A 142,196-nucleotide genomic window follows, 5' to 3' on the forward strand; every position below is an offset into this window, starting at 1 on the left:
ACAAGAAGCATCAATTAACAGCAGCTATAAAGGCTTCTTATCTTAAGCAGTGCGGACAACGCTCCCGCTGCTCCTCCCGTTGCATTAACCATCTTTGGTAATCGATTAATTCATCACAACAACAACAACGTCGAATCGAAACGATGTGTTGGTAATGCTCTCTGTTGAAGATGCTGTCCGTGTTCGGGCCCAACAACAGCCACGTGCCGAACCCAAAGCCGATTGATTCACCATGCTTTTTAAGCAGGTTTGCTTTCACGAGACGGAGGATGCGTTGTCTTCCACGTGTAAATCGATTGTTTTACCGATGCAGTTAAATCATCTGAAAATTAATTTTACAGCTGTCCTTCAAAAATAATAATAGTGGCCCGTTATTGGTTTAACTGCTCGAGAAAAAATAGTATAGAAACGATAAGGAGTTCGGCTTCCGGCGATTCGGACGACCCGTTCGAACGCGTGTGGATCACGCGCTGAGGTGGGACGCCGGCGGCCGTCGGATGAGCGGCCGATGGTTGTGCGCGTAACGACAGCCCGTGAGGCTTAGACGAGACGGGGACCGGGCTCAGAGCTCGAGCCGCTCGTCACCACGTGTCCCGACAGGCCCGGGACAGCGGGACCCACCGCCTGCCGTCGCTTTCGGTGGGGAACAGCTTCGGAGGTATAAATCGGGGGGCGTCCTTTCGGATTAGAGGGGTCCAACTGACCGGCGGTGCGGACGTGAACGCCTCGGTGTCAAGCATAGGGTCTTTCGTACGTAAACCATCCGCACCGTCCGTACGTCGAGGACAGCCATCTCGATCGTTCACTGGCATCTCCCGCATAGAAGTTGCGTGCGGATGATCCGACAGGCGGCGTCGAACTGTGTCGAGGGAGAAGGGGACAGAGTTGCCCCACGCACCGCGGTGGAGGCGATACGGGTAATGATGAGCCCGAGATACGCGACACTACTCTCAGTTCCACGGCACTGCCCTTTTGCGTGTGTGCGATACAAACGGCACGGCTTTTAGAGCGCTGCCCATAAATAAGGAGTTTAATATAAGCGAAATCATAGTCGTTATAAATTGGCGTAGAATAATGGATATCAAAGATATGTCATAAAAGAAAATTGTTGAGTAGGTTTTATTGGTCTCTTAAGTATTACTTTGTATGTGATAATTAATTATTAGAAGTGAGAAGGTTGTGACAATTGCATGGAGGAGAGAAGAGAGAAGACAGTCAACAGTGGGGCACAGAGCATGATTACTTGTGGCTAGTGGAGTGCACAATACATACACTATCACTCTCCACAATACTACGTTATTATGACTCCCAAAAGGCGAATTATGCATCACACAGTCTCCCAAGCTATCACAAGGAGATTGCATGGCCTCCCAAACAAACAATAAAATACGATGTTTCATCATGCTTATGTTGACCGATGGTCTTCTTCTTGAGTCCCGTAAAGCTCCGCATAGCTATTTGTATTTTTTTACAATTTATATTATTTTTTTATATATAGCAATTGTTGAGTGTGCAACACACACACACATATATATATATATATATATATATATATATATATATATATATATATATATATATATAATAAATCAGTTAATTGATTAATCAAATCAAATTAATCGATTTTGAACTAATTTAATTAAATAAATCTGAATCGATTTCAATTTAAACTTAATTTATTTTAATCGAATCAAATAATATATATATATATATATATATATATATATATATATATATATATATGTGTGTGTGTGTGTGTGTTTTGATCATCAATTTGTGAAATCTAAATTCAAATATCGAAAAGTATTTTGTAAAATCTGTTCAATATGAACCGATTAATAAAACTGAAAATAAGTACCCCGGAACCATTTATGGCCTTCAACAAGGTTTAAATTGATTCAATTCATATTTACTTTAATTTTTTTAGTTGATTTGAACACCTCAATGTGTTCTAAATAGCTCATATGAATATCCAGTTAGTAAAAACTTCTTGCATTCGATTGTACATGAAAGTAAAATAAATATATTCACCCAAATAATCACCTATAAAACTACAAATATTTGAAGTAATATTCTTTTATATATATATATATATATATATATATTGATTTTGTTTATTCTTTACCCAAACATATAGAAGGGCTTACAAAAGGCTTAGTAACCTAATTTTTATGATTATTTTATATTTGTAAGTGTAGGTTGTGTGTAATTATTGGGTAAAGACAAAACTATCTAAAAATAGATTATACTGGTAATCATTTTGGGAGATTTCAAACTTTGTAGGGTGGTGTGAAGTATTAGCAAACACAACATCCATGAGCAACCTAGGTGGCATATGATTGGATGAGCTTTTGGGTAGTATCTAGAGTTAGTTCATTATATGTTTCATAACGGTATTATGTGGAGACTTTTGACCATAATGGATCATCTTAAACCTTTTGTCATATAATTATTTAGAGATTGTGAAGTTATATTATAATTTATATTTTCTATTAAATATTTTTTGAAATGACTAATTGTGAGATCCTAAGTTAAATGTTTTATCTAATTCGTCTTCTCTTTTGTAAGTCTTTAAGTGACTATAAGAGGTTTCAGATAGACTAACTTTTTGCAGATGGATACACAAGAGTACCGTACGACTTAGATAAAACAAATTAAGTCTATAACAGAGGGTATCACAGTGGGATAAAATTACTTAGAAATATTTCGCATACAAACGTGAGGGACCTAGCAAGATTGTGTTGAGGGCAACCAGCATGCCCGACTATATAAGAGAAATGACTATTAAGATATAGAAAAATAAATCGCTCAAAGGAGTGAGCATCCAAGATTGGAATTCAGATGAATGACTAACCGTTTCAAGAGGCATCACAAGAACAAACGAGCTAAAATGAACGCATAGCGCATAAAGGTTAGGATGGTTGAATTCAAGTTATAGCTCGACGTTAACAACTAAACTTGATGGTGCTCAAGGCAAACAAGGTGCTTGGCAAAGGATAAGATTGTGCAATAAGAGATGAGTTGCTTTGACACTAAAAGAGCTATACAAAGCTCATAGAAATGAGAAAAATTATCAACTCGAATAATGTGTCACTCATGAAAGGGCTTGTATGTGAATGATGGACTATTCATGGCTATCCCAAGATAACTAAAACTCAACGTTATGAAGTATTAAAACTTTCTCTTCAACATAGAATGAATACATCTTTAGGAGACTGAAATGTACAATAAGTTCAACATGTTGCTAGGCCTTAAGGGACACAATGAGAGTTGTATTGACGAAGAGCCATAGTCTATCAAGTGTGTTTGCGAGAGCAAAACAATACACGGTTTATTAAGTAAGACGAAGTAATATATAGATTTGATGATCTTTAAAACTTATATAGAGAATGATGCAAAAAGAAAAGTTGCTCTAACGGAATTGATATCTAGGAGGGATAAGTCTCAATTTTCCATACGAAGAATCATATGTAATGGATTGTACATGTTAAGGAAGGGTACCTTAAGACAACAATTCCACAAAGCTCAATAAACCGAATAAGCTATGAGGAGTCATCGCATGATCTCACAAGAGGTAATGTGTTGATGGATGTATTATAAGATCAAATGGGAGAGCGACCAACGATAATACTAAATGAATGAGCACTTAGAGTTGATGTGGAGATCAAACTTAATAGAAGGCTAACCCGTGAAATGGTAGGCACGAGAGTCACTATCAACTTAATGCAAACTAAGGAGTAGAGCAACTTAAGTAAAATTTAGTGAAGTGCTTAGGCTGTATAAAAGGAGTCGACATAGAAGATGAAATATAGAGCAAAGACATGAAGTTAATCATGTTGTTCAATAGGTCTCTCATTATGATGAAGCAGACTTATCTTGCACGGTACTAATGTCGAATGGAGCATCAAAGCACATGCATCTTATCTCGACGAAGCATTTAACAAAAGAATTAAGATAACTTGTGAATGCAAAATTAGGATCAAAAGGCCTTAACACAGTACTACCATTTGAGTTAATGTGAGTACTCTTAAATAATATATTATAGTGCTACCATTCGAGTTATTGTGAATGAAGCGATGCATAATAGAGATTATGCTGGGCACATGCGGTTAGGATCTAGATAATGGTGTGCTAATTTTAGTGAAGTCAGTAGACTTTGAGAGCAACTAAGCGATGGACTATCCTAGAACTACACTTTATCTAGGTATGACCTAAGAGCAAAGGATAAAGGTCGATTGTCAAATGAGCAAATACAATCAGAGGTGGCGTAGGCCCTATAATATGCTAGTAGAGGCCACACATGGAGAGATTGTAGGCCATGTTCATCCCACAAAGATCAAAATGTAATGAATATGTCACCAGGAGACAATATGGTACAATAAATTATGGTGGAATAGTTTAAGGTAATGTAACATACGTGAGGGAAGCATCATGAGAGACATGATCATACAAAGGTATAATCGGGAGTTACTGTGAGCTCTACTTCAGTAAACAATATGATGATAAGAAGGGCTATGAATTCATAAGGAGTGAATGTAATAGTACCGTACTAACGAGTCTTCCTTGTATAAATTAAATTTTGCATCGAATGAAAATAATGGTTATCAGTATATGTGGGTTGTATACCACCAAGGGAGAATTTCGAGTGCAAATACTAGTGAATATCATGAGAGGACTTGATCATTCAATGATATGATCAGAGCGATTGGAGAGTTAGACTATTTCAAAGCTCATATTTACTTAACAAAACTCGACAAGTCAAAGGACAAAGTCATACGAATATTGCTACTAAGGATGCAAAGGAGAACAAAATTAACATAAGCTTTACAATATGATGATAGAGGCCATACATAAGAATTGCAGTATGTCTTTCCATCTTACCAAAGAGAACTACTTAGAGAACACAGATGTGTTAAAATAAATGGTCGAAAGGAGCGATGAAATAATAACAAGTCCAAACGGACTTAACTACCAAAAATTAAGCAATAGTTAAAATAAACGTAAACTCGAAAAAGTGCTATAGCGTCGTAGAGGTAGATTTACCCATCTTGAAGAAAGAAACATACATACAAGGTGACGGATAGTAAAGCCATGGGCATAACAGTGCCATGGTACCATAGAGATAGAACTTTCATGGAATTATCGATCTTTTACTCTCATGGAGGGTGAGTGCTTAGCCATGATAAGGGCCAAGGAGGTGGAGAATGCAGAGACAAACTCCAAATATCAAGACAATATTGAAAGATAGAGGCCAAGAAATCTTGTAAGACTAATGACAATGTGTTTCTCATCAAAATAACTAAAGATGGGGGACTTTAAGTCAATGCAGGAGTGCTTGACCAAGAAATGAGTAGGCAGTATATGGTATTTTATATTTTTTACTTATAATAGTAGATGATAGAAATGATAGAGAAGATGGTAATAATCCCAAAGGCGACCAAAACTATTGAATACTTGTTTAAGTCGAGATAAAATTTTATTCTTTTTAGGTAAAACTTCTAACATTTAAAAAATTTGAGAACAATGAGAAGGTAAATCATAATAGCTAACTTAAAGCAAGGAGTACAAACACTTTAGTTGCTTCAAAAGTGTAAGCAAAGAGCAACGAAGACTAGTAAACAACTCGATTCATAGAATATAAAAACCCTTTGAATGATCTGCTATATTACTTTAAATCGCTAATAACTTTAACTATGGTGTTGGGTTGGTCAAGTTTGTGCTGATTTTTGTTGGTTCTTATAGATCCTTCAGATAAAGAAAAAAATATTATTATGCATTAGTCTCTCAAACGTCTTGCACCACTTAAACTGGGTGGATATCTATTAGAGCTTTTACGAGCATGCCTCGTAAACTTTAAAGATTTTTTTAAGTTTATTCTCTATAAATTTTACTCATCGAATCGTCTTTTACTTAATTGTTACCTTTAACTAAGTTCATATTCTTTTACTTTCGATTCATATTCTATTAAGAAATAAAATAGATAATGTACTTTCGATAGCATTTATCACGATAATTTAATAATTATTGTATCTCATTATGTTTCTTTAAAGGGACTTAGAACATGTGGAGAGTTCATCTGCTAGATAAATAAGAGAACTGAGACACTTAATTACTCAATAACAATGACAGTGAACAATTGGGAGCCAAGAGGCATGTTGCAATTGAAGTAAAATATTAAAAATTCAACAAAGGCAAGGAGATATAACATTCATAAAGGCAAGGCATCAAAGGAATAAGTTATGGAGAATATCTGGACAAAGTTGTAAATAGCGTAACTAATGTAATACTTGGGTATATCTATGTCTTTCAATCTTATTCATGCTTTACATAGCATGTAGAGGGCTTGTAATAGGTTTAGTAGTCCAAATTTGGTTGAATTTTATGGTTGTTTCAGGCTTGTAAGCATATGTTATATATAATCGTTGCGTAGAGATAAAACTACCCATAAATAAGCCATTCAAATAGTCTTTTTTGGGTTTTTTGGCTTAATAAAATAATGCAAAGTTCTAGCCAACATAATACCCCATATGCCTGACGAGCTTTTAGTGTAGTATTTAGAGTTGTTTCACTATCTTATTTTGCAATAGTGTCTTATGAACACTTTTGGGGACTTTTAATCATGGTAGACGACCTTGGACCCTTTGTCACATAACTGTTTAGAGCTTATAAAGTCCCTGCTTATAATTTATATTATTTATTAAGTATTTATTGAAATAACTACTTGTGGGACCCTCGAGTTAAATATATTTTTTTAACTCGTCTTCTCTTTTTTAGATCCTTATGAGATCATAAAAGGTTTCGGGGAGACTTGACCCTTTATGAACGAACATATAAGGGTGCCACACGACTTCTACAAAACCAATTAAGTCTATAACAAAATGTCAATTTATGAATAAACCTAGTGAGCCTTTTATAACATGATAAGTAACCATTGGATTATGACTGTGGTAAATGTTAGGAAGAATAACATACATCATTCAGCTATTAATGACACAAGATTGTGTATCAAACTATTAGGGCTTCAGATTAGATAAGGAATATATAGTCCATCAGCCATCACCCACCACGTAAGCATCATATAAGGTTCATGGAGAAAAAGTCTTGGACAACCCGACACTTGCTTACCTGCATGGATAGGAGTCTTAGAGGTAGCTCAGGTAGGTTACTAACTACCATCACTATGAAATATTTATAGAAATATTCTTGGGAGTCTAAGGGATAAATCAAGTTAATTACCAATTGCCCCAATATGAAATATTCATAAGAATATTCCTAGAAGTCCAAGGGGTAGCTCGGATCGATTACAAACTCTCTATTGTGGAATATTTATAAGAATATTCTTGCGAGCTTCGAGGGTAGCTCGGGTTATTACAAATCATCTCCCATACAAAATCTTTATAGAATATTCTATCTATTTAAGATTAGGTATAAAAACACACCCTCAACTTCAAGTAAAAAAAAAAAAGGAACTTAAACATAGAGAAGCAAACCATGGGACTAACTTAAGCGTCGAAGGGATTGACTCGGGAAGCCTATCTCGATTTTGTTCTTTGTACAGGTGATAACTCAGGAGAAGGTACTTTCCATTTCAGACAACTCTATACACACAAATCAAGGCCACATCATGTTGACAATGATATCAATGATATTTTTTCCCAATATTTTGGTACTAGAAAGAGGGCTTGATGTCGCAGGAGCATCCGTAAGCTTACCTTCTCAATGAACGATCGGGTGAGACTCTGCCCCTAATCGATAGCACTTTTGCTCAGATGAGAGAGCAACCACCCTTTCCTCACATGGATGCATCCACCTTGGCATAAGTACTAATGTAGTATTGACATTTGTTTAATGATCCAAGAGTACCACTGGACCATTTATTCATCTGTATCGAGGCATTCTTGAACCTAACCCAATAAGTGACATGATGCATGCCATTTTTTTAATTCTACCCTGGCTAGCTCAACAGACAATATCATCATCTTAATCGTAGTCAACAACTCAATAATCACTGGCATCGACGCTCGCTAGCGTCCCTCTACCCAACAAGTTGCTAGCATCTTAGGGGCATCTAAGACCCACCAAACCACTGGCCGAGGGAGCATCTTGCTGCTCGACTGTGCAGTTCTATGAACTATCCCACTACTACTCTCTTCGCTTAAACCTAGAGCTACTCGGCCCATTCGACAGAGACTTTCTAAGGATCCAACTATAGTAAATGGACCGACACTCGAAAGAGATGCATCAAAACTTTTAGTAATCTAATGGTGAGGGGTAGGTCGACCCCACATTGGGTCGGTCACCACTTATCCAGGAGGAGTCGATCCCAATAAACTTTTGTCTTCTATCATTGGAAGCTTTTGATAACACTATTGATCCGGTGGAGTACATCATTGTCTTCGGACTCAAATATTACTATATGACACTTTGGATGCTCTAATGTGTCGTGCCTTTCCGACCACCTTAAGAGGCTCAACAAGAGAGTCATATGCTCATCTGAAGTCACTATTCATTAGCTCCTTTGTTTATTTCACAAAAGGGTTTGAGCTCAACTTTCTCAGGAGTGTGCGCCCGAGGTTATTAGCAGCGATGCTTCTCAAGCTCAAACAAGGTGAGAAGGAGGTACTCTCAGACTTCATGATCACTTGATTCACTAACGAGATATGAGACGTGGATAATGCTCATTCATCGCTCGTGATTCAGTCCTTTATGATGAGACCGAAGCCCTCTTGTCTCTCTTGGTCGTTAACAAAAATGACATCGACGATAGTCTCCAAGGTTTTATAAAGGGTCAATTAGTATTTTGTCATCGATTCAATGATCTCGCATAAACATGAATAACCTCACAAGAGACCTAGGCAGGAGCAACTACAAATCCACTCCCACCCCGAGATCACCATGGTGGAGAAGTGAATGACCCGACCTTCATCGCCTAAGGTCCAAATTAATCCCCTTAAACCTAATTAGGACTGAAGCTTTTTTACAGATAAAATAAAAAAAGGCTTGTTGAAAGATCCTCAACCGATGCAGACTCTATCGAAGAAAAGAAACAAATCTAAGTATTATCATTTCCATCATGATTACAACCATAACTGTAGGGAATATATAGTCTAGTCTATCAACCCTTTCTCGCCATGCAATTGCCATGTAGGGCCCATGGGAGAAATGACCCAAACGACCCAACACCCTCTTACCAGCGTGGATAAGAGTACAAGAGGTAACTTGGGTCGATTACTAACTACTCCCTTTATAGAATATTCTCATACATAATATTCATAGGAATATTATCAGGAGCCCAAGGGGCAATTTGAGTCCGTTATAAATCACCTCCCATACGAAAATTATTATGGAATATTCCATATCTTCAAGTATAAAAATATACCTTCAACTTTATATAGGAACTAAGACCTAAAGAAATAAACCTTATGACTGACTTGAGTGTTGGAGGGATCGGCTCGAGAAGCAAATCTCGATCTTTGTTCAAGTGACAACTCGAGAGAAGCTATTTTTCATCTCAAACAGCTCCATGTACATGGTCACATCGTACTAACAAGGACATCAATGATATTTTTTCTTAACTGGATTCGAAGAAATAATTTTTTTAAATTAACTTCATTGTCAATATTACATAATATTGTGAGACCTATTTTGATTTGACACCATGTCATCTTCCTATATAATCCCCATGTAATCGTGTCCTACTCGACGCTTTATTGATAACATGATTAAATATAAACCATATAAATCTCATTTAATAATTTTTATTCTTATATATATATATATATATATATATATATATAGTCTGTCACCCATAAACTAATAATATAAATTAATGAACCATATCTCATCTACCAATTTATTATTATTTTTAATGATATCGATAAATAATTTAATAATATGATTACCACTATGGAACCTTGTCAAGTACTAATGCCCTCAGATGCAATGATGCTTAGTTCCCAATTATTAGTCATCCGCATTTATGAGAGTCCATGGGATCCATCCAACAATCTCATCTTTCTGCTAAACCAATGCCTCCTTGTCAAAGTTCAATCTCTTGCTGTGCCCAAAAGCATGTTCATGATTACTACAAACCCCACCTATGCGACGACGGATACAGTTAATTAGTGAGTGTCTCATGATTTTTTTTTCTGTGCTATAAGCATAAAAAAATAAGTTATTGATGTTGATGATGACGATGATTATTATGTATAGTAATAGAAATCGGATAACTTGATTGGGATGTCGATTCAAAATCAATTAAGATTTTATTTTATGTTTGTCTATTTATCAGTGTCGAAAATAATTGTTTGGAATATAACAAGGGGCTTTTATAGTTGTATACATGTATCAATACATGTATTATGTTTGTATACATGTCTTGATAAATGGGCCTGGCCCATCCACAAATTGCAAGGTTCATTCTCCCCCACCCCCAAATCACTAGCACAATAGATTTGACACCGTGAAATGACATTTTACAAACTAATTTAACTCATTATATATATATATATATATATTATTACAATTATTATTAAGGTTTTCTGGCTTTTTGTGGGAAGGCATGTTATTAGTGTCACATCTTGGTCGTCTCGGCATATGCTCGGGGAAATGGCAGTGGATCGAGGAATCTTCCTCGCTCGCTCGGCGGCAACCCCTCAGGTACGCAAGCGAGCGCAGACCACTCAACCACTAGCCCTCTCTCTCTTGCCCAACTTCCTTGGACACTACTAGGCGCCACACTCGTGGGATCGTATCCGTAGAGCCCATTCCCTGGTCCAGAAGAAACAGCCTCTTCCTTCGTCGCATCGCTATGGAGATCGATCGCGCCGTGAGGGAGGGCAGCGATCGGAGGCTGCAGACCAAGTACCGGAACGCCGTCTATGTGATCCAGAGGGCTTTCGCTCTCTACGAGTGAGATTCGTGCTCCCACCCTCCCCCCCTCTCGGCTTCTTCTTCGTTGCTTTTTTCGTCGGGTGGGATTTGCGTTCGGACGTTCTTTGGTGGGGGTTTTCTGTGAGTTTTTGATGTGGTCAATTTCTTCTCCCAATTCCGTGATTGATTCCTCTGAAGCATTACGAACCTAGGTTTTTCCTCGACTCGATGTTCGGTTTCTGTCGGAGAAGTTCTATTACTTGTTGTGGTCTTGATTCTGGATGAGTGCAAGGTTACTGTCATGGCCTCCTACCGATGAATTGGTGAGTAGGAAACAAGATTCAACAAGTTAAAAGTAAATATTCTATTGCATAAACGACATTTAGATATGATCCGAGTTCGTACATTGACCCCTACATTGTTGTTGGGGCATTACGGCTTGCTGTTGTTGCATAAAGAAGATATGTGCTCGACCATTCATATAGACACAATACCTCCTACTAAGAGGCCTTAACAAGGAATGCTTTTTTTTTTGTGGTAATCTCCTCGCTCCTCAAAAACCCACCAAAACAAACCTTTTGAACTCTTCAATACAACTCCTGATAACTACACAAATTTCTCAACTGATACTGAAGCCATATTAAGACGTGCACAATAGATACTCTTATGACCAGTGCAAGTCAGCTCCAATTGCTCCATAGCAATTCTCTGCTCTTGACATTTATCTTACAATTAAGGTGAAGGGTCGGACCATGTCACTAGATTAAATCATCTTTCTCATCTTCTTTTTCTTCTTCACATGCTGAGGGATGATGTCATCATAAAAGATGAATCCTGCCCTGTCGATCTTTAGAATTCAAGCACTGTTTCTTAAAAATTAGATCAGTCACCAACAAAATTGGTCTTCTGAACTTGTTTCGTGGGATTTTGTTTCTCTTGATTGTCAAATGTCAGTGCCAAGGTAATTGATTTAATGGTCAAATTAGGCAAGCAGAGTTGATGAGGACATTTCAGTAGTTGATTACGGGATGGCTTGGGAAAGGATGAGCAACTGCTAATACGAAATTGGCTGTGTGATTCCTATAGGCTGAACTTTTCAGTATGCTTATGTGAGTTATCTGGACTGATATGTGGGCTCTGCAACCTTCATGCTACACTGAAAATAATGTATTATTGTAGGTGTTAAAATTCCACCACATCTTGTTGTATTAGAGCAGCCTTCTTGTCTTATTAATCATGGCCACAAGTTTTACAATGAATTCTTTAATTAAAGTCGAAAACATGTTGTCTATAACATTTCCTAATTTTTCATCCATCTTGTTGATGATGGTATTAATTATAGCTATCTTGGCTGTGGAGATGTCATTGTAGAAGAACATGGATAATGCTGGAAAATCATCACTTGCTTTAATACTTAAATGACAAGATATGACCCACTTATCGGGGCCTTTTCCAGTTTGATGAGAAGAAAATGCCCTTCAGGGATGAATGAGAGCACAAAAAGAGAAATCTTACAACTGATATAATGTAGTTTTGTGTAAAGAACATAACTAGTTAACCATTTCCCAAGGGCTTACAACTACTCTATAATATGGTATTTATAAACTACTTAGGTATTGCAGGAGAAAGTTTTTTGTTTTTTACAATCTTGTGACTCACCGAAAACCCATTAAAGAGTTCTCCAAGGCTCTCCAATATAGCTATGGATAGCTAAAACACTTGACTAAACTGTACTTCAGTCGTACTAATAACTAAACAGCTTGCCTAACATGTACTTTAATCATAGCAGGACTCTTCAACACCAAATAAACTCATAATTGGTGTTTAGACACTCCCTGAAATATTAACCTAAGCTAACTAGGAAAATAAAACCAAAAATAGTAAAACAAGGAACCTAAATCTATTTCCGTGAGGACTTTGTGAGATAGCAAGACCATCCCTCTCCTTTCGTAATTTGACTATGAAGGGGTTGAGAAGAGTTGCATCACTTTGTGACAGAAGATTGTTTATTTTGCTTGGAAGTAGCTTAAAGTACATTAGATCAATGTTATTTGAACCAATGAATAGAAACATAGAAACATACCTAATTAAAAACTTCCAGAAAATTTGATGAAATGACTATCCATGGATAAATGTCAGACAGTGAAGTTGCTAGAGAGAGAAAACACCTTCCATATCTTTAGATATGGAAAGGATTTGGTGAGCCACCTTCTTTATCTTTAAATTTGAAAGAGAGATATTGGTAAGCCATCTGAAGCATGTTTCTAAACAATTATGCCAGTTGTACAACTTAGAGAGAAATCCAAGTGCACTGACAATTGCTTAAAAATTGCATCTTAACAGGTTTGAGCAGGTAGCTTTCAGCTTTAATGGGGGAAAGGACTCCACTGTAAATATTTTCACACACATCTTTGTTATGTCTAAAATATATTTTAGCACTGGTCCCAATTGTATTTCTGTTGCAGGTTTTGCTGCATTTACTGCGAGCTGGCTATTATTTGCATAAAGGGAAACCTGAATGTTCAAATGGGAGCCTGTCAGATAGTGTGCTAAACTGTCCTATTCGGACCATCTATTTTGAGAGCCCTTGTGCTTTCCCTGAGATTAATTCATTTACTTATGAAACTGCCACTGTGTAAGCATGCTGTTCCTTGCCTTGATTTTTGTTATGTAACATATTGTTTTACTGTTTTAAGGTGACAATTTTTTTAAGCATGACTTTTGTCCAAGACTGTAACTTCAGTTATGATTTTTGCCATTCTTTTCTTTGCATAGTTGTGGTTTGCAACTGGAAACTATTCACTCAGATTTTAAGTCTGGCTTAGAGGCTCTGCTGAAGGAAAAACCTACCAAAGCTATTTTCCTTGGAACCAGAATTGGTGATCCTAATGCGGTATATCTTTCCATAATAATGTCAAATAAACCATGATTTATATTTACTACCATGATTCTATCAATCCACAATGCAGATGAGACTTATAATCATTCTAAGTTAGTAATTTGTACCCACAGGTTGGTCAAGAGCAGTTCTCCCCTAGTTCAATTGGATGGCCCCCTTTTATGAGGGTGAATCCTATCTTGGACTGGTCTTACAGGTTCTTCTTGAGTTAAACCAGTTATTTCTGTAATTTGAATTTTGAAGGCATTTCTAATTGATATCAAAGAAGTAGTAAAAACACTCATTTAATTTTCCTTTTTTTTATATATGCCGCTGGCAGAGATGTGTGGGCCTTCATCTTAACCTGCAAAGTTCAGTACTGCAGTCTTTATGATCAAGGGTAAGCTGCAAATTGTTTGATATTGTCATTTGCTTTCTGGCATTGTATCATTATGTTATAAATCTACAGATTTTTTTTTCCCCATTCATAGTCCTGTACATGAGTTCCATTAAAGCTCCAACTCATTGATGTTGTATAATCCTTTTCTTTTTCTTTTTCTGGTGCATGTTCCTTTGACATATTGTAACCTTCTTTTTGTCTAATGTGACTTGTTCCTCGGCTTCTCAAGATCAATAACATTGTCTGCCATCTCATCTTTTGATGCAAATGATTATGCTCATATTTTTGCCATATTTCTCAAGGTTTTAGCAAACAAGCTTTGAACATCTTTTTGTAATCACCTTCCACAACATATATATGTCACTAATAAATTCTAAATTATAATTTCCCACTTATTTTAATGGTCTGGAGTCTGGACAACATGTAGTGGTTTGTGATCTTCAGAAAGATCAGTTTCATGGTCATTGGAATACTGGATTGTTTGCTGAAACTAAGAATCCAATCTTCTTGACGTCCTTTGGTTTTATAGATTGATCTTTCAAACAATACACAAACAGTAATTTCAGAATTCATAGGTTTCAGGTCTTTCCTACCAATTTGTTTGTCTTAAGTAAAAAATATCTTATCTAATGTACTAAGTAAAAGTTGTGCTTTAAGTTATGCCATTATGCAAAATAATTAATCAGCTAGCTTAACCCATGTTTCACAAGGCAAGCTAAGTGGCATACTCCATACTTGCATTTTTTTGCCATGAGCTAGAACATTCCACACTCCAGGTAATTAACTATGATCAGATTTGGTATCTGCAGTTCTACTTTTGCTCAATAGATTAACAATGACTTAGCATGATAGCAGCATTGCTTTGTCTGATCTTTTTCTATCATTTGATTAACTCTGTTATCATACTGAGTCACTGACACACAATATTACTTTTGTTTAGATATACTTCCATTGGGAGCATATATGACACAGTTCCAAATGCATTGTTGAGCATTGCTGATTCTTTAAATGCTAAAGGGACTTTTAAACCTGCATATATGCTTTCGGATGGAAGGCTAGAAAGGGCTGGGAGAACAAAGAAGATGCATCTGAAATGTAATAGTACTTCTCCGAATAATGGTGTGATCAGTGTTACGTCAAGTGGTTTCTTCACAGCATCAATTGTTGTTGTAGGTGATGAGATTCTGTAAGTCATCTCATGTTTATCATACTAAAAGGTTTTCAAATACTGCTGATTTTCTGAAAAAAAGAATCTAGTAGATATTTTGGATATTTTTCTGTACAAGTCCTTTTATTACCATGCTTTCCCAAATTATTGATGTTTTTTATGACAATCAAAATCATCTTTTGCTTGACTGAGTTTGACCCTTTGAGTTATCTTAACTTGGTAATTATTACTTTCCTCTAGTGACAATGCCCTTCAGAATTCCCTGCAAGTGGAACAACTTCTTCACATTATTTATGAAAATGTCCTCAAGCAAATTGTGAAGTTTTTCCTGATTTGGAGACATATTTTTCATGTTCTTTGTATCCACAAGATGCCCTTTTAAAATCTTGCAGGAGACCAATAAGACAATAGATTTTGAACTGTTAGAAAACAATACATTCAGAAAATTAACGTAGTTGAGGATGTTGAGATGGATGACTGGTAGTGTATGAATATTCAAAGTAAGAATCAGCAGAATTTTGCAACTTGAATGTAGCTCAAGCTAAGGATGATAGAGATTGTCCCTCCTTTTGACTTAGAGCACAACCTAAATATTTTAAGCTGTTTATGAAGCCAAAACTCAAGTATCATGGGGCTTATACCACTGATTTTGATGCTAGAGTTTGCTTGAACTGTAGCTCAAACAGAAGATAGTTGATAGAGATGACATGAAAATTACAATTACCTTCCTTTTCCCGTAGTGGTTTTTATGTTTTTATGTTCATCACTTGCTGACATTGCTCGCAGATGCTGGGGATATTTGTTTATTGTTAGGATCAAAGAATGGGGTGTTATAAAATGCCCTATGGAATTTATCTGTTGTCTCTAGCCTGAAGTGTTTCTAGTTATCTACCTTGATTCTGTAAGCTACATTTAACATCACTCTTCCATGGCCCATATACATGCAGATCCATATCATTATATGGTGAAGGAAAATAGACACAGGAGAACCAGAGTAAGGGAGGCCATCAGTTATTCTTTCTTAATTAAATTTTTGCGAAAATCATGTTTATATCTTGAGGATGGCTGATTTTCTAGAACTCTGTAAATTGGATAACCTTATCAATCAAGTTATGATCTCAATAGTTGCTTGATCCTTAAAATAGAGACTAGCATGAACTAAGTTTTTCTTCACTTACTCAGGGACAGATAATTTACAAACTGAACTGACTCAAATTCATTTAACTCTACTAAGTGCTTAACCATTACCCTATTTGTTTACCTATGTGGCCCATAATCAATTTATTGTGGGTGGATGTTGCTTCCTTACAATAATCTCATTGCTTGACATGTAGAAGTCAATGTAGTGCTCTTTGTCGTGAACTGGTGTTTTGTTGTGGATTTTGGCAGCATCCAGTGGGAACTGATGGTATGAAAAGAGGAAAAAGAATGAAAGACTGTGATACATTGTTAGCAAATGGGTAGGTTAGACGGGTCGTATCAAGGATAGGTGTTAGATCAACTGATGAATTTGGAAGATTGTGATGTAGAGAGGGCTAGGGTGGTAATGGAGAGTTGTTGGTGTAGGGCAAGACCTGAACACTTTTTTGCACCTACATATCCAAACATAATCGCTTTCATATATAATTATGTTTTACTTGTTTATTTTTCTACAACATTTAGCATATAATCATCTGAAGTGAACCTTTTGGCAGTTCTGTTCTATATATTAAAGAGATACTATGTTGGTGCACATTTGTTTTTAGGTTTGCCACTGCTGAGGACAAACTAAGTGCAGCATTGTGCAAAAAGCTCTATGGCATTGGTTGGCAAGTAACTCATGTGGCAGTTGTCCAGAATGAAGTGAGGCAACTTATCTATTACGATATTTGTTAACTCTCATAAATTCATGCTGTATGTCTCAATTTCAAAATTATGTAGACAACATGATTCTCTTCCTAGCTCTTGTAAATGTTCAACTTCTCAATTATTTGGTCATCTGAGTAACAAATGTTGTCTGCTGTTTTTACGCACGATTTTATTAAAAAAAAGCAGTTTGGAATAGTTTTAGGTCAGATAAATAATCCCATGACAAATATTGAAGTGGTTCCTCTCTTTTATTCTTATTTTTGAATGTTGGCATAAAAATAATTTTATAAGAGGCAATTTTGGTATTTCTGTTGATGCAGATTGATTCTGTGGCTGAAGAAGTTGAACGACGGAAGTTTACAAACGACCTGGTTTGTTTCAGTGACCTTCAGCTCTCTTAGTAATTAATTTTTCTAGGTTTTTTTTTCAGCACCAAGTCTATGTAGAATTGATCAATGAACTTGTTTTTGCAGGTGTTCTTGTTTGGAGGATTTGGCCCTATGCAGTCTGATGTTTCATTAGCAGGTGTTGCAAAAGCTTTTGGAGTTCGGCTGGTCAGTTGATGGGAATTTGTCTGTGAACCAATATTGTGTAGTCTAAACTTAAACTATATAGTGCTGCACTGCCTTTTGAAAAGTCCTGCCATCGCAGTACTTTATTTGTTCTCTTTCACAAAAAGAATAGAGTTTTATCTAATTAATTGGATGCCAATACTATTGAGTCATTGACACATCATTTACCCTTTTATTATGATAAAATTTGCAGCTTACTGAATGGAATATGTGAAAATTATGGTGCATTGCTTCAATAAAATTGTACTACCATCTTTATACTTTTCTCCATCACCATGTTGTAGAGTTTTATAATTAGCTGTGGCATTTATAGGATAAGGAGAATTATAGATAAAAAGGATTGGAAGGTGGAAATAGAAGATAAATGCTTTTGGTGGTTCTATATTAAAATACTTACTAGAGATAACAGATTGTGATCTGCTGCAGTTGATTAGTTTTCAATTACAAATAATCGTTACTTAAAAATGCTTGTCATACTTTTTTAACATGTTTTAGGACCGATATTCGTCACATACTTTTTCTATATATTTGTTTTACTTGAGGAAGTATCAGATATTCCAAATAATTATTCAAAAATTGGATAGTTTTGGGGTTCTTGGTAATTCTTCTTAGATTCATCTTGTAAGGACATTGTTTATGTGTCTTGGGTAAATTACACAGATAATTCCTGAATGATAGGTCCAATTTCAAATTAGTGCCCAAACTTCAAGGTGTTTCAATTGAGTCCCTAAACTTAAATATCCATTGCAATCAAGTCCTACCATTAGTTTCTGTCAAGAGGAATTGGTGAAGTGCTGATCTGTAGTGCAGTCATCTGTGTCCGAAACATAAACTATGGATCAGTCAAATCAAAACATTTTATGTCAATTTCTAGGAAGTGGGAAGGAGGAAAACATGAAAAGAGGAGAAGTAATCATGATAATGAAGAGGATAGTGTATAAAAAAAAAATCCTAGACAAAGTAAGAAGATCTTTGGTTAGAATTTTCCTGCTTTTTCGGGCAAACTAGGCCTACACATTAGCCTTCCGTCAAGAATCCTTAATGAAAACTGAGACAATTTACAATGACCAATAAAATTTTGGGACTTGATTGAGACAAATTGAAGTGTATAAACCAATTTGAAATCAGCACTATAGTACAGGGAGTACTTTTGTTATATACTCTGCTGAATTTTAATGGTGGAGATGGATATTTGAATTTGAAGTTGCTATTTTTCCATTGAGGACATTAGAATAATAATGAGTCTTCTTTCATGATAAACTTTTCGTTTCACTTTTTTATACTTAGTAGTAGCATGTTGTTGAATAAGAACACTTTCTTAATTAATGTCAGTGGAGCTCATAGTTGTTACTATGTCATGATCACATCACATTCGTTGTTAACCTGCACATGTATGATGCTAGACATATAATACACCAAATGTAAAGGGTATCTTTTAGTTTGCTATATTAAAGCTGCATCTTGTCCTATTTCTTTTAGGTTTCCCATCATGGCATGTCCAAACCATGTCAAATCAGTATTCCATCTCATTATCCGTGATTCCAGAGTTTCAGTTACTCTCAAAACTCATGCATTGGCTAATATGAGGTCAAGTTTGGCCACTTCTCAGCAAGGATTAATATATTATCCATTTATCCATACTGTGTTATCCTTTTTTTAAGTTTCTGATAGCTATCACAATTGTCCCTTTTTCTCTTATCTCTTTCTTCTTTCTCTCAGTCTCTCTCGTCCCTCTTCCCTCCATCTCTTTCTTGTTGCATCACCATTGCCGTCACCTCCTTGCTGCCTTGTCGCCATCACCACCTCCTCCCTGCTGCCTTGCTGCCATCTTCTCTTCTTCGTTGTCACATTGTCGTTCCCACCTCCCTGCTGCTGCCTAACCGCCTCATCTCCTCCTCACTGCCATGTGGCTATCACGCCTGCCTCTTCATTGCTGCCTTGTCATCACCATCTCCCCCTCCCTTTTGTGTTGCCGCCACTTCTTTCTCCTGCGCCTTTGCTTCTTATTCCTCTGCTGCCTCCTCTCCCTCCACTTTATACTTTATAGTCTCTCTGGTCATCTTCTGAAATCAAGTGTCAATATACCACCCATACCAATATTCTACCAGTAGTATTGATGGTTGGTATCACTGCCGAACAATGATTTTGATTCATGCTCCTTAGAGAGCCATCTGTATATCACTGGGTCTCTACTATAGTCTTCTTAAGCGTTGTGTTGTACTCACAAATTTTGGGCAATACTTTTACAGAGGAATTGGCTGTAGAAAATAACTTTCAGTGCCAATGCATGCCAAAACTGGAAATTTTAAGCTCTGATGCTTTTTTGTGGGAGGTTGCCTATTCTCTCACCAGTATTTTTTTTGCAGCAAAATAATTTGCCCTGCTTGATCTGTTGTGTTGATCTGCCTTAAACTAGGCTGTTGATCTTGCTGATCATCTAAAGCTTCGTTCATCGATTGAGTCCTGTTGATCCCCAGGTCACTGCATGTAATTTCTCATTTTTATTTGTATTTAGACTGGGGTGTACTTAACTTCCCAGAGTAGCAATCCTCCTTAGCTTGTTCTTCAAAATGGACCGATGCATTTGTTTGGTCATTAAGATGCCACAATGAGCTTTTCCCAGTTAAATTGTGACATATCCTACCAGCTAACATTTCAATTTATACAATTCAACAAAACTATTTTTTCTTCTTATTCAGCTTATAGGTTTTCAAGAACTATACTCTTCTTTAATCTGATCTCCGAAAAAACTGGCAACTTAAATGAATCAACCATGTTCAATTACTCGTCTGCTTCTGCATGCTTTCATTTCTTCACCACATGCTCATAGTGGTTAGTCAGAGATCAACTTATATTTCATCATTAGGTTGAGAAATGGATTTGATGTAGTTAGGTAAATCTATATTTTGTAAAATCATTTAGAATTTCAATCTTTTTTAAGTGTTGTAGATTCAATTTGCACCTCTGTGATCTGCGATCATAACTTGTAGGGAGGTTATGGCCTAGCATAACTGTATATTGTGCAAAAATTTCACACTACTGATTTATGGTAGTGTTGAAAGTCCTCATTCCTTTTAATCTGCATTATAATTCTTATTAATTTTGTAGTATAATTTGATAGTTCTGTTTAATGAGACAGTCTGCTTGAGGAGACAGTTGTTTACATATAGCTCTTACGCAAACATTTTTCATCTTTATTTTGGTTGTCAGGCTCCTGATGAAGAGTTTGAGGAGTATCTTAGGCATCTTATAGGAAAGCACTGCACTGGTGACCGAAACGAGGTGATGCATAAATACTTGAGCATCTGGCCTTTTTTTGTCTCATCACTTCTGCTATTAGTTATTACATTTAAATATATTTATGTGAGGTTATTTACAATTATACATTAACAAAATTTTATTGCATGTTATTTGGTAGAGGTGTTTGCTCAAGTCTGGTACGCTGGACTTATTTAGACATTGTTCTTACTGAGAGACTTCTTTTGGTTGAGCTCTCAATTGGCACATGGTGCCTTGGAAGATTTTGATGTCTCAGATGAGGGTTTAAGTTATGTTATTTTTTTCAATTTAAAGGAAAGCTTCTTCTGCCAATGTCAAACTTACATTGGTCATATGTTGACTCATAGAAACAGTGTATTGTTTTATGTTAATTGTCTTAGAATTGTTAATACTCGATCTTGTTTTACCTAGCAGTACTCGTACATGGTGCCTAATTTTGCTGGAAATTGCGACAGGAGTGTTCTGGGGAAAAGAATGTATTAGTTTATAATCACTACTTGGAAAGGATGTGTAAGGCATGATACTTCATTTACCACATAAACTGAAAGCAAAATTAATGGTGTCTGTACACCTTTATTGTATGTGTAAGAGTTCCCTGTAAGTTTTCCCTCACATTTTGATTTGACTATCAACATGATTTCATGACCACCTATTACATTCATGATGGTAAAACATGGAGAACAATCCTAATTTCTTACATTTTGCATGGATGTTATTGTCAGTAAATATGCTTTCTGTTGCTCTTCAAGTACATCTAAGAAAAAAAATTTGTCTATTGAATTCTCTTAAATTAAATCTTAAGTCATTTATTTGACTAGTAATTCTTGACTGCACAATCTGCACTGTTGAAATGTAAATAGTAAATACAAGGGAAAAATTATTTTCTTTTGAATAGCGATTAGAGTGTTTGCATGACAAGATAACAATTCTTCTGCTAGAGATTTGTTCGTAATCTTTAGAGAAGGATTTCTACCACTAATGCCATACTCAGGTTTCCTGTCATTCTTCATGCTTAATGTGTTGTAGTTCCAATGGATGATCTAGTTTTACTCACATGTACTTGACTTGGTGCTTGTAAATTTATCTTTCCATTTATGGATCTTCCAGTCAGTGTTTGGATAAATAATGTTAGATGTTTAGCTAATTAGTATTTGTTGCCAAAAAACAGTCAACTTTACTTTATCATCCTTTTCCAGATGGCTCTATTGCCTGAAGGCATAACTGAGTTGCTGCAACATGAAAAGCTGCCTCTGCCATTGGTACGTCTATCTTCATATAAATTGTGCTGGTTGATAATTATCTCGTACATTTATGTTTGACATTAATTCCAGAAATCTAGCTTGCATTTACTGACATGGAAAATGAGCTTCACACCTGTTTACAAATATATATCTATCTTGACATTTTAATCGGTATTGTCTTTGCAAAGAGGGATAAGTAAGACCTCACCCTTTTTTTACCATTAAAGAATGGATATAAACAAGTATGAAGCCCTCTGCATGAGGTGATGTTTGAAAGGAGAAAATGAGAATGTAGAAACTGAAAGTGATTAGAAGGGGAGGAGCAACTGAATTACAAGGTGTACAAGTTGATTATGGTGTGCTTGGAGCTGTCTAGAGTCCTCCGAGAAAATATCCTATAACATTGTTCATCCTGAATAGGTTACAAAAGACGAATACCAAAATAAACAAAAGAATGAGAATTTTTTGCTTAAAAATATTATAAGCTCTTTCTAATGCAAACCAGCAGGTGAAGGTGACAAAAATGATCTCTTTCCTTAATATTGTTTGAATTCCACGGTTGGAACTCTGAATTTCTTTTCCAATTAATTCTCCTTATGGGCCATTCGGTACCCCATCATATGGAATACAATATGCAGAGATTTGATGAAACTGCACATAATTTGAGGGCTATTCCAGTATTTACTAGATATTTTATGATTGTTTGGTGGATCATTAGAAATCATCAAGATGCACATTGCACAAGAGAAACAATGTACTTTCTATTCCCATAAATGTTTACTGGTAATATATTTTATAAACTTCCTTTTTCCTTCTTGTCCTTACTTTCTTTTTCTTATTTTTGTACCCTTCAACAGGCTCTTCTTCATGAATTTCTTCTTCCAATTTCCTCGTCTCTTGTTCTTTTACATTTCTATACCTTTTAACAAGTATGACAGTTAGATGTGAGAATTCCTATAGAAGAACAAGGTTGTTAGGTCTATTGATTACCAGTATGAAGCGAAGACAATTTACTTATATGCAGATTATCACAGAAACTATCGCAATGATGATAAATTCCATCCTCCTGCAAAGTTTATGAATGAAATTTCAGTATGCGATTGGGTCAGAGCCCAATGGAATCCTCTTCAAGTCTTGACAAAGGAATTGCTTGTAACCTGTAAATTGGAAGGTCCAGTAATATATCCAGGTATGCCTTAGTATTAAGGGAAAGAAAATCTCTCGTTATACATGCGAATCTCTTGATTAACCAGCATTAAAGCCACCAAGCTGAGCTAGCCCTTTTCTTCTTCCAATCAAGATATGTTTCTACAATTTAATTGTGTTATTCAATCTTATTTTGGTATAAGTTTGCTGCATTCTATTGTGTTTCTGTAGAAAGTGCTCTTCAACTCCACATTAGCTATGATGTTGTTTGTAAAACTGCTATTTGTTCTACTCTATGCTACTCTATCAGGCTTCATCTGATTGCTTATTGGTTGTAAGTTTTCTAGCATAATTTGTTGTAGCACATCATTGATGATAGTTCCTTTATTCCCACTGTGCCATAAGTAACTTGTATGTGTACTACTGTTCAAATGCATATATCTTTTTTTTATTTGGCATAGCAGTATGAATATTTGTGTTTGCATCTAACTATTTTAAAGTTATCTTCTGCTTGTTAAGCAGTTTTCTTTGCCTGAGCATGTGTTCATTTTCTTCTATTGCAGATCAAATGTCAAAATGTGATTATTCTTGCTGCAACAAATGTTTTTGAACTGGAAACTCAATGGGATTGTCTTCTTGAATTACCTAATACCCCATTAGTGCAGTTGGCGCCATTCGTGTCAAAGCATCTTGGTAGCATGCTTTCTGATGTATGTATCATATTTCAGCTTTAGTAATTTGATAAATGCACTGCTTAAAACAAAAGTAAGTTCTTATTTTTGCTACACATGCAATAGAGTATCATCACTGCTATACGTTGCAACTTAAGCTTCTTATTAATCAGATCAGAATGTTTAAAAGGATTGTGAACTCCTAAACTTAATATCCTTTTTTTCGTTAATAAATTTGTATAATTGCAAATGTACATGTATACATGCATCTATATATCGTAAAGTTCTCATTGCGTGCCAAAGCTGGCTCGAAAACAAATGAGGTTTATGAGGCATACCATCTTGAGTTAGGAAGTGAATTATCTCTGTTCCATCATGTAACATGTGTAATCTATGATTTACTCGCTTAAAGCCCCTCTACGTGTCAGTCCGGCATGATGTACTGGTACTGGGGTGTGCCAGTAATGTGCCGACACATTCTGTGTTGACCAATCCAGGTACTTTTCCCAACCAGCACATGGATGGCATTGACATCCATTACTGGAAATACAGTAGATGATTTCTATATTAGTAAAGTTATTTTTGGGTTCATCAATTGTGTGAATTCTTATTTTCAAACTTGGCAAATTACCTCATCAACAATTTTTGTTAATAGAATTTCTGTAGAACCTGACCTGGTGAGTGTTCTCTAAATGTATACTGGATTTTTTCATTACTTTTTAATCTTGAAAACTGACAAGCTATTAATATCCTTGTTTCTTGTCTTGTTGTTTGCAGGTTGAAATTGCTCAAACAATATCAAAGTTATGCCTTGAATTCCCAGATGTTTATATAGGTGAGACTATCAGCTTCTACATATACATCAATGCTAAGAATTTTAAAAGAGAACTAACTACTGATTAGCAGTGTCTTAACATCTGGATGGCTTAAGCAGCTTTCAAATCTTGAATACGATTCTTCTCCTACTGATTGTTGTTGCACATTGTAGGATGCCAACGGAAATCCAGGGTCCAGTCTCTCATAAGTTTTGTTGGGAAGGTACCTAATCTAAGCATGATTACTAGATAAAAAGTGATGGCTTCAGTATTGCTCTAAATACATTTGCCTTGCAAACCGATCAACATCTGATCATGACAATGTTAATACCCGACCTTCACATTTGCTTCAGGACAATACAAGAATTGAATTGGCTGCCGGGAGATTGTGTAACAGCTTCCCAGAAGGAGCTTTCTCCGAAGTCAACTGTGGCTGATGCATTCAATTATTCAGGTTTGGCTGGTAGACGGAAGGCGAAGCTGATCCTTGTATTGTAGTTGGAGTGGAGGAGCCATTCTCAAAGCTCTCTGTTCCTGCCCAACCACTCTTTGCACTTCTGAAGCAGCAGTTTCTTCGGTAAAGGACCAATTAAACTGCTGAGTAAGGCATCAGGCTTTCCTGGTAATAATTTATTGACAACCTAAGAAACTTTTCAAGATCAATACTGTACGTCCACGTTTTTCTTGGAGAAGGTTAAGAAACAAAAAATTGAGATAAACTCAAGTGACTTGTGGAATCAGACTCGAACTACCCTCTTTGATTTCACGCTGCAGAAAGCCATTTGTTTGTCAAAAACCTACGGAACAGTGCGATCGATGAGACCCTTATGAGTCAAAGAACTGCATCAAATCCTTGGCTTTGTATCCGAGCAGGTAAGCTCTCTGTATGTACTTGAACTTATTTTTCAGATACCTGCAGTAGTACACAAAGTCGAAGATAATCCATGCTAAGAGCAAGATCTATGGTTGTCCTCCTTGTAGTAGTACGTGTATATTCCTGTCAAGAGCTCAAAAGACTGTCCTCAAATACGGAATGCGTTTTGTTACGATGTCTTAAATTAATTTATTAAAAATTGAGGGTCTAAAATATTATATGATATATTTTTGAATATATTAGTCAATTTAGTTGGTAAAGATTTTGATAGTTTATTAGAAGATTTTTGTTTGAATTCATCTTTATTATTTATTTTTTTATAAAAAAAGAAAATTAAGTTTCAAATCTTACTAGATATATTTTTACACCTTAGTGTTATACTCATTGGATGTATTATTACAGTTTCCTATCTAATATCTACCTTGTATTGAAGTAACTTGTATACGAAGTCATTTACGTATGACTCAAATGATGTGATGCATTTTGTAGCACCTGCCACAGGATCGAGCTTTTTGGTACAAGCCTCTTACCATGAAAGAGACATCCTTTGACTCATCTCTTCCTACTTTTGACAGGCGTGAACCGTCCCTACGCCTTCAGCCACACGCCAACTTTGGCCACAAGAGTACAGTAGATTTGGCTAAAAGAAACAGAACAGAAAGTTGATCCATATTTGTGCGTTTCGTGTTGCATTTGGCTGTGTTAAATATATATACAAACAAAATTGACGACCCGACACGGTTGCGTTATACCACCCGGTAAACAGCATCCACGTGGAGTTAACAAAGCCTCCGGCCCAGATCACCACTGTTGAGATTGGCGCTTTAATCTCGACCGCTAGTTCACCCGAACCGACTACTGTCTTAATTTATGTGGAAATTAATTAACCGATGTTCGAAATAAAAAACATGTACGATAGATTTTTTATAGTTATAAAAATAAAATAATATGAAAATGATGGATAAAAAAATAATTTTAACATTCTAGTTACATTTTTTATGGTGATAAATGACGACACCACTAGGGATCACAATGACTGTTGTAAATGATGAGGGAGAGGAGGAAGAGGATGACCACTCTGTCTCTGCGTCGACGTTGATGATACACATGCAAAACGACGAAAGAATCGCTCGACATCGATATCATTTTATATTTGTATTGACGCTGACAATAATACATGGAAGGTCGACGTTACGAATAAATGGAGATAAATATTACGGATAAATTTTTAAATCTAATGATCGAGATAGTAAAGAAATCTTAACTACATTAAGCTAATATATAATTAGCCTATAGATTCCAATGAAAACTTTCGGAACTGTCTTAATTTATGCGGAAATAAATTAACCATGGATGTTGGAAATCAAAACGTGGACGGTGGATTCGCAACCGCATTGTAACCCGAATGAGTATGAGATCGCATTGCCTATAAAGTCCCGTCTCGCCCTCTCTTTCATCCCTCTCTGACCCTTTCATCGGGGTCTGTATACTTTTCCTCCGTTGCAGGAGAAAGGGTAAACGTCTAGGTTTTGTGTTTTGTATCTGTAAGTGCGGAACCCTAAATTTTGGATCCTCCACGCCGCCCCCCCGATCCATTTATCTTTTCGAATTCGATCGGATTTCCTCGGCTTCCTGTAAGTTTGAGATCGATTCTTCTGAAGTTTTTGGTGGGTAGCACCTCCCTTCGGTTCAGTTTGGTGGACTCAGGTCTGTCTTGGGATTCCAGCAGGACGATGGTGTCGGACGCGAGCAAGAAGAAGGCGGCCGCCAAGAAAGCCGCGGCGGCAGCGAAGAGGGGAGGGAAGTCCGCCGCCGCGTCGTCCAAGGCGGCGGCAGCGTCTAAGGTGCCGAACGGGTCTGCGGTGGACAAGGTCGCCGATGGAGTCGGATCGCTCCAGATCTCGGATCGGACGTGCACTGGCGTCCTCGCCTCGCATCCCCAGTCCAGGGATATTCATGTGATCTCTCTGCTCATTCTCCTTTTGGTTCTTAAGAGCATGTGTTCGATAAGCTAATACGCGATCCGCCGTAAGGCCCGATTTTGAAGATTGAAATTGCGATTTTAGTACCATGATCTATGAGTCTGAAGGATAATAAATCATGGATTATTAACTCAAGAGAGGCTCATGTTCGAGAATCCAAAAATGAAAATTCAATTTTCTTGGATGTCAGTTAGGCAGGTTTCTGTGATTTTTCGTACGGATGATCTCCATGGGAAACGGATCTATTTAGATAGTTTTATGTCGTTCGCTGCTTGGATTTTGATCAGAACGCAATGCTTCTTTGAAGGATTCTTTTGATGTTCACTGTTGTTTCTTAGGTTGGAGATTCCTTTTTCTATATAGATAGTCAGTAATGTTTGTGTTGGCAAAGTTGTTGGAAGGTCTGACTGAAAAGAACGTATCTGAATCTTGCTGAGGGACACACTGTAGCCCTTCATGGCTTAGACACTCTGGCTTTCTGACATATTTTAGTGAAAGAGACAGAACAAACTCAGGATCGGAAATTGCTGTTAGAGTGAGCTAGCACAGAACTTTTCTATATTTACCGGTCTCCATGAACCCTTGAGCCTAAAGTTCTTATAAGAATCCAAAAATTATTGTGAATTTCATTCTGTATTCTCCTACTATTGACCTATTCGATTATGAAAGACCTTTAGTGTTAGACCTTGTATCAATTTCTTGAAGTTCTTAAGGGTGGCCTTAATGAAAAATGATGGAAATGAAGTGTAGTGAGATATATTTAACCAATATATTGTTTGTGTCAAAACAATTTTGAGGAAGAAAGATAAATTATTAATTATACAACAAGAGAGCAATAGTTAACTAAGCTTTATCCTGATTATTGAACACCAGGATCTTGAAGCATAAAAATAATGAGTTTATAAGTTGTTTTTTTATCATTCAACACCAGCATCTTGGAGTTTTAAACTAAAGATTTTGTAAGTTGTTTTTCGATTTTTTAACACCAGGATCTTCGAACTATAAACTAGATTTTTGGACTCCAAGATCTTGAAGTTTGATAAATTCTTTGTTGTTTATGATTGTCATGTTTCTATCTAGTTGACAGGAGTATCCACTTAAGCATAAAAAAAATTTGTCACTATCAAAAGCAATAGGAACAGGAACAATGCTCTTTAGATGGTCCATTGCCCTCCTTGATGGCAACGGTTTTGATGAGGTGTTCCATTTTGTAATTGTTCTTGGACACTGATAACCAATCAACTGACATATTTACAACTATTTAGATGCTTCCCTGGGTTCATATAAACTAAGCTGGTGATTTACAATTTCTGTACTTGAAATGGTCAAATTGTATCTGCAACCATTTTATTGCAATACTTCTTTTTCTTTTTTTGCTCGTTACTTCCTGTACATTTTAGTCACCAACTTCTCTCCCCATGTCATAGTTTCTCAATGCTATCTTAGGAAATTTGTCTTGGTTGTGTACCTGTCTGGTAATCTTTCAATATTTTGTTTCATGAAAACATGTAAGTATCCACATGTTGCTGAAAAGCCTTAAATAATTATTGGATACTTGAGTTCGGACATCGATATGGAATTATGAAAATACCAGCCAATTCAGGTTATTTGAGACACAATTATGTCTCACAAACAAATATGTTTAATGAACTAGATATACAGACAACGAGTGCAAATATTTGGAACCCGTTATAAACTGATTAACATATTTGCTGCTTTGAATATTTTTATTCATTATGTATTTGGTTTCCGTTTCATATTCTTTGAATTATTCTCTTTCTGATATGGTTGCAAATTGTTCCCTTTCCAGATCGAGTCCTTATCATTAACCTTTCATGGGCATGACCTCATAGTGGATTCTGAGTTAGAGCTCAACTATGGCAGGTATTGTATATTGATCTACTTTATGATGCTGGAATTAGATTTGACCCCCTGATTTATTGGTGATGCTAATCTGTTCTACATGTAGGCGCTATGGTTTGTTAGGACTAAATGGCTGTGGGAAGTCAACTCTCCTGTCAGCAATAGGATGCAGAGAGCTCCCTATTCCTGACCACATGGATATATATCACCTTACGAGGGAGATTGAAGCTTCAGACATGTCTTCTTTGGAGGCTGTGATCAGCTGTGATGAAGAAAGATTGAAGTTGGAGAAAGAAGTTGAAATGTTAGCTGGCGAGGTTTGTCTGTGGGCACAATTTATTATATTTGTCATTGATCAGATATTTTTGGGACAAGTTTTGACTGTCTTATTATAGGATGGAGGTGGTGGTGAAGCGTTGGATCGTATCTACGAGCGATTGGAAGCACTGGATGCATCAACCGCTGAGAAGCGGGCTGCTGAGATTTTGTATGGGCTTGGTTTTAATAAACAAATGCAAGCAAAGAAAACCCGGGACTTCTCTGGTGGGTGGCGTATGAGGATTGCATTGGCTAGAGCATTGTTCATGAATCCAACTATCCTTTTGCTTGATGAACCCACCAATCATCTTGGTAAAGTATCAAGTTCTTATTCTCTTAATCAGCAAATTAATGGTTTTCGGTGTTCTGTATCCATACTTGGTAATATGATGAGATTAATCATTATTCCATTCGATTCTGCCTTTACATTTTGTTTTATTACTTTAAAATTGGTAGAAAAATTCATGTTGGACACCTTTTGACAAGTTTAATGGGCCATGCCAAGTTTGATATATAAATGCAAACTCATTTTAGCATGGGTCCTTGGGAACAAATACAAGTGGCATCTTGCGTATGCTGTCTGAGTTGCTTTCATGATTCAAATGAAGCTAAGGTTTGCTTGGTCTTGTATTTCCTTATGCAGACTTGGAAGCATGTGTCTGGCTAGAAGAGACTCTGAAAAAGTTTGATCGTATCCTAGTCGTGGTATCACACTCTCAGGATTTTCTTAATGGCGTCTGTACCAACATCATACACATGCAGAACAAGAAGCTAAAATTCTACACTGGCAATTATGACCAGTATGTCCAGACTCGGTCTGAGCTGGAAGAAAATCAAATGAAGCAGTACAAGTGGGAGCAGGAGCAAATTGCTTCGATGAAGGAGTACATTGCTCGGTTTGGTCATGGTTCTGCTAAGCTGGCTCGGCAAGCCCAGAGTAAGGAAAAAACTCTTGCCAAGATGGAGCGTGGTGGACTAACAGAAAAGGTGGTGAAGGACAAAGTACTGGTATTCCGCTTCACAGATGTTGGTAAACTTCCCCCACCAGTCCTGCAGTTTGTGGGAGTCACTTTTGGCTACACTCCAGATAACCTCATTTATAAGAACCTTGATTTTGGTGTGGACCTCGACTCCAGAATAGCCTTGGTAGGGCCTAATGGTGCTGGGAAAAGCACATTGCTCAAGCTGATGACCGGCGATCTTGCTCCTTTGGATGGAATGGTTAGGCGGCACAATCATCTCAGGATTGCCCAGTTCCATCAGCATCTGGCCGAGAAGCTTGATCTAGAGATGCCGGCGCTCCAGTATATGATGAAGGAGTACCCAGGAAACGAGGAAGAGAAGATGAGGGCTGCGATCGGGAAGTTTGGGTTGTCAGGAAAGGCACAGGTGATGCCGATGAATAACTTGTCAGATGGTCAGAGGAGCAGGGTGATCTTTGCTTGGCTGGCCTGGAGGCAACCGCATCTGCTGCTGCTTGATGAGCCCACGAATCATCTGGATATCGAGACGATCGATTCCCTGGCGGAAGCACTGAACGAGTGGGATGGGGGTCTGGTTTTGGTGAGCCATGACTTCAGATTGATCAACCAGGTGGCCCAGGAGATATGGGTCTGCGAGAATCAAGCGGCCACAAGGTGGGAGGGTGACATTATCGACTTCAAGGAGCATCTGAGGAGCAAGTCTGAGTTCTCTGATTGATATGTGAAAGGAGAGCAGCTAAAGGTTAGCATTTTTATTCCATGACTACGCTAATCATCTTAGTTGATTTTTTACAGATACGTATCACTTTGATCTACCCTTTCGAATGCTATTATTATATGGCTCCTAGGCAGAAGCCTCTACTATGTTGGTAGCACTAGTACTCCACACTATGGTTGATGATTACCTTTTGTTACAAGCACACTATGTTATTTGTCGTCTTATCTGTACTATCACCTATGTTGCATTTGCGATCTAAACATGAACGAGATGATGTTTAGTGAAGAATTACTCTGTTGGAATTCGATTCTCCTGTTTGGAACTAAATCGGTGATATATCACAATGGAAGTCTGGTTTTATTCACAATTTGTGCTTTATGGAAAAACAAAAACACTTACGTCCATATGTTCGAAATTGAACTCCTAAGGAGTGCCACACCCTTTTTTCTAGTTGCCTAGTCGTTCTGCGCACCGAGAGCTGCAGAAGGTGCTCAGGAGATGGAAGTGGATAGCCTCCGTCGGTGGCGGTGACGAGTCTGTGATCCTAACACGAGTGGTGCGCTCGATGCTGTACTCGCTCGGTGGTGTGATGTCGTCTTCTTCTCCCATGCTCGCTACATTGCACCTTGCAAATGACTAGTATAGTTAAACCCTTAATCTTGCCAAATTAGATTTGGATTTGACCCGAAAATAAATGTTGAACCCGAGCCGAACATGGGTTACCGTCCTTCAAGATTCGTGCAACCGCTTGCTCTTTGCCAGCATACTTTTCTGTGATGCAAGATTGGAACAGGATCTATAACGCTAGTTACGAATTGTAGGGTTTTAATTTGGTAGAATCATGACGTGTTCCACTGCCTTCGGAACCACGTGGGAAGCCACGCGGAGACAAAAAAACAAGGGAGTGGAGCGTCACGAAACGTGTTCGACGCGGCACCCCTGCACTCCTATCATTCTCATTCTCTTCCCTTCTCGCCGCCACCGCTTCGGAGCTCCCCGATCCTATGCCTTTACTCAATGTGCAAGTCCAAAGCCGCCGTCTTGGCTGCCCCACCCAGACACAGGTCCAATTTCAAGTCGTCCTCCACCGCTTCCCCCTCCGGCAACCGCCGCCGCCGCCTTCCCCCAACCTCCACCTCCTCCGGTAACTCATCGGTGACTAAACCCTCCTCCTCTTCCGACGCCTCCGCCTCCGCTTCATCCTCCGCCCTCAGCCTCGTCTCCCTTCGCGGCGCCCTCCATGAGGCCCCCGCCATCTACCCCTTTCCAGAGCTCTGCGCCGCCACCAAAAACTTCCTCGCCAAGCGCCTCCCCGGAGCCTCGTCCTCCGCCTGGCGATGCACCCTTCGCGGCCGCGACGCCGTCGTCATCCAGCGCCCCCTCCGCCGCCGCTCCCGCGACCTCCCCTCCCGCCTCGCTGACCTCGGCAGGTCCCACCATGGCAGCCTCGCCCGCCTCCTCGGCGCGTCTACCTCCGGCGACAACGTTTACCTCGTCTACGAGTTCGTCCCCGGCGCCAGCCTCGCTGACTGCCTCCGAAACCCACGGAATTCCAGCTTCACCCCGCTCGCCTCTTGGGTCAGCCGCATACAGGTCGCCGCCGACGTCGCCCAGGGCCTCGAATACATTCACTGCCACTCCTCCGCTGTCGCTGGCGTCCACAACCGGGTCAAGAGCTCCGCCATCATCGTCACACAGCCAGACCTCCGCGCCAAGATCTGCCACTTCGGCGCCGCCGATCTCGCGGGGGAGGTTCCTGATCCCTCCGCCGATGAGGCGGATATCACCTCGATCTCCTCGCCACCGACGAGGAAGGGGTCGGGCGAGCGGCAGATCCAGATCGAGGGGACGCGGGGGTACATGGCGCCGGAGCTGCTCGCCGACGGGGCCGTCTCGCGCAGTTCCGACGTGTTCGCCTTAGGGGTGCTGCTCCTGGAGCTCGTCTCCGGCGAGGAGCCGCTCAAGTACCTGCACGACAAGGAGCGGAAGGTCTTCGAGGTGGTCTCCCTCGTCGACACGGCGCGGGAGGCGGTCGGAGGTGAGGGGGACAGGATGGAAGAAGAGGAGGAGCGGCGGGGGAGGGTGAGGCAGTGGGTGGACCGGAGGTTGCGGGACTCGTTCCCGGTGGAGGCGGCGGACAAGCTGATTACGGTGGCGCTACGGTGCGTGGATGCGGAGGCGGCGGCCCGGCCGGACATGACGTGGGTCGCCGGGAAGGTCTCCAAGCTGTACCTGGAATCGACGGTGTGGGCGGAGCGCGTTGGCGTTCCGACCGACTTCTCGGTGTCCATTGCTCCGCGGTGAGCATAACCGGAACACGATGGATGTCTCGGCCCGAGAGGAAGTTTCGTCGCTTGGGGATGTCGGCACGAAATTTGATGTTGGTTGGGATCATACACCAACTCACCGCTGATGTACGCCGCGATCTGCATCGTATCATGCCCTTTGATTGGCGTCTTTGAGATCCGTGCAAACACTTCGATCGTGGTCAACAAGTCCACGAGCTCGATTCCATTATTCTTCGTACCTTATATTACACTTGTAACTTACACTCACCTCTGTACGCCATACTTCGAAGTCTCTCAAATCAATTAGCTGAGACAAAGTCATCAGTCAATTGACAATGAAGGAAGATCTACTGTGGTCAACGACAATGGAGTAAGGCCTTGTTCATCATCTTACGCTGAATCTGTGAGCTGAGCTCATGAATAACAAGCCTTTAGAGATATGTTTACGATGGACACCAACAGTAGAATAACTAAGAGGAATAAAGGTTTCATATCATTTCATTTCTTTTGCTTGTTGCTTTCTCACAGTAAAAAAACCTGAAAAGGACATGGGAAGAAGAGAGAGTAGTACAGTGTGCATGGGATGCCGAGCGGAAGCCCGGAGGTCTTTTGAGAGAGAACAGTCTTCGCTCCCGGTGGCTTCTTCACGTGTCTGCCCTCCCTCCACTTTCAAGATTCCCAGCCAAGTTATACAGACAGAGGAGTAGAACCTTTGCTTTGGTTTGAGCACAGGAAGAAGCCATCGCTCAGCGACGGAGACGCAGTGTTAGTCTCTGGAAGGACGGTACGGCCCTGCAGCAGGTGGGCCACCGGAGAACCCACTTCATCGCCTGAGATCTGTGTTTATCCGATCGATCCAAGAATTCGATCAAAAATATTTATTTAAACTGGCTCATTATCCTTTGGATCAACGTCACTTCATGCATATTCCTCGATCTGTCACCTTCATCGTCTGGCTGTCAGCGTTTCTTTCTTCCGTCGAGAGACGACGGGATTTCACATCGCCCAGCTTGGTGCAGTGCGGATCGACCTGTTACAAATCTGTAGTAGGCCTATTCGTCGTCCTCGACCTGCGCTAGACCCCACCGAAACAGATAGTAGGGAGCGGGCGAAACCTGTGGAAGGCATGCAGGGTACGAAGTCCAAGAGAACGGGCATTTCATGGCGAAAGCATTGAGAGAACATGTGTACGGGGGGGTGGTCGGTCAAGAAAGAGAGAGAGAGAGAGAGAGAGGGAGAAGAGAGAGGCAGACCCGCTCGGGAAGCAAAAGATCTCTCGGTCAGGCGGTAGTCCCCCTCATTTCCCGGGAATTCTGTGGCCCACCACTGATGACGTCATCAGGTTTCTCCTGCGGGCATTGTTTGTTTGGGACCCACTTCTCAAGACCCAATTATTGTTTGCCACGTCATCATGCACTATTGGCGTGGAAGCGTGGGTCGTCCATTTGTGGTCCTTGGCAGCCGCGCTTTTCAGGCGGAGGAAAGTGACCGGGAAAATGACGCGCTTTTTGCCACTGTGTTGTCCGTGTCTATTGACTGCGGACCCGACTCATGTACGATCCAATCACGAAGAAGGTAACGTGACGGGTACCGCAACAGGGTGACGTTCCCTTCCGTGTTGCAGTCATCTGGCTTCCATCAGGCGCAGTGACGGCGTTAGTCCCGACGGCGAGAGTCAGCGAGGCATCGGGACTTGCACTTAGAGGCGAGCGCAAGCGGAGAAGGGAAGCCGGGAGCCGTCTCCGTCGCAAATCCCGCTGTCGATGCTTCCGATCGCCGTTTCCTGACGGTGTGCAACTCCGCTGGGCGGGAACACTTCCACCCCCTCGCACCCCACAGGCGGCGTATTGCGTCCGTCTCCTTTCCCTCTCTTCTCGGTGTATGTTACCCCTTCAGTGGCATTCGGCTACAGTAGCAGAGGCGCTGCCGCCACTAAGCGTAAACCTTTTCGCTAATGAAGTGGTGATGGGAAGAAGAGAGGAAACAGCTGCTCTTCTTTGTATCATGCTTTATTCACGCATGTGTAGCCGCTGCTGCTGATGTCTTCTCGGGTGGGTGTTTTGATGATGTCGTGAAGTAGGTTTCAGCAAGGCGCAGTTGTCACGCTTCCTCGCTGGCCTTTGCCGCTTCGGTGAATCGATGTGGTGTGTCTGCTTGCTTGGAATCCTCAAACCCACCGCCTCCTTCTCTTTGTTTCTTTCTTATACCCATATGTCTCTCTCTTTCTCTTTCCAATCCTTGCCATCCTGTGATCTCGCTTTGTACTTGCCTTGGATTCGTAGCAGAGGCATGGACATGGCTGCTGGCCTGCGTCTCGGCTTCCAACGCCCGCAAATTATTGGCCTCTAAAAGCCAACCTTCCCCTTGCTACCCTCCCCGGGCCCTTCTCTCCTCCTGCCCGCTCTCCCTGTCTCTTTCCACTGTGGTTCCACCGCCAACTCATGTCAGCTGCGGGCGCGCCATGAACGGCCTTCGCCAGGAGGCCCACGTCGCCCAGCAGAGCCGCCGGGACAAGCTCCGGATCCCGTCCCACCTCCTGCAGCTCCGCGACGCGTGTGATCCGCCCATGTTCTCCAGTTCGGCAGCTGGCGCCGCCCCCACGGACTTTGCGGCAGGCAGCCAAGTCCCCCTCATCGTTCCTTCGTCGTCGGCGATCTTAGGCGAGACCGCCGCTGCCCTCCGTGGTCAGCCAGGTTGCGACTGGGCCGTGCATCCTTCCTTGTTTCCGGACAATCATTCTTGCCACCAACAGCCGAAGCCCGGCTTCGTCGGGTATCACGACGGATCGATGGACTTGCACTATGTCTCGCTGCCATCGCCGCTTCCGAGCCAAGGGCGAGACTTCGTCTCGGCGGTCGCACAGCAGCCGTGTCCGTGGGCCATCGATAGCGGCGGGAACGAACTGCTGTTCTTGCCGGGCTATGCCGCGGATCCGGCCAACGCCATGCTGATGGCCAGGCAGCCGCCTCCGCAGTGGAGCGGTGATCTCATGAGCGCCAAGTACGAAGACGCATCCGCCGTCGGAGGAAGCGATCTGAGGGTGGCGAGAAGCCTGTCCTTGACCCTCGCGTCGAGCCCAGTGCCGGAGCTGGGCGCGGCGCAGCTGGAGGCCGGGCCGTCCTGCCCGTACCCCAAGTTCCTGATCAGCGACAGGGTCTACGACAGTGGCGGATCACTACAAGACGTCGTGACCTCGCCTGGTGGCGCCGCTGCCCGCCATCCGTTCGCCGGCTACGCCGCCATCCTCAAGAACTCCAGGTTCTTGAGGCCGACGCAGCAGCTGCTGGACGAGTTCTGCTGTGCGGTCGCGGGCTCGAAGCTCCTGAAGCGGTGCTTCGCCGAGGAGACGAGCCGCGGAGCTTCCAGAAGTGGTGCGGTCGGGGAGAAGGAGAGCAGCTCGAGGGTAGGCAACTCCGGTGCATCGACGTCTACGTTGTATAGCTCAGTGGAGGCCGGCGGTGAACGCGGCGCCGGCTCTAGTAGCGGGGTTCCCAAGGTTCATCGGTCGGAATTCCAGCAGAAGAAGGCAAAACTCCTGCACATGCAAGAAGAGGTTGGTCGACACTTCACCCAAAGTAAATCCATCTCTTATGCTTTGGACATCATCTGCTGCATCTTGTTCATGTTCTATTAGCAAGTTGAATCGCCTCATCACTGCATCAAGAATTCACCGGAACTGATGCCTGACTATGATCATGTGACTATGAGAATTATGAAGCTATAAGCTTATTCCTCGAGAGATAAATGACTGAGAAATACTTTTGACTTTGCTTTGTTCACAAGCAAATAGAAAAGGAAAAGAATAACCTTTTTCGGATGATGAAATGTTGACTGCAGGCTAACTAATTAGTGGTGGGTTTATGGGGATGCAATCCTACTGTCAGAATAAGGCGTTGACTAACATGCAAAACACCAAGACTATATGTCAACTCTATGTCGCCTTTGGTTCTAAATCAAGGTCTAATGTGAATTTTAGTTGTCTGATAATGTATCGACAAGAAGATTCTTAGGCAAGTAATATGTAAGTATCGAGACGACTAGTATTCTGTAAATATATTACTTTGTGTCAACTCTATGTCGTCTTTGGTTCTAAATCAAGCTCTAATGTATGAATTTTAATTGTCTGATAATGCATCGACAAGAAGATTCTTAGGCAAGTAAAAGTTGTTTTCCTCTTGATCAGTGTTTGACGGACAGTCTAAGATGGTACGAAACGGGTGGCACACATCTAGACGACTAGTAATCTGTAAATAGATTACTTTGTGTCAACTCTATGTTGCCTTTGGTTCTAAATCAAGGTCTAATGTATGAATTTTAATTGTCCGATAATGTATCAACAAGAAGATTCTTAGGCAAGTAAAAGTTGTTTTCCTCTTGATCAATGTTTGACGGACTGCGTAAAATGGTACGAAACGGGTGGAGATGTAAATAGATTACTTTGTGTCAACTCTATGTCGCCTTTGGTTCTAAATCAAGGTCTAATGTATGAATTTTAATTGTCTGATAATGTATCAGCAAGAAGATTCTTAGGCAAGTAAAAGTTGTTTTCCTCTTGATCAGTGTTTGACGGACAGCCTGAAATGGTACGAAACGGGTGGTACGCATCTACACGACTAGTAATCTGTAAATAGATTATGGATTTTTGTTTTAGATGATTAATATTTCTTGAGTTTCCCTAAAATTAGAAGGTGAGTCTTGATACGGCATCAAAATTGCCTCTTTGTTACCTACATGACTAAGGTTCAAGAAGCTGAAACAATCTTGCATTTGGTGGGAATCCTGTGCATTAGGCTACCTTACATTGACCTAATTTTCTTCTACTAAGTGCTGTACACATCTTCTTTCTTGTGCACTTCTGTTTGCCATTATTTGTTGATGGAATGGAATTAGCTCACGAATAAAGAAAAGATTTGAAGAGTAGAAAATACCTGAAACATATGGTTTAAGCATATCGTAGATGGATTAGACCCCACGAGTATGTGGAACAAGATGAGTAGTGAGCATCGTGGAGCAAAAGTTGGATTGAGTTGATGATGATTCATTTTCGGTTTGGTCCCTATAGTCATGAGTCACTGCTCAGCAAATGTGCTGAGAATTATGAAGTATGTATTACTGAATGGTAGCTTTTGTCGGTGTTACACTGTAGTTTGTGTGCCGTCACTCCATTACGAAGGAGCATTCGATCTCTAGAAATGGTGTGTTCTCTAAAAGTACTGCAAATGGTCAAGAGGAGATTATGGTTTAAGCTCAGTGATTATTATGTTTTAAGTTTGTTGGTTTCTAATATTATCATGATATTGAGTGTGATACAATGAGTTTTATCGGTGAATTCTTTCGATATATTCTGTTCCCTATGTTCCGTCAATGAGCTTCGTTCTTTGCTAGTCTGAGGTGTCCTCTGCATTCTCATGTCGTACTAAGTGTTAATTCCTGGACTGTGAAGATTTGCAGAAGATATAAGCAATACCACCAGCAAATGCAGATGGTGGTCTCCTCCTTCGAATCTGTTGCTGGCCTCAATTCTGCCACACCCTGCACTTCGCTAGCCCTGAAAGCCATCTCAAAACACTTCAGGAGTCTAAAGAATGCCATATCAGAGCAGATACAAAACATAAGCAAAGTTCTCGGCGAGGAACTCTTGTCATCACCCAGTTTTAGTAGAGGGGAAGCTACGACAACCCCACGGTCGAAGTACCTTGATCAAAGTCTTCAGAAACAAAAGGTGGGCGAAAGCACCCTAAGCTTCACGGGCTACAACCAGCCTGTTTGGAAGCCACAGAGGGGCCTTCCAGAGCGTGCCGTATCTGTTCTCCGGGCCTGGTTGTTCGAGCATTTTCTTCATCCGTAAGTTGTGATCTAGAGGTCATCATATTTGCTTTTTCTTGCCTGCAAACTCATTGCATGTATGTTTGTTGTTTCCAGGTACCCGACCGATACAGATAAGCACATGTTAGCAACTCAGACTGGCCTGTCGAGGAATCAGGTATTGATGCATATCTAAGGTCTTAACCGTGGAACATGCTTGTGTCTTGCTTTACCTAAAGCGGTAAACATAACAAGGATCACAGAAAATTTCCACTCAGTCATTCCCTATCAACTCAACATTCCTAAAGGAATTCTCCACTTCTCTGGTTGATCTATTTGCTCAACCAGCCTCTTTATATAAGTGATGAAATGGCTAGTAAATAGTGTTAACCTCACAAGAACAATAGTGCAGGCAAACGTTGGGTGAACTCATACTAGACCTTGTGATTAGAAGTGACATACTTGTAAGGATATGCTTTGGGAGAGCTTTTCCAATGTGATCACATGCATCATTCCTTAATAGATAGACATTTCATGCTTGCGCATGAAACCTGCCTTTCGTTTTCAGTACTTTGGCCAATGCGAAGCTGGCTGATGAATGTTTTCTCGTTGCTTAATCGCAATCGTGAGAGTTTGATAGATTTTCTATAAGATTTCGGTGTTTTTATTTGATGATTTTGTTAATGCAGGTTTCCAACTGGTTCATCAACGCCAGGGTGAGGCTATGGAAACCCATGATAGAAGAGATCCACATGCTGGAGACCACAGGAACCAGTGGAATGGATTTCACTTCAGCTAATGCAAAGCACATGATGCCCGGCACAGACGACGGAGCACGCCCTTCCATGGAGCCTGTGTTCGCCGCCGACGAGCGCTCCCAGGAGCCGTGGCAAGGCGACAAGAGATCGAGGGTTGAAGAGAGCGAGATGCTGATGAGCTTCGCGAGCTACCAACACGCCATGGACATCGGCGGGATTGACGCGGTGTCCTTGACGCTGGGCCTTCGGCACGAGGGCGGCCAACAGAATCCGCATCAGATGTTCCATGATTTTGTGGGCTGATCGCCGTTTCTTTGCGCCGAATTCGGTGGGCTGATCGGCACGAGATCGTCGGCTGATCGCCGCATCAGAATCCGCACGGAGGGCGGCCGCGCAGTTCTCGTCGAATTCGGTGGTCGAAGTGATCTGCATCGCTTCTTCGTAGGTCGTCTTCTGCTATACGAGTGTTTGTGGTGTTGTGATGATATCTGAACTGCTCAATCTAACAGTGTCGTTTCTGCACGCGTGCGTTCTTTCTGACATCAGCCCATGGGCCCCTTTTCATTGATCCAATCGGAAGGTTGGTATGCAAGGCGAGCACAAATGAAAGTGATGACGGGCTGGGTCGAGCAAAGCAGATCACCGACCATGCAATTTTCACGGGGTGACGTGGTTTCTCCATCGCCTGTGAGAGGTGATGACATCACCCGAGACGAACGTCAGGGTTGACTCGGTCCAACCTAAAACGATTACACCCCACGCGACCTCAGCCGAGCGCGCACGTGCCGTGCGGCGCCATCTTACCCTCTTCCGAACGGAACCCAATCCGCGACATCCGTCGCCCGCGATCGACCCCCGTGGCGGCATCCGTCGTTGAAGGGAAGGCCGTAAGGGCGAGAGACAAAACCGAAGCGACGGGGAAAAGAAGCTCGAGGCGAAAAGGAAACCCCCCTGTCCTATCGATCGATCCCTCCCTCCCTTCACGATTCTTCGCCGCTTGGAGTTGTTTGATCCATCCGGTCTCGAGACGGACTCCGTGAACTCCGTCCGATTCCGGACTCCTCTGGGTACTTCTTCCTTGCTTCTTGTCTTTTTCCCTTGGAATTTGCACAAATTGGTGGTTCTTGGATCTTGTCTTGGAGTCTTTAGGTTGTGTCGTATCGGCTAACCGGTTCCTCGATGCGATTCGAGGATGAATTTACCGGGTTTTGGGGTTTCTTTGGTTTCGCTAAGGGTGTTTCCAGTGTCGTTGTTTTTCTTGGATGTTAATTTGGTATCAAGATTGTTGCTTTTGCTTAGGTTTCGGATGCGGCTTTGCTTTTTTGTCCTATTCATAGTGCCAGATACCGTCTTCTGACTAGCCAGCGCTTGATGGTAGAGTTTATTGTGGTGTCTTAATGTCCTGCTTGTGACAATTACTCCCTCTAAACGAACCATGAGTGATTACTTGTTTTGCTAGTTCTTGTATTGGCAATTTACTTTCATTGGGAGGAATTGTGGGGCAAGAAAGATACTATCGGAAGGTGTGAAACTATGTTAACTGCTACGAACAAGATTATGAATTGTCTAGATTTGGTAGAGAAGCGCATAACACGAAAGTGGAAACCCTTCATGGTAGGATCATGGACCCTCCTGATCTATCAGTAGAAAACATCTATTTCTTTGCAGGACATAAAATTTGATTTCGTCTTTAGCGTTTTTAATAGCACTGTCTTTCTTTGATTTAAGACTCCGCAACCTTGTTTTTCATGTGGCCCTAATAGATGACAAAAGATACTCCTGTAATGATTACATGTACCCCCTCTTTAAGAATGGCAATTGCATCTTCTGGTTGTTCTTCGATATCTTACTGTACTTCCTGAATTCTTAGTAAAAAAAAATTATGTGGAAGCTGCATAATGCCATCACTGAGAGGGTATCGAAGGGGGTGGAAAGATACTACCCAAATGTGTGAAACTTTGCTGGTTGCTATGAACAGGGTGATAGATTTAGTAGAGGGAGACCAGACACCAAACTTGATAATTTTTATTTCTTTTGCTCAGTTTTTTCCTTTTTCTTTGTTCATGTGCATGCCTTGGTTCATGTGGTCATAGTACATTACAAAAGGTAATTGTGTGATTCTATTTATACACATGTTATTTGTTTAGTATAACCATTTCTGTTTTATATGATTATGATAATGTTCTTATGTGTCTCATATAATTGATGATGTGCCAGGTTGCTCTCTGCTACTGCTCTTGTAACATTTTGGCTATTCTCTTGTGGTTTGATAACCTCATCTTTTCTGTCATAACATCTCTGGCTTGTTATTATTTCTCATTCAGATAATCACATTGTGGTATGGGCTGGTCGCCTCTTCTTGATTTCATTTTTGTTGAAAGATGTTCAGTAGGCACGTTCTTAGCCGGTTTGAATGGCCATGGCGAAGCAAAAGTCCTCTAACGACCCAGTTGCTCGATGATAGGCCGACTGATGTAGAATTGTCTGTTTACTCTAAGTTGCCAGGTCCTGATCCTGACAGCCCATCTGGCCTTCTTAATGGTGAAGAATTGAACACAGAACCAATTGTTGATTTAGATCTCTTCTTTGGATCTCTCTACAATTATTATTGCGAGAAAGGGTTACGGTGCATCACTCTAAAGTGGATAGTTGAGATCCTTTCTGTAATCTTTGTTGAATGTTTTATTTGGTTTTTCTTATTGGTTGTTGATTGGCCTGCTCTCCGCAACGCAAGATGTGGGATGGATGCACTTGAGTCTGGAAATAAGCCTTGTGATCTCGCAAAGGAGGCCATCAATAAACACCCACTTGTACCTTTTACTTTTACCAAAGGTGTCATTGTTGGGTCCATGATTATATTGGCAATCTATGGAGTATTCAACTTTTTGAAGTTCATTGTGCAATTCAAAAGTACACTAAAAGTTCGTGACTTCTATTATAACAGGTCAAGTTTCAGATCCTTTATATGCTTAAATTTCACATTGTACAATAGCTGAATAAATCAAGATAAATTTCTTCTTTTTTTCTCCAGTCTCAATGTCACAGATCGTGATATTCAAACAACTTCATGGCCCGTTATGTTAGAAAAAGTCATAAAATTACAGCGGTCACAGCAACTGTGTGTGATCAGAAATCTTACTGCACATGACATAGTGATGCGAATGATGCGGAAGGAGAACTACTTAATTGGAATGCTCAACAAACGTGTTCTTGCTTTTCCAATTCATTGTTGGATCCCTGGAGCTGGTCCTGTTTTGATTAAAAATGGGAGGAAATATCATATGATACTACCAAAGACTCTTGAATGGACATTAAATTGGTGCATATTTCAAAGTATGTTTGACAGGTAATTTTGTTCGTCATCCTGTCACTTGTAGTCTTGCTATATACATCATAATTGGTGATGAGCAATTAAAAGTTTCAGGTTAAATCTACTAGGTTGTAGCATATGGTATTATAGTTTCAGGAGATACTTTACAGGGAGTTTTGCTGCAATATTAGAAAAGTAGTAATCGATCCTGGAGTTCATAGAGCAAGCACTTTACTTCAATAATTTCTTTCCTTTTTTTAAATTTCAGAAACATAATGGTGAAGTAGGGTTTGATACTCTTAGTCATTAATTTGAGTTTACTGTGTATTTTACTTGCAGAATTTACTTTTCACATTACTTTAATATTCTTGTAGTTCTATTATGTCTTTGAATTTTCTATTAAATATGTGAATATGCATCATATTCTTACTTAGATTTTCTGACATTTGTAATTGCTTAGAAGAGAGAACAAAAGAAATCCCTGATAATATCTATGTGCTGACAATGGAATCATTTTTCTGTAGTAAATTTTGTATTCGGAGAGAATTCCTAGAGAACCCTTCATTATTGAGAAAGAGGCTAAAGATTGTTGGGATTGGGATGTTTCTCATTTCACCATGTCTAGTAATCTTCATGCTAGTATACCTGTTCCTAAGGCATGCTGAACAGTTCTATCATCATCCAAGCACAGCATCATCTCGGAGGTGGTCAAATTTATCGAAGTGGATATTCAGGGAATTCAATGAGGTACTTGCCCTAAACGATTCTTATTGACGGTTCATATGTATAGATTTGGACTATCTGGAAATCCTTATTCTCAATTGTCTTGTTGGATAACTGATGTTTTTTGTACATCATATTAAGGTTTAAGGTGTTCCTTGCCCTAGCCATGCTTGTCATTGGTTAACATAATATGTACCATTCCAAGCATGCTATAATGGGCCAAAGCATGCTAAAAAGTTCAAGTAGGCTCCGTAATCATGAATTGCTACATTTTTGTTATATGATATAGTGCATTGCACATAGGCATGGACTATGTATGCATGTAATCTACTGGCATAGATCATATTGCACATACATACAGTTCCACACTTATATATGTTCATCTTGATAAATGTTGGAGAATAGGATTTTAATATAAATACCTTCTTTTCAGTGTCATTTAGTTCTTTTGGTTGCACAAACAGAGTCATAAAATCATGCTGTAGCTTTTCTTGTAAAATTTTAACTTTAAATTTCTAGTAGAGTGGTAAATAGTTGTGACACAAAAGCAAACTCTCTGCTTGCGAAGAGTAGACTGTGTATATTAACCCTCCCCAGATTCCACATTTGAGCAAGCCTCATCATGTACCGAGCCAATCTTCTAGTTGTGTATACCCCAAGAGCTTGAACATCTTGTTTAGCTCCTGCCTTCCAGAATTGTTGTTGTTGCTATTGTGTAATATCTTTCTTCTTTTACCACAAAAAAGATTAATTATTTTATTTTAAAACTTTTGCTGCTACTTTGGTATTAACACTTCAGAACCCATTCTTTTTATGGCATTGACCTTTGAATATTTTCACTTTATTTTGGTGTTCAAGTTTGCTCTCATATGTTTTTAGTACATTCCAATTGGTGACTAGCATGATATGTGCTGGTGGCATGGCATGGCATGGCGTAACATGTCATGCAATGGAACAGTGAACTAAAAAGATAAGGAAACAAGAACAGATATCCATGACAAAACCAATGCAAGAGGTGGCACAGAAGCTTTTTTGTTGATTCCTATAGGTCAAGTAAACCAAAGGTTAGCCAGTGAGGAACTTCATAGTGTCACTTTGGCCTGAAACCAAGCCTGTTCTTAAGAAACAAATCCAAATTTGCCTATGAGGGTGATCGTATAGAATGGTATGGATATCAGTGTTTATTGTCATCGAAACTTATCCCTCAGATCATATGCTGGATAAATTGTGAGACTTAAAACCTTGGTTGTCCTTTTGCCATGTTTTATAGTGATTTTTTTTTGTTTATACTTTATTGTGCCTGTGTGGGCATGCTTCATAAATTCAAGGGTATTCTCTAGGAATAACTTACCAGAAGCATGCTTAATATATAATACTTTATTAGAAGCATGCTTAAAATTGCTGATGTGTCTTTAATAACTAAGACTCTGAAATTGTAGGATCCATGCTAAATTATATGCTAGGTTATGTCATAGTTAAACATACTTGTAATCTTAAGTTTGCATATGTTCCTTTATTATTTTAAGATTCTGACAATTAGACATGCTTGTTTGATGCATTTTACATTATGCTGGTTAAAGTATGTCATGTTTAAGCTTGTGATTTTTTTATAAGATAGGTTAATTCTTCCTCTAACATTCTTATTTACTGTTGGCACATCCTACACAACTCAGGTTGAACACTTGTTCAGATATCGCATGAGCAATAGCATAGTACACGCTTCAAATTATCTTAAGCAGTTTCCTGCACCTCTTGTGACCATAGTTGCGAAATTTATATCTTTTGTGTCCGGTGGTTTTGCTGCTATTTTGATCATTATTGCCTTTATGGATGAATCTCTGTTGGAGGGCCATGTAAGTGTGTGAATAAATTTTTTTTGTACATACACTATTCTGTTTTCACACAGGACATCATGGCAGTTTCGTTTGTAATTTCAACTGAATCTGCAGGTTTTTGGTCGCAATTTGTTCTGGTATGCTGCCATTTTTGGATCTGTAACTGCTATAAGTCGAGCTGCTGTAGCTGATGAGCTTCAGGTCCTTGATCATGAAGGAGCCATGTCTCTTGTTGTGGATCATACGCATTATATGCCAAAGAAATGGCGCGGTAAAGAAAACAGTGACTTCGTTCGCTCAGAATTTGAGACCCTGTTCCAGGTAAGATTTTATTTACTACATACTATTATTACCTGTTAATGATGCTAAACTGTGCATTGTGTACCTTCTGCTTGGATGTTGGCTATATATCTTTTGCAGTTATTATGTTGCACTATCAAGGTATGTGCTTCTGTTTTATGAATGGTATCTCATTTGCAATAGTTTCCCATCAGAATCTTGTAGTTGTCTGCCTGGTGATTCATGGCTCAATTGTTTGATTAAGGCTCATTTGTCTTGCTTTGATGGATATTTTAGAGGGCCAACTACCTTGCAATTAAATGTTGATGGATCTAATTTATGGAAGTGGACAAGTATTGATATCTCCCATCTGGTTGTCCTAATGTTTTGAAATATATAAGTGGAGATTGATGGAGGACCACTTTAGTGAATATCTCATTTGTATGAATTTTATTAGTTTGAAAGGTATTTTGCAAAATGTTATAAGTTGTCAAGTGGTAACAACTTCCATAATTTCATATTACTTATCAATATTGCTCAAGAGAAAGGAAAAAAAAATTAACTAAAAGAAGACAAACTTATGTTTGATTGATGACTCTAAGGAAAAAGAAATTTATGTCTTCAATTCGATTGAAGATCTTATCTTTACAACCATCAAACAAGTATTTTCTCAACAAATATCATTTCCAAAGCAAACATGAAAATATATCTTCCTCAAAGAAGAAAAAATGAAATAATTGGTATGTTTTGATTTAGGGATATATTTTTTTTATTGGATTTCTTTTTTCTACTTGGGGGTTGGATTGTAGTTAAACGTCATAAAATTATTGAATGAAATGAAGTTCCTTTTCGCATATTATGTGAGCAGTGAAGTCACATTTTAATTTCCGTTGATGTAATTTTATTCTCTACATGTGATACATGCGAAGTTATAAAACAATATTACTCCTTAAGCTAGAGTAAATCTAGTAATTATCTTTTTTTAATTATTCTTCACTGTTGTTATCTTTTCGTTTATTTCTTTTTCCCTTTGTTCATTCTCAGATATAAAAAAAATATTTTCCTTACTTTTCATGAACTCGTCATACATCAGAGATGGTGCTAGCGAAAATACTTTGTCTATTTGTTAACTTCATATTAGCCTCCTTTCTTTTGAAACAAATGCAATAGCATAGTGAGATTTCAAAAACCTGTTGTGCTGAAAGATGATGACTGCATAATGGTGAAAATTTCACAATCCAGCTTGCATATGTTCAATTTGTTAATGATTGCTTCAGAAGCTATATTCTGACTTGACTAGTATCGCCTTATCTATATATTGATGAATTAGATTATCACTTGCTACCTGTCCACTAAATTTTTTGGAGCAAAATTAGTAAATAGCAAAACAAATTATTGCTTTGAAAATTTTCTGCATGTCTAGCACCGACTTATATAATATGTACTGTGCATCCGTATGTCAACTTCCTCTGCTTTTTTGTACCTTTCGTCCAGCTTACTTGCAAGCTTTGAATAGTCTTGTTCATGAGATTTGTTATTGTTGCAGTATACTGGAATGATGTTGCTGGAGGAGATGGTGTCAATTTTCCTAACTCCAATTATGTTAATATTTGTTGTACCCGAGGTATCTCTCATTATTTCAAATTGGAAAGTATGGCATGACAATATGCACTTTGTAACACTACATTTTGTGGCTTTATAGCGTGTTGACGATATCCTACGCTTTATCTCGGACTACACAGTGTATGTTGATGGCGTTGGTCACATCTGCAGGTTATTCATTCGCTTTCTGATTCTACTCTTTCTCTCCCTCTCTTCATTCACATTTTTCCTTCGTCGTTGCTGTGCAGTTTCAGTGCTTTTGACTTCAAAAGCCATGGGAATGGGCAGTATGGTTCTCCCTATGATGCAGCAAGAGAGAGGAGGAGTTCCCAAGGGAAAATGGAGAAGTCTTTCTTCAGGTACTGCTTTATTGGAAGTGTTGAGTCACTTAAGCAGAGATGATATTTCGCATTCTTTTTCGCTAAAGCATCAGGGAATGATAGATTAGCATAAACTTATCTACTGTTTGTGGTTGGGTCTCTTATTAGACTTTCCTGAAGCAAATTTTTATTTCAATGTGGCATGGGACTGAAGCACATGCTTTGTTGTCAATGTGTTCCTCATGAATATATTTGCAAATTTTTCTACAACTCAGCATCATAGTTATGTCCAGTATGTAGTTAATAAAAAGGCACAGAGTTATTTTGAATTCTACTGTGCTTGTTTGACCATTCCTGAGGTTGGAATAACTATCTAATTTTTATTTTAATATTTCCGTATGTCCTGTTTGATGTAGAATACCCTGATTTGTTTAATGTGGATAATGCTTCAGAACTACCAAATCAAGTAATACATTCACCAGAGATTAATAATCCGGAGTGCTCTGGAGCTGGTTTTTATATAGTTTATTACCATCTTCTCTCTTTATTAATATACATATGCTGCTTATTAATTCCAAGAAGCATACCGGTCGAGGTAAATACATTCCTGTCTTCTCTCGCTTTCATAAGGTCAACATGATTATTGGGATTCCATCTTTGATCTTATTTCATGTCAATTGGTTTCTTAACTTTCAGGCTGTTTGCATCTTATGCAGCTTCCAATGCACATACCCGACCTGGGAACCCAGTGATGATGGTCGACAGTTCCTTTCCACTCTTCAAAATTTCAAGGAGAAGCAGATCCACCAAGGCCGTCTGCAGGATAATTCACACACATGGACATGGCAAACAATCCGAGGTTTGAGAGTCCGGCATGAAATCATCCACAGATTCCCTTCAGGCAATGTGTTTTCTGGTAATGGAGGCTTTCCAAGGTATGACCACCACCCGGGGTCTGTCTGGCTAACAAATCATGAACAAAGAAATCACCCATATATTCTGGATTGGTATTACACTTCCAAGCCTCTTGAGGATCCGGAAAATCCAGAAGATTCACCTTTGTCAGAAAAAGAAATGGCTTTTGAGTCGATCCAAGATTTTCATGCGACACAGAGCAACCTGCAAACTGAGGTCAAGAACACGGATCAGAGCTGGGATCTTCCCTTCTCTGACCGTCTTCAGAGTCACATTGAAGCCTCCACTTCTGGCTCCTTGTTCAAGAATTCTGCACCTCAAGATCTAGACCGTCACATCATGCATCATCGGTGGTGGGACCGTACAGCTCTTACTGCTTCTGCGGCTCAGGCCAGTTTTCTTGAACCCCCCAGCTTTGGGCACCATGATTATAGTCATCACAGTGATGATGTGCATGGTGGCGGTAGCGAATATCTGGGTAACCTTCAAAGATTATCCGAGACGAGTGACGTGGGTGAAGCTGACGATGAAGTGCTAGACCTCCCATTTGTAGATAGTTATGTTGGAACGTTGAAGAACCTGACAGTAAGAATACCACGAATGAGCGACGATCGGATTCATTGATATACACCCACCATTACAGACACAGATGTCAGGGTTTATAATATTTGCAATGCGTAACGGTGATGAAATTTGTGTTCAGATTCGAAGGGGCAGTATTCTTTTGTACATATATTTAGCAAAACATTTTTCCGAATGCCCCTCTTAATGATGCAAATAATAATGCCCTGTGATTCCCTCCTTGTTGGATGGCAAGGATAGGCAGGTCGAGAAGCACTAACCCTAACCCGAGGCATAACCGTGCCCCGTGTTTCTACACCAGATTACTCGGAATTGATGATTGATGTGCACCGACATTGAATTATGCTTTTGTTCTTGCAATCACGTTCCTGGTTTCTGAATGACGTGTGTGTAACTGATCACATTGATCTGAAGAAGCTCATTGCAAATGGTTTCATATCCTGTACTTTGGTTCTTGATCCTGCAGCTTCCAAGTTATGTGTGTATGTGTGTGTGTGTTCTTCTTCTCTCTATCCTTGGGTTCCGTTTGATCCGTAAGGGGAAAGGAGTCAAGACAACGTCGAACCTTTTTTCCGTGAAGGAGGAGTTTTGTGTCTTTTACTACAAGAAAACGAAACCTTAGAGAGAGAGAGAGAGATTTTGTGCCTGGTTGCAAAAACTAGGATTGTACTGTTGAAGTAAGTATGAGATGTGATCAGAAAAAAAATACATCGAGTTTATCCAATAGCTGCCATGTCAGAGCATATATGTATGTATACCAAAGCCTGCAACTTGTAGTGGTGCAAACTCCAACCGATACTCTATTCATTTGGACGAGATTCCACATCAATCATTTGAATAACATTTTACATCCGTCCCTTTGATGATTGAGTTAGCTTTAACTCTTTTTAGAACCCATTGTTTGACCGATACACCGAAGCTTAAGATGTTTGAATTCAGACTCAAAAGCAGGTCAAACATTGTTTTCCGATACACATCACCACCTGAAAGCCAGAAGAAACGAAATAAAGAAAGGTGCAACAGATCAGATGTTTTCCACTAGCTAAAGCCAATTTGGTTTAGCCTATGAAGAAGCATCATCTTTTCTCCGATCACCATCGCAGTTGGGGGTGATGGAAAGGTCGACAGCCGAAAGGAAGAAGGAACAAGCTTGAGTGTGTCGGAAAGCTCCCCCAGTCATCAAAGTTGCGATCCAAATACCGGCTTCTATCTCGAAAACAAAGAAGAGGCATACACATATTAGGGAAGAGATAGATCGATAAGAGAGAGAGAGAGAGAGAGAGCGTTATGCTTGTGTCAATAAGATTTCCCTCTCCCTTTGTCCATGCAATTGATTTCTGGTAAGAAAACAAGGCATCGACCTACTTGGTTAATGTTCTTACGGAACTCACATACTTGGAAGTCTTCGGTTGCACAGTGTTTCATCGAATGAGCCGAATCACACTTGTTATTTACTGTGTAAGAGAAAGGATCACTGCAGGATCAACAAACTGTTCATCTGCCTTTTCAGCACTGTCTCCTGGAGATCAGAACTCGTCGTTTGGATCTTGCAGCCACTGGTGCAAGCATTCAGTGGGAACAAGTGCATACAATTATGAGCACCTTTTCCGAATGCCAACCATATAAAAACCTAATCATCATGATTTCGAGGCAGGGTTTTTGGATCCCGAGGGTCTCCTAGATTTCCTAATCTAACAACCGTGACTCCCCATTGCGAAGACAGTAAGCTCGAACGAGCTCAGCTCTCTTATTCCTATGTAGGTACAGTACATTGACGAGCCCCATCACAGGAGCAAGACCAGCTTCTTCCATGGACTTGTGGGAGTTGCAAGAATCAAAACCTTTCGACTCCCTCCACCGCCTCGCCGTCTCACGCGCAATTGAGACGGCCAAATGCCACCGAGTGAAGGTCCTCCATGTCATGGTGATGCGCCGATCTCCATGTGTATGCTTCGAGATCGAGGGAGGCCATGGCGCAGGATGAGTTGTCATCGACGAGCTCGAGTTGGGAAGATTGGAAGGAGTTGGAGTCCACAAGCTCGTTGTCTTGGCATAGCATGGCTTCAGGATTCACGGGGGCGTCTGCAGCTAAAGGCTGGGGCATCAGGGGTAAGCTCTCTCCCGGTCGGTAGGGTGGGAGCTTGTTGCCGTATCTGTCTTCTTCAAGCCTGGGAATCGAAGAGTAGCCGCTGACAAAACCTTGTGTGGTTTGAGCCTTCAAGGAGGCCAGTTGGGCTTCCAGGGTCACCACCTACATAGCAACGGAAGCTCTTCCATTAAGACCGAGGATGTGATCTGAGCACGTCGGCAATGTGACTTGCGAGCAGCAGACGCTCACCTGTTGTTGCAGCGCGAAGATGTGAGCAACGCAACCGTAGATGGGGTCTTGGAGCCGAGCCTGCGCCTCGTAGGAGATGGTGAGGGCCGCCTCGGAGCGGTCGGCGACCGGGAGGTGCATGAGGAGCTTGGAGGCGTTGCTGGCCCCGAACACCTTGTGGACAGCCGCGAAGTGGGCCGCCGCCTGCTCGTGGCTGAAGTAGGGGGCGAAGACGCACCCCCGCACGCACTTCCTCCTCAGGAACTTGCATGCGCCACAAGGAGATCCAAGCCCCGCCATCTCGGATTCCGGTTCTGCTGATCTCTTCCTCTCTATCCCTCGATCTCAGGCTACCTGATGATTCACCTCCCCCTTATAAGCACCAGTGCAACCAATACTTTATTTGCGCCGGTCTCCTTAATGGCCTGCACCACCCATTGTTTATCGTGCCTGGGCCTTCATTTCACCTCGTCTCCATCTCGGAGAGCCTCAACACGACAAATGACGAGCATGTTTACCTTCCGTATGAATCCACCATTAACCTGCAACATCGTCTCCCTCTCTCCCTCCCTCGGTAAAAATCAATCAAGCAAAACCCAACGTTTCAAAGACTCTAGTGTCTTGTGTTCGATCGCTCGGTGGAGGAACAGCAGCAGTATTTTGTGGCATTGTCTTCTCCCTGCACTTGTTGGCCACTCGAGCATGGAGGCATGGCAGCCCAACGCACAAACCACAAGCCATTTGACCAATCTCAAACGACTAAGGGTCGTGACTTGAGTCTACATCACAAACATGCATCCCTGAGCAATGTCTCAATCCTCTCAAGGGTTGATTGGCATGCAAATTCCACTGATGCTATAATACTCTATTTCCAGAGACACACACAGAGAGAGAGAGAGAGAGAGAGAAAGAGGTGACACTGTTGCAGACATTGGGATTCACCATCACGTGCCTGCAACTGAGGTGCACAAGGACGATGATGCGTATCAAATCAAAGCCCCCACATGTCCCGAGCGTGTGCCAATGGTAGACAGTGTGTTGTGGCGTCTACCGGGCTCTTAGATCGTCCCCCAACAAAGGCTACTCCATGTGGGCATCTCATTCTCCAACAGGGCCCCACCCGTGAGAGACCAGAGGAAGTGGGGGTGGAGGGTTGGGAAGCGGGGAGACACTGCCCAGAGAGGATATAGATAGATAGATAGCTAAGACGACATCTTTGATTGACTCACGTTGGAGTTCCCAATTAGGCGTGGAGGTTACTTACTTGTACCATTAGGATTAGATGCTCAAATGGTGTTCTAGTTAGAGAGAGAACCTCCCTCCATCTCAAATAGTTATAGTTTGAGTCGGATCCACCTTGGAACTCGATCCGAATCCGATCGACAATTCTTGGACTCGGATCATATATTAGATTACATGAAATCCTAATCATCGGGTATTGTCATCGGATCTAATTTTAAGGAAGCGTGTTCGAAGACCGGTCAAACCCCGGCACATGCGTTACGTGCGGGCCACCATGCATGCTTCCGACTCCAGATTCTAGGGTTTCAACGTTGTCTTCTCCCCATCCAACCTCATCTCTCGTCATCGACGTCCCAACAACACCAACCTACACAGTCTCGTTGACTCTACCCAGGATCACAAAGGCAGGTCCTGCTATTGCGAGCTCTTCGCTGAAGCTTCTTCTTGCTTCTACCTGTCACTCTCACTAGGGTTCCTTATCATACCTGCTCAGAACCATTTCTGGTTCGGGTGGGGGACAACGATCACAGCTCTGCCAACCCTGCCTGATGGTCGCCGGACACGGACGCGATCTATGTGCTTCCAAGCCTACTCTTGTTGATGAAGCTTCTTCTAGCCGTGACAAGGTTTTGGTCTTTGTAGTATGTCTCGGTTGCAGACAGGTTTTCTAAGCCTGACACCCTAATCTAATCTATCATATGGTGATGTCTGCATTAAAATAGCCCCTTCGAAGGTGGAGTTGGCAGTTGACAGGGATGCGTGCCATCGTCCGCTTGTGATCATGTGTGTCTTCTTGCCTTTGGTTACTCGTCGGAATGGTTGAATTAAACTTGGCACGAGCTTAATACCATATGCACGATTCTTAAAGATCCAAGCCAGGTCTCTTTGGGCTCATGGATCTGAGCCCATCTAAGTTAGACCAAGACGGATCTGAGGCCCGCATTCCGGTGGGTGTTCAAACGATTATGTTCCCAAGGATACATCATTGTACGGCTGGATGAAGTCACACCACATGGGTTGAGATTCGCAAAAGATACCTCCGCCAATTTTGACGCAACACACCCTTGACCGCTTCAGGGGTTCGCAACTGACTCCCCGATCTCGACATCCCTATAAGTGTGTTTCCATCGCGACGTTAGGGTTCCCGTTCTCCGTTTCGCTTCTACTACTGTCTTGTTGGGAAGAGCTCGAGAAGAAGGCAGGCGATGGCCGCGCGCTACGAGGTGGAGGTCACCGTCGCCTCCGCCCGCAACCTCAAGAACGTCAACTGGCGCCACGGCGACCTCAAGCCCTACGTCGTTGCCTGGGTCGACCCAGCCGCCAAGTGCTCCACCAAGGTCGCCGTGGATGGCGACGACGATGACCCCGTGTGGGACGAGAAGCTCACGCTGCCCCTCCCGCCCGGCCTGCCCATCGAGGACGCAACCCTCGCCTTCGACGTCGTCCACGCCGGCGCCGCCGAGGGCGTCAAGCCCCTCGTCGGCTCCGCCCGACTCCCTCTCCGCGACGTCCTCGACGAGGTCGGACTCAGCGGGAAGCTCGTCCGCGCGCTCAAGCTCAAGCGTCCCTCCGGCCGCCCCCAGGGCAAGATCGAGATCAAGGTTGCCGTCAAGGAGCAGGCCCGATACTACGGCTCGCCCTACGGCCAGGTCACCTCGAGGGACTACCCGCCTTCCAGCGCCGGCTACGGCTACGGGCCACCGTACGCCGCGGCGCCGTCTGGGTACCCCTACGCGCAGCCGCCGATGGGGTACCCCTACGGGGCACCGACCGGCGCGGGGTATTACCCCTACGGCGCGCCTCCGGCGGTGGGGTACGGGGCTCAGGCGCCGCCGCAGCCGACAATGGCGTATGGGCAGGAGGAGAAGAGCAAGTCAAAGTTTGGGATGGGGACGGGGCTAGCGGTGGGGGCGGCGGCAGGGATGCTGGGGGGGCTGGCGCTGGCGGAGGGGATCGACTACGCCGAGGACAAGATCGCCGACGATGTGGCGGAGAGGGTGGAGGATGACCTCGGTGGCGATGACTTCTGAGCGCGCGATCCGAGGGAAATAAGTCCTACACTGTTGTCAGGTGTCGATGATGATGGTATAAATGTTTTCCTTCTTTCTTCTTTTATTGCTTGTTTTCCTTTTGAGAATTCGGGAGGTGTTGAAGCCGTTCGAATGGTGATAAATTGGAGAGTGCAGTGTGACGATGTTTATGGAAGAAGCTATGATTCGTCTATCCAATGGTGTTGGCTACTTAAATCTTGTAGATGACATACCATAAAAGGAATTAATCAACCTCCAAACATTAGCTAAATCCATTTCCTACTTATCCCATTAAAACCAAGCACATGTCCCTCTTTCTTTTCGTATATATATACATATTAAATTTTAAAAATAAAATATATTTATATTAAAATTTGAGCTTGATCTTATAAGAGTGAGATGTCATATATCTTAAAAATACACATCATATAGAATTTTAGAATATACATATCTCTTTATCCTATAAATTTTAAACTCCTTCTTCGAAGGAGGATTCTTGCTATCACATTTTGAGAAGAAGATATATGAAAAATGCTAATATCAATCAGCACAGCATAAACAATAGAGCAATAAATCAATCACTGAGACCAAATCTTTTTAACGTGGAAAACTCAATGTGGGAAAAATACAGGACCGCAGTCCACCTCAAATTTCCACTATCAATAATAATGATAACAGGTTTACAGTAGGTCTTCTCTAGAATAACTTGAGGATCAGAATAACATCAAGATCATAGATCTTGGCTCAAGAATAGCATATCTTCATCACATAGGATGGATCTCCTCGAAAGAGAATTCTAGGTCTCACGGAGTGTGGATTACCTTAGAGAGGGTAAACTGTAGATCAACACCGTTAGGATTGTAGAGTTTGATGCAAGGATTCTCCACATAAAATTTGGGCCAACACCGTTAGGATTGTAGAGTTTGCTGCAAGGATTCTCCACATAAAATTTGCACATAAAATTTGGGCCAACACCGAAGGATTCTCCACATAAAATTGATTCTCCACATAAAATTTGGACCGAAACTGACAACGTTTAGCCACCAATCGTCAAGCAGAAAACTCAGAAACCTAATCTTTCTCTCTCTATTTCTCTCTCCTCTTTTCTTGCATGCCGCCGCTGCACGCTCACTGCACTCTCACTCAATTTTGCCCTTTCTTCTTTGATTTGGGCTGATGGCCCAAATTTGTCCAAGCCCACATATGGGCTGGACCAACAATTCTCCCCCTCCAGCTCATATGGTGGGCTGTACCAAGCCCGCTCTTCGCCTACATGCTTCAAGCTTCTCCTTAGGCAAAGACTTTGTCAATATATCTGAACCATTATCATTGGTATGCACCTTTTCCAACTGTAATTCTTTCATCTCAAGCACATCACGAATCCAGTGATATCTCATATCAATATGCTTGGATCTAGAATGGTATGTTGAATTCTTGGAGAGGTGAATGACGCTCTGACTGTCACAGTAAACAGTTAAACAGTATATACTTCCTGTTTCAAGCCCAATTCCTGTAGAAACTTTTTCATCCATAAAGTTTCCTTACAGGCTTCAGTAACTGCTATGTATTCTGCTTCTGTGGTTGATAGAGCAACACACTTCTGTAACTTAGACTACCAAGAGACTGCTCCTCCTGCAAATGTCATCAAGAATCCTGAAGTGGACTTCCTGGAATCAGTATCACCTGCCATGTCTGCATCTGTGTAGCTTTTCCTAAGCTTACATACCAGATTTTCTTTTCCTTGACTTTGAAACTTTCTGGTTGTTCCATGTAAATTTCTTCTTCTAAGTCACCATGAAGAAATGTTGTTTTTACATCAAGTTGCTCAACTTCTAAATTCAAGCGGGCAGCCAAACCAAGAACAACTCGGATAGAGGACATTTTTACAACCGGAGAAAATATTTCTTCAAAATCAATACCTTTCTTCTGACTGAATCCTTTGACAACTAGTCGTGCCTTGTATCTTTGTTGTGAACTATTATTTTCAGTCTTCAATTTATAAACCCACTTATTCTTGAGAGCTTTCTTCTCTTTCGGCAGCTTTACCAAGTCATAGGTGTGGTTCTCAAGCAAGGATCTCATCTTTTCTTGCATGGCTTTAACCCACTCACTCTTATTCTCATGTAGAATAGCTTCTTGGTAAGTTTCTAGCTCTTGGCATTTACAAACTTCTCCGGGGAGGGAAGGCTTCGGTTCTTGGGGAGTCGCTGGAAGACAGATTTTACTTGTGTAAGTTCTGTCTAAACACACTGTAGTGACTGAAACATGCTGAATCGGCTCATATTTCCATAATTCATCTTCTGGTCTTACTAGACATAATTAAGTGTTTCTTCCCGAATCCTGTGGCTACAGTTCAAGTGCTGCAACTCTCTCTCTCTTTCATGCTAATGGTTGTTACAGCTGCCAGCCATATGTGTGTACATGTAAATAACATATCAAGGGAAGCGTACTCCAGGCTAAAGCCACAGGCGGGGCTTATGTGCTGGAGTATCGGATTCTTTAGATGAAGCGATTAAAAACAAAGTAGAAACACATTAAAATTGTTCTTATTCTGTGCAATGGGAGCCTGAGAATTCCTTGTGCAAGATGAAATACAAGATCCTGAACAGTAAAATGGCATTCTTGCCAAGAAGAGAGAGAGAGAGAGAGAGAGAGAGAGAGAGCCGTAATTTCAGAGTTCTAACAAAATCTATACACTAAAAAGGCCAAACAATAGCAATCTATGACAAAGTTATGGAAAGCAACAGGAAGAGATGCATGCCATATCCAACAAAGAAATAGGAGAAATGCGTATTGCAAGGAGTGCTATGCTAAAATTATGTTTCTGATACTGAATAAAAAGAATTAAAAGACGACAATATTTTTTTTCCCAAGATGTAAAAAGGGCATCACTTATTAGTCTCCACTTAGGGGCTGACCTGAGATCATCTCCTGTTTAAAGAGTTCTGGTTTGGCAGAGGAGTTGATCAGGGTCATCGGCACCTCTCCTCCAGATTACGGCCAAAACGATAATGAACCTGACAAAATGTGAATATACATCCAAGCAGCAGATGTTGCCAAGGAAGGAAACAGCTAACCGTAGATAAATCAGCACCAGATACATCAAAGCTCTGGAAAAACATCTATGCTTCCAAACAACGAGAGATGCTACAAGGGCTGGTGTTTCTGATTATTAGTCAGCAAGAAGGCAACAATACTATTCTTAAAAGTATAACACAGTTCATATCAAGAGATCAAAATCTTCTCTTCTTTCCGTTTGATGCAAGATGAGATAGACCTCCTGTAACAAGTCTAGCAGTCGAATACATACCCCTTCACTGGAAAGATATATTCACATATGGTTCTGATCCCAACATGGCTCTCTTGTGCTTGAGACAAGGATCCTAGGGACATGAAACAAAATATATAGTTGATCAGCTTACTCCTGGCTGTATCATTGGAATAAAAGCCCAATTCTTCCTATGCTCAGTTGCTGTACCAGCGACCTTCTCATTGGCCCACCAGTCTGAACCAACACTATGCTCTGAAGGAACCCCATCCGAATTATCGAATTTGAATTCTTTAACTGAAGGGAGGGTAACAGAAGGTTGTACTTGCTCCGGCAAGTCGGTGTAGGTATCATCAATGCCAACACTCTGACTGTTATCTGGTTCACTAGTCGGTAGAGCTCTGTCATTTCTTGCAGTCAATGTTTCTGAGCTACCTTCACCTGAGATTGCTACCTTCCTTTCCAAACAGCGTGTAACTTCTTCGGCAGTTAATTCAAATGATACTCTGTGATCCATTATGTGTTCATTATTCTTAGGCACGATAGCAGAGTCCACAAATGATGCAGCTGCTGATATTTGGCCATCCAAAAGTGATCCACCATTTCGAGCATGCTGGGGTAAAAGTTTTCGAGCGGCAATCTCTTCAGCACTGAAGATTTTTGGTGGTTCACAAACAGGAAATGATTGGAAGGAGACATCAACAGCAGAATGGTATTCAGGATCAGGGAAAGGTGAAGATGTACCCGAACATGCCGAACTTGGCGATATGAGGCGACCTATTGGGCTTCCAGGATGAAGCTGGTAGTATGGGAACTCATAGGCCTCACTCTTCTTGCAATTTGCGTCAAGGGAAGAAGTCAGCAATTTGGCAAATGGCACCTCAGGAGATGAAGGTGTTGTGAGATGCAAAGGTTCTGGTGGGGGTGTAAGAGGAGCAGTGGAAGGTTCAGTTGTGAAGGTGGAAAAAACAGGGGGTGAAACTAATTGAGTCTCATTTGCATAGGGCCCAATCGCAAAGATGGAAGCTGGACCACTGGGAGAATAAGAACTTGGTGAAAGTGCAGAGAGCGAAAGAGAACCAGCTGGTGATTGCATGGTAGATGGGGATGGCAAAAAGGAAGCTGGAGAGGAAGGAGGTGCAACAAATGGAAGCCTCACTTCTGGTGGATGGTTTGGATTTTGAACTGCAGGGGTATCCGACATAGGAAATGCAGGTTCAGGTACAAGGACTGCATGGCCGATGCGCTTTCCATTCCTATGAGACCCAAAGCACCAGTACACGCTTAACCAGGCAGTCCATCTTCTTCTCTGGCAGTTAAAAGAACAAACTGAGTGAGGGTGAAATCCAAACCGGTAAGCTGTTACTAGCATAGACTGTGAGCCACATATTAATTACCATGCATAGATAACAAATAAGCATACTTACGGTATGTAGGTATAAAGACTACATGCTACTTCCATGACAAGTAAAAAAAAAAAACCATCTACTAAGATATTGTAAGACCATTGATGGATTCACACCAACCCATTCAGTAAATGAGCAGAGCCAAGGTTGCTCAGACTGACTGATGTCAGAAAACATAAACATAAACATGAATATTATATGAATAAAAAGGAGGCAAAAATGTCATGGGCTTTTGAATCTGAAGTCCAATCTCACTGAGGATAAAAAGAAGTTCGCCAGGTTTGGACTTATTGGATTCACAGACTTTCCTTGTAGTTCAACTAGTTCAGTGGTTGGTTCCCTTGACCTCCTCATCTTTAAAAGTTTCTGGGTTACAATTCTGTTGGATGTGACTGGTCAGAATCTATACATCAAATTTTCAAGAAAACTCTTTCCATACCCCAACTAGTTCAGTGATTACTGATTAGATCCCCTCTTCATCTCGAAGAGGGTTTGGGTTCTAAGCCTTGTGCAAATCATACTTCGAAGGATGCTAATCAATGTACCGATTGGCCTCGCCAACAATGTGGTCAAGCTAACTCTTTGTTCCATCCTCCTAGAGGAATATCACATATGTTCTTCCTGGAAAGAATTGGAGTTTATATGCCCAATATTTGCAAGTATAGTTTCTCTAAAATTTGAGCTTTGACACACCCCCAAACACAAACCCAAAAAAGAGAAAAGACAAGACTCCAAAATATTTCTGCATTTTATGCCATTGGAGAAGCATAACATATCAACTCAGATGAAAGTGATGTCACTGAGATCACCAGGGGGGGAACAATCATGTTTACTGGTAAGAAGTATATTAAAACACAAGGAATATCTTTCCATACCCCTACATTAGGTATCAAAATAATATTAAAACAAGTTACAAACAACATAAATAAGCACTTAAGCAGTAACAGCTATCAAATGAATATTGAGTTGAACAAGGATAAGTTCTATTGGTTCTTTGTGGCCACTGGAGCAGCCAAAGTAGGTACAAGAAGGTTCATGTAGAAAGGTTTTGACATGGATAAGGCAAACTTGTTGCCCAAAGATATCACACCCATAGTTGGCCCATATCAACCAGTGGAATAGTTTGGCTTAAAATATGTGGTATTCTGCTGCCAACTGATTCCACATACAGATAGTTATAAATACAAAGAATAAATGGGGTCCAAGCCTTAAAAAAAAGATTATTTTCATCAGATTTCGTGGATACTAGTTTTTTTATTTTCCTCCAGCTGAACAACCCTTCATAGAGTAGGATTTCATCGAGATCATGATCCCAACTTACTTGAACAAAAAATCGGCTGTTTATATCCTTATCAGACTCTTAGCTGTAACATTTATGACTTTGATACCATTGAATATTGAACTTTGGGGGAAAAAACAACTGCTTATATTAGAACAGGAGTTGCTTGTTCAGAATTTAATCCACAACTTGAACTTTTTGTCCCCTTAGACAAATAAAAATGTGACAAAAAATAGCCCATTTTCACCAAGAAATAAGAGAACATGACACTTGGCATTTATCTTTTTAATTCTTAAAGACTATTATTTAATTTTGTATTAATAAATTATATCTTATTGTTGTTCAAAACTTAAGATGGTAGTAAGCCACAGTTTTGTTGTTGTGCATCTAGAATATATTTGAACCAAATAATGACCACAATTAGAGTGATTACAAATGATACAGATCCAGTGGCAGTCACTAGTAAACATATAGATAGTTAGTAAAAAAAATTAATTAAACAAAAGAATATAACATTGCAGAGGAATGCCTTTGGTACGCATGCCTTTCAATGGCCAATGATATGTACACGAAAGGCATGCCAAAGAAATTCTTGTGAGACTCTGCACTTGCGCATGCTTTTACACTAGCAGTACGCAAAGAGAACAAACAAAAGTAAGAGAATATAAATAAAAGGAAACAATAAACATTAAAACTATATATGTTCAATATATGCCAGCAATTCATGTATAAAGCTTTTCTTTGTCCAATTGATTAGCTCTCCATTCCAGATTTGACCAAAAGCTGGATTCTCTCTGCAACTAAGACTCTAAAGACAAAGGATGGTTAGAGACTTTATTCATTACGACAAATCTAAACCTCAACTTCACATCAGTCAGCCTACCATAACCTAGACCAGGCATCATCAGGTTTTGCCGAAAAGGACAGTTTCATCTGAGTTCACCAATTGTCATCAAGGACGAACATGCAACTCTTAGCTTCACTTTTAATTGTCCTCGAGGATAAGTTGTTCTCTGAAACAGTTACTTGCAGAGCAAAGACATGGCCCACCATCTTCTCAAAGTGTTCAATTTTATTTATGAAATAAGCCCCAAAATCCTTGTATTGTAAAATAGCTCGAAAAGTGAAGAAGTTAAGTATTGCTCAAATCAATTTAAACGAATAAGACACTGCTTATACAGTCCTCAGACAAGATAAAAGACAGCACTCTTCTGAAAAACTCGAGTAGGAACGTCAATTAGTACAACTAATAAGCTTAAGGCACCCCTTAAATTACTTATTGTCATATCCAAAGAAATAAGTCATGCACATCTGCCGAAGCACATAGATACTGCCAGATGGACAAACACCAGACAAACTTATGTAAGCCCAGAGGACATGTCCTAGATAAGGAAAAAAGGCAATAAGCAGAAGTACAACTTTTATTTTGTTAATGTTAAATAGATCTTTATAACTAAATCGGTTGCTTGACAATCAATCAATCTCATGTCTCAACCATACAAGAGGCAAATAATAAGCAGTAATTACATACGACCACAAAAACATATATACACAATTAATACATCACAAGCAAAAAAAAAAAAAGTAAAAGAAAACTAATACTATATGTCATCTGCACCACACTTTACCTGCGGTACAACACGACTTAAGTTGTAGTCTGAAGCTTATATGGGGTTCATCATGTGTTCCACAGGTCCATGGTTCGTAAAGCTCATAACAATGGCCAAGATTGGAAAGTACCAATCGAATGATATCAATAGCATAAAAAAGTGGAAGAAATATTGTATGGAACCATGCATGATCACGAACTTTAAACCACTAATATCTTCCCATGAAATTAAACGAAATCTTGAAAGTACAAACCTACATCTAATATGCAGTTATCATCTAACTCGTAGAATTAAAATTGACCTTTAAAATCATAAAATTAAGCACTATTAAAAGTCAAAACAATGAGATCATTACCAGTAATCCTACCAAATATTAAATAAAATCACTAAAATATAAAAGATTCACAGTAGCATATAACTGTCAGAGATCTGAACTAATCAAAGCTAAAAGGTAACACTAACAGCCATATCAAGAACATAGATCGCAAGAACAAAATGCAAAAGCAGATGATAACCAACCGGAACGGTAACTTGCTGGACTCGACTCTCTGCAGAGACAATCGCGGCCGCCGCCGCATTCACCGTCTCCACGCTATTATTAGCTCCGCTCATCTCTACCTCTTCCTCAATCCGAAAGAGGAAAAACGCCCCAAAAACCTCCCCAGCTCCCCAAAATTTCGCCAATCGCGGATCGAATTCGACGAGGACAGCTCAATCCCGTTGGAGAACGAGAACTGGGCACTACAAATACCAAAATCCCCAACCAAAATCACCTAAACACCGGGAGAAATTCCCATAATTCGCGGCCCGATTCGCCCACGGAAGGGATCGGTGTTAGAGAGAGAGGAGTAGGAGTTGGAGGAGCAGGCGGGGGGGTAAAATGATGGATAAATAGCGAAGAACCATTTGAAGAAGAATCTTAAAATTCCTTCGAAGAGGGTGTGAGAACTGAGAAGAGACGGTCAAACACGCTACTAAACAAAGGCGTTAAGTCGGGCACAAATTTACCACTTTACCTATTAACCGATGCAATGGTTATGGGGGCATCTTAAATGCATCTCGACCGTTGAAACGCCGAATCACAAGCAACGACCGGTCGAGATGCCGATGAGTGTCATAGTGTAAATAAATGAAAAGATGGGGGTAGTAAAGGAAAATTAATGAGTATGCGTCACGTGTGCGTCGAGGACTCGATTCCGTTAATTATTCCGTGTTTGGGAAACTCCTCTTCTTTTTATCCCACTTTTCGCCTCGGAACTTTCGCTGTTACCCATTCGTGTGCCCGAAGCGGGGTCCACCGGAAAAAGCCGGATTCGTGCATCGACACGTGTGACATGATGCGTGGGGCCCATGGAAATGAAGATGGATGATTGCCTGCCAGCGGAGAGGAGGGGGTCGGGTGGGGCGATGGGTGACGAAGATGCGGGGGTGCAGGCGCGGGGATCGCAACTGACGTTAGCGGAGTCATTAGACGCTAATATACTTGTTTAGTCAAATCGAGTTAGGCACGGAAGACGTAACCCTAGGCGTCAATCCGGCTTTAAAAGTCGTGCTAGGATCTCCGAGATACATGTTTAGTGGAATAACCTCGAGGAAGGAACTGTAGACATGAAAGAGTGTTCTCAGGTCATGTGCCAAAACAAAGCTCGAAAGGTGTTTGTGGAAATGCAACCGTGACAAAGCACCTACTTTTAGAGAGCGTGCAGCTCATGTGATCAATGAATCCATTATGGTTGCAAGTTCATCTCAAAAGTTGAGTGCCAATGGTGAGGCAGTGATTGGAGAGAGAGAGAGAGAGAGAGAGAGAGATGATGGAGGAGAGACAGCTTCGTTGCTCCAGCTCCGGAGAAGAGTATCCAACAGCTGTGTTCCAGAGAAGATGTGGCCTTGCGGGACTGAGAGGATATAAAGCCATGGCGCTTTAACAAAGCTTCTTGTAGCTGTAGGCCCTCGCCACTTTCGAGTTTCCATTGCCAGACTTTGGGAAGCTAAGCAGCCGACCTTCTTCGTCTGTTTCCTCCCCCCCACCCAGAAGAAAAAGTTCTTCTTCTTCTGGCCGCTTGCACTTTGTGGTGTGGAGGAGGGGCCGAGCCGCGCGGAGGCCGCAGTCCGCCGTTCGTACATGGCAGAACGCACGCATGCATGCGTCCAGCTCGATCCGAGCGTGAGGGAGGAGAAAGCCTCCCTTTATGATGCCCCTTATCAAAAGCGATGTAGTGGGAGGCAACGGGAATCTACATGAAGGCATGACATGCGCACGATGGTGTATGTGTTTGTGGAAATCCATTCGCTTGTGTGTTCACCACGACAACAAGTGGATAGGCATGTTGGATTCCAAGTTGGAAAGTCTATGACAGCTCTGCGAGAGGCTCCCATCAATATATATATATATATATATATATATAGTTTTATTTTTAAATATTTATGAAGATTATTTTCATAAATCAAATGAAAAGAACAACCTTATCATTATATTAAAACCAGTCCTCTAATTTTATTTGTAATAAAAATAAAAAAAAATATATAGAAAAAAAATGAGTAAACAAAAATAAACATTTATCAGTATTGCTTTCTATTTAAGCATGAATCATTTTTTGAAGCTCACCTCAACATGGATAATTTCTCGTGAGCGCTTTAACATGATTCAACGGTACCTTTTTCTTATTGTTTTTTCCTTATATCATTATTTGTTTCCGATAGACCTTAGTTAACAAAGGTTATGGTCTGTTAATGATATATCTTGTCTTAATCTCTAATAGGGCTAATCAACAAAGGCCATGGCCTTTGTTAATAGGTCAATTTGTACATGACTCGATATTTAGATTTTATTAGACATGGAGACAAGCCCAACAGGCTTGGATGATAATTTCAACTCTGACTCAAGTTGCACTGATTTGATCAAGTCTAATTGGATTAGGTTTGACCAACTTGAGCAAGAAGATATGATGAGTTTGGTGTCTACCTTAAAAGAGTCTCTATCCCATCCTTTTGCCTTTCCTATTTCCACATAGCATGAAACTTTGGTTGATTACTATTTTGAGGGTCACAAGTCATGTTTAGTGAAATCATTATCTAGTTTGATTGATTTTGAGACAATAGGATTGACACCATCCTCCACCTACTAATGTTTGAATGAAGAGAAGAAATAGAAAAAGTGTTATGATAGTGATATAAATCTTTGGCTGACTTTACAAAATTTAGCATGAAATAGAGAAAGAAAAAAAAAAATGATGTGACTGCTTATGAAAATTTCTTTCTCTCTTTCTTTTTTCTCTTTACCTAAGTAAACAATTATTAGAAAAATATTAAGAAGATTTATCATCCTCCTTGTCAAAGTGTTACCCTTCTTCCTAAGACTAATCATCTCTTTCCCAGAAATGAAAGACAAACAAACTACTTAGCTACAACTTTTCTTTGTTGTCTCCTTCCACATTTCCACACACACACACACATATTTTGGAGGGAGAGTCCACCTAAAGTTGCAGAAAGAGGCATGGCTATGGGTTCATCTGTTGAAGGTTGCCACTGTCACAACAGCACCTATCAATTCCAACTTCAGCTCCCAAAGCTCCTGTTCTTGAGCTTTCTTTCTTTCCAGTTATTAATGAAGTACAACTTGGAGCTCAAGCTTTTATGGTTTCAATTAACAGTGGTAAAAATTCAACAGTTATAATAAAGCATAAAAAAAAGCTTGAAATATAGAACAAAAAAATGGATATAAGATTTCAACTAATAACTTTAGTATTTTAAATTGAATGATTACATTGAGTTCATCTTTGATAGAAACTAGTCGAGATTAATATACATAAAGATGATAATAATTCAATCTAAAAACTTAAGTCTATCATCCGACTTCGTCAATCATTTACGATATATTCCTTTTACACTACTTTTTTTATCTCAAACACATCAATTATTTAGATCAAAATTTATATGTATTTTACTTTGATACCATATTATAACTGTATTGATGATTAGTCAAAAACAAATCGATCATGTTTAATATACATACATCAATTTCAATCCTTTACAACATACAATTTTGTTTTAAATTCATCTTCTCTCATATTTTCAATAAATATTGATTTATTCCCCAAAAAAAACAATTCCATAACCTTATTTGTTTTTGTTTGATCATTTTGGTTAGTGGAAGTGATCGATGGCCTTCTCATACTCTTATACCTTCACAAGCTTATTACTCCTCTCTCTCTCTCTCTCTCTCTCTCTCTCTCTTTCTCTCTGGTGAGTTGTTCTTATGAGGGTGGCAACGACAGATGATGATGCTCTCACTGCTCCTTTACATGCACAGAAAGCCATCCTTCAGTCTCATGAAATGGCATATATTAGGTCAACTTGGGCAAGTTATTCTTGGTTTGGGTTGCAGGAGAAGTGAGGAAGGAAGGAGAGGGGGAGGGAGGGAGGGAGGGAGGGAAGAAGCCATCTCCCACCAACCCCATATGCCTTGCTTCCACAACCACCATCTCATAGCATGAGACCGATGAGAAGCTGCCTCTCCTTCTCCCTTTCGTGCCTCACACAACCAACCAAAAGAACAAGCAACTTCGTCACGCCAAGAATCTGTCCACCTGAATCCACTCATCTCCCACCCCTTCTCGTTTACTTGTCCTCCACAATTTAGTAATCCCAAAGCTCACCCACCACCCAAACTCCATCCCCAGCATCATCTCAGTTCAGGCTTACTATATCCAAACATGTGGAATGTGTAGAGGCTTCAATAACCTCAAGTCAATCGATCCTCATTACTTAACTAAGTGCATTGGTTCACCTCTCTTTATTTTTCTTCCTTCAGTGTGGAAACACAAAGACTAGAGATTGAGAGTGAGAGAGAGAGAGAGAGAGAGACCAGTGAATGTTTGCTCACACCACCACCACCTCTTTTGTCAGTCCCAAACATGATTGCTGTAATACTACTAGTAGCTGAAAATTAATCTGTGTATTACTTGTTGAGAAATTGACTTCTCTCAACAAAAATTGTATAGGAGGCTTAATGTTGCTATAAAAGTTTGAGTTTAATTTGGATAACAATATTTGAATATAATATAATGCTTAATTCTATGAAAATATTAAATCATATAATTGACTTCTCTCTCTCTCTCTCTCTCTCTCTCTCTTTCTCTCTCTCTTTGTTATTCAATCCATATTCTCAACAATTGATATTGATTAAATGCTCAGCATCCTAAAATAAATATTTTTTAGAATTAGCACATCACAATTCACATAATAACAAGAACTATCATCAAGAATCCTTGTCAAAAAGGATTGGATGTTTACTTCAAAGCTGACAGAATCTCTCTCTCTCTCTATCTCTCTCTCCCCAAAAAAAAAAAAGAAAAAACATTATTGTTCACTCCAATAATATTCCTTTATGTCCTTAAAGACTTGTGGAGGAGGCAGAGTGTGGTCCACATTGGCATATTGATGAGCCTCTCCACATGTAGTTTATTAGGTTACAAGTCTTCTTCCTCTCAGCAAATGTTAGCTAAGTGTCAAGTGTTCACTGTTTCAAGACACAGTCCATCTCCTTTATCTTTAGCGTCAGCTCTCCCTTCTTCTCTCTCCAATTGTCACCCACTTCCCCCCTTCCCCAAACTATTCCTTGCTTTCCCTACTCTCTCTCTCTCTCTCTCTCTCTCTCTCTCTAGCGTTTCTCTTGTGCCTATATTTAAGCCTTTGTGCGTGAGCAAGTGAGCTTGGAAACGGAAGGACAGCTGAGACTCGTTCACCGTTACTGTTCACGGTGGCTAAATCGGCTGCTTTTGACTCTGCTCATCCATCCTCTCTATATAGAAGACTCCATTTCACATTCACCGTATCGATTCTCGACTCTTTGTCTCTTTCTACTCTCTCCAATGTCTTCAGAAGAGAAGAAAAGCAACACGGATTTGGCCGAGGAAGCCATGGATTACGGCAACCGCAGCAGCAACAGTGACCAGTTCACCACCGCCTCCCCGGTCGTCAAAGGCAAGAGGACGAAGCGGCAGAGGCCAGCCGCGGCCGCCCCGGCCTCGTCGATCTCGTCGGCCGAGCTCTCCAGCAGCACCACCGAGGAAGAGGAGGACATGGCCAATTGCCTCATCCTCCTCTCTCGGGGTCGTGCCTTGGATGCCGATCCACCAGGGACCCAAGCAGCAGCGGAGGAAACCGCCATGGCGACCACCGGGAAGGCCGCGCCTGATGTCTACCAGTGCAAGACCTGCAACAAATGCTTCCCTTCCTTCCAGGCTCTCGGCGGGCATCGCACGAGCCACAAGAAGCCAAAGGCAGAAGAGGATCGTGTGCAGATCAGCACGAGTTCCTCGACCTCAAAGCCGGCTCCGACGCCGAGCGCCACCAACACCGGCGCCGGTGCGGGCAGCAACAAGCCGAGGGTGCACGAGTGCTCGATATGCGGGTCCGAGTTCCCGTCCGGGCAGGCCCTCGGCGGCCACATGCGGCGTCACCGTCCGATAACGCCCGCAGAGCCACCGGAAGCGAAGAAGGAGAAGCACGTCCTCTCGCTGGATCTTAACCTCCCCGCACCACCAGACGACGACCGCGAGGAGCCGCCGCGGCCCACCTCGTCCGCCATGCCCTTCCCCTTCGAGCTCCAGCAGCCGCTTGTATTCTCGGCATCGGCTTTGGTGGATTGCCATTACTAAGCCATCAATCAGCATACGAAAGAAAACACCTCAAAATCTCTCCTCCTTCATTCTGTATTTGTTTTCGTCGGTCATAGAAAATTGGTATTACGAACATCATGTGAATCAAATTAATTCAACAGTTTAATCGATTCTTTGGATTCTTCTACTTCACGTCGTTGATGCTACGAGGGAAAGGCAATCAATCATATGCTCATGTGTTACACGATTCCTGTTGCTTTCCTCCTCGTCTTCCTCCACTCGTGCCAAGCTGCACTTGCGCACAAGCAACGAAAAGAAACAGCAAGAAGGATGTTGGCTTTAGGTTTCTCCACCACAAAGGAAAAGCTATGGATCAGGTTCTCATCTCATGAGTTTGATTTGTCTGCAAGCCAACTTCCCCTGCTATTAAATGCCAAAGGAATAAAAGGGAGGAGTTGAGGGAGAGGCAAGTAGGTAACTCCTACTCTGGCCAAAGAACAAGCACACACTTGGACTAGATGGAACTGCATGCTTATGCTTATCTGCTCCATCCATATCGCACCACATCATCGTCAACACTACATGTTAGGGAGGAGAAGGAGCCAAAGTGCCAAAACCCTAATAGCCACTTGCATGTCACACTCAAATAGCAGCCATCTCAGTCACTATTTCCATGCCTCATTGAATCTTAATCCCTGAAACAGAAGCACTGCACGTTAGGAAGAAGGCGCACGAAGACTTTGGGCGAGACGGCCGTGGAGGAGGAGGAGGAGGCGTTTGGCATCGTCACATGGGGGAGGGGAGGTTACCTTCTCCGATCATAACTCATCCACTGCTGCATTGATTGCCTATGCCTTCCATGGCCTTCTTTATGAACAGAGTTCTCAGGCAGCTAATTAACTCCAGTGATGAGAATATCTTCCGATGCCAAAGTGACGGCTTTAAAGCATTATTCAATGTATCTTCAATAGCTACATAATTTGGTAAGACTGTGTGTGTGTGTTCCTCTTGTCCAGTAGTTGGAAGCTAGAATAAGGCTGTGTTCCTATAGAAGGTGTAATGGTGGTGATGGGATTAGAGTGGGCAATGTTGATATCAACACAGTTACAGAGGTTTGGTCTCACAAGGAAATGGATGGGTGTTGTGTTAACAGATAAGCTCTAAGATTAGGTCAAGGGAGAAGGCCAATTTGACCTCTTCAGACTAAGTTTGTGGAATCCTTTTCTAGTCATTCTTTAGGGAAGGTAATCAAGTTGCTGATTGATTATTGAATGAAATCAATCAATATTCAGTAACATTTTAGGGTCTTTTTGTGATCATGTTGTAAGGCCAGAAACATTTTATTTTATTTTTTGTTCTTTTGTTTTGAAGCTACCCCCAACTTCAGAGTGCCTCTGTTCTGTGATCTTGACCTTGCAAACAGTACTGAGAATTGTTGTAACATAACATCTAAATCTGAAAACCCTAACAAGTTAGGTTGTTGATGCACACAGAATTATATCCTCTTGTGAGCAATGGGAGATCCCTCTTCAGAAACTGTGCATGTGATGATGGAGCACATTTGGAGTATTTGATCTCTGGTGAAGTCTCCTAATCTGGTAAGCAATCACAATGGAATCAATTTCTGGTGGTATTTTTCCTCATATTTTGTTCCACATTTCTTTTTCTACACCTATCTTTATATGAAGAAGCTATAGAACACATAAACATGATCCATGGTGAAATAACATGATCATGAAAAAGGATGAAGGCTTAAAGAAAAATGTGGCACTCATATGCAAACATTCTCACACAAGTGGAAAATAAACAAGAAAACCAACCTGATTTTGGGCATCACTCTACTCAGTAATGGCTAAAAAGCTGCACAAAACTGGCATTAACAATAGAAACAATTTTGCACCATGGGAAGGAGACTGCAACTCAATATGCAGTCTCCAGTTTATTTAGAACACTAAGATTATCTTCGGTATCCTGACAACAGGCTTATTAGGTGGCATCTTAAGACAAATAAAGATATTCCTGTCTACATGCCCGAAAATGTTGAAACTTCAACTGACATTTGACTTGAAAACAAGATACAATGTCTAAATGAACAAGCTTCAACAGACACATTTGACTCCAAAACAAAATTCACCGTCTGTGAAAGAAGCAGCTTGTAGAATTATAAAGCAATTACTCAACTGGAGTCAGACCTACGACACCTGTGCAAGTAGAACAATGATTTTAGAAAAATATTTGTGTAAATATTAAAGAGGAAAATCTTCAAACAGTGTTTGCCAAAATTTGCATTAGATATCTACAACAATATGATATGAAATGCTAACCTCTCTCTCTCTCTCTCTCTCTCTCTCTCTCTACACATAGGCTAGGGATTAGTAATATGTTTGACAAAATATGTGAAAATATTCCAGGATAGAGTTGAAGAAGAAAAAAAAAAAAAACAAAGGACCATGTTATTTTCATTCTCTGTCCCTCTTGACCACAGAGGTCCCACCCTACCCTCTCTTTCTGTTGTTTCCTTCCCAAATTAGGTTTGTACAAAGTAAACAAAGTCTTGGACCTTCAACAAAGAACAGCCTATTTACAAATAGGCCAAATGTTACCATTTCACAGATTAGCAAAATCAAATTTCTTCTAACTGTGCCCTTACAGATATATTATTTTTCACTGTTCCCACTCTTCACTTTCTTTTGTAATCCCATAGTGTAATTAATATCTTACACTACTATCAGTCTTTTTAGATATTCTATTCCATGTTAAATTATTTCTTATATCAGGATTAGCTTTGTGACACTATGGTCATAATAATAATAAAAAAAGCTTCCTAGGTGGTTCTTTGTTGCTCAATCCTAAAATGGTATATATAGTAGTAATTACAGCTTGACTTTCTGAATTCTATAAAAAAGAAATTAAGCAAGCTATAAAACAAGGTATTTTGCCATCTCATATTGAATAATGAATATAATTATTAATACCTATGCCAATGAAAATCAATTTTCATTCTTCTATAAATGCAGTCTCCTGCAGAAATGTTCTTGCATGGAACAAATTCATAAAATACAGATAGCATCAATTTAAATTGGTACCATTAGTCATATGTCAACAACAAAAACACATGGTGCACAGTATTTGAATACATAGTGTTACAGTTTCCTTTCAAAAAAAGAAAAAAACAAAAAAAACAAAAACATACGGTGCATATGGCTAATGGGAGATCATGTTGTTTCTTTATAACTCTCAAATAAGACAAATTATGTAACCTATTTGTCACATTAGTCTCATGTTCTCTCTGTCTTGTGCGTATTTTACACTACACTTAAAGGTTATAAAGGGACTTCTTTTTTTTTTAATAAGGATTTACTTACAAGCAGCCTAAATATACCATAGCATAATTATACTTCCACTAAACATACATTAAATCTTTTGCATCTTATATAATTAGAGAAGTTCCAGAATCATGGTATTGGACCACACTCCATTTATTTGAATGTTTCAACAACACCGACCCTGCTATCTATAACTAATACTACATTCTTCTTTAGTTGTTTACAATAACAACTAGAAATGTTACATGGGATAATATAGCTGTCTGTCAGGAAAAGAAACTAAACAAATAACAACACAAGAACTTATGAAGTATATATTGCATACCGCATGCCAATCTTCCTCCAGCATTTCCAGTGGTAAGGCTGAGTTCATGACCGCCTAGGAGCAACCAAAAGAGAGAAATGTGAAACTTAGTCCAAAGAATTGACAGAAGAGAAATATCGCATAGATGGAAAAAAATATTTATACTTCCAGAAAATAACTAGGCAATTTATTTCAAGAGACCAGCGAAAGGAACAAATACTGCATGTTACCTTTTCCTAGATCATCCTCTAGTTCATGAACCACAAAGGCCCTGCCAACGACAGAATTTGGCCCATACAATGGTATCTACATATTCATCAAAATAGAAACAAAAATAAGAATGCTAAAAGCTAGCAGGTAGATCGGGGCCAAAAGAAATTTGGGTGAGAAAAAAGTAAAATAAGGGACTGCAGTGATACTGAGTAATGGAAATTGCTAGCCCATTGGGTCTAGATATGTTAACCAATATTCAGTCTGTAGCACACACCACTAAGGCCCAATGGGCTTATTATCAAATCCACAATATATACCTGGTTGTCCACTATTGTTGCCTCAGCTACTCCTGCATTTTCAAAAGCAAGGTGCACAAAAGATACAACTCAATCAGAATAAAGATAGTGAATGAAGCACATTTAATGAAGGATGGACTAAAATCTAAAATCTACCATCAGCGTTAGCAACTATGTTTCCCAGGTCACCCGCATGACGGATTTCATCTTTAGGAGCACCATGTGTCATTTTCTTAGGGTTGAAGTGAGCCCCTGTTAGAACAGATTTTTGGTCAGCAACAATGACAATACATGAGATGACAGAAAATGTGCAACGGAATCCTGGTCAACCAGGAGTTTATGATAGCAATCTTATCCAAGCATTAGAAACCATAACATGAAGTATATGAAACTATTCAACCATACGAGAATCACAGATTAATTCATGGAATCAACAAAGTACAATAACAAAAGAGATCCTAAAATGTAGATGATAAAAAAAGAAATTCAGTGCAAATGGCTATGTTAAACCTGTCGATATGCAACCATTTGTTGTGTCACCAAACTCGTGCTGCAGAAAAAAACAAGTGGATCATTTATAAGTTATCCATTTACTTTGAGGGAAAGAAATAGAACATTGTCATATACATAGCCCTCACTAGATGGAAACCATGAAGTCCAGGTGTGAGTCCAGTAACACGAACTTTCACTGTTGTAGGACCTATAACAGAATTATTTGGGAAGTTAGGAAGTCAAAAGAAAGAATGATATAATTAAACCAAGAGAGAGAATTGTAATATCTGTTTAAGATTAACAATCATTGACCTTTAAAATTGACAAAGGCATTAAAAAGCAGATGAAAAACTAAATCCTTTTCTTTACCTGACCCATGCAATTTATGTTTTAAAGATATGTCGCTAGATTTACATGAACCAATACAGGTGATTGAGAGAACTACATAAGAAAATTTGTTACATTGATGAAGCCGTTAAAGAGCAGATCGATTGCTTAGTGTTTCTGTCCATGAAGAGTGCGAACAAGTGCCATAGATTAAATTATGGCTCAATGGTATATCACTAGATTTACATGAACCTCATGATTGCATAAGTGCACCGTAGCCACTAGGATTTCGACTTGGCTGACATAGCAATTTTTGGTGTTACTAAATTAACTTTATGTTATGTAGCTAGACTGTATTCTGGGTCACCAGTGTGATACATCCACAAATAAGCTTTGTTCTGCCTTCTCAATGGAATGTACATTAACATTTGCTTCAATCAATTGGCCATAAACCTAGGAAGATGCAAATCGTCCAATCGAAACCTTTTTTCTTGATGAGTACCAAAAGGTAACGAGGTGCCAAACAATAATTTTTCAGCCTTTGTCCCCCAAGAAATTGATTTGTTCATCCCAGATGGGAGGAACTCAAAACAAATGCAATCTACTCCACCAAATTAGGCACATGAAAGGCCAGTCTTCCTCAACCAAAGGTCGATCTCATATTTTCTTCTAAAAGTAGCTCCATTTCTTACTACAGCTAAGAACCTATCAAAATCAGGGCTGGTCCTTTCAAGATATAGAGGCGCACTACCATAGAACCCCAAAAAATCCCTAAAAGAAAGGGGTAGAGAGGAACAGAAAGCCAGAGGAGCAGCAGACCATTGTCTTCCTGGACGAGGGTGACGACGCCCTCGACGCTGGAGTTGCCCTTGAGGACGGCGACGGCCTTCTTGGCGGCGGCGACGACGACGAGGGGCTTCGCCTTGGCGGCGGTGGCGACGAGCTTGGCGGTGGAAGAGGCGGGGCGGAGGGGCTGCCCGACGATGGCGGAGTGGAAAGGGCGCGCAGGGGAAGCCGAGGAGAAGCCGGGGAAGACGAAGGCGGGGGAGGATGCGGAAAGCAGGACGGTGTGGGCGGCCATGGCTGCGGCGAGTATCGCTTGCATCGACCGAAGCCCAACGACGCGACACCGAGGGAGCGGCGTACAGATAAGGCACTGCGCGTGTGCGAGAGATACAAGACTATGTTTGTACCGCCCCTCTTCCTCACCAACCACGGCTTCTGCCATCTGTTACAGTGAGGTTGGCTCGTCCGGGCCGGACTCCGGTTCCGAAACCGGACCGGTCTCGAACGGTCGGATCAGTTCCAATTTCAGACCGGTTCATAATTTTATTATTATTATTATTATTATTATTTAATATTTAATTTCGAATCATGATGATCACATGCTCATCTCCTCCGAAATAGATTTCCAATTCTAAAAATAAATTAAAAATTGCATTATAAAGATGTATATTATTTTTTATAGTGGAAAAGAAAAAATAAAAAATGGTTGTGGTGATGATGATAATTGACGGTCAAGATTAACCATTATTGTGATCACATTTGATTATACCAATGGCAACAAAATGCTAATCTATACTTCAAAAAAATATGGGAATAAGCACACTTAGTGATCAATTATTAGTGGTTGTGAATCACATACCAACTACAAAAGGTGATATGTGATGGTGGTAAAAAAAGAGAGAAAAAAGAAAGAAATATCATTTCATTTTTCAACCAAAAATATTTTTTTTTCGAAAACCAAGTTTTTTAAATGAATTATTAATTAAGAATAGCTTAAAACAATTATTCCACTGTAGAAACATGAAATTTGACATTTTGGCTATGTTAGATTTGTGACAAAGAATTTGTGACAATTCAATCCAAAATACTTAAGTTCAGGATATTAATTATAATCTTTTCGACTTGTATAAATAGAGTTGGTTTCGATAAAGAAATATTAGGGCATAACAATTAATTGTGTGATGAAATGGTAATGAACTAATATTGATCAAAGAAAATATAACAATCACAGAAAGAAGAAGAAGAAGAAGAAGGAGGAGGTGGACAACCATCCATGATTGTCTCATGAAGAGAAAGTACATCTTTCATTGTAGATCAATTATTGTTTGGTGAAGTTTAGACCAACAATTGTGTGATTAGATACATGCCAAATGCTAGGGACAAGATCACCTTAATGACACAATACATGGCCAGGCCAATATGATATGGTTCAGAGACTGTCCTACAATGTTATGATATATTCTCTCATAACTTAAATCTAAGCAAAGAAAACCTGTGACAATTTAAGATCAAAAGTATTTTTTTCCTGTTGTTCAATAGATAAGCTGGAGTATTTAAGTGGATAAAGAGTTGAATTGGTTTATAAAGACTTGATTGTAATATTATTAGTTTGAGATTAAGCATTTTAGGCTAACAGTGGAAGCACAACAGAGTTAATGAATCAATAATCCTTTTGCACTGCAACAATTACAGTGTAAATAATATCTCCTATAGTTTGTACTTGTTGGTTGCTGCTGAAAAATAACTCATGGTGAATGGCCTTTAACCTTGATGTAGCTATCACACCAACCCCAGCCTACCAACAAATGCTTGGGATTTGAAGACCTTTGGCATGATTCTTCATCAGAAAAATAAAAAAAAGAGGTTTAGGTAGGAGCCATCTCTAGCTCATAAATTAGTCTTGTTTGATCTCTGCAGCTGATTCTGATGTCCCACATGACAATGGTGTGCAGTTGCAGACAAATCCAGTGCTTCTGCATGAAGTCTGAAGTCTTTAGGCAGCAGCTGAAGCTGAATCTTCTTCCTTCACAGGTGGAGCAGAGTTGACACTGGAAGCTGAGCAGCCTGTGAACCTTGTCAGTCATTATTCCAGAAAGTAACCATAAGCCTAAAAGTAAAAAAGAAGTGTAATGCTTAGAGTCCTGTGAATAGGTGATAGTTTTGGACCCAAAAAGAAGAAGAAGAAGAAGAAGGAGAAGAAAAAAGACTTTGTAGTAGCAGTTTGTCTCTTCCAAGTCAACATCAAATGTTGATGAGTTATTCTTACTTTATGATCTGCAGAGCGATTGGAATTTCTCTTTTTATCTTTGTTCAGAAAAAGCATGGCAAAATGAGGCATCCAGTGTACTCCTCCAGCTCCATGATTAAGCTTTAACTCCAAAAGAAGATCCATTATAGATTGTCTTGAGAAGACATGAGGTGCCATAGTGGTGCTCTAAAGCATCTGTGAGCCAGCTAGCTGCATCTGTGTAACCTTTGCTCTTTTAGTGTCCCTTGGCCATCACTACAGCCAAGTGAAACACCACCCACTTCTCTCTCTTGAGGAAAACATACCTTAAGAGTTGGAAATGATAACTTGCTTGAGGAGCCATTGTGGTACCCGAATTGCTGTATCTTGTCTTAGTTTCATATATATATATATATACACAACAAAAATTAAAGTTTTAGCTTCCACTAATGACATTGGTAAGAGAAAAAGTAAGCATAAATACCGGATTGGCTGCCAAAAGCCTGTTTTTCAAAGCATAAAGATGTCATTAATCTAAAGAAAAGAATAAGCTTTGTCATTAAATGAGGAACAGTTGAGAACTATTATACAAAAGCTGCATCACTTGTGTTTTATCTTTTTATGATTGTTTTGAGCAAACATGCAAAAGTCCTTCTGAACCTTTCTATCCATAGTAATAAAGATAAGAAGTTTCTTTCCTCTTCGGTCAACACACAGCAAAAGTTGATAAATGATATTACGCTATATTTTTCATGTAATTTGTGTGTTCTCTATTGATGGATTCAATTCACTTATTAAATCGTTCCAAGTTCTTTTTTTTTTTTTACATTGTTGGTCATTATTTATATTATTATCGATTGATATCGATAATAGTTGATTCGATTGAAACTCACATTGGTCTTAACAAATTATTAATGTAATATTATATATTTTTTAAAATAAAATATATATTTAACGATGAATCAATTGATCTGTCGATTCGATAACATGTGACTGGATTACGATAACCATCTTGTGGCTCTATATAGCATTATAAACTTTTTAGTCTTTAAATAAAAGTTTAATAATTATATATTCTTTTTTATAATTAATTAATTTTAATATTTTGATCTTTATATTTTATAAAAGTAAAATATTGAGATTTAAAAAATAATTTATAAGATTTAAAATAAAAAATTAGAATAATAGAATTAAATATTTTATTTTTATAAATATAAAAAATTAATATAATTTTTAAAAAGTAATTAATTATGTGAGGTAATTACGTAATTAGAGGCTCGTCCTGTAGGTAGATGGAGATTCCAGTGCCGCCCCCACCACCACCTCCGCTGCTCACGTCGACAGCAGTACGATCCACTTGGTTCTACCAAACAAAATAGAAATTTAGTTGCTGTCCGCTCGATCTCCAAAGTGGTTGAGCCACATTTCTTCTTCGTCCTCGTCTGCGTCTTCGTCTGCGTCTTCTTGATGGCCGCTTTGCTCGACCAAATCGCACGGAATTCCCTGACGTCTCCGCTCGCTCCATTAAATGCCGCCCAACGCCTACGCATGATGATCTGAACCGCCTCTCTCTCCCCCTCTCTCTCTTTCTACTGCCGAGACGCGAAATCTAAGGAGAAGAGGATGAGGAGATATGCGCGGGCAATTAGCCCCGAGAGAACCAAGGTGTGGGCTGAACCGCCTCCGAAGCACCACCATTCGCATTCGCAGCAGCAAGGGAGAAAGGTTCCGGTAGTGTATTACCTCTGCAGGAATCGCCACCTCGACCAACCGCACTCCATCGAGGTCCCGCTCTGCTCCCCCGAGGGGCTCTACCTCAGAGGTAGAAAAGGATTGATTTTGAGTGGGGAAAAAAATCCTTCTTCTTTTTATCGACGTTGTTTGGTTTGTTGTGTGCTTGTAGATGTGGTCGACAGGCTCAATGTGCAGCGAGGGAAGGGGATGGCGGCCATGTATTCCTGGTCTTGCAAGAGGTAAACGAGTGTGCAGAATTTGGGATCGTAAGAACCCTAGATTTGAGCTTGTTGGTCGACTGATGCTGTGGTGGTGCAGGAGTTACAAGAATGGATTCGTGTGGCAGGATCTTTCCGAGGACGATTTGATCCTGCCGGTACAGGGCACCGAGTATGTGCTCAAGGGTTCGGAGCTCCTGGATCGAACCCCTCCAGGTACATTGTCGATTGCATGAATGAGAAAATTAAGAATGCTGTTTTCCCATTTAATGATACTTTTGCTTGATCTAGATCGGGACAATCACAGTGTGAGCAATGTAAAGACTCAGAATCCGAAACATCGTCCACAAGAGACGCCAATTTGTTATAAAGGACAAGAAGCTTCCTGTTCTTCATCTTCGAAAGCGGTTGTAATTAACGAAGCAAAGCTTCCCACACCATCGCCGACACAACCACCACCTCCTTCTATACAAGAAGATGAGCTATCACCCTCGACTCGTGGATCTGGCTCCTCCAAAAACTTCTCGCCAGAGCCTGGTGGTAGAACTGGCCCATCGTTGGTCACGGTCTCCCCAAAGCCATCAGACTACAGGATCTGCAAGCCCTTTCAAGCTCAGGATGCTTCAACTCAAACCGATACTGAAGAGAAAAGGAGGAAAGAGGGATCAAACACCAGGATTATCGGTGTCTCGACTGATGATAGGCTTCCAGAAATTCAGCACAGTGAGAGCCAAAATGAACAGACGATGTGTTTGAATCAAGAGCCTGAGATCGTTAAAGTAGAGAGTTCACCACGACCACCAACATTTGCAAGTGTTCCCTCTTCTTCTTGTGGAAAGACGAATACCCTGGAATCCTTGATAAGAGAAGAAGCAAATAAAAGGAACAACTTAAGGAATATGGAGGCCGAGGATGTCTTCCTCCCGACTGGGCCAAAATCGAAAGCCACAAATATGCTCATCCACCTGATTACTTGTGGTTCCATCTCTGTGAAAGACCGCTACAGCTTCGGATTTGTGCCAGCTTATAGGCCAAGGTTCGGTGATAACAAGTTCACCTCACCAATGTTTGCCAACTCAATTGTTCTGGATGGCATCGACTGCTTGCCAGAGAGCCAGAGAGATATTGTTGCAAGTCTGACAAAGAAGGAAGTTCGTAGCAGGAGCATGCTTCGAACAAAAAGGTACACAGAGGAAACAGGGGAAGAAATCTCTAATCTAAAACTATCATCTTCCTTTGACGAGGCCAGGTAGTGCAGAACTTCAACATTTAAGTGAAAAATCTGAATATGAGTCTTTCCATGAAGTGTTAATGTTCTGCCTGTATCCTACTAAATTGTCTAGCCTTTGCCTAAACTTGAGTAGTCTGAGAATGATTATATAAGCATGTTTGTTTGAGAAGTTTACTTGGTGAAATTAGTGGTAAAATCATCTCATCTTCACCTGACCATAAGGTTATCTGTACATTCATATACAAGTTGTTTACTTTATCTCTTTCAGGCCCACAATATTTGCAGGTTATCAAGTATTTAGATAGAAACATATCTTTTCGAGGAAAATTGAAAATATCTTTTCTAGTTTGGCTGCACCGAAGAAGGGCTGAAATCACAATCGATGTACATAGATATCAAAAGATTTGTTTGATCTGTAGTGGTGAGGAAATCTCAATAACCTTGGATGATCATTATTACAAGCTTGCCTTTGACATTTGCTTGAACTGTAGTTCTAGCTAGGTTGGTATGATATCATTGGAAACTATCATTATATAAAATTTCCAAATATCTCTGCGTCCAACTTACTTTTTTCTAAGTGTTTCAGTATCAGATTTGCCTATTTCCTCACACTTGTCTGGATTGTTGGATTCATGACTCCATTCCAGATGCTTGTAACTATATTCCATGTACACATATAATACATTTAGAGTCTTGCTTATGGTACATTTATGTATGCTTGCCGGCTTTGATTTGAACGGCTTGAAAACACTAGAATGATCAACATAACTCTCATGTCAAACTTTTTTGATTTGTGAAAGATTATTATTTAAATTCTTTGCAAATGCAATCCCATGTGCACAAGTAAAGGAAATTAATTCATTAGGACTGTGGTACAGATTGTTGAGTTTGATGGTGTTCTGAACTAGATGGCTTCTGAGAAAAAGATGGGTTGGACCATCTGGACCATTTCACACTTGAATAGAGGGATGGACCATCATATATACTACTTAATTCATACGTCAGGACTGTCCTGGCTGCAAAGTACTAATGGACACCCATGCAATTTTACAAAGCTTCATTAAACTTGTCAAAATCAACTCTTCTTAATGTAAAATTCCTATCTGATTAGGATTGCACCTATGTTACCAGAAAATCTTCACAACAACTTTCCAGTCATGGATATGGATAGAAAAATAAGAGAGTAAACGATCACTTGATCATTTCCCTATTTTATTCTGACAATAAAAGTCTCCACATCAAGGAATTAAGCACCTCTAGTTATAGTTTGATCTACAATACTCTGTGGAAGTTTCTGGTTGATGAACTTATGATAGTTGGCTTCGCAAGAGCTTGGTAGACAATTACCGTGCACTGAACAATATTGACTCATTACATCGAATATCACAACTGAAAATACCTACCTATCTTATGATGTTCACCCCTGTGTACATCTGCATATGCATATGCAGCATGCATTATATTTTTAAGTTTCCAAGTTTGGCTGTTTAATTTTCTTTTCTATTTCTTGTTGTTGGGCTGTGTCCAAACTTGTATCCTATATCACTTGTGAAAGTCCTTCCTTTCAGACTGCTTATGCTCAGATCTGTTTTGTCATTTTTTGAATATGGTTTGCCGTGCTCTATTGGTGGCATAGTCCCTATTGTTTTGATGTCCTCTTGTAGATATATTCTAAGATTTCCAAATGATGCAGGAACTGCAACATGCCTTATTGGAGAAGGGACAAAGAGAAGACAGTGGATTCAGCCCAATCAAAATGTCTCCCTAGGAATCTCAAAATTACTTCCTGCAAGCATTCCAGGGCTCACCAGAATGAATCAATGATGTCCCCGAGATTGGATATAAGGAAGTCTTCAGCCGGGCCAGATATTTGCAATTCCTCACCACTCAGTTCATCAAATGGTGGAAGTAAAAGGACAATAGATAGTTCCTCAATCAAGGGATCATCCATGAGGTTAGAATCTTTTAGAGAATTAAAGGACAAGATGATCAAGATCGAAGAAAGTTGAGTTATATTGCTCACACTATCTATCCCTTGGTTGAATTTTTATGGCTATTGGTATTTGCCCCCTCAATTTTTCTTCCGTTTTATTCCTGCAGGCTTACTTCTGGAGCCCGGATTATAATCGAATCTAGATATAAATGTGATGATAGTGAAGATAGCTCTGATTGACTACAGGAATCCAATGTTAATGCACCATATTACTCATTTCGCTATCATCTTTTTTCTTTGCTGCTGTGCTTGGGAGGAAGTCAATCCCTAACATTTAAACTCAATGTAAGTGTCATTTGTTCATTATTTTTCTATTGGACTTGTTCCATCAGTTTCAAGTTGTTTTCTACTGACAATGCCCGGGAGAATATGTGTGGGGGTGTGGCCATGAGTCAGTCTTCCTTGATGGATAGGCAATGCTATGTACCTCACTGTCAAAAGTCCTTTTAGCTTCTTAATACCAGATCAAGCTGATTTCTCATATATGACATTATGAATTTGTAAAGATCATGTTTCCCTTATTAGTTGTACTTAACATCATGTTCATCAGCACAAACTAACTTATTGGCAAGTGATTTCTTTTCGATTTTAACATCTAGTGTACCACCTTTCAAGTTATCTAATTGCTAAATTTAAGAACTATCGAGTGCTCATTCATTTATTCTCTGCAAGAACATGCAGGTGTGGTAATGGCTCTTCTTCATGCTGGCAATTAACAACTCCAGGTAAGTTATCATGGTTCAGTTTGAGTGAGGACAGGATCCATAAAATTGATGATATCTTGCAATTGATTTCAAGCAATATAAGGCTTCTTCATCAAACATGCAAGACAAAGATAGAGGTAGTAGTAGGAGAATAATATATTGTTGCAGTTAAAACCTCTCCTATTGTGATCAGAATTACCCTTCTATTGATGCTGTTATTTCATAAGCATTTATTTCTTTGTTGTATTGCTCTTTTGTAGAAGCCTGGAAGCATTTCCCTCCTTCAGGAAGAGACAGCAGGAGATTGGGTAATGGCAGCAATCATCTCCAGTGAGACACAAGGCTGGTCAACTGGTACCTGCTCAAAACAATGAGAATTATCTAACTTGTAAACCCTAATATTAATTGGATTCTCACACTACAATTCTGTGTATGATACATCACAAAACAGTCAAATTGACAAAATAAATAAATAAAGAACATAATTATTTTCTGGGTTGATTTTTGAAAATATTTTTTGAATTGGTGATTAACATGTCATGTGTATGTGAGATTGTGACTATAGTTATTTTCATTATCAGTGATGAAAGGATTTGATTACTGGGAGACTATAGATCGACATTTTTTTTATTAAAAATAAGAATTAATTCGAAATAAATTTCAATGTAGTGGGAAGAGATATCAATTATAAGCATCTAGCTTGCATGATTATATGATATATAATAATACTTATAACCTGTTTCTTAAGTGTTCATTAATTGTAGGCATAGACAGTTATTGATGTCTCTTTGGAAGTCTACTTTTGTAGCCACTTTTCATGTCTCCTTCAATAGATAATTGAAGAACATCAAATTTCCAATACCAACAAAAGCAGTGACTCTTGTGATTCCCATATCTCATTGTAGGAAATTAGGCATTGAATGCAATGATTCCACTTGATGTATTTCAATCTCATCACTAACAGGTTGTAATAGATAGATTTCTTTTTCTCCTAATACTGTTTGTTGCTTTCAACTATTTCTAAACTGGCTCAAGTAATACATTAGTTACCTATCTGAGTTAGTTTCTACATAATTAGTCGAATTTAGATTCGGATATTTTTGGATTTCTGTTTAAATTAGACTCGGTATCCATTAATCGGCTCTAGAACAGGTTCGGTAATCCGGGTTTGAATAAACAGTTAGATGATTTGGGATTCGGGTTTGGGTTTGGATTTAGGTTCAAGAAAAGGAAGACAAAGAACACTTACAAAATGTCCTGCTCCGAGGATCCAATAGAAGTGGAAGTTCTGATAAGACTTTAGGAATCCCTTGGTGACTGCCATTCCTTCACTGTCGCAGAAGAATGGCTTTCGATCCATGTTGTTGAAGGTCTTCAGCCCCTCCCATCTGCAGAAACATGGAGGAAATGAAACCTCGTTCCTCCAGCTGGAGAAGAAAGCATTGAACTTGTAGTTTGTGGTGATGCTCACTTGAGCTTTTGGACCCATGACTCTGTGCCTTTGGTTGCACAAATCAGATCAACCTGTGCATAGGGAAGGAACTCAATTACAAAAAATATTACTGCTTAATATGCAATGGGCTTTTCCTTTTGTTATTATATCCAAGTTAAATCTGTGATTTCTCAGGCAAATGCATCTCCTCCCACCATGGTCACCAGTCACCATCATATTAGCTGGCCATGGGAGCAGAACAGAGGATACCAAAAATGTTGGTCTACTCATGTCCTACTATGTTCAGATATTAAAGTTTAAAGACCACCACTATTTTGATCAACCACTCATGCTTTCTACACAGCATGACAGCAATGTGGACTAGAAGAGGTTGTCTTCCACCTTCTCTTCCCATCTTTATCTTTTGTTGCTTGCTCTACATGTATCTGATGTTGAAACAACACCTCAAGAGTACAGGACATGGGGTTGTCTTCCAATCTTTTATCTTTTGTTGCTTGTGATACATGTATCTGATGTTGAATCAACACCTCAAGAGTACCAGGACATGAAAGTAGTGACCCCAAAGGGATGGATTTCTAATTAACTCATACCTGTCCATTGTAGATGTTGACATTGATTCCCAGCGAAAGGAGCTCATCAACCTGTAAATGTAAGGTCAACTCATGACAAGAGCAAGCATGAACAAGAAGAAGCCAAGTACTCAAAATCAATCGACAACCTCATTGATTCTTGGCTTCATGAAGTCACCTGCAAGAGCTTCGAAGACAAGATCAGCCTGCCCTCCCCAGCTGCAAATACAAGGCAACGGCAATGAACCGAGCTTCTACTTCCAGAATTGGATCTGACCATATCACATACCTCACAGTCTTTGGGATTATCTTTAGCTTATCCTTGATGGCACCATTCATGAGACTGGAGATGTCAGTGGACATGGAAGAAGCCTTGGAGCTCAGATAAGTTGGATATATCTTCATCGATAACCTTCGCGGTACTTCGACTGCTGCCAGAGAAATGGGATCGCTTGCAGAGTCCAGCAAGAAGTTGTAGAAGTCCTGCAAGCGTGGAGCATCAGCTGATGGAGTGATTCTAGTTGAATTCAACTGGTTACAGTGTTCCACTGACCACATCATTGCTGCTAGAACTGATGAATTCCTCCAGCTCACCCCATGAGTTCGTGGCATTGCCATACTCCCCTTTCTTTATCTCTTGCCTAATCTTTTCAGCCATACTGAAAAGTTGCAGCATCTATTTTAGATCGGAGGTATCAGTATGCTTCTCGCTGAAGAAAGGAGGAGAAGTACATGTTTGATTTCACTGCGTCTTTGATGTCAAGTCTCGAGACATCTTGAAGCAGAGGCCCCCAAGAGAACTGCATGAAGAACAAAATCATGGCCTTTGCATCAGAATTATCTCTGCCTGAGGTAGAAGAAGCAGTGAGCACTTGCCACAAAATCTTCCGGCGAAATCCAGCTGCTTCCCAGAGCAAGGCCTGCTTGCAAGCATCAAACAGGTAAGAAACTGGATGCGTCTGCAAAGACCAGAGAGAAGAAAAGAGGACTGACTACCTCCGAGCTTAAGCTTCAGTTCTCCAGCCTCGATGGCTTTGAGGATCGACAAGCCTGCGGTCACGGCGAACTTCCCTCCGTAAGACTCTGCGACGATGAACAGTGGGCTCGTTTGCCGGGACTCGTCCTCGTCGTAGAGCTTCTTGAGGAGGGTGGTCAGGTCCGTGGCTGCCTCCCAATCCGTCTTCACGAAGAGGCTCTCGTCCTCCACGAAGCTGTATCCCGTCCCCACCGGATTGTCCTGCGTTTTCCATCCAGTAGGCAGAGAGGAATCGCGTCAAACGTCCAACGGGCGGCGGGAGACGTGGAACAGGACTCACCACAAACAGGAGATCGGCTTTCTGCAGCCATGTCGAGTTCCGATGCCTCAGATCGGTGTCCAGCGGTCCGATCTCTTGGAAGTTCCCGATCCCAACGCCCGAACCGCCCTTTCACCAAGCAAACCCACAGGCATGAAGGAAGGAACAACACTGGATTTGCTTATGAGAGACTTACAGGTCCGCCCTGCAACCACAGCAGCGTCGGCCACGGCGACGCGCCGGTGTCGACTCTCCGCGGGCTCCGGTAAAGCCACCAGAACAAGTGCGCTTCTGCGTTCGTTCGTTCCGTAACAGGCAAGCGGCGACCATTGTCAGAAACTTAGAGATGGGTGGGAGAACTCCACTAAGAAAGAATCGAAGAGATTACTCGGCCGGACTTGGACGTAACCCCACTCCTCAGATCCGTCGGCAGTCCCGGCGGCGCTGACGAAGCCGAAGGAGAGAGATGAAGAGCAGAGGAGTAGAGGAAGGAAGAGCAGCGGGACAGAGACAGGATGTGACCTCCCCATCGTGAAGGAGGAACGCATGGATGACAGAATTGCGAGGCTCACGTAGCCAAGAAAGCCAAAGAAGGTTACAGAGGAAAGGGAGGGAGCGGTCAGAGACCCCGTAGCGTCGCCGTGATTGAACCAGAGAAGAAGAGTGTTTGATGTAGGCTTCGTTGGTAGTGAGAAGACACGAGGAAACTCGCGGCATGGGGAAGAAAGAAGGCCACTTCTTTCTTCTTTTATATATATATATATATATATATATATATATATATATACACACACACGAATTTGTTGAGGAATATTTTGATTTTTTTATTAGAATAATAAATAAAAATAATAATATATTATATTTGTTATTTATTTTTTCATCCTGTAATGTGTGTATGCACTATCCCTCATGTTCTTTTATTATATTTGTTATTGTATACGATATGTTCCTAATTGAATTAAATCTTAATATGGATTAATTTAATATTAATTTTATATGACTTTTTTCGGATGCGTTACGGTAAGTAACTTTTTAGTCGTCATCTCGGGGTCGACGCGGCTGGTTCAAGGCTCCAAATGGCTAGGTTCAGACGTAGTTCCTCCTTGGGATCCTGAGATGGCGGATGCAGTGGGCCTGGTTGGGAAACTCCGCCACGCCGAGAGGGCTCAGCTGCGGTCGCCTTCCTGCACACAGGTCGGGTCGGTAGCTCGGCCCGACCCCTCCGACGATCGAGTCAGTGATGTGGAGTGGAGTGTTGAGTAAGAGAGCCCCCCCCCCTTTCCGTTAGGAGTCAGGGGGTATTTATAAGCGGGTTTGATGTTACCTGATGTGTCATACTGCCGGAGCAGGGTCGTACCTCTGATGGCGTCTGTCGTGGTCGTTGCGTGGAGGGCCGAACCTCCGCAGGGTATGGGGGGTGTCAGTCAACGCCTCCCCCTGTCTTGGCCGACCATGAGGGTTTCGCCGAGGGGGTCGTTTGGGTACGTTCGGTATAGGGGCGTGTCGTGTCGTTGTTAATGCTGGTTCTAGGGCAGTGCGCCGCACAAGACCTTCGTCGTGGGGGGGGGGTGTTACGTCGAATCCGGGGTGTTATGTCAAATTAGTTTCCTACCCCTATCAGGATGAAATGAAACATTTGATTCAGGGAGAAAGATTTCTCATTCCTTAACCTTAAAGATATGTGGCTATAAAAAAAGGATTAGATTATTTGAGTCATTTCCACTATTACCGACCTGGGAGAAAATATAAGTAGATTCGTCGACAAAAATAAAATACTACTACTTTTAAATTTATTTTATTTATTTCGTGAGTCGGAGGCGGGGCCCGACCCCTCCTTTTGGATCCAAGGCCCGCCTAGTAAGTCGATTCTGGCGGAAGACATTGTCAAGTGAGGAGTTTGGCTAGGGCGACACATCTGTTAAAAGATAATGCAGGTGTCTTAAGATGAGCTCAACAAGAACAGAAATCTCGTGTGGAACAAAAGGGTAAAAACTCATTTGATTTTGATTTTCAGTACGAATACGAACCGTGAAAGCATGGCCTATCGATCCTTTAGACCTTCATAATTTGAAGTTAGAGATGTTAGAAAAATTACCACGATGATAACTGACTTGCGGCAGCCTAAGCATTCACAGCGACGAGTAATAATTCCATATTAATATAGAATGAGCGTAGGGTAATAATTCCATATTGATTCGAATAAGTGCATGTGCACCCATTTTTAATAAGATTCATTATATTAGAAAAAATATTTTTATAATTTTGATATGATTATTATTTTTTATCAATTGTGACTAGTGGAATCCAATCGATACTTATTAGGCACATCATGTCAAATATTAAAGATTATAAGAAGCAGAGTACGAGATATAATCCATTTTCGATCCTCGAATTGAAGTGAGATAAGAAACATAAGATATGGGTGCTCTTTGCATTTAAAAAAATTCTTTCTTCATCCGAGTTTTAAATACTTAACACTTAATAACTCTACTCTTCCGATCGAATATGACAAGACTCGAAACATTAACATGTTGACTCAATTATGCTAAATAAATCTAGTGGAGAACAAAACTTGACTATATTAAATTTTGCCTATAAATTTTATATTTTTAACATAACATATAATAATATTTTATCAATTTTTTTTTTATAAAACATATGACTTATCAATTGACCCAATCAACTCAATCACTTAACCGATCTGATATCCAACCGGATTCTAATAATAATTATATTACACAGCTGTGAATAGAAAAATATTATGTGCCGAGAATTGTTGTTGGCCCAAAAAAAAAAAAAGTGACATTTGATTCATTAATACTAATATCATGCAATGGAAAACTACTTACACCTATCTAAATTTTATCTATAATAATTCTTATGAAGAACAAAAAAGCAAAACTCTCTCAATCACATCATAAATAAGTTCATGTTAGCTATAAAAATGTTGACAATTTATTAAAAGGTCATTCATGAGCTTAAAACCTATCTTCATCGCTTACCCAACAATGTGGTCGTTCATCTATCACTATCCTAGAAATCACATCCTCACCCAACACTTCCCGTTCGTGCACGAAGGCCCACTAATTCAATGCCTACTTCGGTCTCCGACATTACTATCAAATTATTATTATTATTATATATATATATATAAAATTAAATTCAGACCAGATTTTTAAAATTGATTATACTTTTATAATCGGAGGAATTACAAAATGAATACACCTTCGAGTTAGCTTAATTCAATTATTTACGACTCGAGCACCACATACAAGACTAATATCGTAATGATGATAAAGATATAATATACTATTGTTTTTTTATAATATACATTTTGAAGTAATATGATCTAATATTTTTCCACCGATTACTGCAATAAAGCAATAACAACAACAAAGAATTCGATCAAAAATCCTATACCCTATCAATTCTCCATGAAACAACGCGAACATGATCTCAATGCTGCAACCTAAATACATACCAAAGCACAACCGCTGCAGAAGGAAGAAAGAAGAGATGACTGTGAACGAAACACAGAATTAGGAGTTGGAGATCGAGGATTAGGACTGGTTTACGCGATTGGCTTTATAAAATAGAACTGAATAAGGGAAAGGAGGACAGGTTTACACGATTGGCTCTAAGGGCATTTTTACTCGAGTGGCTCTATCTCCGATATCTTTTACAAGGAAAACTCTTATGACTGGATTGACATTACCTCAAACACAATTCAAAGAACAGAAAAGTCAACTTCCACTTAAAACGCGAAGGAAACTCCTAATAGCTTAGGAAAGAAAATGCTTTAGACTTACTTGTTGCCTAACGTTGTTGCAGTTAGGTACCCTTCTATGCACAATATATAATAATGAATAGATTGTGTTTTATAATTTGATAAGATATATAATGTAACTAATTAGATTTTGATAATATATATTGATCAATATAAAATAAATTTATATTAAAATAGGATTCCTTAGGAGATGCCATTTGATAAGAGAATCTCCTAATAATTTATCTTAAACTTTCTGTTCTCGTTTATAAATAGACAAGACCTATAAGGATTGGACTATAAAGGTTACGCATCTCATAGTGATCTTGAATCTAAAGACAGTGCATCACACAATATCTCTTTTTCAGTTGGTATATAAAGATACACATCATAAAACTAGATATAATTTTATTTGATTTCAATCGTGATATAAAAAATTATTTTTATATTTAACATATCATATTATAGATTTTATGCTAACATTACTCTCGTAGCACAATCTTTAGCATACATCTTTGCTTTCGCCGTTACTTTTTTAAGGTTTCAAAATGGGATGGACTTACTTTCAAACGTTGTTTGTTTGTTAGCTGTTATAGTATTGGTATAGAGTCAGAAGTATTGTTACTACAAAGAGTGAGTATATCATATGCTTGGATTGGATGGATTTAATTCGAAGAGGAGAGTCGGGAGTAAGTGATTCATAAAGTTCTGCTCTTGTTTAATCATTTGTAATAGAAGAGGAGAAGCAAATAATCAAACTCGAAAGATGTTAATTCCCTCGTAGCTTAGATATTCCCCCTTGCTTACTTGTTTCTCCCAACTCACTAAAGCACCCAAGATATATGGGGTATGTATTAAGAATGGAGTGTGCACCTCCTCTTATGTCATTTAGTAATTGAACTTCTGTAGCCTTTCCCCATAAAATGCATTGCTATTACTATCACTAGTATACTACTTAATTCTCTGTCTTGTTGACACCAGCCCAACTCCTCACTCTATAGCCTTTCCCCATCAAACACCTACTCATTGCATTGCTATTACTATCACTGGTACACTACTTAATTCTTGTCCGTCCCCTTTGAGACCCCCTAACAATCATGTCTTTTCTTTTCTTTGTCTGAGACCCCCTAACAATTAATTATCCCAACTTCTTCTTTTATATGTTATAGTTAAGAAGCATCTTTATTATCTCTAACCTTCAAAAGAAACACTTTAAAGGAAGAAGACAAGCCTTGCGTTCTTTCTCGTGCACATCAACCAGTCATATAGAATAAACCTAATAAATGAGAACGGTTTACCTTTCAAATTTAATGATATCGGGCGGCGCTACCATCGAAGGATGACGAGCAAGCGTTCCGCACGCCGATCTCCGAAGAGAGTAAGCTTCCGTCTGTTGCACCGAGCTGCCCGCCCGCGCCGAGGGAGACGAGGCGGGTGTTGAAGTGCAAGCGGAAGCTATGGCTGGGACCGGAGAAGGGCAGCTGCTCGGAAAGAAGAGGTGTGTTAGCATCACAGCTGATTGATGTGTTTCGTTCACGGTCATGTCTTCTTTCTTCCCTCTGCAGCGGTTGTGCTTTGGTGCATGTATTTACGTTGCAGCATTGAGATCATGTTGGCGTTGTTTCATGGAGAATTGATAGAGAAGAGACGCTGGTTTTGTTTCGAGTGTAGGATTTTTTATCGAATTCTTTGTTGTTGTTGTTGTTTTATTGCAGTAATTGGTGGCAAAATGTTAGATCATATTTTACTTCAAAAAAAATATATTATAAAAAAAGAATAGTATATTATATCTCTAATAATAAATTAGGAATGTTGGAATTATATATCTACAAGTGCGATTATCGTCACTTTTGATCCATCAAATTATAAAGATATAATCAATTTTGAAAATATTAAAAATATAAAATTTATAGGTAAAATTTAATATAAGAAAAATCAATTATGATATTATTTGTTATAACAATCTATTAGGACCTGGGAACTTGTTCGTTATAAAATTTCATAACACAAGACAAAGAAAAAGTAATATTATTTTTGTCGTCTGAATCAACTCCTTAAAGTGATACATTTATTAGGATACAAGGATGGATGTATCCGTCTATAATAATTTATATTTAGATATTTTAGGTCATGTGGTATGCATCTTCAATCATTTTTCCTAATTTAAATAGTGTATCTTTAAAATTAATTTCTGATTTAAAATGTACAATAGAACTAAAAATCTCTTTTAGGTGATTATTTGGAAGATAATTTATTTCATAAATACTATTAAAAATTTTCTACCAAAATTTATATTTTTAAATATCTCACAAAAGATACAGTCCACTATGCATACACAACATGCAAATGCACATAATAACTATAAATACAAAGGTGGCTCATGCTTTACATCTTATAGTACAAACGTGTCTTGATCAACCTGATATGATCTTTGAGTAAAATTATCCGAGGTATTTTCGATGTGGAAACATTATACTCTCAAAGTGTCACTTGCACGAAGACTGAGATTAAAAAAGGTTTTTCGACTCGATCCCTTTAATACTCAAGTTAGTAAACCAAAGTCTCCTAAATATGGGTTCGAATCGTTCTAAAAGAGAATCCTCCCCACTATTTAGAATATATTTTTTTACCTTAAATGATAAGGATGAAGCTTAGGATTAACTTCATCATAGGATGAGAAAGAAATTTGTGATAGTTTTCCTTGTAATAATAAATGAGAAGAAATTTTATTTTTATATATTTTGAATCTTCATCTACGTAGACAAATAGATATATACTGACTTGGATCCCACATAACGACTACATATTATTTATTAGTTAACAGTAGACTTATAACAAAATGCACGAAGGGACATATAATGTATTGGAGTGTTTACTATAGTAGAAATTAGCTATAACGAATAAATAATGAGATCATGTGTTTTATGTAATAAAACTTATTAGTATTAATGACATTGAGAATATATTTGAACCAGAAATGCAATTGATAGTTAAATGATATATTAGCATGTTTAATGCTTGCACAACACTAAACCCTAATTCTTATTAATAATATTGACTTTCAACTTTCAGATTGAGAATTTATTTACAACCAAACTCTGAACCTCATGGAGATATGTATATATATATATTTTATGGAAGTTTTGGGATCAAACTCTGAACCTCATGCTCACATATCTAGTACGAGAAAATTAAGACATGTGGTTCAAGTATCCCAGACTTTTCATGAGAAAAAAAGAAAGAGAGAATGTGAATGATATATTGATTTGCATTAGATAAAACTATCCATCAATAGAGGTGCAAGGCTTGTGAGTCATCTCTTTTCTTTTCAATAATAGCTATCTTTTTCTTTTTAATGTTCACTATATTATATTTATTATTTTTTATCTTATCAATGTCTCACAAGAGGGAAAAAAAGAGATAAAAATCAGCGTAGATATCAATTTTGATATTTATCCCTTTAATTGTAACTTTTAATAAACTGGACCATAAATATGATTTATACATATAAATATGATATATTTGCAACATTTACATCAAGATTCTTTTACAGTGATTTATATTTGATCAATTATTATTATTATTATTATTATTATATATATATATATGTCATAGTTGTATAACCATGTTTAGCATTTAGTCTGTCATATTAAATGTTGTAAATAATATTTTTTTTATCTTTTGCACTTGCATGTACCTCATAAAAGATAATTTGAGTGTAGACAATAATTTTGTTTATATTTATCTCTATCTTTATGGTATGTATGTATGCATGTATATCCTTCAAAACTTATACCTCATACTGATTGGTTGTTAAAATAGTGATGATGAAACTCAAATCGATACTAACATCTTATGTAAAGATATTTTTAGTATTATGATTTAGAGCTATTATGATTGATAAGTATTTAAATATCATATGATTGATGCCATAATTTATAAGTATTATAATTTAGAGCTATTGTTAATATCTCTATCATTATGGTATATATATATATATATATATATATATATATATATATATATATATATATATATATATATATATATATATATATATATATATATATATATATATATATGTATGTATGTATATCCTTGAAATCTTATACCTCATGGTGATTGGTTGTTAAAATAGTGATGATAAAATTCAAATTGATACTCAGAAAATCTTTAGAGCTATTATGATTGATAAGTATTTTCAGAGTTCTAATAGGAATTAAATTGCTTCCTGATAACAATATATTAATTCATTTAAAAACTTTACACTTCTATGTTATTTTGAAAAATAAAATTTTTTTTCTGACAAAAAAGAGAAACCATATTACCTAAAAAATGAGTGATTATTATCTACAGAATCAAAGAGAACCAAATCACAAAATTTGCCAATCAATTGGCAAATTTTAAAATGCCATATATGGTATTAAAAAAGTTGTACATTAATTCAAGCCGCTCTATATGCAAATTATAAAACGTTGGAAGTGATATTTCAATTCCATTAAATTCTAGTTTTCTTCGTTTCAAGAATACATATAAAATTATCCAATTTCTATTTCCTTTCCATTTGAACAATTTTACAATTTCTTATGCAGATTTATTTTAAGAATAAAAACGATTGATTTTTTTTTGTTACGAATCTATTTGATTCGCTTAAATCGATTTCATGTTCAAATATCTAAGAAATACTTGAAGGGCAAGTTAATTACAACAAAATGACATTGGATCCATTTTTTTTTACAATATATATATATGAATAAATTCAGAGATTCTAATAATAATTATATTACACAGCTGTGAATGGATAAATATTATGTGCTGGGAATTTTTGTTGGCCCAAAAATAAAAGTGACATTTGATTCATTAACACTAATATCATGCGATCGAAAACTACTTACACCTATCTAAAATTTATCTATAATAATTCTTATGAAGAACAAAAAAAAAAAAAACTCTCTCAAATCACGTCATAAATAAGTTTATGTCAGCTAACTTAACTCGTAAAATTTTTGACAATTTATTAAGAGATCATTCAATGCCTACTTCTATCTCTAACATTACTATCAAATTATTATTATTACTATTATTATTATATATATATATATATATATATATATAAATTTAAATTCAGATTTTGAAAATTGATTATATCTTTATAATTGGAAGAATTACAAAATAAATGTACCATTTGAGTCATCTTAATTCAATTCTTCATGACTCGAGCGTCATTTACAAAACTAATGTCGGAACATAATTTGATGGATCAAAAGTGACGATAATCGCACTTGTAGATATATAATTCCAACATTCCTAATTTATTATTAGAGATATAATATACTATTCTTTTTTTATAATATATTTTTTTTGAAGTAAAATATGATCTAACATTTTGCCACCAATTACTGCAATAAAACAACAACAACAACAAAGAATTCGATAAAAAATCCTACACTCGAAACAAAACCAGCGTCTCTTCTCTATCAATTCTCCATGAAACAACGCCAACATGATCTCAATGCTGCAACGTAAATACATGCACCAAAGCACAACCGCTGCAGAGGGAAGAAAGAAGATATGACCGTGAACGAAACACATCAATCAGCTGTGATGCTAACACACCTCTTCTTTCCGAGCAGCTGCCCTTCTCCGGTCCCAGCCATAGCTTCCGCTTGCACTTCAACACCCGCCTCGTCTCCCTCGGCGCGGGCGGGCAGCTCGGTGCAACAGACGGAAGCTTACTCTCTTCGGAGATCGGCGTGCGGAACGCTTGCTCGTCATCCTTCGATGGTAGCGCCGCCCGATATCATTAAATTTGAAAGGTAAACCGTTCTCATTTATTAGGTTTATTCTATATGACTGGTTGATGTGCACGAGGAAGAACGCAAGGCTTGTCTTCTTCCTTTAAAGTGTTTCTTTTGAAGGTTAGAGATAATAAAGATGCTTCTTAACTATAACATATAAAAGAAGAAGTTGGGATAATTAATTGTTAGGGGGTCTCAGACAAAGAAAAGAAAAGACATGATTGTTAGGGGGTCTCAGACAAAGAAAAGAAAAGACATGATTGTTAGGGGGTCTCAAAGGGGACGGACAAGAATTAAGTAGTGTACCAGTGATAGTAATAGCAATGCAATGAGTAGGTGTTTGATGGGGAAAGGCTATAGAGTGAGGAGTTGGGCTGGTGTCAACAAGACAGAGAATTAACTAGTATACTAGTGATAGTAATAGCAATGCATTTTATGGGGAAAGGCTACAGAAGTTCAATTACTAAATGACATAAGAGGAGGTGCACACTCCATTCTTAATACATACCCCATATATCTTGGGTGCTTTAGTGAGTTGGGAGAAACAAGTAAGCAAGGGGGAATATCTAAGCTATGAGGGAATTAACATCTTTCGAGTTTGATTATTTGCTTCTCCTCTTCTATTACAAATGATTAAACAAGAGCAGAACTTTATGAATCACTTACTCCCGACTCTCCTCTTTGAATTAAATCCATCCAATCCAAGCATATGATATACTCACTCTTTGTAGTAACAATACTTCTGACTCTATACCAATACTATAACAGCTAACAAACAAACAACGTTTGAAAGTAAGTCCATCCCATTTTGAAACCTTAAAAAAGTAACGGCGAAAGCAAAGATGTATGCTAAAGATTGTGCTACGAGAGTAATGTTAGCATAAAATCTATAATATGATATGTTAAATATAAAAATAATTTTTTATATCACGATTGAAATCAAATAAAATTATATCTAGTTTTATGATGTGTATCTTTATATACCAACTGAAAAAGAGATATTGTGTGATGCACTGTCTTTAGATTCAAGATCACTATGAGATGCGTAACCTTTATAGTCCAATCCTTATAGGTCTTGTCTATTTATAAACGAGAACAGAAAGTTTAAGATAAATTATTAGGAGATTCTCTTATCAAATGGCATCTCCTAAGGAATCCTATTTTAATATAAATTTATTTTATATTGATCAATATATATTATCAAAATCTAATTAGTTACATTATATATCTTATCAAATTATAAAACACAATCTATTCATTATTATATATTGTGCATAGAAGGGTACCTAACTGCAACAACGTTAGGCAACAAGTAAGTCTAAAGCATTTTCTTTCCTAAGCTATTAGGAGTTTCCTTCGCGTTTTAAGTGGAAGTTGACTTTTCTGTTGTAAGTTGACTTCGCGTTTTAAGAATGGAATTTCTAGAATTTACTCGTGTTGTAATAGGAGAGGAGAAGCAAGTAATCAAACTTGAAAGATGTTAATTCCCTCATAGCTTAGATGCTTGTTTCTCCCAACTCACTAAAGCACCCAAGCCTCCTTGCTCACGTTAGCCCTTGCTTTTAAGATATCTGAGGTATGTATTAAGAATGGAGTGTGCACCTCCTCTTATGTCATTTAGTAATTGAACTCCTGACTCTGTAGCCTTTCCCCATAAAATGCATTGCTATTACTATCACTCGTATAGTACTTAATTCTCTGTCTTGTTGACACCAGCCCAACTCCTCACTCTATAGCCTTTCCCCATCAAACACTTACTCATTGCATTGCTATTACTATCACTGGTACACTACTTATTTCTTGTCCGTCCCCTTTGAGACCCCCTAACAATCATGTCTTATCTTTTCTTTGTCTGAGACCCCCTAACAATTATCCCAACTTCTTTTATATATTATAGTTAAGAAGCATCTTTATTATCTCTAACCTTAAAAACAAACGCTTTAAAGGAAGAAGACAAGCCTTGCGTTCTTCCTCGTGCACATCAACCAGTCATATAGAATAAACCTAATAAATGAGAACGGTTTACCTTTCAAATTTAATGATATCGGTTACTCACATAGAAGAAGACGAGCCCCGGCGGCAAGCCTTGCGTTCGAACGAGGAACGTGGAAGCGCGGCGCTACCATCGAAGGATGACGAGGAGGCGTTCCGCACGCCGATCTCCGAAGTGAGTAAGCTTCCGTCTGTTGCACCGAGCTGCCCGCCCGCGCCGAGGGAGACGAGGCGGGTGTTGAAGTGCAAGCGGAAGCTATGGCTGGGACCGGAGAAGGGCAGCTTCTCGGAAAGAAGAGGTGTGTTAGCATCACAGCTGATTGATGTGTTTCGTTCACGGTCTTATCTTCTTTCTTCCCTCTGCAGCGGTTGTGCTTTGGTATGTATTTACGTTGCAGCATTGAGATCATGTTGGCGTTGCTTCATGGAGAATTGATAGAGAAGAGACGTTGGTTTTGTTTCGAGTGTAGGATTTTTGTTCGAATTCTTTGTTGTTGTTGTTGTTGTTGTTGTTTTATCGCAGTAATTGGTGGCAAAATGTTATATCATATTACTTCAAAAAAAATATTATAAAAAAATTAATAGTATATTATATCTCTAATAATAAATTAGAAATGTTGGAATTATATAATCAATTTTGATCCATCAAATTATAAAGATATAATCAATTTTGAAAATGTTAAAAATATAAATTTTATATGTAAAATTTAATATAAGAAAAATCAATTATGATATTATTTGTTATAACAATCTATTAGGACCTGGGAACTTGTTCGTAATAAAATTATCTATGTCATGACATAAGTCAAAGAAAAATTAATATTATTTTTGTCGTCTGAATCAGCTCGTCAAAGTGATACATTTATTAGGACACAAGGATGGATGTATCCATCTATAATAATTTATATTTAGATATTTTAGGTCATGTGGTATGCATCTTCAATCGTTCATCCTAATTTAAATAGCGTATCTTTAAAATTAATTTCTGATTTAAAATGTACAATAGAACTAAAGATCTCTTTTAGGTGATTATTTGGAAGATAATTTATTTTATAAATACTATTAAAAATTTTCTACCAAAATTTATATTTTTAGATATCTCACAAAAGATACAGTCCACTATGCATACACAACATCCATATGCACGTGTCTTAATCAACCTGATATGATCTTTGAGTAAAATTATCTGAGGTATTTTTGATATGGAAACATTATACTCTCAAAGTGTCACTTGCACGAAGACTGAGATCAAGAAAGGTTTTTCGACTCGATCCCTTTAATACTCAAGTTGGTAAACCAAAGTCTCCCAAATATAGGTTCGAATCGTTCCAAAAGAGAATCCTCCCCACTATTCAGAATATTATTTTTTATCTTAAAAGATAAGGATGAAGCTTAGGATTAACTTCATTATAGGATGAGAAAGAAATTTGTGATAGTCTTCCTTCTCATAATAAATGAGAAAAAAATTTATGTTTATCTATTTTGAATCTTGGTCTATATAGACAAATAGATATATAGTGACTTCGATCCCACGTAACGACTACATATTAGTTAACAGTAGACTCCGTAATAAAATGCATGAAAGGACATATAATGTATTCGAGTGTTTAAATTAGCTATAATGAATAAATAATGAGATCATGTGTTTCATGTAATAAACCTTATTACATTGAGAATATATTTGAACGAGAAATGCGATTGATAGTTAAATGATATATTAGCATGTTTAATGCTTGCACAACACTAAACCCTAATTATTATTAATAATATTGACTTTCAACTTTCGAATTGAGAATTTATTTACAACCAAATATGTAATTGATAAATTATAAATTACTTATATTTTATTTGTACAACCATGTGTTACGTTTACATAGTTTATTCAAACACTCCCATATAACTTTAGATTAACCAATATGTTCAACTCGATTATTATTTGTTATAATATTTTTTTTTAATTGAGTACTTGAAGGGAAAATTACCCATGTCAAGACAAAAGACTTAAAAAGACCAAGTGATGCACATCCAAGAACAGCATAAGTATAATTATCTTTGTTGTCAAATTAACTTATTATATTTTATAATTCTTATAAAATATATAGCATCCCCCAATAGATCCCACATCGAAGGCAATATCATATATATATATATATATATATATATATATATATATATATATATATATATATATATATATATATATATATATATATATATATATATATATATATATATATATATATATATATATATATATGACATTATAGAGAAATAGTTGGATCCATCGATCCTAACTTTGGTTTTGTGAATCCTAACCTAATTAGCATATTTTTTTAAATTATTTTTCTATGTAATGGATCTAAAGATCTCTTTTAGTGAATCATAAATTTTTATTTGGAAGGAAACTATGTCATGAATATCATAGAAAATTTTCTACTATAATTTGTATTTTTAGATATCTAATAAAAATACACTCTTACGCTTGTATGTATACAAATGCATCTAATTACTCTATAAATATAACGCCAACTTCTATCCTAACCCAATAGTACAATAATTTCTCTCTCTCTCTCTCTCTCTCTCCATGTATGAGTATAATGGGATAGTTAGGATTTTGGAGATATGTATATATATATATATTTTATGAAAGTTTTGGGATCGAACTCTGAACCTCATGCTCACATATCTAGTACGAGAAAATTAAGACATGTGGTTCAAGTTCAATCCCATACTTTCCACGAGAAAAAAAGAAAGAGAGAATGTGAATGATATATTGATTTGCAGTAGATAAAACTATCCATCAATAGAGGTGCAAGGCTTGTTAGTCCTCTCTTTTCTTTTCATTAATAGCTATCTTTTTCTTTTTAATGTTCACTATATTATAATTATTATTTTTTATCTTATCAATGTCTCACAAGAGGAAAAAAAAAAAGAGATAAAAATCAGTGTAGATATCAATTTTGATATTTATCCTTTTAATTGTAACTTTTAATATACTGGACCATAAATATGATTTATACATATAAATATGATATACTTGCAACATTTACATCAAGATGATCAATTATATATATATATATATATATATATATATATATATATATATATATATATATATATATATATATATATATATATATATGTCATAGTTGTATAACCATGTTTAGCATTTAGTCTGTTATATTAAATGTTGTAAATAATATTTTTTTTATCTTTTGCACTTGCATGTACCTCATAAAAGATAATTTGAGTGTAGACAATAATTTTGTTTATATTTATCTCTCTATCATTATGGTATGTATGTATGCATGTATATCCTTCAAAACTTATACCTCATACTGATTGGTTGTTAAAATAGTGATGATGAAACTCAAATCGAAACTAATATCTTATGTAAAGATATTTTTAATATTATGATTTAGAGCTATTATGATTGATAAATATTTGAATATCATATGATTGATACCATAACTGATAAGTATTATGATTTAGAGCTATTGTTAATATCTCTATCATTATGGTATATAAATGTATGTATGTATGTATTTATATCCATCAAATCTTATACCTCATGGTGATTGGTTGTTAAAATAGTGATGATAAAATTCAAATTGATACTCAGAAAAGCTTTAGAGCTATTATGATTGATAAGTATTTTCAGAATAGGAATTAAATTACTTCCTGATAACATTATTTAGAGATTAGAAATTGATGATCGAACCCTCCATTCCTTAGTCTTATTTTGATGCTTTTTTCTATTGCTGATCACAATATATTAATTCATTCAAAAACTTTACACTTCTTGTGGTCGATGAATATGTTAGTTTGAAAAATAATTTTTTTTCCGACAAAAAAGAGAAACCATATTACCTCAAAAACGAGTAATTATTATCTACAGAATCAAAGAGAACCAAATCACAAAATTTGCCAATCAATTGGCAAATTTTAAAATGCCATATATCGTATTAAAAAAGTTGTACATTAATTCAAGCCTCTCTATATGCAAATTATAAAACGTTGGAAGTGATATTTCAATTCCATTAAATTCTAGTTTTCTTCGTTTCAAGAATACATATAAAATTATCCAATTTCTATTTCCTTTCCATTTGAACAATTTTACAATTTCTTATGCAGATTTATTTTAGGAATAAAAACGATTGATTTTTTTTTGTTACGAATCTATTTGATTCGCTTAAATCGATTTCATGTTCAAATATCTAAGAAATACTTGAAGGGCAAGTTAATTACAAGAAAATGACATTGGATCTATTTTTTAGAATATATATATATATATATATATATATATATATATATATATATATATATATATATATATATATATATATATATATATATATATATATATGAATAAATTCAGAGATTCTAATAATAATTATATTACACAGCTGTGAATGGATAAATATTATGTGCTGGGAATTTTTGTTGGCCCAAAAAAAAAAAGTGACATTTGATTCATTAACACTAATATCATGCAATCGAAAACTACTTACACCTATCTAAAATTTATCTATAATAATTCTTATGAAGAACAGAAAAAAAAAAAAAAAAACTCTCTCAAATCACATCATAAATAAGTTTATGTCAGCTAACTTAACTCGTAAAAAATTTGACAATTTATTAAGAGGTCATTCATGAGCTTAAAACCTATCTTCATCACTTACCCAACAATGCAGTCGTTTATCTATCCCTATCCTAGAAAAGGACTTCACACCCTCACCCAACACTTCTCCTTCGTGCACTAAGTCCCACTAATTCAATGCCTACTTCTATCTCCAACATTATTATTATTATTATTTATTATTATTATTATTATTATTATTATTATTATTATTATTATTATATATATATATATATATTTATTTATTTAAATTCAGACCAGATTTTCAAAATTAATTATATCTTTATAATTGGAGGAATTACAAAATAAATGTACCATTTGAGTCATCTTAATTCAATTCTTCATGACTCGAGCGTCATTTACAAAACTAATGTCGGAACATAATTTGATGGATCAAAAGTGACGATAATCGCACTTGTAGATATATAATTCCAACATTCCTAATTTATTATTAGAGATATAATATACTATTCTTTTTTTATAATATATTTTTTTTGAAGTAAAATATGATCTAACATTTTGCCACCAATTACTGCAATAAAACAACAACAACAACAACAAAGAATTCGATAAAAAATCCTACACTCGAAACAAAACCAGCGTCTCTTCTCTATCAATTCTCCATGAAACAACGCCAACATGATCTCAATGCTGCAACGTAAATACATACCAAAGCACAACCGCTGCAGAGGGAAGAAAGAAGAGATGACTGTGAACGAAACACATCAATCAGCTGTGATGCTGACACACCTCTTCTTTCCGAGCAGCTGCGCTTCTCCTGCAGCCACCGACTCCAGTCCCGGCCATAGCTCCCGCTTGCACTGCAACACCCGCCTCGTCTTCCTGGGCGCGGGCGGGCAGCTCGGTGCAACAGACGGGAGCTTACTATCTTCGGAGGTCGGCGTGCGGAACGACGCCTCGTCATCCTTCGATGGTAGCGCCGCCCTTCCACGATCCTCGATCAACAGAGCCATGGCGAGAGGCCGCGTCCGAGTGAGCTCCGGCGTGACTGGCGGGGTCATGACGGGTTGGTGTGCGGGAGGAAGACCGAAGGCTTGCCGCCGGAGGAGGAAGCGAGACTCTTCTTCTTATACATGATTCATATATGTTGCCTTGTCATTACACCTCTTCTCCATCTGATCATCATCAAACCTTTTTTGTTTTTTCTTTCTCTTTTTCTTTTGTTTTTGTTTTTTGACTTTCTAGAATGGATGAGTAGCACACAATGATACTGGTCAATTTATTTATTTTTTTATTTGAATATATTAGGTTAGTGTAGAAAACTTTCAAGTATATCATAACTAATGACATTGAATTATTTAAAAGTATTTTCAATTTTATTTCCTAGGTTGATTATGAGGAAGAAAAAAAGAAATAGATAAAAAAAGGAAAATTATATAAGGCAAAGGAATATTATTTGGAAAGTCGAATTTGGAAAATGTGTGTCGGTAAGAAGGTAAGATATGATTTATTTGTTTAGTAGTTAGAGGATTGTAATGAAATAGTGGTGGTGAATTGAGTTTGTTTTCGATGTAAGCGCGATGTAAGACTAACATATCCTTTTTCAGTGGTATGGTTCTATAGTTAGATTTTCATCTCGGAAATACGCTCAATAAATCTCGTAGTTATATATTTTCTTTAATCTCTCTCATTTGATTTTTTTTTTTAAATTCAAAACTTCTACATAGGCCTTTTAGTTTATTTGAAATGTTTTATTATCGAGGTTGATCTATATTTCAATTTCATAAACTCAAGATGTTACTATGCAACGAAAACGTATACACGATACACTACTTTTTTTTTTGAAATAAATGGTTAGTATAGGGGTATTTCAAGTATGTCATAAATTATCTATCACATGATAATTTTAGAACATTTTTAAATTTATTTTTTATATTGATTATGAGAATGAAAAATAAATAAATAAATAAATAAATAAAAGATGGAATGAACCATTTAGTTACAAGAAAAGAAAATTATCAAGTGAAAAAAAATAAAAGAGTATTTGACAAGACTAATTTGGAAAATTCTCTTCTCCATAGGAAAAAATATATATTTAATTATCTTAATATGATTGTATTTTCTTTCTTATTACTTTTCCCCCATCTCAAAAGATTATAATGAGTTAAGTTTGTTTATATATTATGTATATCATGTGGAAGGTGTCTAAGATCACATTTCTTTTTTCTATGATATGATTCTAAAGTATCTTTGTGGTTGTTACCCTATTGCTATAAATATAAGAGACTTAACCAAAGCAATACTGTCTCTAATGGTCCTCTAAAACATGAAATTATATTCTTAATAGCATATAATAATGATAATAACAAATTATAATGCCTCAATCACCCCGAATCAACTATATAAATCTTTTATCATTATAATAGCACACAATAACAACAATAAGATATTATGTTCCAATTATTTGAGATCAATTATATGAATCTTTTAACGCTTAATGGTCTTACCTAGGAAGCTTATTCTTAATAACATACTATGCACATAGTTTTTGTTACAAATGCTTTATGAAAACTCACATTTGAGTTCAAAAGTCTACCTTCGCATATCTAATCTTTCTTATGAGCTCCTTTATGAAAGCAAAATTTGAGATTTGGATTTGCTAGCCTTATACTTACATCTGTATCAGAAGAAATAACATTAGATGTGCTATGCTATATCAATAGGGTCTCTCTCTCTCTCTCTCTCTCTCTCTCTCTCTCTCTCTATCAATTCATCTATCTCAATAGTGCTCTATTCTTCTTCACAAGCAATAGGAGGGTTTCACTGTTTCTACTTTCTAGATAATAGGTGAGATCAAACTACATTATTGTAGCCAAATTAATCTCTGGGTGGAACCAAATCATATTTAGACTAACTAACCAATCAGCTCCTCATAAAAGAGATAACCCAACAAGATGGATCAATGAACTCTCACCATCTTGCCATATGAATCATCTTCTCCCACACCTTGTTAGATGTTATTACTTCACCCCACCTTCTCTGGATTAGGTTTCCATGGATCAATTGGCTTATCATAATGTTACACTATTATTGACTTGTAGTGCAGGAAATAGCATATTATTAATTAGCCTTAGCATACAAGAAAAAAAATGGCATGTATATTTTCAACTCTGAATTATTTTATCATGACCCACCCAGTGGATGTCACTATATCACTTCCACTCTCGAGAGAGACAAACAAAAACGACTATTGAATGACTCCAAGAGATATAATAAAAGTGTGCTCATCAACCTTCTTTTTAGTAGATGGGGTGAGGATGACAGCTTACAAAGTTTGCAGAGAAGTGCAATACCAGGCTGCAAAAGAATCCTAAAAAGTTCTCATTGTTCTTCCACTCCACCATCAACTGCCACAATTGTTTTGGATTTATTTCTTTCTTTACCAAAACTTCCCCATGATAATGCTGAAGAAGCTGGAGATATATTTATACATATATATAGCAACATTTCAAGTGCTGAAGGATGAAGATTCTAAGAGAAGAATATGCTTCAGAAGTAGGAATCTGCCAGAAATACACTGAGTACAGCAACAACAATATAGCAATGTCCAGTTCACACATTTAAGACAACCACAGTGATGGAACACATTGACAGAGACAGAGAGACATGACAGAAACCACATCATCTTTGCCGGAAGCTCATGACCTGCTCTTGAATGGGATTGCCCTGATGACTACCTGGTGGTACAAGGCAGCAAGAGCAGCTCCAATGAATGGCCCAACCCAGAATATCCACTGAGGATAATGAATCATAATTTAGTCAAATAAGTGAAAGATTAAAGAAGATGATGCGAAGGGAGATGAGAGCACTTGATCACTTCCTCCTCTTAGACTTACATGGTCATCCCAAGCATGGCCCTTGTTGTAGATGATTGCAGCTCCAAGACTCCTGGCAGGATTGATACCAGTGCCAGTGATGGGGATGGTAGCCAGGTGAACCAGGAACACTGCAAAGCCAATAGGCAGCGGAGCAAGGATCTGCACGGATTCACAGGAGTCTTTAGCGCAAAACCTCAAGAACTCTCTTACAGACAGGAAAATGGCAGCCGTGGAGGAATTGTGGAAGTTGATCAACACATTAAGCACAACATCAAGCTCGAACATACAAATTTAGCACAGGAGAGAGAGAGATTATTGTTTGACAGGTGATATAGTCATAAACAGAACAGCTTACAGGCACATGAGAGTCCCGAGCACTCCTCTTGGCATCAGTGGCAGAGAAGACAGTGTAGACGAGGATGAAGGTGCCCACGATCTCAGCACCCAAGCCATCGCCCTTGGTGTAACCAGGAGCCACCACGTTTGCCCCACCACCGTTGTTCTCATAGAGCCCCTTTTGGAACCCCTTGACCACACCAGCCCCGCAGATGGCACCCAGGCACTGCATCACCATGTAGAACAGAGCCCTGGTGAGGGAGAGCTTCCTCGCCAGGAACAACCCGAAGGTCACCGCCGGGTTGATGTGGCCACCTGACACGGGTCACACAAAACTCGGTTACCGCTGCGAACCGAAGCCAAACTCTCGACACAGAGATCGGGTGCTTCACCTGAGATCCCAGCGGTGCAGTAGACCAGCGCAAAGATCATGCCGCCAAAGGCCCAGGCGATGCCCTGGATGCCCACCGTCGAGCACTTGGTGCTGGACTTGACCACCCCCATGACGGTGAGGATGGTGATGTAGAGGAAGAGGAAGGTGGCCACGAACTCCGCGATCCCAGCCCTGTAGAAGGACCAGGAGCTGAGCTCGCCTGGCTCAAACAGTGGAGCCGGTGGTGGCTCCTTGTAGTCCTTGTCCTGGCTCTGCGCGGCTGTCCCTATCGGCTGCCGCTCCGTGAACTTGTTTGCTCCAAGCCTCACATCCTCCTCTTTCCCCTCCATCTCTCTCTCTCTCTCTCTCTCCCACCTCCCGCCCCCTCTCACAGGCACACTGATCTCCAAAGATCTCAACTCCGTCAGTGTTCGTGCCTTGAGGAAGCAGGGAAAGGTAGCATTTTTATAGATAGAGAGAGAAGATAAAGGTGTTTTCGGTCTTTGATGATTCAAATGCCATACCATATCATGGCACATACAATTATGCACTGATACAGATGGTTCTAGAAATGTCACGAGTTATGGATAGGCGTCGTCGTCTCTTTCTTTGACTCGTTCTGTAGCCATTTCTAACCTTTCACTAACATAAAATTTCCTAAGAGAACTAAAGTCACATTAAATAATTTGAGCAATTAATGCACCCATAATTATTATGATTATATAACTATATCTCCAAGGTTTTTTTTTTATTTAATTTAGAAAATCAACTCTTAGTTTCATAAAAAATAATTAATATATGAGACTTCCATCACTTAAATTAGGGACAAAGGACAGATTAGCTGAAGTATATGGCTAGAATTTAACATACTATGCACCAGAAAATAATACAAACCTACTGCAAGATAATGAAATCAATCTCACCATAATAAAGATACCATATCCACAATGATGGACTATTGCACACTGCACTCATCACATTGAGCCGACCACTCAATCATGGAGTGAGATTGAAGTAGTAGCGTTTGGTAAGTGTCCACATAGATGAACATTGTTTTATATTCTTTCTTTGAAGATGGCGGAGGAGAGTCCAATTGTTTCCTTGTCGTTGTGGACTTGGGAAGAGTTTGATGGAGAAAACTGTGTCTGGGGGACTATCATCTGATGAGCCGCCCACAGCCGCTCTTCTTCTGCTGGCCACAAGATTTGCTTACTCCACGCCAACCTCATGCGACAAAGGAAATCAAGATTTGGACTCTTGCCTATCAAGCGTTATAGTGTTTTTCCACGTTGGAAAGTACTCAGCTATATATATAAATCATTACTGTATTTTAAGTTTTTTGTTATGGTAATGAAAGATGAGAAATTATTACCCTTTCAATTGTATAATTTTTTTTTTTTTAATAGTAATCAAATCAGCGATCCAATTTAATCCCAGACTTCATCGGATCGGTGTTGGATCCAATTAATTTCAACGTGGCTATACGTACGTCTGCCGTCGGCAAGATCCGGTTTGGACGGCGTCCGGCGCGGCTGTCTTCGCCGAGCCACCAGACGAGGAGGCAGCCCTTCCCATTGGTCCGTATCGCATTGGCCCCGCGTGGGACCCATTCTGTGGGCCCGAAGTGATATGCCCGGGCGGTAGAGGACCGCCCAGCACCCACGAATCTGACCCCAACCAGCCTCCAGCAATCAAAGGAGGAGGAAGCCCTTCCCATTTGTCCGTATCGCATTGGTCCCATGCGGGACCCATTCTGTGGGCCCGAAATGATGTGGCCGGGACGGTAGACGACTCCCACCCACGAATCTGACCCCAACCGGCCTCCAGCACGGCTGTTTTCGCCGAGCCACCAAAGGAGGAGGGAGCCCTTCCCATTGGCCCCATGTGGAACCCATTCTGTGGCCCCCAAATGATATGCCTGGGACGGTAGAGGACTCCCACCCACGAATCTGACCCCAACCAGCCTCCAGCAACCAAAGGAGGAGGCAGCCCTTCCCATTGGCCCCATGTGGAACCCATTCTGTGGCCCCCAAATGATATGACTGGGACGGTAGAGGACTCCCACCCACGAATCTGACCCCAACCAGCCTCCAGCAACCAAAGGAGGAGGCAGCCCTTCCCATTGGTCCGTATCGCATTGGTCCAATGTGGGACCCATTCTGTGGGCTCCAAATGATATGCCTGGGACGGTAGAGGACTCCCACCCACGAAGCTGACCCCAACCAGCCTCCAGCAACCAAAAGGAGGAGGGAGCCCTTCCCATTGGGTCCTATCGCATTCGCCCCATGTGGGACCCATTCTGTGGGCCCGAAGTGATATATGCCACGAACCTGACCCCACCCAGCCTCCGGCGCGGCTTCGCCGAGCCACTAGAGGAGGAGGTAGGGAGCCCTTCCCATTGGTCCGAACCACATGAGCTGTCTTCCCCCGAATCTGACCCACGCCGGCGCACCAACCCCAACCAGCCTCTTGGTGAAACTGTCGGTCGCCCGTGGCCTGTTCCGGCGGAAGCCCCGACAGCTTGGATGTGCAAAAGCGATGAGAACTTTGACGCACGAAGCAAAGACTATACTTTACCTGACTATTTGTCAATGGTCGATACATTACCATACCCGAACGAAAACTTAATCAGATGCGAAGCAACGAAATCAAACACATCAAACGAAGTTTAAAGCACAGGGAATAATACATGCGTAGATTTTTACTGAGCAGATGGAGGGATGTGGGGGCAAACTCGCTCTGGCTCTCCTTTGGTAAACAAGTTCGTCAGTTCGCCTCTTTTCCACCCCAAAGTCAACAGTGTGCCTGCAGGCAATTGAAGATGGGCATAATGTTCCATCTGATTTCATCAGTGTGTATATTTTTTAGACAATCTTGATCTTGTTAATCTGAGTTTAATGTTATCCTTACCCAATGTGAAGGGCACGATGTACAGTAGTGCTGGTTGACCATGCCCATCCATCAGATTCAAGGCAACATATGTAATCAGGAGACCTGCAAGGCATCATCATCATCACTGAATTGACAGCACAGCAGGAGAATCCAGCTTGGTTGGTTTTACGCCACAAAAGTGAAGATATAGGAGTTCTAAGCAATTAAAAGCATGTCTTTTGAATTCAAAGATAAGGAAGGAGTGGTTGTGCTTTAATAGACTATAGAAAGCAGGATCACACTGCTTAATATGTGCATTTGGCTCATCCTTATAGTTTATTGCAATCCGGTCTGGCAAAGTGATGTGTTGGACAAGCATCATACCTGAACCATAAGCCACCATTGACCAGAGAAAGTAACCGACTTGAAGGTTCTTCTTTGCAGCCCAATCGTACCTGATAACATTTTCAGGAAAAGATAAATTATCGATTTATCAAGAGTAAAAACATGGATTTCGTAAGGAGGATGTAAGGACCGACCTTAGTGAAAAGGCAATTAACAGCCCAGGAAGGAGGATATCGCCAAAACCTATAATGCTGTATCCACCCCAGGGATCAAACATGCGTGGGATCTTAAGAAGCATAGGAACACCATCCTCTGCGGTCCTATCCCCTCGAGCGACCTATGAAGAAAACATGAGAAAATTAGTCCTTTGTATTTCAGCCTGAATCCAAAAAAGTGATAATTATGTAATACATACCACAATCATTACGCTTTCATGAAACCACCTTTTTGATACAAAAACCCAAAAGATGTCGTACAGGAAGGCACAACTAAGGAGAACCATGCCCACCTAATTAACATCAGAAGTTTAAAATGAAAATTTTGTGGCTTATGTAAGTAGATAACCAACGAAATTAGATGATATATGTGGAATTGCAACAACAAAGTAAATTTACAAACGAAATGTCTATGGAAAAGATAATGCAAGTACAATATAATACAATTTGTAAACAGATTTCTGTTGCATTGACAATAAGGTATCATAAGTAAATTTCAGCAAATGTTAATATCACGATTGATAAATGGCGTTCTAGAAGACTAGATCATTTAATGATCACAATTATGCCAAATGAAATAATTTGATGAAATTATGCCCATCTTTTACATTGTTCACAGTAAAAGGTAGCACCGACTATGAAGCATGGAAAGATTGTTTCATGTGATGTACGAGAGCACCACAAAGAAAGGTCAGTCAGTTGTAGAAGTGCAACAAAGATATTGAATTGACACTAAAAATGGATGATAAATGGCAGTTTATGAAAAGCATGACCCTTGATGGAGAGAAATGGTAAGAAATGATTTCTTCGCAGACTAAAGAATCAATTATATGCTCTCCTTCTGAGCCACTAATGACCACTGACTTCTTACTTGTGCATAAATAAAAAAGCTGATTTACTGAGAGAAGCTGACTTTCTCTTGACTGTCAAATTTCAAAGAAAAAAAAAGAGCAATGTCTTTTTTTGGATCCACAGACAACACATCCATAGACCTTCAAATACAAGGCTAATTCTGCACAGGTTAGATATAAAACATTTCTTAGACCTGTTTAGCACCAGAAAAGCCAAACATTAACATGGATATGGCAAAATTTTGTATTTAGTAATTGTACTGTAACTGCATCATATTAGCCTCTAAAGATGCAACCCCATGATGTAGCATGAAAAGATGTGATATAACCCAGTACATATTATGAGAGAACAAGAGATTACTTCACTCTGACATAAAATTATACAGGACAAGAACATCACCGTAGCAAGTGCAACAGTGCCAACGTTGTCAAAAAGTCAACTTAGGTTTAAGCTTAATAGTTATCATGCCATACCACTTTCAGACCTAACAATGCCACAACAACCTAACAGATCATTTTAAATCCAATAGCTGTTCTGCCACCTAAAAACCAGAGAGCATGAACACTAGTTATTACCCAATAAGTAACTTCTGAAAGAATATGATCTTCATTACAATTGGCGAAATATTTAAACAACATATCTTCTTCCACAATGCACACCAACAAGGTAGTAAGTTCTTGATAAATCTTGCACTGTCTAGTGATTTATACAAACATCAATATCCTTTAAGTTCAGATTGCTCCAGACAAACATTTAAACACTGAACTTTTACTTATTAGTTGATGCTTCAAATACTGTCTTGCAGCCAAGTACATCAAAGTCACCTTTCAAACCGCATTTCTAGTATAAGCATTATTCAACTCATCTCATCAACTCTAAACTACTGCAGCTACTTAGGCACATACTTTTTTGTCGTATTACCATTTTTTCCATCTCACCTTTTCATTGATGGCTTTGGTGGCAGAAGAGATCTGTCTAACACAGTCATGGCATATACAACTTTTATTCACCATATCGGGCACAGATAGCCACCGGCAGAATCCAAGAGCCTTGAATTTGATCAACCATTGGGTATCAACCGCCAATTTTAATTGTACAAACAGGAAAGTTTAGTTTCATTAACTTGGTTTCATTTTGCTGTGGCTGCCTAGATGCAGAAAAGAATAATTACAATAAAATTTGAGAGCTGGTTCCAACAGTGGCAGGTGCACCTTGACAAAAGGTGGACCTATGTTTTAAATGTATCCTTTGTATAAAGCAAGAAGCTTATATCCAAAATTTCTAGTCAGTTATACAGAGATCGCATGATCATAGACAGAAAAAGTTACAATAAAACGACACAAGTTAAATCAATTTCTAGACTATTGATTATGGCCTTGGTATAAATCTTCCAGCAAAATGAAGTGATATAGTGTTTTTGATGATATCACAAACATTTAGAAATGGCTTGTAAAAATGTGCCTCGCTCAATATGTCAATTGTTGGACAAAAAATCCAGTCATAGCCTGTAAACCCAGTGCACTCAAATGGGAAGTCTTACCTTAAGATTGGGTACTCGGACAATTTGGAGAACTGTAATAATCAACGCAATGCCCTAAGAAAGAAAACAAAAACGTTAATGCACATTAATTCAAATTCTAACTAAGAAGTACATCAAAAAACCTGTTATTTGCAGGCACCAATGTGAAAGCAGGAACTGACAATGTTAAAAAAAACAAGTATATAAGTTATTGCCTTCTGAGTATGGTAATTAATTGGCTCAACATCATTTATTCAGTATGACTTACACTGAATGAGTTCAGTCTTGTTCAGTGTAACTGAAGAAAGATTGTAATATTGACAAATGCTAGTACAAAAACAAGAAGTAACCAGAATCAAAGGTATGAACAGAACCCGAATAGGATCTTATTTGCACTGTCCTCTATTCAACATCAAAGGATCCTTGTGAAGTTTCAAGCATTGGATCCCAATAGGAATTCAACTTTGCACTACAACTTACAATTTCAAGGACAAAGAAGAGGCAAGTGATATGATAATGCCTTCACTTTTGTATGTGTGTGTGTCTTTCTCCCTCCTTTTTTTGGTAGGACAAGGCACCAGATTTAGAAGAATATTTAGGTAGAGAATGGCAAATGTATTAGTGAAGTTTCAGCTTCAACAGGTATCAGCAGCTTAAATACCTAAGCTGTTAGATAAATAATGTTCAAAACAGTTGTCTCAATATTTGAAGGTGTCATCTAGCCTAGCTGGTTAAAACTTTGACAGCTTATCACAGGGTCCTGGATCGAATTCCACCCTTGCCACTTACCCTTTGCAAAGAAAAAAAAAGAAGAGTTAATATTGGGCATCAACTCCATTTCCTTTTCTTTTCACTGTAAGGTTTGCTGGTTACATGTCTCTTTTCTGCCTTCATATGAAATTGTGATGTTCATGTTGTTTACATTTAGTGTATTTCCAAGAACTTTGGTCTTCTGAACTTTATAAGGTGAAGGTCTCAAACTTCTAATGAATCATGGTGCCAGCATATTCAAATTTAATATGACTTGGTCTGTTTTTTTGTTAACTTAACATCGTAAGCATGCAACAATATGATGCCTGCCTTTTATTTTGTTAAAAGTACTAGATGTTAAACTAAATAAAGCTAAATATGAAACACGTATCCAGACAGTTGCAAGTTGCATGTTAGTGAAGAAGAAGAGTGATCTCAATTAATATATCGTTTGACTTAATTAAAAATTGTACATCAACACCATGATTAAGCTGAAATTAGTAAATTTACTATCTGCTAAACTTTGCAGATAGAACTAACCACGACCAATTGATTCACAGCTGATAAGATATTTCAACAAGCTAGAAAATCAAATGGTCACGATAATAAATGTTATTACATGAACACGATAATAAATATCTTATCACAGCTGATAAGATATTTCAACAAGCTACATTAGAGCAACGATCTTGTGCCATATAATCAACAACAGTAGGTTCATACCAGGACATCTTGGCCAATCCAGGCAAAGGATACGCGTCGGTACACAGCCCAAAGGACGGCAAAAGCAACACAAAATGGAGAGACGGCCAGTGTAAGATACGAGACAGCTCCAAAGAAGGGCACTTTGATGAAAGTTTCTCCAGCACGTTTGAACCAACTAGGCCAATCATATGATAGTTAGTAGAGCTTTATAATAAGAACCACAACTCAAATATTCACTGTTGAGAATTAAAGATTTCAAACACTCTTTAGCTTTATAACTAATTAAGAACCACAACAGTAACTGCAGAAAAGTGGGCATGAAAATCTTGTGGTACCGTGATAACATAGCCACCAAGCAAGTTTGTAGGCCCTGAAGAAATAAAAGGAACACAATTAAATTAAATAGAAAACAAGAAACCATGTAAGTAGCCTAAAACATCTGCTGAACATTTTAAGGACAAAGTTGATATACGGTATACTTCTGTTACCAAATGTCTACAGCTTCTACATAATTTTTCTTAAACAGTAACCAATACCGTAAAGACATGAATAGAAGAAGCCACTGGACTAAGATAACACCACCAATGCATGTGAAAGACAGTGCATATTGTGTTACAGCAAAATCCAACAACTTTATGCAACTAAAGATTAAATAATAAAGTAAACATCTTCCAGAGTGACATTATTATTTTTTCACTTGTATAAAGGTCCAACTATTAGTTAAATGGCACAAGCCAGGTCAGGTGTATCAGTCATAAATAAGTCTTCCTAACTTTTAGGGAGGCCAAACTTTTATCCACAGACACATTTATGGTACAAGTAGTTGGATACTGTTGCTTTTAGAAGTCTTGCATTAGAAGAAACAACTATAAAAGAAATAAGGAGCCAAGACATAAGGTAATGGTTTGCACCTCCACTCCACCAATGGCAAATAGAACCACCAAAAGCTCCACAAACCAGAATGACATGAGTTTGTATAGTAAGATCAAGAAACAAGAAGCAATCACAACGAACAAAATTGCTGATGTTGTGTTGATGTCCACCACACCGCCAGAACCAGTTGTTTCCATCTTGAGAAACTCATCTGGTGCATCCTATGAGTAATTAAGTATTATTTTTATCAGTTAAATATAAAATATTTGAGAAGTTCCAAATCTACAAGATGATAAAACACCAAATAATCAAGAACATCAAGAAAAGATACAGACTTTTAACAACTTTTCTTGCTCAATAGATGCTTCTCTAGCACTCCATGCTGACCAATATGAAGCACATAAGATGGTTCCAACTGCCATAAGCCACAGAAAAACCTCTGCTGTGTCTACAAGAGGACGATCTGGGGAGTACAACTGCACAGAAACTGAAGAAGATGTGAACAATTAGGGACTCTTTGAAATTAAAAAAAAAAATCCAAAACAGCTACTGCCAAATCAAATGTCAGAAAATGAGATTTTGTAGATTACAATGTCTCCAGATGGAACAAAGAGATGGTAAAAATAATTTTACAAAAAACATTATCTCTATATGTCACGGCCTTGCACAGGTGACCAAAAAGGAGTAGAAACAAACAAGCATGTGCATCTGTGCCTTGTAAGAGTCGCTGAAGGGGACAGAAAGGCGAGGCACATGCATTACACTCTGAGCAGACATGTACATTCATTGGAGTAAACAACCATGAGAAGAGCTTCAAAAAATACTGGGATTTTGTATCTCATGTTATCAGAAAAACTTACGTGAAGCGCCACTCTTAAGACTTCTCTCCAGACTTACACCTGCATCATGTGGTAGCATAACTGCAGGTATATTTATATCTAAATCCGTCTCATTTCGTTCACAAACCATCTTGTATAGTTCTGCACAGAAAGAGACACATAAACAACAGAAAGATTTACAAAAAAACTTAAAAGGTGATATTCCATAAAGATGTAATGAACCTTATCTAGCATGCATATGGATCTATCCTTACGATGCCATGACAAAGAATATCTTTGTACTGTAAAGAATAATTTGAAAGTTCTTATTACCAAGTTGGTATAATCATTAGAACAAAAGGAACGTTGGCAAAATGGACCGCTCATGGATGTAAGCAATACCAAGTGCAGACTTCCTCTGTTTTGGCAGTTCTAGCCACAGTTCAAATTCAAACTTATCAATCTATTTCTATATATCACAAAAATTAAGAACTTGTTTCTTTTAGCTTTGCTAATGACTTAGAAAACAAGGCCCATGTAGCATTAACAAAATGAAAGTTGTTGATTAACATGTAACCTCCAAGTAGGTGAATCTATGTTCTATAATGTGCATGACTGGGATTGCATCTCCCTATGAAGGCCAAGTTAAGGAATCCCCAGTCAAGGTTTTAGCCTTTAAATAATACTAGTTTGGACACCCTATTGGTTTGGTTAGCGACTGAGACACCAGTAACTGACCAGTACTACCTGACATTTAAGAAGGTTAAGAGAAGGAAAAAGAGTGGTATGCCAAGTGACACTGAGTGGTATGGTCCATCATCGGTGCTTGGTCGAACTGGTAAACAATGATCAGTATGTAATGTTCTATCAATATTTGGAAGTTGAAACCATGTTCTCCAGCTTGTCTCACAAGTATAGATAGAAGGGATTCACTTAAACAACTACAAGATGGTGGCTTATGGAAGGCATCTATTTGGGTCTTACTTTAAACATGATGAGGAAAATAAATGGAGCTATTCATAAAGAGAAACTATGAACCAAAATGAAGGTGAAAGACTAGAAGAAGAATACCATAAGGAGTTGATGAGCATAAAAGTTTCACACAGGAGATGGAATGACTATGTAACTGAAATAGAACAGATTGCTAAAAGATACCAGAGTCCCCTGACTTGTCTCTTCACCTCTTATTTATTAGACCACTCTAAATTAATGGCAAAAACAGCAATGTAGAGAATAGGAAAGGCGACCTTTACGGTTATTTATGATCAACAAAGCAGAAGCACCAGCAGCTTCAGCAACCTTTGCCTTTGTTGTAAATTTGCACCTTCCACGATGCACCAAAAGAATGTCTCCAGCAATCTAACATGAGAAACAAACAAATAATAGCTGCAATAGAGATGAAGTTTGCTAACTGTATGAACAACTTCAAATATGACTGAATAACAAACCTTTTCCTTAGGTGCAGTGCAGCAATCAGACGGATCCGAAAGAGAGAGGGGAGTCCGGCTTGCGTATTTCTCCTTAGTCTGTATAGTTGTGCCAAATCGAGCACCGACTCCAACAAACTCACTATCTTCTTCATTGTTAATCCAAGTTTGCACTTTTACCTAACCAGAAGCCGACAAACAATGGTAAATTAAAATACAAAAACAGAATCTAAATTTTATAAAGTACACACTGATCATTAATAAGAGGAATTTTTTTGTATTTTGGGACTAAGAACTAAAACTGAAATAATACGTCGAGCGGATAAAACATGGCAAAAAATTATTTAGAGATGCAAAAAACGACATCATAAATGAAAGAGACAAAAAAAAAATCTAGAATTTAGTTATAAATGCAAAATACTTAAGAAATGAGCCTCCTTGAGCTCATGATTTAGTAAATACGAAAAGCCACCTCTTTCAGTAGCAGATTATTAACTATGTTGTTTTGTTTCAATTATAATGCCAACAATACGTGAAAGATTCCCTATTTCTCCCCTTTTGGTTTTTCCATTTTCAAGCGGTCTCTTTTCATGTCAAACATGCCAGGCTGCTATTCTCGTCATTCTCAACCATATGTCTCACTTCTTTTCGGACTAGCCAACCAAAGCAAGAAAATAACCCCAATTCAAGGGAAGATGGGTTGCTTACGGATGCCCTTTTGTGTTCCGCAAGGGCCTCAGAACCACAATGCAATCTTTCTAACACACAAATCAAGGACAAAGTAGAAGGCCTACAACACCCCGCCTCTAATATCGACCTCAGGTAACAAAAAACGTCACATTGTCCACCAGCATTGTAAGAACCAAGAGTCCCTCAGATCAAGAACGGAGGAACCAGAAGGGAATCCTCACCAAAATGAAGTGATTGGAGCATCCCGGCAGCTTCGGGGCCTTGTCGTCCTCGTGCACGATGTCGCCGGCGTACGTCAGTCCGGGGATGAGCCACAGCAGCATCAAAGCCCTCAGAGCCCTGCTCCGATCCATCACCCTAGTCTTAGCTCACCGAGAACGAGAGAAGCGGAAGGAGGAGATTTCAATGGACGGTAATCGGGGGAAGCATGGAAAACGGGTGAGAGGAGTAGAAGAAGGAAGAAGGAAGAGGTAGATCCCCACTGCTGCTTTCGTGTATTATTGTGTACTACTACCCATCAAAGGCGCGTCGTCTCGTCCACTTCGTTGCGGTCACTGCGGCTGGTCCACCGTCCGTGCGGTTTGGCGGTGAGGCAAGAGGAATATGATTCGAGATTCGTGCTCAAGTGAATCTTGACAAGGATCAACGGTTTACGATTTCTCCGCACCGTGCGCGACGGCACATGGAAGGACGGTTGCGTGCGCCCCTCGGGCCGGGGGAACCGACGGTGGCGGCCGATACGGCGGAACACCGTTGCGGGGTTTCGCTCTGCTGTTTCCGTTGACAGTTTGCCGTCGCCCATTTACCTCAATAATTAATTATCTATAACATTTCGATTTTTAATATTTTTAAATTATATTAAATTTGTTAATACTTAAAATTATATATTTATATTAATATTGTTAAAACAAATACCAATACATAAATCCTATTATATTTCCAACAATATAAAAAGAAATAATATTAAATATTTTACTTTTATAATTATAAGAATCTTAATATAATTTTTAAAAATATAAATATTGAGATGCTAAAGATAACTAATTACGTGAGGTAATATATGTAATTAGCACATTTACCAGCTAACCCTTCCTAAATTTGTTTAATTGACGATAGATGTGGGATGTTATATTATTCATTCAATAAATTTTGTTTAATTGTAATTAAAAAAATATCAGAATTTAAGTACTTAACATATCATATTCTTCTCATTAATTATTTTACTTATCATTAATATTTGGTTTTTTTTCATTTTCAAGATTTCTACCACTGAACGCTTTGACATCGAAATAATTTTTTAAGAATTATATTAAAAATAAAAAGAGGAATGAAAATTTGAATCCAATAAGGTTACAATGCAAGGAAAATTCGAGGAGTCACCCCTGAAATCTTTCTGGGTCATCCGATCCAACTTTATCTTATGCTTACCACATGAAAGTTCACCGGTCTCTCTCCCTGCTTGCTTCATCTCGCAGTGCTCTCGGCATTCAACTCTGTCGTCAAATAGCTTCTTTGTATCACCTTCAATTTGATATGTCTCATGGCCTTTGCCAGCAACAACCTGCAGCATCACTTAGACAAGAGAAAGTGTGTGATTTAAGAATACTGTGAAGAAGGACCAGAATAAGAGTTACAATGGCGTCTCCTTCCTTCCCCATGGCAAAGGCTGCTCGCAGAGCAAGTCTTCTGTCACCATTTACTGATAGTGAACAGCCATTTGGGAGCTTTTGATGGCTATTACTTCCACCATGCAGTGAGCAGAACTCTTCCATTGTGTATCCAACACCAGCCAACATATCATCCAATATCTTCACTATAATTTAGAGGTCACTCCATTGCATTAACAACATGGCCAGACTAATTGGTGTATGGTATAGAGAACACATACTTGGATCTTCATTCCTTGGATTGTCTGATGTCAGAATAACCACATTACTTTTATCAGCTGTAATTTTTGTCATCAGCGGCCTCTTCCCCCGATCTCTTTCTCCGCCACATCCAAACACTAGAAGCGAAACATTAGCTATCAGCCTGCATCAAATCACCCTACAACTACTAGTATTGCTAGGATAAAAGTATGGTTAGCTGCTTTTCTGATCTTTAACTTCCTTCTTGTGAAAATACACTTATGAATTGTGTTTCGGATTCCCAACATAAAAAAGACACACCAAAGTGCTGAACTTGAGATGTTGCAACTATAGAAGAACTTTAGTGCCAATCTTCGTATGCTCTAATGCTACGTGAGAGTTTTGAGCAGTTTTTTCTGAAAGTGCACAGACAGCATTTGATGGAATTATCATAAAATTGGAAGTCAGCTGATTGATCACACTGCCATGAGATTAAGTCATGTAAAGCTCCACATTACCATCTTATCTCACTGATACATATAATAATATACTTGTACATTGGTATTGTTTAGGACAGCAAAAATGCTCTGCAATTGAGACCTCTCTTTAGCACATATAGGGAAGAAAATATTAGAATCTAAACCAAGCAATTAAGTTTTCGACGATCAATTACCGAGCACTGAATTAGGTAAGTTGAAAATTTCATTCATATATATATATACATATATATATATATATATATATGTATATGTATATGTATATATACATGTATATGTATATATGTATACATATATATATATATACATATATATATATAAATATATGTATATATATATATGTATGTATATATATATGTATATGAATATATATATATATATATGTATATATACATATATACATATATATATATATACATGTACATACACATATATATATATATATATATATATATATATATATATATATATATATATATATATATATATATATATATATATATATACATATACTCTTAGTTGTGTCGATCTAAATTACACATATGAGGCAGTCTGTCTAAATTATAATAATAACACACGACTATTGATCCTAAAAATATTATTGATATCATATGTATTTCATATTTTATATACTTTGTTGAGTCAAATAAATTAAATAATATTAATGATGATCAGATTTGGTTGATCAGAGTTATTTTCAATGAACATAAATCACAGTGACATGTAGGGGATACACATCAACATTTCATAACGAAAGAATATGTGATTTTTAAACTTTGCCTGTTTATTAAACCAAAAAAATTAATTAAAATAATTCTACATTAAAAAGAACTTTTAGGCATTATAGTTATCATTGGATATCGCTGCCTTCATTTTACTTAAACATTCATTAAAAAAAAACTTTGTTTATAATCAAATATAAATGTATATTTAAATAATTGTAAATTTTAGACATTATAATTTTATATTAACCCTCTCATATAATTTTATATTAAAAGGTATTCAACTTTGACAGGAAATCTAATGTCAGCTAATATGTGGTTGTCGTGTGATATAAGTCATCATTCATCATATATAAAGATTTAAAAGAGAAACATAAACTTATCGTGCATTATGGAAGGAAGATAATTATAAACTTTCTTCTCTCCCTCCCTTTATGACAAGATAATTTTAAACTCCTTTCTTTTCTTTTATGATAATGAAAATTTTTTTCCCCTCCTTCGAGATACAAAAACATATTCTAAACAAGGAAATGGGGAAAGACACTCTTTTCTTGAACTACTCGAGGCTACATTCAAGGATCTCGGATTAGAAACTCGAGCGTCAGAGTGATCAGGTCTGAAAAACTCCCTTGACTCTAATCTTCATGTAAATGACACCTTGAGAGCACAAGACATTCATCTCGGACCCACCTAAGACTCACTTTGGAGTCATCTCGGATATGCTTCGGATAATCTTGCATATATAAGTTTGGACCATATTAAGCTGATCAAGATGTCAATAATTTTTTTCTTATCATGACACAAGTCAAAGAAAAAGTAATATTATATTTGTCGTCGCTTGTTAAAGTGATACATTAATTAGACACTAGAATAGATGTATCCATCTATAATAAAATTATTTAGATTTTTTAGATCATGAGGTTTACGTTTTCATTCATCCTAACCTAAATAGTATACCTTTAAAATTAATTTTTGATTTAAAGTGTGCAATGAAACTAAAGATCTCTTTTAGGTGATTAGTTGGAAGGTAATTTATTTCATATATAATATTATTTTTTTCTACCAAAATTTATGATTTTAGATATCTCACTAAAAATATAGTATACTATGCATGCATGACATGCAAATGCACATAATGACTATAAATACATAGGTGACTTATGTCCTACATCTTATAGTGCAGAAAGAGATAGAAAAGAAATTACTGAAGAAGCTTGATTGTATTCACATGTCCCTCTCCTATTTATATAGATTAGGAGGGAGGATTTTCCTTAACGGATTAGAGGATTTTCCTAAACAGAGTAGAGATATTTTTTCATATAGTTGAAAAAATCTTATCTGCTATCATGCCTCCGCAAGATGGTGCTCCTATCAAAGACACCAATCTTGAATCGATGTAATGCAAAAAGGTGGCGAGCGAGAGGTTTCGTGAGTGAGTCAGCTAACTAATCAGCCAAATGGACATGAGAAACTCATTGTTGACGATGGACAACTTGATCTTGCACAAAATGAAAATCGATAGCAACATGTTTCATGCGGGAGTGGAACAACGGATTAGCGCACAGATAGGTAGCTCTGACATTGTCACAATATATTATAGGAGTGGAGTTGATGTTGAGTTCTTTGAGCAGATTTATGACCCAATTGAGTTCTGCAGTGGTAGTGGCGATGGCACGGTATTTAGCTTAAGTTGTAGACCGTGCGATTGTCTTTTGCTTCTTAGAACTTCAACTAATTGGATTAACGCCAAGGAAGACAATATACCCCGATGTGGATGTTCGATCATCAAATATGCCTGCCCAATTAGCATCGATAAAGGCATGAAGCAGAAGTGGAGAGTATTTACAAAGAAAGACATCATGATTGAGAGTCCCATTAAGATATCGTAGAACTTGTTTGATCGTAGACCAATGCATAGTAGATGGCCTCTGCATAAACTATGATAATTTGTTGACTGCAAATGAGATATCGGGATGGGTGAGAGCTAAGTACTGTAGAGAACCAATGACTTGTCAGTAATGAGCGGGTTCTGTAGCAGGACTTCCATCAGATAATTTGATAGAGCCACTAGCAGATAGAGGAGATTTAACCACATTTACATCTTGCCTATTTGTTTTGGATAATAAATCTTGAATATACTTTCTTTGTGATAAAAAGAGACCGAAAGATGTGAATGTAGCCTCTACACCTAGAAAGTAGTTCAGGGGTCCTGCATCTTTGAGCGAGAATCAATTTGCCAACTGTTTGATGAATGTTTGGATTTCTATAGGGTTGTTGCCTGTGGAGTTGAGAAAGCCAACTGAAGTCAGAAAAGAGCCAAGTTCAGTGTACCAAGCTCTTGAAGCATAACAAAGTCCATAAATAGCTTTTCGAAGTTTGAGACATGCCTTGAATATTAAGGATGAGTGAAATCAGGAGGTTGTTGCATAAAAACATCTTCAGTTAGAGTCCCTTATAAAAAGGTATTATTAATATCCAATTGGTGTAATTATCAGCCCTTAGTGGTGGCAAGACTTAGGATAAGTCTGATTGTAATGAGCTTAACAATGAGACTAAATGTCTCAATGAAATCAACTCCAGGTCTTTGATGAAACCCTTTGGCAACGAGGCATGCCTTATATTGGGCAATAGAGCCATCGGGGTTCTGCTTAACTCGAAAAACCCACTTATACCTGATGATGTTTTGTATATGATGAAAGTGTACTAGATCCCATGTTGAGTTATGGAGGAGGGCATTATATTCCTTACACATGGCGGTACGCCAATGTGGAGATTTTTGGGCTTAAGTGAAGGTGGTGGGTTCAACGGTGGTGGATGAGGAATCCACGATAGCATGAAGATCAAGGACCTGACGTGGTTTGAAAATAACACTCTTAGAGTGTGTGGTCATAGGATGGTTGGAGACTATGGGACCGTGAGGCTGTATTGTTGGAAAAAGCGATTGAGAGTCATTGACACAAGCTGGGTCAGTTGGAGGTACGTCAGGATCACTTAGTCGATAAAGAGGTAAAAATAACGATTGTAATCCTGAACTGGAGGAGTGGAATAGTGTGGATCATGAGAGGAGGAACTGGATGATATCATGAGAGGCTCGTTCGGTTGGATCGGAGGTATACCCCAATGAGAAATAGTTAATGAGGTGGTCTGCATGGTAGGAGAGGTATGGTTTTGAAAAGGAAAGATAGACTCAACAAAAATAACGTGACACAATATAAAAATTTTATGAGTATGGAGATTATAGTAGCGGAAAGCATTATGTTCAAAAGAGTAACCTATAAAAACTCAAGGATTAGATCATGATGTTAACTTGTGAGAGGCATATGGATGCAACCATAGATAATATAGACAACAAAATACTTCGAGTTTACGAAGATTTAGGGGTTTGTGAAATAGTGAGTCAAAGGAGGATTGGTATTATAGGTTTGTGAGGATAGACATTCTATTAATAAGGTAGACGACAGTTTGAAAGGCTATCGTCCAAAATTTTGAAGGCATGGAGGCTTGATGGAGAAGTGTGAGCCCAGTTTCTACTATATGCTGATGTTTACGTTCGGCGGAGCCAACAAGTTGAGGAGTATGCGGGGGAGACTTGAGGTGTTGGATATCATAAGTTGAGAGATAGAATGTCAGGGCTTGATATTCATCGCCACCATCTGAGTGAACTATTTTGATGGTAGACTAAAAGTAGTTTTCGACTAACTTTTGAAAAGTGAGAAAGACAATCGAAACGTCAAATTTATGGTGAAGAGGATATAACCATGTGTACTTAGTGAAGTGGTCTAAAAATATGATATAAAATATGAATTTATCAAAAGATAAGATTGGGGCAGGGCCCCAAACATATGTATAAATAATGAGAAACTAGAAAGTAATTTATGCTGAATAAGGAACGAGGGGACCAAGACGACGATGCCACATATCAGCTAGAGCCGCAATGGAAGAATGAACAATGGGCTGGGTTATTCGTGTAGCTGACAACCATTTGTAAATGTTTCCTCTATTCGGGCCCTCGATCAAGGGTACCCTCGTGCTCAAGTCCTTAACAAGAAAGGAATCAGAAAAGAATTCAATGAAAGTATTGTTATTTTTGCAAAACTAAGAAAAAGAAATAATGTTGCATTCAATATTAGGGGCACATAAAACATCATCAAGTGTAAATATAGTAGTATTAGAAGTAGGCATTGTAGAACCAGTATGAGTCATAGGAAGGCCGTTACCATCACCGATGATGATGTCTTCATCGCCACTATAGGGATTGTGGAGAAACAAATTCTAAAGATCAGAGGTAATATAATGGGAGGCGCTAGAGTCCACAATCCTGTTGGGTTGGCTAGTCGTCGGGGTAGTGAGGAGATTTGCTTGAGGCCAGTATGACGGAATAGGAAGGCAGGGTCGAGACCGACAAACTTTAGTGGAGTGTTTGATTTTATCACACAATTGGCAAACGATCCGTCGTTGTTGACTTGAATGGGTAGGATGTAAGGTGGACGAGTATTGGAGTTACCACTTTGCGAGAAGTTAGGAGGATAAGAGGGGTGTTGCATGGGACCTATAGGATCAAGAATACCTTTGGTGATATTTGGAGGGTACTGAGTATTCTTTCTCTTAGACTTATAACTGACTTGAGCTATGATAGACGGTCCGGGCAGTTTGTTCGCACACTTCAAATACATCTCATAGTCAGTCAACTTGTCATAGAGTTCTTCAAAGGGGACTAGCGAGTTGCGTGCCCGAATTACAGTGGCCAATTCCTTGTAGTCGTCTCCAAGACCATTTAAGGTATGGATGATGATCTCCTCGTCACATAGGAAATGACCTATCAAAGCTAAGTCATCAATGATAACTTTGATATTTTTTAGATATTCAGTGAGAGTACTTTCCTCTTGTTTGGTCACCATCAACTTGGATAGAAGATAGAACTTGTGAGTACATGAATGATTCGCCAAGGTTATTTGCAATTTAGACCATGCATCGGCAACAGTCACACATGCAGAAATCAATGGAGCGATGGATCCAGCAACTGAGGCTTGAATAGCTTAGAGGATGAGACGATCTTGACGTAGCCATAGTTTGTGAGCTGGATTAAGTACTGGACTAGGTTCTCCGGGGATGTTGAGCATAGCTGGCGGACAATTGAAGGAGCTATCAATGTAACCTAGTAAGTCGTATCCAAATAAGAGATTAGAAAATTGAGCCCACCAAGACGTATAGTTGCCATCCTTTGATAACTTGAAATAGATTAGTATGATAGCATTGATGGAGATAATCCTTATAGGAGAAAAACTGTGAGTCCCTGCATAAATAAGAACTGTAGAAATAGAAACTGGAATATCATAAGAAGATAACGAAGATATCCCAGCCTCTTTTTTTTTTTTTTAAGCAGTGCTTCACGGTAGATGGAGGAAGTGGGGGAGGAAATGAGTGACAAGAGTAGCTGTTGCTGCTGCTGCAGATCACTGCGGCTATGGATGCTTGCTGCGGCTGCGATTGCAGAAGCTGCTGCAGCTGCTGAAGACTGCTGTTGCAACGAAGATTGTTGTTGCAGCGAAGATTGTTGCTGCAATGAAGATTGTTGCTTCAGCGAAGATTACTTTGGCAGCGAAGACTGCTGCTGAAGACTGCAGTTGCTGGAGCTGCTATATATTGCTGCGATAGCGTCACGCGCCATATAGCAAAGGAGAGAGAGGAGTCCAGCTGGGAAGTGAGTTCGACAAGAAAGAGTCCGCCGAGAATAGCAGGCTTCGATGGATACGGAGCCTCGCTCATCTCATCGCAAGGGAGAAGGCTCTGATACTACTATGTTAGAAAAGAGAGAAAAGAAATTACTAAAGAAGCTTAATTGTATTCACATGTCCTTTCCTATTCATAAAGGTTAGCAGGGAGGATTTTCCTGAACAGATTAGAGGATTTCCCTTAACAGAGTAGAAAGATTAGAAAGATTTTCTCATATAGTTAAGGAAATCTTATCTGCTATCAGCTTGGGATCAAACTCTAACTCTCATGCACACATATGATAAACAAAGGAACACGTGAGGCTCAAGTCCAATTGTAGTTCTCTCAATTAAAAAAAAAAAAAGGCAAACAAGGAAGGTTTCATTAGTTTGCAGCAAGTAAAACTCTCAGTTAATAGAGACTTTAAGGGATTGAAGTTGTAATCCTTTTCTTGAGATTGTTCTCTTGAGTATGGAAACTTAAAGATTGTTATATTCTCTATTAGAAAATGTGGAATAGAATATAGGAGATAAGATAGAAAAACACCAACACAAATTCACTAATCTATGAAAATTATTATATAAAAAATATTATACGTTAAAATTTAATAGTTTTAATAAAATATTAAATATATATAATATCTTTGTATCATAATTTTCATAGTTTAGTGTCTGTGTGTTGGAGTTTTTGTTATCCTCCTTTCTTTTATCTTCTCTTTTGCTTTTTAGATCCAGAATATGATGATCTTACCACAAATCCCCATACATAAGAGAATAATTTAAAGAAAAAAGAAATCACAGAAACAAGCTCTCTAGATTTAAATTCTATACATGCGTTCCTTTAAAACCTAAAAACTAATGCATATTTGATAGCTGATCTCATTGGGGTACCATAAATTAAATATCTCTTGAAACTCTAATTTATAATAATATCTTACATTCACTATAATCTTCATTAAGTGATGCCTTATATACTTATTTAACTGGAATAAATTAATATAGATGAAGTGGTTAGCCAAAGTTTTTTTTTTCAATGCATATTAATGACAATGACATGTAAAGATATAAATTTTGATATTACATAATAATATAAATGTGTTTTTCAAACTTTGAAAGGGCATTATCTAAAATTTAGAAATTCAAAATAAATAAATAAATAAATAAAAGAATGTCATAGTAGATTTAAACATGTCACTTCATATATTCTCATCCTCTCGTACCTAATGCAAGAGAAGACTCTCCCCAACAATGCAAACTATTGGTTTAATAGTTGCTTAAAATGACTTTGCACTAACAAAGACTACAACTCACATTTAAATTTAAATTTCGACATAAGCAATCATTTGTTAGTTTTTCTTTACTCAAAATATTTAGTGAACATTATTATAAACTAATTTATTAGTCTCACTTAAGAGATTCCTCTCGTGGAAAACTAATACCAATGACATCGTTCTTCACTCTCGTATCTTAGATTTTTAGCATTAACTTGAGTATATTCAATTTAAAAAATTTTATTTATTATATATCATAAATCGGGTATAAAAGATATTAGAGGAAAATATCGTTGATATCTTGATTAGCCTGATGTGATCCAGATTCATCTAAGCAAAATTGTCCAAGGTATTTTTGATGTGAAAATATTATGCACCCAAGGTGTTACTTAAACGAAGACCAAGATTAATAGAGGTTTTACGACTCGATTTCTTTAATGCTTAAGTTAGTAAATCGAAATCCCCAAATATGGGTTTGAGTCATTCTAAAAGAAAATCCTCCCCACTATTCATAATATATTTTTTCACCTTAAAAGATAAGAATGAAGCTTGGGATTAACTTCCTTAATGAGAAAAAAGTTTGTGATTATCTTTCTTATCATAATAAATAATAAGAAAATTTGTATAGACAAACAGATATAGGGCGACTTGGATCCCATGCAACGATCATGTATTAGCTAACAATAGCCTTAACAGAGGACATAATGCATTTGAATGTTTAATATAGTAGAAATTAGCTATAATGAAATAATAAAGAAATCATGTGTTTGGTGCAATATAACTTAGTAGTATTAATGACATTGAGAATATATTTGAAATGATATATTAGCATGTTTAATGCTTGCACAACACTAAACCCTAATTCTTATTAATAGTATTTACTTTCAACTTTTCGATTGAGAATTTATTTACAACCAAATATCTAATTAATAAATTATAAATTACTTATATTTTATTTGTACAACCATGTGTTACGATTACATAGTTTATTCAAACACTCTCATATAACTTTAGACTAACCAATATGTTCAACTTGATTATTATTTGTTATAACATTTTTTTTAATTGAGAACTTGAAGGAAAAATTATCCCGGCAAAAGACTTAAAAAGACCCAAGTGATGCATATCCAGGAGTAGAAGTATAATTATCTTGGTTGTCGAATTCACTTATTATTTTTTTATAATTCTTAAGAAATATATAGCACCCCAATAGGTCCCACATCAAAGGCAATATCATATATAAGACATTATAGAGAAATAGTTGGATCCATCTATGGTAACTTTGTTTTTGTGAATCAGTAACCTAAATAGTATATCTTTTAAAATTATTTTTGTGTACAATGGATCTAAAGATCTCTTTTGGTGAATCCTAGAATTTTATTTGGAAGGAAATTATGTCATGAATATCATAGAAATTTTTCTACCATAATTTGTATTTTTAGATATCCAATAAAAATACACTCTCTTACGCATGTACGTCGTACATGTAAATGCATCTAATTACTCTATAAATATAAGGCCAACATCTTTCTTACCCCAATAGTACAATAATTTCTATTTCTCTCTCTTTCTCCATCTAATGAGTATAACAGGATAGATAGAGCTTAGTGATATGCATATATATATTTTTTTATGGAAGCTTTGGGATCGAACTCTGAACCTCATACTCACATATTTAGTATGGGAAAATTAAGACATGAGGTTCAAGTTCAATCCCAGACTTTCCATGAAAAAAAAAAAAGAAAGAAAAAAAGAAAGAGATAATGTGAATGATCTATTGATTTGCAGCAGATAAAACTATCCATCAAGACTTGTGAGTCATCTTGTTTCTTTTCATTAATAGCTATCTTTTTCTTTTTAGTGTCCACTATGTTCTAATTATTATTTTTTCTCATATGAATGTTTCACAAGAGGAAAAAAAAAAAGAGAGATAAAAATCAGTGCACATATCAGTTTTGATATTTATCCCTTAAATTGTAACTTTTAACATACTGGACCATAAATATAATTTACTTGCAACATTTACATCAAGATTCTTTTACAGTGATTTATATTTGATCAATTGTAAAATATATATATGTCATAGTTGTATAACCATGTTTAGTATTTAGTCTGTTATATTATATGTTATATAATCATGTTTAGCATTTAGTATGTTATATTATACGTTGTAAATAACAATAATTTTGACACACACTACACTGATAAGTGACGTTGCAAAGTCATTTAGCAAAGAAAATTGCATCTCCATTTGCTAGTGTCCTTTGTGCCTAATGATTGTGAGGTCCATCTATACTATCCAATGAGAATGTCATCTTCCTTAATTGATAACTCTATCAAAATAGGTAATCCAGACAAACACTTGAAGACTAATACGTTAGTATCTTAAGGCACGACTTAAACTACAATCCATGATCGTAGCCAAGCAAGCCTTAACTATTATAGTTTTCACAGTCATTGATCTCATCCACTCCATCAAGAGGTCATTCCCAAGCTTTTCTTGATTGTTCCCCTGAACTCTTATATGTATTGGAATTTCTTTTGATGGTTATCTAGTTGGATACTTGGGTTTAATTTATGGTTATCGAATTACATGTGTGGTTATGTGAAGATGACATATAGGTTTCTTGGTTGCTTTTGCTTTTGGTTTCATTTTCATTTATGTTTTTGGTTCAGATCTTTAGATTTGTTTGCTTGAAGGCTTTGGTGGTTTCGTCGATTCACGATTTCCTAGGTAGGGATTTTTTTTTTGTTGTTAGTTATTGGATAATTTTTTGGGTTTTGTTTGTGAATCATATCAGAGTGTGATTCTTAGGGCCGGCATCTTAAGTTTCATTTGCAGATTCGGATCTTTAGAGATATGAGAATAGATGTAAAATTTGAAAGCTAAAAACTCAACATGATAACTTACAATCTCTTAGACCCCAAATATATGAGTCTCTTATCGCTTTACCTCATTTCTCCTCCCAATTATATATTTAAATCATTATATGAACCCTCTATAAATTGAGAGGTAAACTCAAGACTTTAACTTTAGCTATAATAGAAACACCTATCTTAACCAAGATTCTTAATCTAAAATCATAATTTAATATTCTAACATTCTTCCCTAAATTAAAGCTTGGAAAAAAATATATGAAAAGCATTGAATGTTGTTGTTATACATTATGTTCTTTAAAATTTTAGAATTCTAAGTTACACAATCAATAATGACCATCCAAGTATTCTATTTATCTTATGTACCTAAATTTATTATAAAACTCTTATTTGTTTCGAAACAATTATCAATATAATTATTTGCACAGATATCTAACTCCTTTATTATAGAATATTCATTAATCTTAATAGCTTCTAGTTCATAAATAATAATGATCCTTGTATTAGCATTATTAACATTTTCTTCTAAATCTTTAATGATCGACTTTATAAATATTTTTTTTTATAAGGAGGTAAAAATACTTTTATGCTTCTTGTAAAAATAAAATAATTTAATCCGACAAAATTATCTACTCCAATAAAAATCAATACTATCCACATGGTAGTCTAAATCTTGCTTTTGTATAATTTTGATGTCTTTAATATTAATAAGAATATTATTGGGAGAATATGTCATAATTGATGATGTATCTTCTTTTAGTAAGAGATGTTCATTATCTTTTAGGTTTGTATTATGTAATTTTTATTATATACCTTTAGATAATGTAGGAGGATGTATATCTCCTTCATAAAAATATTCTAAGATTAACTAGTCTTTTCTTCTTATCTTAGCTCCAGAAATCATTAAAATAATATTTTTATTCAGTAATAAACTTTATAATATTCTTTTATCTTTTTTTACTAAGAGATGTTCACTATCTTTTAGGTTTGTATTATGTAATTATTATGATATACCTTTAGCCAATGTAAGAGGAGATATATATCTTCTTCATAAAAATCTTTTAAGATTTACTAGTCTTTTCTTCTTATCTTAGCTCCAGAAATCATTAAAATAATACTTTCATTTAGTAATAAGCTTTATTATTCTTTTATCTTCTTCTATGTTAAAAATTAATTCTTCTTTTTTTTTTCTTCAAAGAGTGACATAAAATCTATATTATTTATCACATCTTTATAATTATCCAAGGGAATTTCTTGTAAACCTTTTGATCCAACAAAAATCTTCACCTTAATTTTTTATTTTTAGTATTTTTTTATCAAACCTAGGTAATAACAAGATCTAAAATAACTTATAAAAATTATCATTAATATTTAGAACTACGAATTAAACCCAAGGATCTAACCAAATAACTACCGAAAGAAACTTTATTATGCATCATGATTCAAGGGGAATAACTAAAAAGAACTTGGGAATGACCTCTTAGTCAAGGAAATAATATTGACGTCTTAGAAAACATAAAAGTTAGGATGGGGAGGAATGCGATGATTCCATCAAAATATGAGACTTAATTTCATTGTGATCACAGTCGTTATCACATTTATCTCATCTTCTCTCCCAATGCTATTGTCATTTCTCCTCTCCTCTCCTCTCCTCTCCTCCGAGTTAATTGACGTATGAGCAAATTTATATAATCTATCCTCTTTCCTTATTTTTATTTTTGATTTTTTTAAATTATATATTCACATTTAATTCATATTTATATTTATTAAGAAAATTTATGGTCTTCATAAAAAAAATAAAAATATTATAATGTGGTCAAAAAAATATAAAAATATAATTTACTTAGGAATAACACATACTTAGTTTTCTAAAATAAATTTTTAAAATTTATGCAATATAATATTAATTAAGAAAACCGGATTACTATTACCAAATCACGTCATGGCTTCTTCAAACAGCATATATTATTCCAAAATCGAATTCGATATGATGTTAAAAACGTGGTCGGCAGGATTCGAACCTGCGCGGGCAAAGCCCACATGATTTCTAGTCATGCCCGATAACCACTCCGGCACGAACACATCTCTGATGTTTTCTTGTTACTTAATTTTATATAAACTATCTCACTAAACGCGCTCCTATTTCAGTGGTGAGAGCTCGGCCCTTAAACTCTGTATTATCTCAAATTTCTAATATCCAATTTTGCATACTGTATCCATCCTAACTCAATGATTTTTGGTATTTATTTATGTAAATATAAGGTTAACTGTTCTCATTAAGTTCATCATTCATTATCATCAATTTCTCTATTTATTATAGTTTAAATATTTTGATTTTTTATTGTAAATGTTATTATTAAGTATTTTATTTAATATAATTAAAATTTTTCATTATGGTCCAAACGTTATAAATATGAATTAATTCTTAAACTTTATAAAATTCATGATAATAAATATTTTTGATGGAGAATGTCTATCTAAACGAGGGTTTTGGTCCTCAGACTCAATATCTCTCTTAAATTTAAAAGATATTCTACATATTTAAAGCGAGAGTTTTGAGTCAAAAAGTATCAAAATAAGAAACCATTATTAAAATTCTTGACAACAATGGCTAGACGTATGCAATTTTTGTTTCCGTATTAGTTTTTTTGTGTTTCTATTATAATAGTTTAGAAATACATTTTGATACTAAAATTTCTAACAGTTGATATCTGAGTCATTAACCTCTACCTTGATATGAAAGAGTTTTCATTTTTCATACCATGAATATGGCTTGATTTTGATTCCTTTTTTAAACTTCTTGATATATTTCATGTTAAAAATTATGAGGATATAACATTTTTAATATTTTTAGTCAATAAAATGCTCATATTATATATAAATATTTGGTCATATTAATTCATGCTTATGAACCAATTTTATATGTTCAAAATATCTAGTGATAAGGATCACATATAGTCTTAATTAATTAGGAATTAGTCATAGCATTATTAATTAATTAAAACTATATATAAAGTTAAAATAAAGATCACATAAGTAATTAGACATAATATTATTACTGATTATATTTAATATAATAATTATTATTGCATAGGAACTTTTATTATGTTCATATAATTAATCAGAATAAAATATCATATTCTTTTTTAATTTACCCACAAGGATTATGAATTAGAATATAATTTGATAGTTTTATCTTAAAAACTATTTAAATATATTTAAATTAAATATTTAACTTATAAGTAATTTTTATATCATGAGATTTATCTTTTGGCATATTTGTAAAATATGTAATTTAAATTATTAAGCCTCAAAATTTGACATAAACATGTTTGATTTTATGCAGTTTTTCAAACTATTAATTTTTTTTATATTCGATGTAACATTACTAAACATAGGGGTGATAACTATAAGATATGGAAGGAGAGGATTCTCCTCCATTTAGCATGGATGTATATTGATTATGTTATTAGAAAAGACAACACCATACCCGATATACGGTCTTTGGGATATTAGATGGATGAGAGACTATAGGTACACGGTAACTAAGGACAGATATGTCCAATGGATTGGATTCCCTTGTATCGTTTGGGGACTGTAGCGTAGTTGCCTAGTACATCCCCAATCGATGAATCAAGTGAATTATTATGAAGATAATAATTCACTGAGCTAGAAGGAGTTCTAAGAGGTATGACTCACGGCCAGCTCGATATTGGACCTAGAGGATCACACACATATGGTAGGTATTGCGATGAGTAGAGGTTCAGATATGAGATATTCGTCGGAGCCCCTATCTTATTGGATATCCAATAAGCCACTGAATTATTGGATCCTATGGATGAGATCTACTAAGAGTCCATAAGAGATTATTGGATAGAGATCCACTAATCTAAAAGACTTGGGTAGTTGGATGAATATCCAATACCCAATAGGGGAGGATCCATTAGGGTTAAGTTGATAGGAGACCTCTATAAATATGAGAGAACTAGTAGTTCATAAGCTAGAGCCTTTTTTGTTGTCTTCTCTTATTCTCCTCCCCTTCTCCACCTTAGAGCATACCTAAAGTTTTAACGAGCGTCATCGCAGCCCTGGTATATAGATCACCGCTAGAGAGGAGGGCGCTTGACCTCCTTCATAATCTCTTAGATATCTACAGGGATTCAGGGATATATGATCTCCGTAGGTAACACAATCTATCTCACACATGGTTTTCTATTTCATGAATTTTTGCGCACCAATCTTCGCACGACGACAAACATATCTTTGGGAATTGAGAATTTTGCTTTCTGTTCTTCCACTATGCATGTGATGTCGCCCCCAAGATTTTCCTATAGTTAATATGTCAGAATCTTTCCTAGTGCACTATATTTTGAATACTCTTCCACATCGATATGGATATTTTAAGATTTCATATAATACACATAAGAATAAATAATCAATCAATGAATTAATGATCATGTGTGTTCAAGAAGAATAGAGGCTAGTGATGGAGCTGGGTGAGAGTGTATTAATGGTAACCACTTGCGGGAAGAATAAAATTGACAAAAATCAAGCTAACTAGAAAGTTCATCAGTAGGAAAAAGGTAAAATACCACCTCAAGTTGATATTAAGAAAGAAACAAAGTGTTTCTTGTATAAAAAGAAGAGACCCATGAAGAAAGAATAAATGAAATTCTAACGATGACATGAAAAAAAAGATAAACCAATCTTGTTTTTGTGTTTAAATCTAATGTGGTTAATGTTAATATTAATACTCGGTGGATTAACTCTGGATTAACAATTCATATTGCAAAGTCTTTGCAAGGTATGCAAAACCTAAGAAAACTAATGAAAAGTGAGCAAAACATCTTATCAGGTAATAAGATGGGCTCACATGTTGAAGTAATTAGAATATGTATTTTAACTTTAAGTAATGTTTTTATTTTAAAATTAGAAAGAACCTTTTATGTATCAAGTTTCTTATAAAACTTATTTTTTGTTTCGAGAGTCGTACTAGTTGGATATTCCTTTAATTTTTAAGACATAATCATGTCGTTTATTATATAAATCTGATTGTGTTAGGAAAGATATTTTGTCTGATGGTCTTTATCGTATTTTCTTACAAAATGATGATACTCAAAATTCAATACATATTCACGCTGGCACTAAAAGGTGTAATATTAATGAGGATTCCCCTATATTATGATACTAGAGATTAGAACATATCTCTATAGAGAGAATTAAGAGATTAATTAATGAAAATATGTAATATTAATGAGGATTCCCCTATATTATGATACTAGATATTAGAACATATCTCTATAGAGAGAATTAAGAGATTAATTAATGATGGGATACTTGGTACTCTTTATTTTACTAATTTTAAGACTTATGTGGACTATATTAAGGGAAAGCAGACCAACAAGTCCAAGAAATGTGCTAATAGGAGTTTATACATATTAGAGATTATTCATACTGATATATATTGTCTAGACATTAGCACACATAGTTAGAAATTCTTCATCTCCTTTATAGATGATTACTCACGATATATGTATATCTATTTGCTTCATAACAAAAATGAAATATTTGATGCCTTCAAAGTCTTTAAGACTGAATTTGAGAACCAATGTGGTAAGTAAATTAAAATTATGAGATCAGATAGAGGTGAATAATATTATAACAGATATACTGAAAATGGACAAGCATATAGTTCTTTTGCTAAGTTTATTATTTTAGATATCTCACAAAAGATACGGTTCACTATGCATGCACAGTATGCAAATGCATATAATGACTATAAATACAAAGGTCACTTATGCCCTACATCTTATAGTGCATAAATTCTTTATGATTGGGGATATATATTATTTTTTTATATGAGGTCCGGGATCAACTTCAACTCTCATGCTCACATAATTGGTATCATAAACAAAGTAAGACATGAGGCTCAAGTCGAATTGTAGTTCTCTCAATTACACAAAAAAGAAAAGGAGAAAAAGGAAGGTTTCATTAGTTAGCAGCAAGTAAAACTCTCAATTAATAGAGACTTTTAACGGACTGAAGTTGTAATCCTTTTTCTTGAGGTTGTTCTCTTGAGTATGGAAACTTAATTGTTATATTCTCGATTAGAAAATAAGGAATAGAATATAGGAGATAGGATAAAAAAACACCAACACAAATTCACTAATCTATGAAAATTATTATATAAAAAATATTATAGGTATAAATTTAATATTTTCAATAAAAAATATTAAATATATATATAATATCTTTTATCATAATTTTCATAGGTTAGTGTCTTTGTGTTGGAGTTTTTGTTATCGTCCCTTTTGTTATCTTCTCTTTTGCTTTTTAGATCCAGAAGAATACGATGATCTTACCGCAAATCCCCATACATGAGAATAATTTAAAGAAAAAAAAAATCACAGAAACAAGCACTCTAGATTTAAATTCTATACATGCGTTCCTTTAAAACCTAAAAACTTATGCATATTTGATAGCTGATCTCCTTGGGGTACCATAAATTAAATGTCACTTGAATTGTGGCACTCCACAAGTCATGTGATGCTAAATTTTGAGATGATGTATACTGCAACTTGCACTTGAGCATTTCCGGGGTAAGATGTATGGCGGTGTTGAATGGTGTGGGACCATGGTGGCTGCGTGCATGACTTGGGGCAATTCTTGCAACAGTTCAGAATTCTCATGGGGATCCATGCTCAGTGCGGCTCAGGGCATTGCAGGGACTTCCACAGTCTTCTCTTTGGTTTACCATTTTGCATGTTGAAATCAAGTTCATGTCAAGATTTGGATTTTACTGATCAGCTTAATGTTTTGTAGGCCGACCAACTTTCTGCAGCTCGTTTACGGGTGTGGCCCCGAGTGAGTTCATAGTTGGTCCTGATGAGCTGACATTTATGTTTCTAGAATTGAATGCTATCACCCAATATCAAGGTTTTGATCACTGTTAGTCCAGGTAAGTGTTGACCCTTCTGGCCATCAAAATACAACAAAACTCATGTAGTGGCAGTAGTTGGCAGACATCAGAATGGCACCACTGCATCAGACGCGATCTGCTGTTTGCATCAACACTTGAAATCTTAGGATCAAGGAAGAAGACGACCCTCTGCAGCTTCAAATGGTTCTATGCCTGAACTCTCCTCCTTGAACTCAAATGCACGAAGTTGGCGGGCCCCTGTGCAAGCTGTCCACCAGCAGCTTGCGTGACAACGACGACGAATGCAGCACGCCTAATGAAGGATCGTAATAGTTGCATTTAATTTTCTAATTATTTTTTTTATGATTTATCTCATCATTTCGTACCAACATATGGATCGGACATTCATATGATATATATCAAATTATATCGATATATTGATATATGATATGTGGGATATATCAATAAATCGATATATATTATCCGATCTTTTGTTAGATTGGATAGTACATTATAGATAAATCTTTTTTTTTTCTTTCAATTTTGACTAACAATTAGGATCAAAACAATATGTCAGTAAAGTTGGATCGATCATTTTTTTAAAGTAATATATGAAAAATTAAACATTCTACTGTACAAATATCAAAAATGAGATTTTGATATTTCATAATAATAATGACATGTAAAGATATAAATTTTGATATTTCATAATAATATAAATGTGTTTTTCAAACTTTGAAAGGACATTATATGAAATTTAGAACTTCAAAATAAATAAATAAATAAAAGAATGTTACGGTAGATTTAAACGTGTCACTTCATATCTTCTCATCCTCTCATACCTAATGCAAGAGAAGACTCTCCCCAACAATGCAAATCAGTTTAAGAGTTACTTAAGATCACGTTGCACTCACAAAGACTACAATATATATATATATATATATATATATATATATAGTGTCATTGCATATTAAATTTAAATTTGGACACAAGAAATCATTCCTTAGTTTTTCTTTACTCAAAATATTTAGTGAATATTATTATAAGCTAATTTATCAGTCTCACTTAGTAGATTCCTTTTGTGGAAAACCAATGTCAATGTTATCGTTCTTCACTCTCATCTCTTAGATTTTTAGCATTACTTGAGTATATTTAATCTAAAATTTTTTGTTTATTACATATCATAAATCGGGCATAAAAGATGTTTGAGAAAAATATCGTTGATGTCTTGATCAGCCTGATGTGATCGAGATCCATCTAGAATTGTCCAAAGTATTTTTGATGTGAAAATATTATTACTCCGAAGGTGTTACTTACACGAAGACCAAGATCAATAGATGTTTTTCGACTCGATTCGTTTAATTCTCAAATTAGTAAATGGAAGTCCCTAAATATGGGTTCGAGTCATTCTAAAAGAGAATCCTCTCCACTATTTATAATATATTTTTTCACCTTAAAAGATAGGAACGAAGCTTGGGGTTAATTTTCTGATGAGAAAGAAGTTTGTGATTGTCTTTCTTATCATAATAAATAAGAAGAAAATTTATATAGATAAATAGATATAGGGTGACTTGGATCCTAGGTAACAATCACGGATTAACTAATATTAGAACCCCTAACAGAATAAACTAAGGGACATATAATGTACTCGAGTGTTTACTATAATAGAAATTAGCTATAATGAATAAAAAATGAGATCATGTGTTTGGTGCAATAAAACTTAGTAGTATTAATGACATTGAGAATATATTTAAACTAGAGATGAGTTTGATGGTTAAATGATACATTGGCATGTTTTGCTTGCACAACACTAAACCCTAATTCTTATTAATAATATTTACTTTCAACTTTCGAATTGAGAATTTATTTACAACCAAATATCTAATTGATAAATTATAAATTACTTATATTTTATTTGTGCAACCATGTGTTACATTTACATAGTTTATTCAAACACTCTCATATAATTTTAGATTAGCCAATATGTTCAACTTGATTATTGTTTGTTATAATATTTTTTTTTTAAAAAGTTGAGAACTTGAAGGAAAAATTACCCATGTCAAGGAAAAAGACTTAAAAAGACCCAAGTGATGCACATCCAAGAATAGAAATATAATTATTTTTGTTGTCGAATTCACTTATTATTTTTTATAATTCTTATGAAATATATAGCACCCCAATAGATCCCACATGGAAGGCAATATATTGTATATGACATTATAGAGAAATAGTTTGATCCATCTATGGTAACTTTGGTTTTGTGAATCGTAACTTAAATAGTATATCTTTTAAAATTATTTTTTTATGCAATAGATCTAAAGATCTCTTTTGGTGAATCCTAAATTTTTATTTGGAAGAAAATTATATCATGAATATCATAGAAAGTTTTCTACCGTAATTTGTATTTTTAGATATCCAATAAAAATATACTCTCTTACACATGTAAATGCATCTAATTACTCTATAAATACAAGGCCAACTTTTATCCTACCCCATTATAATAATTTCTCTCTCTCTCTCTCTCTATTTATGAGTATGATAGATAGATAGGGCTTCGGAGAGATATATATATATATATATATATATATATATATATATATATATATATATATATATATATATATATTATGGAAGCTTTGGGATCGAACTCGAATCTCATATTCATATATTTAGTACTAGAAAATTAAAACATGAGGTTTAAGTTCAATACCAGACTTTCCATGAAAAAAAAAGGAAAGAAAGAAATAGAGAATGTGAATGATCTATTGATCAAGGCTTGTGTTCATTAATAGCTATCTTTTTCATTTTAATGTCCACTATGTTATAATTATTATTTTTTCTCTTATCAATGTCTCACAAAAGGAAAGCAAAAAGAGAGATAAAAATCAGTTTAGATATCAGTTTTGATATTTATACCTTTAATTGTAACTTGTAACATACTGGACTATAAATATGATTTACTTGCAACATTTACATCAAGATTCTTTTACAGTGATTTATATTTGATCAATTGTAATATATATATATATATGTGTGTGTGTGTGTGTGTGTGTGTGTGTGTGTGTGTGTGTGTGTGTCATAGTTGTATAACCATGTTTATTATTTAGTATGTTATATTATATGTTGTAAATAATACTTTTTATCTTTCCCACTTGCATATATCTCATGAAAGATAATTTGAGTGTAGACAATAATTTTGTTTATATTTATCTCTATCATTATAGTCTAACACACACACATATATATCTCTTAAAATTTGTATAGTGATGATGAAACTCAAGTTGATACTAATATCTTTTGTAAAGATATTTTTAATATTTAGTAATGATTGAATATTTAGGATATTTTATCCATTTTTAATTGCTATGTTTCTTTTAATTCACCTAGCCAATAGTAGTATCATGATTGGCACCAGATGAACATTAAAAGGAGAATATGAAAGAATATTTATGTAATATTAAAATCTCAAGAAAAAAGAAGTTGCATTTCAAAATTTTGAAAAGATAGATTTATTAGAGCACCCAAAATTATTTTATTTATCTATTATGATATATAAGTT

At 37.8% G+C, this 142,196-nt stretch overlaps 14 protein-coding genes and 1 non-coding gene across 22 annotated transcripts; 7 read left to right on the forward strand and 8 right to left on the reverse strand.

Moving 5' to 3' along the window:
* Positions 1-10,585: 10,585 nt before the first annotated feature.
* Positions 10,586-25,841, forward strand: LOC104000184 (uncharacterized). 2 transcript variants are annotated; one of them, XM_009422170.3, is made up of 16 exons: positions 10,586-10,911; positions 13,216-13,261; positions 13,338-13,507; positions 13,648-13,765; positions 13,885-13,967; positions 14,091-14,150; positions 15,091-15,336; positions 17,064-17,160; positions 17,487-17,537; positions 17,640-17,720; positions 20,949-21,020; positions 22,214-22,276; positions 23,968-24,114; positions 24,853-24,910; positions 25,064-25,113; positions 25,244-25,841. In XM_009422170.3, the coding sequence occupies exons 1-16, from the start codon at positions 10,811-10,813 to the stop codon at positions 25,325-25,327; spliced, it is 1,527 nt and encodes a 508-aa protein (XP_009420445.2). In that variant the 5' UTR covers positions 10,586-10,810; the 3' UTR covers positions 25,328-25,841. The 2 variants fall into 2 exon arrangements, 1 of the variants encoding a protein (XP_009420445.2); XR_010491701.1 differs by lacking the exons at positions 24,853-24,910; positions 25,064-25,113; positions 25,244-25,841 and adding an exon at positions 23,283-23,447 and having other exon boundaries at positions 23,968-24,104.
* Positions 25,842-27,210: 1,369 nt separating this feature from the next.
* On the forward strand, positions 27,211-31,933 carry LOC104000186 (ABC transporter F family member 1). The gene is made up of 6 exons (XM_009422171.3): positions 27,211-27,398; positions 27,491-27,722; positions 29,557-29,630; positions 29,716-29,926; positions 30,005-30,239; positions 30,571-31,933. The coding sequence occupies exons 2-6, from the start codon at positions 27,498-27,500 to the stop codon at positions 31,626-31,628; spliced, it is 1,803 nt and encodes a 600-aa protein (XP_009420446.2). The 5' UTR covers positions 27,211-27,398; positions 27,491-27,497; the 3' UTR covers positions 31,629-31,933.
* A 546-nt stretch (positions 31,934-32,479) lies between these two features.
* On the forward strand, positions 32,480-34,421 carry LOC104000187 (lysM domain receptor-like kinase 3). The gene has a single exon (XM_009422172.3). It carries the CDS (start codon positions 32,646-32,648, stop codon positions 33,930-33,932), a length of 1,287 nt encoding a protein of 428 aa, XP_009420447.2. The 5' UTR covers positions 32,480-32,645; the 3' UTR covers positions 33,933-34,421.
* An 870-nt stretch (positions 34,422-35,291) lies between these two features.
* Positions 35,292-50,481, forward strand: LOC135582135 (autophagy-related protein 9-like). 3 transcript variants are annotated; one of them, XM_065128141.1, is made up of 10 exons: positions 41,293-41,546; positions 42,697-43,423; positions 43,511-43,825; positions 44,314-44,536; positions 46,186-46,365; positions 46,462-46,668; positions 48,173-48,250; positions 48,329-48,399; positions 48,477-48,587; positions 49,265-50,481. In XM_065128141.1, exons 2-10 carry the CDS (start codon positions 42,861-42,863, stop codon positions 50,085-50,087), a joined length of 2,571 nt encoding a protein of 856 aa, XP_064984213.1. In that variant the 5' UTR covers positions 41,293-41,546; positions 42,697-42,860; the 3' UTR covers positions 50,088-50,481. The 3 variants fall into 3 exon arrangements, with proteins under 3 accessions (XP_064984214.1, XP_064984213.1, XP_064984212.1); XM_065128140.1 differs by having other exon boundaries at positions 41,294-41,546; positions 42,804-43,423; XM_065128142.1 differs by lacking the exons at positions 43,511-43,825; positions 44,314-44,536; positions 46,186-46,365; ... (3 more) ...; positions 48,477-48,587; positions 49,265-50,481 and adding exons at positions 35,292-37,469; positions 39,360-39,760; positions 39,839-39,899 and having other exon boundaries at positions 40,411-41,546; positions 42,697-42,820.
* A 1,023-nt stretch (positions 50,482-51,504) lies between these two features.
* Positions 51,505-52,722, reverse strand: LOC104000189 (LOB domain-containing protein CRL1). Its single transcript, XM_009422175.3, has 2 exons — positions 52,384-52,722; positions 51,505-52,296 (listed from the first exon to the last, which is right to left on the reverse strand). Exons 1-2 carry the CDS (start codon positions 52,660-52,662, stop codon positions 51,916-51,918), a joined length of 660 nt encoding a protein of 219 aa, XP_009420450.2. The 5' UTR covers positions 52,663-52,722; the 3' UTR covers positions 51,505-51,915.
* A 2,008-nt stretch (positions 52,723-54,730) lies between these two features.
* LOC104000190 (protein SRC2 homolog) lies at positions 54,731-55,827 on the forward strand. Its single transcript, XM_009422176.3, has one exon. It carries the CDS (start codon positions 54,810-54,812, stop codon positions 55,632-55,634), a length of 825 nt encoding a protein of 274 aa, XP_009420451.2. The 5' UTR covers positions 54,731-54,809; the 3' UTR covers positions 55,635-55,827.
* A 2,918-nt stretch (positions 55,828-58,745) lies between these two features.
* On the reverse strand, positions 58,746-64,094 carry LOC104000191 (uncharacterized). The gene is made up of 2 exons (XM_009422177.3): positions 63,717-64,094; positions 58,746-60,211 (listed from the first exon to the last, which is right to left on the reverse strand). Exons 1-2 carry the CDS (start codon positions 63,807-63,809, stop codon positions 59,048-59,050), a joined length of 1,257 nt encoding a protein of 418 aa, XP_009420452.2. The 5' UTR covers positions 63,810-64,094; the 3' UTR covers positions 58,746-59,047.
* A 4,435-nt stretch (positions 64,095-68,529) lies between these two features.
* Positions 68,530-70,004, forward strand: LOC135624485 (zinc finger protein ZAT5-like). Its single transcript, XM_065128144.1, has one exon. The coding sequence runs from the start codon at positions 69,068-69,070 to the stop codon at positions 69,854-69,856; it is 789 nt and encodes a 262-aa protein (XP_064984216.1). The 5' UTR covers positions 68,530-69,067; the 3' UTR covers positions 69,857-70,004.
* Positions 70,005-71,719: 1,715 nt separating this feature from the next.
* LOC104000193 (superoxide dismutase [Cu-Zn], chloroplastic) lies at positions 71,720-76,036 on the reverse strand. Its single transcript, XM_009422179.3, has 8 exons — positions 75,595-76,036; positions 74,595-74,656; positions 74,467-74,506; positions 74,113-74,208; positions 73,978-74,009; positions 73,678-73,753; positions 73,469-73,522; positions 71,720-72,018 (listed from the first exon to the last, which is right to left on the reverse strand). The coding sequence occupies exons 1-8, from the start codon at positions 76,001-76,003 to the stop codon at positions 71,990-71,992; spliced, it is 798 nt and encodes a 265-aa protein (XP_009420454.2). The 5' UTR covers positions 76,004-76,036; the 3' UTR covers positions 71,720-71,989.
* Positions 76,037-79,206: 3,170 nt separating this feature from the next.
* LOC135624486 (protein SOSEKI 3-like) lies at positions 79,207-84,161 on the forward strand. 5 transcript variants are annotated; one of them, XM_065128146.1, is made up of 7 exons: positions 79,207-79,610; positions 79,692-79,761; positions 79,841-79,956; positions 80,032-80,989; positions 82,665-82,974; positions 83,070-83,249; positions 83,637-84,161. In XM_065128146.1, the coding sequence occupies exons 1-6, from the start codon at positions 79,412-79,414 to the stop codon at positions 83,142-83,144; spliced, it is 1,728 nt and encodes a 575-aa protein (XP_064984218.1). In that variant the 5' UTR covers positions 79,207-79,411; the 3' UTR covers positions 83,145-83,249; positions 83,637-84,161. The 5 variants fall into 5 exon arrangements, with proteins under 5 accessions (XP_064984218.1, XP_064984217.1, XP_064984220.1 ...); XM_065128145.1 differs by having other exon boundaries at positions 83,646-84,161; XM_065128148.1 differs by having other exon boundaries at positions 82,665-82,925; positions 83,072-83,249; positions 83,646-84,161.
* LOC104000194 (serine carboxypeptidase-like 51) lies at positions 83,730-87,706 on the reverse strand. The gene is made up of 13 exons (XM_009422180.3): positions 87,374-87,706; positions 87,182-87,276; positions 87,007-87,114; positions 86,687-86,927; positions 86,567-86,610; positions 86,423-86,490; positions 86,244-86,349; positions 85,980-86,173; positions 85,840-85,909; positions 85,712-85,762; positions 85,140-85,192; positions 84,918-85,056; positions 83,730-84,026 (listed from the first exon to the last, which is right to left on the reverse strand). The coding sequence occupies exons 1-13, from the start codon at positions 87,531-87,533 to the stop codon at positions 83,952-83,954; spliced, it is 1,404 nt and encodes a 467-aa protein (XP_009420455.2). The 5' UTR covers positions 87,534-87,706; the 3' UTR covers positions 83,730-83,951.
* Positions 87,707-106,664: 18,958 nt separating this feature from the next.
* LOC104000197 (aquaporin PIP1-2) lies at positions 106,665-108,183 on the reverse strand. The gene is made up of 4 exons (XM_009422184.3): positions 107,748-108,183; positions 107,375-107,670; positions 107,038-107,178; positions 106,665-106,935 (listed from the first exon to the last, which is right to left on the reverse strand). The coding sequence occupies exons 1-4, from the start codon at positions 108,076-108,078 to the stop codon at positions 106,840-106,842; spliced, it is 864 nt and encodes a 287-aa protein (XP_009420459.1). The 5' UTR covers positions 108,079-108,183; the 3' UTR covers positions 106,665-106,839.
* Positions 108,184-110,337: 2,154 nt separating this feature from the next.
* On the reverse strand, positions 110,338-119,305 carry LOC135625182 (signal peptide peptidase-like 5). Its single transcript, XM_065129594.1, has 14 exons — positions 119,015-119,305; positions 118,125-118,283; positions 117,924-118,035; positions 116,719-116,838; positions 116,194-116,345; positions 115,897-116,079; positions 115,321-115,355; positions 115,004-115,160; positions 113,552-113,605; positions 111,360-111,452; positions 111,139-111,281; positions 110,984-111,054; positions 110,639-110,722; positions 110,338-110,533 (listed from the first exon to the last, which is right to left on the reverse strand). Exons 1-14 carry the CDS (start codon positions 119,144-119,146, stop codon positions 110,430-110,432), a joined length of 1,599 nt encoding a protein of 532 aa, XP_064985666.1. The 5' UTR covers positions 119,147-119,305; the 3' UTR covers positions 110,338-110,429.
* A 708-nt stretch (positions 119,306-120,013) lies between these two features.
* Positions 120,014-120,754, reverse strand: LOC135625661 (UDP-N-acetylmuramoyl-L-alanyl-D-glutamate--2,6-diaminopimelate ligase MurE homolog, chloroplastic-like). The gene is made up of 4 exons (XM_065130743.1): positions 120,682-120,754; positions 120,428-120,606; positions 120,222-120,354; positions 120,014-120,069 (listed from the first exon to the last, which is right to left on the reverse strand). Exons 1-4 carry the CDS (start codon positions 120,752-120,754, stop codon positions 120,014-120,016), a joined length of 441 nt encoding a protein of 146 aa, XP_064986815.1.
* Positions 120,755-133,718: 12,964 nt separating this feature from the next.
* On the reverse strand, positions 133,719-133,800 carry TRNAS-AGA (transfer RNA serine (anticodon AGA)). The gene has a single exon. It is a non-coding gene; the product is annotated as a tRNA-Ser (tRNA).
* Between the last annotated feature and the right edge of the window lie 8,396 nt (positions 133,801-142,196).

The sequence above is a fragment of the Musa acuminata genome, chromosome BXJ2-10, assembly GCF_036884655.1.
Source record: "Musa acuminata AAA Group cultivar baxijiao chromosome BXJ2-10, Cavendish_Baxijiao_AAA, whole genome shotgun sequence".
Classification (NCBI taxonomy): Eukaryota; Viridiplantae; Streptophyta; class Magnoliopsida; order Zingiberales; family Musaceae; genus Musa; species Musa acuminata.

Excerpts from the sequence above, each read along its gene's own strand:
- LOC104000184 (XM_009422170.3), top strand. The coding sequence starts at position 10,811 with ATGGAGATCGATCGCGCCGTGAGGGAGGGCAGCGATCGGAGGCTGCAG. Across the intron at positions 15,337-17,063 it reads GTTGTAGGTGATGAGATTCT|GTTTGCCACTGCTGAGGACA; the intron begins GTAAGTCATCTC and ends ATTTGTTTTTAG. Across the intron at positions 24,911-25,063 it reads ATTCCCAGATGTTTATATAG|GATGCCAACGGAAATCCAGG; the intron begins GTGAGACTATCA and ends TGCACATTGTAG.
- LOC104000186 (XM_009422171.3), top strand. The coding sequence starts at position 27,498 with ATGGTGTCGGACGCGAGCAAGAAGAAGGCGGCCGCCAAGAAAGCCGCG. Across the intron at positions 27,723-29,556 it reads CCCAGTCCAGGGATATTCAT|ATCGAGTCCTTATCATTAAC; the intron begins GTGATCTCTCTG and ends TTCCCTTTCCAG. Across the intron at positions 29,631-29,715 it reads TTAGAGCTCAACTATGGCAG|GCGCTATGGTTTGTTAGGAC; the intron begins GTATTGTATATT and ends TTCTACATGTAG.
- LOC104000187 (XM_009422172.3), top strand. The coding sequence starts at position 32,646 with ATGTGCAAGTCCAAAGCCGCCGTCTTGGCTGCCCCACCCAGACACAGG.
- LOC135582135 (XM_065128141.1), top strand. The coding sequence starts at position 42,861 with ATGTTCAGTAGGCACGTTCTTAGCCGGTTTGAATGGCCATGGCGAAGC. Across the intron at positions 43,424-43,510 it reads CGTGACTTCTATTATAACAG|TCTCAATGTCACAGATCGTG; the intron begins GTCAAGTTTCAG and ends TTTTTTCTCCAG. Across the intron at positions 46,669-48,172 it reads AATTTGAGACCCTGTTCCAG|TATACTGGAATGATGTTGCT; the intron begins GTAAGATTTTAT and ends TTATTGTTGCAG.
- LOC104000189 (XM_009422175.3), bottom strand. The coding sequence starts at position 52,662 with ATGGCGGGGCTTGGATCTCCTTGTGGCGCATGCAAGTTCCTGAGGAGG. Across the intron at positions 52,297-52,383 it reads TCTTCGCGCTGCAACAACAG|GTGGTGACCCTGGAAGCCCA; the intron begins GTGAGCGTCTGC and ends GTTGCTATGTAG.
- LOC104000190 (XM_009422176.3), top strand. The coding sequence starts at position 54,810 with ATGGCCGCGCGCTACGAGGTGGAGGTCACCGTCGCCTCCGCCCGCAAC.
- LOC104000191 (XM_009422177.3), bottom strand. The coding sequence starts at position 63,809 with ATGAGCGGAGCTAATAATAGCGTGGAGACGGTGAATGCGGCGGCGGCC. Across the intron at positions 60,212-63,716 it reads TCCAGCAAGTTACCGTTCCG|AGAAGAAGATGGACTGCCTG; the intron begins GTTGGTTATCAT and ends TTTAACTGCCAG.
- LOC135624485 (XM_065128144.1), top strand. The coding sequence starts at position 69,068 with ATGTCTTCAGAAGAGAAGAAAAGCAACACGGATTTGGCCGAGGAAGCC.
- LOC104000193 (XM_009422179.3), bottom strand. The coding sequence starts at position 76,003 with ATGGCAGAAGCCGTGGTTGGTGAGGAAGAGGGGCGGTACAAACATAGT. Across the intron at positions 74,657-75,594 it reads CCTCGTCCAGGAAGACAATG|GTCCTACAACAGTGAAAGTT; the intron begins GTCTGCTGCTCC and ends ATTCTGTTATAG. Across the intron at positions 73,754-73,977 it reads CAACAATAGTGGACAACCAG|ATACCATTGTATGGGCCAAA; the intron begins GTATATATTGTG and ends ATGAATATGTAG.
- LOC135624486 (XM_065128146.1), top strand. The coding sequence starts at position 79,412 with ATGAGGAGATATGCGCGGGCAATTAGCCCCGAGAGAACCAAGGTGTGG. Across the intron at positions 79,611-79,691 it reads CGAGGGGCTCTACCTCAGAG|ATGTGGTCGACAGGCTCAAT; the intron begins GTAGAAAAGGAT and ends GTGTGCTTGTAG. Across the intron at positions 82,975-83,069 it reads AGATGATCAAGATCGAAGAA|AGGCTTACTTCTGGAGCCCG; the intron begins AGTTGAGTTATA and ends TTTTATTCCTGC.
- LOC104000194 (XM_009422180.3), bottom strand. The coding sequence starts at position 87,533 with ATGCGTTCCTCCTTCACGATGGGGAGGTCACATCCTGTCTCTGTCCCG. Across the intron at positions 86,928-87,006 it reads AAGCCGATCTCCTGTTTGTG|GACAATCCGGTGGGGACGGG; the intron begins GTGAGTCCTGTT and ends TGGAAAACGCAG. Across the intron at positions 86,350-86,422 it reads GACGCAGTGAAATCAAACAT|TATGGCTGAAAAGATTAGGC; the intron begins GTACTTCTCCTC and ends GCAACTTTTCAG.
- LOC104000197 (XM_009422184.3), bottom strand. The coding sequence starts at position 108,078 with ATGGAGGGGAAAGAGGAGGATGTGAGGCTTGGAGCAAACAAGTTCACG. Across the intron at positions 107,671-107,747 it reads CTGCACCGCTGGGATCTCAG|GTGGCCACATCAACCCGGCG; the intron begins GTGAAGCACCCG and ends GACCCGTGTCAG. Across the intron at positions 107,179-107,374 it reads CTCGGGACTCTCATGTGCCT|ATCCTTGCTCCGCTGCCTAT; the intron begins GTAAGCTGTTCT and ends GAATCCGTGCAG.
- LOC135625182 (XM_065129594.1), bottom strand. The coding sequence starts at position 119,146 with ATGGATCGGAGCAGGGCTCTGAGGGCTTTGATGCTGCTGTGGCTCATC. Across the intron at positions 116,839-117,923 it reads GATCATAAATAACCGTAAAG|AACTATACAAGATGGTTTGT; the intron begins GTCGCCTTTCCT and ends CTTTCTGTGCAG. Across the intron at positions 113,606-115,003 it reads GGATTGGCCAAGATGTCCTG|GGCATTGCGTTGATTATTAC; the intron begins GTATGAACCTAC and ends TTTCTTTCTTAG.
- LOC135625661 (XM_065130743.1), bottom strand. The coding sequence starts at position 120,754 with ATGACAAAAATTACAGCTGATAAAAGTAATGTGGTTATTCTGACATCA. Across the intron at positions 120,607-120,681 it reads TCCAAGGAATGAAGATCCAA|TGAAGATATTGGATGATATG; the intron begins GTATGTGTTCTC and ends TCTAAATTATAG. Across the intron at positions 120,355-120,427 it reads GGAAGGAAGGAGACGCCATT|GTTGTTGCTGGCAAAGGCCA; the intron begins GTAACTCTTATT and ends GTGATGCTGCAG.